This window comes from Chanodichthys erythropterus, chromosome 14 (assembly GCF_024489055.1).
Source record: "Chanodichthys erythropterus isolate Z2021 chromosome 14, ASM2448905v1, whole genome shotgun sequence".
Taxonomy (NCBI): Eukaryota; Metazoa; Chordata; class Actinopteri; order Cypriniformes; family Xenocyprididae; genus Chanodichthys; species Chanodichthys erythropterus.
The window spans coordinates 37846732-37990331 of record NC_090234.1 but is presented as its reverse complement, the minus strand read 5'-3'; the positions used below and the strand labels follow the sequence as shown (position 1 = coordinate 37990331).

Below are 143600 nucleotides of genomic sequence, written 5' to 3'. Positions count from 1 at the left end.
ATTTTCAATGCAGAATATTAGTGATGTTTCGTTTCTCACTGATTCAGTGTTATTGAACAAATTCATTCGGTTGAGTTGCTGATTCAATGATTCTCTCATAAAAGTCAGTTGTTTCGTTCCTGAATGAATAAGTGATTATGAAAAAAAACAAAAAACGATTCGGTTAAGTAAATGATGAATCCATGATTCACTCATAAGTCAAGTCAAATTTATTTATATAGCGCTTTTACAATTGGTAATCGTTTCAAAGCAGCTTTACATATTAGAAGCACAGAAAAAAAAAAAAAAAAAAGGGAAGTGGTTAAAACTGTACAAACAAGCGTGGTAATATGTAACATATACAAGATGGTGCTACATTAAGCCAATGTCGGCTGACTTCCAGGGGTGGAAAAAACCCCCTAGGAGAAAAACCCAGCGTGCTAGCACTGGGAAAAAAGTCCTAGGAGGGAAAAAACCCCTTGGAAGATATATATATGTAAATGTATATGGAGATCAAAATCTGAATTGTACATTTTTATTATAGAGATTAAAAATCGATTATATATAAATATATGTAAGCGGATACGGGGATCATGGGCTACGTTGTAGTCAGGTCCAGACGCAGGTTCTCCATCTGACCTGGATACGGCCTGGATCCAGCACCCGGCAAACCTCAGGATAAGCAGAGAGACAGATATTAGCGTAGATGCCATTCTTGTTCTGATGTACAGGTATATCTAGTGTTATAGGAAATGTTCTCGGTTCCGGCCGACCTAATTATTGCAGCGTAACAATCCTTTAACGGATTTGAAAAATGTTAATGTATTGATAATGTGTTATGTGTATGCAAGAGCAAAGAGATGTGTTTTTAGTCTAGATTTAAACTGACAGAGTGTGTCTGCTTCCCGAACAATGCTAGGAAGATTGTTCCAGAGTTTAGGTGCTAAATAGGAAAATGATCTGCCGCCTTCAGTTGATTTTGATATTCTGGGTATTATCAACTGGCCTAAATTCTGAGATCGCAATAAACGTGAAGGACTATAATGCATTAAGAGCTCACTTAGGTACTGGGGAGCTAAACCATTTAGAGCTTTATAAGTAAGTAGCAAGATTTTAAAATCTATACGATGTTTAATAGGGAGCCAATGTAATGTTGACAGAACTGGGCTAATATGGTCATACTTTCTGGTTCTAGTAAGAACTCTAGCTGCCGCATTTTGAACCAACTGTAGTTTGTTTAAAAGCCGAGCAGAACAACCACCCAGTAGAGCGTTACAATAATCTAGTCTTGAGGTCATGAATGCATGAACCAACTGTTCCGCATTTGTCATTGAGAGCATATGTCGTAATTTAGATATATTTTTTAGATGGAAGAAGGCGGTTTTACAGATACTAGAAACATGACTTTCAAATGAAAGATTGGTATCAAAGAGCACACCCAGGTTCCTAACTGAGGACGAAGGTTTAATGGAGCACCCATCAAGTGTTAGAGAGTATTCAAGGTTTTTTCGTGAAGAAGTTTTTGGTCCAAAGATTAGGAAATCAGTTTTTTCTGAATTTAATAATAAGAAATTTCTTGTCATCCAGTTTTTAATGTCAGCTATGCATTCTGTTAGTTTTGTGAATTTGTAGGTTTCGTCAGGGCGCGAGGAAATATAGAGCTGAGTATCGTCAGCGTAGCAGTGAAAACTAACACCATGCTTCCTAATTATCTCTCCTAAGGGCAGCATGTACAGAGTGAAAAGCAACGGTCCTAATACTGAGCCTTGTGGTACCCCATATTTAACCTGTGATCGATACGACATCTCTTCATTAACTACCACAGACTGATAACGGTCAGATAAGTATGATTTGAACCATGCCAAAGCAATTCCACTAATGCCAATATAGTTTTCAAGTCTTTTTAAAAGAATGTTATGATCGATAGTGTCAAAAGCAGCACTGAGATCTAATAACACTAATAGAGAAATACAGCCACGATCGGATGATAGGAGTAGATCGTTTGTAACTCTAACGACAGCAGTCTCAGTACTATGGTATGGTCTAAATCCTGACTGGAAATCCTCACAGATTCCATTTCTTTCTAAAAAGGAACACAGTTGTGTTGAAACTGCCTTTTCTAGTATCTTTGACAGAAAAGGTAGATTCGAGATTGGCCTGTAATTTACTAAATCTCTCGGATCTAGTTGAGGTTTTTTAATAAGAGGTTTGATAATAGCCTGCTTAAAGGTTTTTGGCACGTGTCCTAGTGTTAAAGATGAATTAATTATATCAAGAAGTGGACCTACGACCTCTGGAAGCATTTCTTTCAGTAGTTTAGTCGGCATTGGGTCTAACATACATGTTGTTGATTTTGATGATTTGATAAGTTTAGATAATTCTTCCTCTCCTATAGCGGCGAATGATTCTAGTTTTACCTCAGGGACACTACAGTGCACGGTCTGAAGAGAAACTGTAGACGGTTGCATGTTTATAATTTTCTCTCTAATATTATCAATCTTGCAAGTAAAGAAGTTCATAAAGTCATTACTGCTGTGCTCTATGGAAACGTCAGCAGTTGAATCTCTGTTTCTAGTTAATTTAGCCACTGTGTCAAATAAATACCTAGGATTATGTTTGTTTTCTATTAAGAGATTTGAAAAATAAGTAGATCTAGCATTTCTTATGGCTGTTCTGTACTCAATCATTTTTTCTTTCCACGAAAGGCGAAAAACTTCTAGTTTTGTTTTCTTCCAACTACGTTCAGCTTTTCTAACAGCTCGCTTTAGAGCCCGAGTGTGCTCATCATACCACGGCGTTGGATTAGTTTCCTTAATCTTCTTTAGACGTAAAGGAGCGACCGCATCTAATGTGCTGGAAAAGAGAGAGCCAATAGTTTCTGTTGCAGCATCGAGTTCTTCTAAGTTGTCAGGTATACTAAGGCGATGAAACTGCTCGGGGAGATTATTTATAAAGCAATCTTTAGTGGCAGACGTGATTGTTCTACAATATTTATGGCTGGGTGGTGGTTTTGTAGCCTTGGCTAATTGTATTATACACGAGACTAAATAATGATCTGATATATCATCGCTCTGCTGTAGAATTTCAACAGCATCAATATCTATTCCATGCGACAGTATTAGATCTAGGGTATGATTACGACAATGAGTGGGTCCTGACACATGTTGTTTAACTCCAATAGAGTTTAAAATATCTGCAAATGCCAATCCAAATGAGTCTTTATTATTATCTACATGGATATTAAAATCACCAACAACAAGGACTTTATCCGCAGCCAGTACTAACTCTGATAGAAACTCAGCAAATTCTTTGATAAAGTCAGTATGGTTCCCTGGTGGCCTGTATACAGTAGCCAGCACAAATGTCAACTTACATAATGTTACATAAAGCACCATCACTTCAAAGGAATTATATTTGAAATTCTTTTGAATGATTCTGAATATATTACTATAAATTACAGCAACACCTCCCCCTTTGCCTTTCTGTCGAGGATTGTGTCGATAATCATAACCTTGAGGACTAGATTCATTTAAAGTAATGTAATCGTCTGGTTTTAGCCAGGTTTCTGTCAAACACAGCAAGTCTAGTTTATTGTCTGTGATAATTTCATTTACAATAAGTGCTTTTGAAGAAATAGATCTAATATTCAGTAACCCAAGCTTTATCATTTGTTTATCTGATTTATCTGTGATTTTCATTTTTTGAACATCAATTAAATTTTTACCCTTAAAAGGTTTTGGAAGTTTTTTGTATTTACTAGTTCGAGGTACAGACACAGTCTCTATGTGATAATATCTAGGTGAAAGTGTTTCTATGTGCTGTGAATTATCTGAGTTCTGTGACGTGAGGCGGCTAGCAGACGGTTTGGTTTAGCCAGTTTGTCTGCGTCCTGATCTGGGCCCTGGTTTGTCATGTTTCAGCTCTAAGACTATTTGCCAAATTTCTAGAGAGAAGAGCAGAACCATCCCGGGAGGGATGAATACCATCTCTTTTCAACAGATCAGGTCTGCCCCAAAAGCTTTTCCAATTGTCTATGAAACCTATATTATTCTGCGCACACCACTTAGACAGCCAGCCATTGAGTGATGATAACCTGCTAACTATCTCATCACTCCGACGAACAGGAAGAGGGCCAGAACAAATTACTTTTGCTGACATTGAATTTGCGAGTTCACACACCTCTTTAATGTTAATTTTAGTGATCTCCGACTGGCGAAGTCGAACATCATTTGTGCCGACGTGGATAATGATTTTAGAATATTTACGTTTAGCATTAGCCAGCACTTTTAAATTTGCTTTGATGTCAGGTGCTCTGGCCCCCGGCAAACATGTGACTATGGTGGCTGGTGTCTCTATTTTCACGTTCCGTGTAATAGAATCGCCAATTACTAGGGCACTTTCAACAGGATTCTCAGTGGGTGCGTCACTGAGTGGGGAGAACCTGTTTGATGTTCTAATCGGAACAGAAGAGTGGTGTTTGTTCTTGCCATTATGCCGCCTCACAGTCACCCAGTTAGCCTGCTGCGTGGCTTCTACAACCGGAACCGAATGTGTAGTGTTTACTAGGCTAGTCGCATCCAAAGCAGTATCTAAGGCCCTTTCATTCTCACTATCCTCAATTAAAGTTTGGATGCGTGTCTCTAATTCTGAGATTCTCTCTGTCAGCCTGACAATATCCCTGCATTTATCACATGTGTAAGTTTCACTGCTGACAGAAAGAGCTAAGCTGTACATGTTGCATTTACTACACATGATAATCGTCGGACATGACTGACCGTGTGTTTGATGAACGCCGTCCGAAAAACTGCAACGCACACGGGACTCGCTGGCTGGATGTCTCGGTCGCTTGCCGGTGCCTGGGGCGAGGGTGATGTGCGGGACGCTGTACCTCGCGGTGGATCGATGAATGCCGGGCAGCAACGTCTCCACAGCTTCCCGATCTGGCGAGGACAGATCAGAATAACATACATCGGATAAATCCGCCATTCAATCGACAAGGAAGGTTGGTTTAGAGGAAAAAAAAGAAAGTAGACGGTAGCTAGCAGGCTATGGCTAACACTAGGTGATTACGCTGGTGGATTGCTAGTAATAAATCGTTCTGTTTAGTAATACTATGCAATAGGTTAAGTAATCTAGTGAAAAATAAGAAAGTTATATTATGCGAATAGGAATAAAGAGAAGGATTTAGGATAATCTCCACGAAGCTCCGAGCGTAGATCAGACAGCTGGCAGGCAGCAGCGTTGAGTACACACTGTAAAAAAAATCCCAGTAAAATTTACGGTAAAAAAACGGCAGCTGTGGTTGCCAGAACTTTACCGTAAAAAAATACAGTAGCAACATAAAAAAACTGTTAAATTTACGGTAAAATAACATATTTCATTAACTGATATAATGTTAATTTACCAACCTAATGAAGTACTAATATCTGTTTTATACCTTTATAATACACTGACAGTCACCAAACACAGTGGTGATAAGAGTCACATGATGAATCAAAGTTCATCACAAGCAGCTTTTCCACAAGCTGAGGAGGACAATACTAATATATAGAAGGTGCACACAGTGTCATTCACACACACACACTACACACCATCATGGTAACATGCATGAAATTTTAAAAAGGCAATAAACATTAATTTAACAACATTAGATGTAACATAAAACCCTAATGTACATAACTGATTAGAAAAAAATGAAAAAAAAAGTTATTTCAACGAAAATATATCAAATGTGAAGTGTCATGCAGGGAATTGTGGGAATGTCAATTTACGGATTTTCACTGTAAATTTTACAATGAATTGTTATTTTTCACTTCCAAAAACTGTGAATTTAACGGTATTTTACCGTAAAATTACATTAAATGTACGGTTAGATCTATTACAGTTATTCACCGTATATAGTACGGAAACTTTCTGTAAACCAATTGACAGTTTTTCACCGTAGCATTTTTACAGTCTTTTACTGTTAAAATCACGGTCATTTTTTACAGTGCAGTCACTCGTCACAACCTACAAGCATAACAATGTAATCTGCAGAAAAAGTCCACTAACGCACAGACCGACAATCTGTCTGAAACAAATACAAATAAGCGGTGTGAAACCTGATCAACCACAATTCATTTGCTTCTTTTTTAACATGATATTTAAGGAGAGGGTAAATTTGAAATCACTAATATTGTAACTCAATAATAGATTGTAATGCAGCAAAATAGCTCAAATAACGGCACAGCAGTTGAACAGTTGTACAAATAATACCAAAGAAATTATTGGAAAATGTGTGTTGGCTCTGTAGTCAGATTTCCCTTCTGTATTAAAGTAATAAACACTGATTATTTTAATAAGTACCAATTATTTGTGTAAAACCAGCCAATCAGATTGGAAATAGTTTGATCCTCATTCAAGTTTCACTTTAGATTCTTTCATAAAATGTATTTAGATTCATTTTAGTTTACTTAACATCAAGATATCTTGGCAGCACATCACAGTAACAGTTTGTATCAAACCATATCACTCTGTCTTTCTCTAATGCTCTTTCTCCAGTGCTTTCAGTATAGAGGGGTCACATTGTATCATGGGGGAGAAGTGCCATGTTAAAACCACAAGCGCTATTTACTATTGTTGTGGAAACCTCTCATCTTCTGCACACTGATCTGAGGAGCCGTGCTGAAATACTTAAACTGCATTCTCTATATTCTGCAATGACAGTATATATATAAACACACACATATATTCCTGCAAACATAGCTGACAGACTTACTGCAACATCATCCCCGGTGTCACACGTTCCGTGCCATGAATTGCTGTTTTTCTACTGCATTTTTACCTTGTTTGTATGAAATAGTTGATGTCCCATGACTTCAAACGATGTGGCATTTTTGGAAAATGTGCTTTGCGATTTGAGTATAGATGATATCTTGCCAATCGACATCCGCTGCCTGCCTTCATTTACCACCCGTGACTACAGGCCAGCCTGTATTTCCCTGCTTACTGACAATCTTTCTTCATTAGATCAGTGTGTGGGTGGCCTGGTAGTCAGACAGCTGAGTCTGCTCTGTTGTCTGAGAAATCGCAAGGGCAATTCCTTTCACACATACAATTTTTGGCCCAAGGGAATGCTGCTGGTCTTGTAGAGCCAACTGTAACCCACAGACAGCACCACACAGTTCTCAGTACAGCTATTTTGATGTAAAACAAATCTTCAGATTGCTTTATTTTGCATTATATCAGACTATATTGGGTAGAAGTATAAACGTGACTACAGGAAAAAAAAAAAAGGTTAATGACTTTTTTTTAGCCCCTTCGTTGAGTCTTCACTGCTGTGGGTCACTAAATCATTCTGCATTCTTGCCTTAAGTCCCAGTGCTGACCTTAAGCTCAGAGGTCAGTGAGATATGAACAAGGGTGGATTATTCCAATAGGACCAGTGTCCTGGGGCCTCACTGCCTGTGATCTCAAGCTGAGAAGTGGCTGAACACTCTAAATGAACAACTAAAATAAACAGACAAACAGCACTTAAATGTGCACAGAAATCAGAAATGTTATTTGTCCCACATATTTCCTCAGCACAGTTCCTTATTAACTTTCTTCGTATAGGGTATTGGATTTTTAATGATAACTTGTAAACCTTTTAAAACCAGACCTACTGTGAGCTACAAGATTGTTAATTGATGATATATGCTTTTCATGCTCTATCATCAGCAACTTATTTTTTTTTTTAAATAATCATGGATAACAGTGGAATTCCTGCACTGTAAATCTGAAAAAGTTGTCAGAACTCAAAAACAAAACAAAAAAAGCCCAGTTTCAGTTATATTACATTTGTCTAAATTAACAGAAACAAGTTCATAATACTCAGAACAATAAAACAATTCAGATTACTTAAAATGTGTCAGTTTTGTGAACCCAAAAGAAAAGGAAAATTCTAAATACTCATAAAAGTTGATTTGATTGAACTAATTTGATTAACTTGAGTTGGCTCTACTCAAACCAATTCAATTTATATATATATATATATATATATATATATATATATATATATATATATATATATATATATATATATATATATATATATTAGGGTTTACAGTGTGGGTAAAACTACATTACTCATGATCTGCAAAGATCTCTACCAATCAGAGGATTGCGACATGCAAATCCCATCAAAAGAACTCTTGGTAACACTTTACAATAAGGTTCATTAACATTAGTTGACTATATTAGTTAACATGAACTAATAATGAACTGCACTGTTCATTTTTTTTATTAATGTCAATTTCAACAATTACTAATACATTATTAAAATCAAAAGTTGTATTTGTTAACATTAGTTAATGCACTGAAAACTAACATGAACAAACTATGTATTTTGATTAACTAACATTAACAAAGATTAATAAATACTGAAAGAAATGTATTGTTAGTTCATGTTGGTTAATACATTAAATAATGTTAACAAATAAACTATTATTGTAAAGTGTACCAAACTCTTTAATGATCGGCAATTCCCATAACGTGACTTATATACAGGTATGCATATTTGGCAATAAACAAAAAATGTTTTGTTTCGGTATCTATAAATTAACATCTTTAGTTGAATAGTTTTCTCTATTGTTTTTAATTCAATTATGTCATTCATAACGCTTTTTATACTTTTCTTCAATCCAATACTTCAAATTGAAGGGATTGGAATGTTATGACTGACCTCATAGCTGGTTGTTTTGGGTCATACTAATATCTTTAACAAATTTTTTTTTTTTTTTTTTAATCCCCATGGATAAAAATGTTTCCTGAACCAAGGCCCCTGAAAAATGTGTGAGGACACTGTTGCACTCTCTTTGTGCATTATGTCCCTCATCTACAATATTTGTTACATTTGGATTTTACTGTATATGTTGCCGTTTCAACTTTACAACGAAAAATATGAACTTTTTTTCTGTTTCACCATAATTAACACATTGTCCAATAGACACTGGCAATAAACATAAATATTTCAATAAATTATCATAAATCAGACAATACATGACTACTTTATGTGCTCTGTAACGAGCGTATGATGTACGATACAGACCTTGCGTGTGATGACAGGAAGAGACCTCCAGAGAGGGTGGTGCTTCGCTGGACCATACTCCATCCTTGCTTCAAAAAGACTTCATAAAAACAAGAGCCAAAACATAATTTTGGGTTAGGAAATTTATAAGATGTATACTTTCTGTTCTTCATTCCCTCCTGAATTTAACCACAGACCTTTATAGAAATTCCCTGCAGCATTAATAGTTTTGTAGAAGTTTTGAGGATTTCTCATATTCATTTTCACCAACACAATTCAATGAATTTGATACATTTAGATCAAATCCAGCAGCAGTCTGAACATCTGGAGCACTAGGAAAATTCCACCTATGGGCTGTGGGAAATAGCAAATAAAAATATATATGTACTGAATATATTTATTCAACCCTGCACTTGGTTGTTTGAGTTTGCCGGCCAAATGATTCCGTTTATGAAGGGAGGAGAGTGGGAGGGAACATCTATAAATCTGACTGATGTGGGCCAGATAACTGATCCAACTTTGATCCAAGATTCCAAGCTCACCCATTCCTCTTTCCAGCTCGTGCAGCTGCCTCATGCTGACTGCATCATTCACGTCATTGTTTCCAGCACTTCTGCAACAAAAACACTTCTGTATTTTATTGGACAAACAGTTTCATCCCAAACCAAAGCACTCATTAGTTTGATCATCATCTGTAAAAAAATATATGGACGACACACCTTCACTTTCTTCCATTGTAGAGAAGTGAAGCCACCAATGTCCAAATATGGCACTGACATCTTGGAGCCTGAGTCTGAGCATGAAGTGGAGCCGCTGTATCAAGGCCCCGCCCACACTCCTGCAGAATCGGTTAGTACAGTTTAGTGCAGAACAACACATTATGTCGGTGTGAAATGAACAGTTTTCTGTTTTAGTACTATGTACTCCAATGTGTCAAAAGCATCATACAGCTCAGATAATCACGTGTTATATGTCATTTGAAAGGTCTCACAGAGTAGAATACAATGAGTATAATTGTTTTGGGCTTTGACTAATGTGAAGCCCTGCAAGACCTATATATAAATAATAAACCGATGCAGCATTTATGTCATGTTTTGGCCCGTAATTTCATGAAACATGCTTCAATTGTGGAAAATTGCAGATCATGATTAATAGCAACATGAGTCCGACATCAGCATAATAACTCGGTCCGTGTACGTTTTGATAGTTTGTTTTCCAATTTGAAATGAAATACGCAGAAACGAGAAAACGGTCGTTTCCCGTTTTTTCGTTTGTTAAAAAAAACGGAAAAACGAGATTTTGACTCGATTTTCGTTTTTTCGGGTCACGGAGAGAAAACGGAAACACGACTTCAAAACTCGTTTTCCACATGTGGGCGGTCATTACACGCCCCTTTCAGCCGATTGGTCAATCAAATCTGAGCCAGTGACGTCATCTTCAGTTCGTTCAACAAAATAACAGTCCTCTGCCGCTATATCAGTAGATGTCATAAATCGGCTTTCTTCTGTGCAACCTAACGCGTATTTCACAGAAATATGTTTGCACAGATAAAAAAAAGTTTAAAAAACCTACAGTAAATTTAATTAAGTCTGTTTTTAAGCTGGCATTGTGTTTTTAAAATGTAAATGCCTCTACATCTGTTACCAAGCGCATGACATTCTTTGGGCTACTACCACCGATCAATAGGCTATACATAATGATAGACTATTCTCTATTATAGATCAGTGGCTACCGCCAGGGCCGGATTAACATAAGGGCTAGGTGGGGCTGAAGCCCCAGGGCCCGCGGGTAGAGGGGGCCCGTGATTGGCTGGAGGAAATGAGATTGACAAGTCATAGGTGGTTGATCTTTGTCTAATAAAATAACAAGAAAAAATGATTGGAAAATGTGCCTGACTGATAAATCCCCGTCCAATCAAAATCACTTTACAATTCGCGCCATATGACATCGCGGGAAACGCCTCTTTGCGTTATGCATGTAGATTAGACAAGCAAGCATTAGACGTTATGCAAGCCTTTATTGCTTGTTCAGCCTCGCTGGTGTTCAAAATGATAAAAAAAGTGATAGTGGTGCGCAAAAAAGGAAAAATAAGCTTGAAAGGGAGAAAAGGGATGCTAACCTTACATCAAAAATTCCAAAACTAACTACTTTGGTTCACATAAAACATCCGAGCCAGTGGAAGACCCCGCGTGCAGCGGCAGCTCACAATTATCTTCACCCACTGCACGTTGAAAAAGGTGAGATAGCAGCTGCACAAGTTATTATTTTTATTATGAGTTAAGCCCTATTCGGATGGTAATTGTTTCTCATGAAAACGTAAGGTGTTTTCAACATTTACAGGGACGAGTCGATTGATTTTATTGCCGTGGATTCAGAATGTCAGTGTTTTTCTCTCATCATCATCACCCGTGTAAAAATCCCAAATTAACTTTCCTACTGTTTTTTGATGAACACCAATGTCGAGTGACTTGTCTCCAATATCTGCCTTTGAAGCACATTTTATCAGTTGCAGTTCTGGTGGCTCCATCCGTACAACTCGACCTCGACACATTCACAACACACGTTAACACAGCGGTAGAGTTACTCACGGAACACTGCAATAATTTGCAATCACAAAAGTTCTTTATTTGCATGTGCTTTAAAGCCCTGCCAGTTAAACATGTCATTCGTGTGCTGTTCTGAGATGCGCCTTTTCTGACCCCATACACCCGAAGCGTGCACACACATTTAAGCCTGTCAAACAGTACCTGACTACTGGACTTCATCTTTCGCGTCTGATTGCGCTACAATACTGTCAATTACACAAAAGGTTTACATAAACACAGTTGGTTATGTCTGAAGTTGAGAAAATCGGACGCGTGTAGGTCTTAAAGTGACAGCATCCTTATAGTTAGCATGCGGACCCTTGTCCTTAAAGGGATAGTTCACCCAAAAATTAAAATCCGTAATCACATACTCACTTTCAAGTTGTTTTAAACCTGAATGAGTTTCTTTCTTCTGTTGAGCACACACACACACACACACACACACATGTTTGTTTTTGTGAATTGTGGGGACTTTCCATAGACTTCAATGCATTTTACACTGAACAAACTGTACATTCTATCCCCCTACCCTGCCCCTACCCCTAAACCTAACCCTCACAGGAAACTGTGCAAACTTTTACTTTTTCACAAAAACCCATTCTATATGATTTATAAACCCATTTACATTGTGGGGACCGCTGGCTGGTCCCCACGATGTAGGTGAACTCAGGTTTATATTACATCATGGGGACATTTGGTCCCCACAATGTAATATAAACAAAAGCACACACACACACACACACACACACACACACACACACACACACACACACACACACACACACACAAAAATATTTTGAAGAATGTGGGTAACCTAACAGTTGCTGGTCCCCATTAATTTCCATAGTAGGAAAATAATAATAATGTGGAAATCACTGGGGACCATCAACTGTTTGGTTACCCATATTCTTCAAAATAGTTTATTTTGTGTTAATCAGAGGAAAGAATTATTGTCTACTTTACTTCGTGTAAATAAGAGGCTGCAGTAACTTATTTCTGCTAATTTCTATATTTTTAAAAATAACATTATCATTTTGAGATAAAATGCAAGATAGAAAACCAGATGGACAAATCTCCATCTGAATGCATGAGTTGCACTGAGGTGCAATGCAAATTTATTTTTACTGACGTCCACATGAGAAACAATTACCATTTTAATATGAAAGCAAGGGTTTTTATGAATGCTTTCTTTGCCCCTTTAGATAACGACAGAAATAGTCCAATGCACAATGAAATATTGGTGCCATCACACTGTGGAATGGCAATCAGATGAAAGGGGGCCCTCGGTGTTGCTATAGCCCCAGGGCCCAATGTGTTCTTAATCCGGGCCTGGCTACCGCACTCATTTTTTTTTTCTTTTCTTATTTTAATGTTTTGTTTACATTTTATACATTTAAATTCAATCATTTAGCAGACGCATTCCTTGCAGTAGACTATGCAGTCATATTAGAAAATAGGCTATCCACTAGGTGGCAACACCTAATAACGGTATCACCATCGGGGGGCTTTTTAGTTTTCCTTAGCTTATAAATGGCCATACAGATTTTATCTCTTAAATTAAACACTTTTATGAACACAGTGAACATTATTATATGTCACAGTTTACTTGCTATCCTCACTTTTTCTGTCTTTCCTTCGCTTTTGAATGAATTAGCTATAAATGGCCCTGAACATTTTACTTTCAATTTCGATTTAACGGCTATTGGCGATTCTGCGTCAATTGCTTTAGTGGACAACAGCAAAACAAAAACTCTCGTATATTAAACATTTTTTAACTTTTATTATCTATGTAATTATTTTATTATCTTTTATCATCTTTGTAATTATTTTATTTTGTAAATATTCGTGGCTAAAACAGCGGGAAAATTTACTGTATGCAGTTCTGTGGATGTTTTGAAAAACTTAAACTAAATGAAAATTATTGTTGCCTTGTCAATATAATTTCTGTTTTCCCCCCTGACTTTCAACTGGTGCGATCATCGTTTCATTAACCGACAAGATTATATTAAATTGGAATTAAACGAAAGTAGAATTGATAAATGTCTGTGAATCATTAAACAAATCAGTTTAGTTTTAGCCTACATGAACAAATAGCAGAATAAACAACAAAAAATGAGGATTCATCATCATCACGCACCTGCAGCGCTTCTGTGAACGGAGAACAAAGGATTCAATTATATAAAAGGAATAAATAGCCTATGTCTGTATGCGCGAAATTTATTTCACTTAAGTAATTAACATATTACCAAAATGAAAGGGGAAAAAATGCGACAATATGAGTGTCGGTTCATTTTTGAGAAGTTCACAGAAAGGAAACAGAGACGGCAGAACATTTCTTTGTTTACGAGCAATGTTTTGTTTTTATTGTGAGCGTACAAAATAATAGGCCTATTTAACCCTTCACAGATTCGAATGGTGTTACATATATTTGACCATAAATGTCTGAGTATTTTAAGTTGTTTCCGCTTTTATAAGAAAATTCAAGTGAACGCGTCGGCGCCTCACGCGCTCACACAACATCAGTTTTAGTAACTTGACATCACAGCCTGTTAACTGTCAAAATAACATACATTCAACCAAATATATAAAAAGTTATACTGCTCATTTTAAGTAGTCTGTGTAGGCTACAATAAAAGCGTTTAAATAATAAATATAGTTTAGCCTCCAAATCGTGAATATTGAAACATTTGGATTTGTGTCAAATTAGAGAGGTAGTTAACGCCGGTTTCTGTTTCAGTTCAGCTTTAAATTAATTCGTTTTGGCTTAACATTTATATATTATTTTTGTCATAGCTAAAATAGCTATGTAGCTGTAATTTTGATCTTTAATGTTTGATCTTTACAGGCTATTCCCTCAATCTTTTAACCAAAGGGTTATTAACATTAGCCTATATTCAGCAGGCAATGTTAGGCTATATAAAATAAATAAAAAAAGAGAGATGAGCTATTGTTCGTTTTTCAAAATTGCTTACACTACTTATTTATTGTGATTTATTCTATTTATTCAAAATAGAATAAAATAAAAACTGTAGTTTTTTTTTGTTTTGTTTTGTTTGTTTTTTGTTTTTTTAATCTGTGCTTTTCATCCGCTCCTCTGTGTGGGTAGCGCAGTTTCACTATGCATATTAAACTACAAACAGCATTACAACAGTCTGTGTGCTGATTAACATTTCTGAAATAAATATTTCTGTGAAATACGCGTTAGGTTGCACAGAAGAAAGCCGATTTATGACATCTACTGATATAGCGGCAGAGGACTGTTATTTTGTTGAACGAACTGAAGATGACGTCAATGGCTCAGATTTGATTGACCAATCGGCTGAAAGGGGCGTGTAATGACCGCCCACATGTGGAAAACGAGTTTTGAAGTCGTGTTTCCGTTTTCTATCCGTGACCCGAAAAAACGAAAATCGAGTCAAAATCTCGTTTTCCCGGTTTTTTTAACAAACGAAAAAACGGGAAACGACCGTTTTCTCGTTTCTGCCTATTTCATTTCAAATTGGAAAACAAACTATCAAAACGTACACTGACCTAACTCCATAACTCCACAGGCGCACAGATGCTCACTAATATTTAGCTATCAAGTGGCATTTTAGCTTATAACTTCATGAAACAAGATTGTAGAAAATGGCTCATTACTTACAGTGGATGCTCCCGATTGAAATGGTAATGCTGTAACTTTTGATTTCTTTATGCGATCACCACAAAATTTGATCCAGATACAGCTCATATATATAGAAACATCACCAAAAATTGTCCTCCTACCTTATTTCCTTCAATTATTGCATGTCAAATACGAAATAAATGTAAAATTTCCCATGAGTAAACTTTTATTTTTTGTATTTATCAGCAGTTTCTCAGCATGAGAATGTCTAAATTAATTTATTTTTTATTTAAAAATGTAAAAAGTTTTCTTTCAAATGATACCAACCTTTTGACTCTCCTTGCTAGAGATTTTGAGTTAAGAGTCATTATTTTTGTGCATGCCATTTAGAAATCAAACAAACAAACAAACAAACAAAAAAATAAAAAATGCCTATCTTTGTTTCAAATGCTGTAACTTTTGATTTCTTCATGCGATCACCACAAAATTTGATCCAGATACAGCTCACATAGATGAACATCACCAAAAAAGAAAGACCTTATTTCCTTCCTGAGATATTCAATTTTAAATTTCCCTTTTTTCCACTTTTTTGTTTTTGTTTGTTTGTTTGTTGCTGTTTCTCAGCATGAGAATGTCCAAATTAAATTATTATTATTTTTTATTTAAAATTTTAAAAGGTTTCCTTTCAAACAATACCAACCCTTTGACTCTCCTTGCTAAATTTTTGGAGTTACGAATCTTTATTTTGTGTGTCACTCAGAAAAAAAAAACTCTGAAAATACCCTCAGGGCTTAAGGGGTTAAAAAACAAACACTTGAATTTACATCAGCTTGATAAAAAGTACCTAAAATGACAGAAATTTTTTCTTTGGAAAAAAATTATTTGAAGTGTAATTTGATTGTTTAGTTTGTCTCACGTCCCATTACATTACACAGAGAGGGCGGGGTTTATGAGCTATACTGCATTCAGCCACCTGGGGGTGATCAAAATGTTTTGGCTTCACTTTTCCGGACTTGTGCACCACACTTGGTTTTGATCAGTCCATTAAGGCTGTTCAAACAAAAACATGGCAAATTGGTTTGATGTCACTAGTGGTGCAGAAACGTGCATCACCTTCAAAAACATCTGAGTAAAGGCCAAAGATGCAGGTTTTACAAACTCTCAGTACATTTGTAGAAAAAGACAGTGACATTTAATGTATAGAGAAACAGGACATTCCACAGAACAAATCAAGTCATACAACCAACGGCTGTTTGAAGACAACACTCTCCTGTTTATTTTTAATGCACTTATTACATTCCCAGGATAGATTTCATACGTTGTCTTCTTAATCAAGACCTTATATAAAGACCTCACCATGCACCCCTGCAGGGGGGGCTGGGGTCCCAGGCGTGAGTAAGTGTGTGTATGTGTGTGTTTGCCTGCTCCTCTAACAGGATTATTAGCCAAATTGGTTCCAGTTGAAAGAGATTAGGAACGCAATTATTTAGGAGCAGAGGATATGTCTGTCTCTCTCTATCTGCCTCTCTTTTTATCTCCTTCACCGTTATCATCACCACAACCACTGGGAACCATATGGATGTTTGTGTATGTATCTAATACTTCAACCTTTCATTGATTTCAGAGAGAAAATAATGAGATTTTAAGGCTGAAGCAAATCCAATCAGATTCCTCAGTGTATAACTTTCCTTCAGAGAACCGCCTGAAGCTTTTGATGCTGTAATTAGTGTATATATTGACACCGATGTGGGACTTGTTCATTAATGAAAAATGAAAAATTAATATTTGAACAGTGCAGTAGAAATCAGAATGTCATCGCTTCTTGGATTAAATAATGTAATAATGTAATGTAATTTTAAAAATACATTGTTAATTTTGGTGTTGCGGCAAAAAATAGTTGACTATCAGACATGGTTCAAAAGAAAAACATTTTGTACATGCAGAAACACACACACACACACACACACACACACACACACACACACACACACACACACACACACACACACACACACACACACACACACACACACCATCCATTTGTCTATGTCTCTCTCTATACACAATACCTTATAAGGGCCAATACTAGAGGAGCTAATTTCAAACTATTTTACCAAGCCACAAGCTACTGCTAATCATAATATAAGTTAAAGCAGATAAACTACAATTATACTACCCTTTGTGGAAAAGAAGTGTGCTTAATTGTATTGAATGTCATGTGACTAAAGCATTTAGAATCACCACTACTTTCAATTACAGTTTCTCTCTAACACTGCATGTTTTTAAAGATTTATTTTGGTGTTTGGTGTACATTTCTAGCAGTGCAGTTTGCAGTGCAAAATGAAATCTGAAATGACTAATGGCTCATAGCAGACGGCGGTTGAGAAGGAGGATGAGGAGAGATGTGAGCAAGTGTGAGAGGGAGGCAGAGATCCAGAGACCCAGACATTCATAAGTCAGTCATAACTCACAATGTGTCCAGAGCCCTCTTAACATGTCTTCACCCCTTCACTCATTATCACGTGGAGCTGAGCTCTGTAATCCTGGAGCTGTGCTGTGTTCCTGTCCAACTCTGGCACATTCATCACCTTTCATCACTTTGAGCTTTACATCTCTCTCTGGACCACATCTCCCAGGCATGTGTGTGTATGCTGTGTGTGTATGCACTGCTGGTGGATTTGGGCTGTTAAGAAATAAAGGCAGCTGCTCGGGCACAAGTAGGGCAAAGAGAATTATAAGAAGCAAAAATAAAGATCGTATTATTGTGTAAAAATGGCTTTATTACGTTGACAGAGAGAGCTGCGACTGAAGAAAACACATGCAAATAGAAAAAACACTAGGAAACTAAAGCTGCAAGCAGCGATGAAAGGGCCCTCGCACCCGGGGCCACCACCACCCGGTGGCCTTAGGAAAACAGTGAACAGTGGTCGACATGCATTTAAGCCGGTAAATGTAGGCGAGATAAGTCATTTTGACGTGCCACATTTCCTGCTGCCAACATTATGGCGCTTTGACTAAAACTGAATACTGCCATGTTGATGTCTTCAGGCCAGGACTATTATTAAACATGTGAAGTTTGGAGGAGATCGGACATTGTATGCCTGAGTTACAACAACTTCCTGTTTCATGGCGTTAATCGCATACATTAGCACTTAGCCTAGTGTTGCATGATTTAACGTTTCTAGCATGGTACAGTCCATATTTGGCACTCCGTGGCATAGTGAAATGTGTTTCTGGGAGTGAATAACAGTATAAAGCATGCAATTTCCTGTTGCCAGCAGGTGGCGCTATGACTGTAACTGAATATTGCCATGTATATGTCTTCAGGCCAGGAGTAAAAAACGAAGTTTGGGGCAGATAGGATATTTCCTGAGTTACAACAACTTCCTCTTTCATGGTGAAACATCGAACTTTGTCAGGCCGCCACAGACACGCCCTTCAGCGAAAACTCAAGATCGTCGAAATTTAAGGTTGCAAAGGCCTTTAGATTAGACTGACCAAATATGATGTTTATCTGATTAAAGCTTTAGAAGTTTGTAAAAAAAATTTACGTTGGCACTTGGGCCCTAATTAAGAAAACATCTTCATCAGTCTGACAGAACCCGTGCTGCAAATCACAACGCAACAAAATACAGAAATGCACTGCAAATAGCACAGACAACAACAGAAATTTCAAGGAGACCCCAACAAGTGACGAACCTGGCTGGGACCGCTTATTGTTCAATGTCTACTCATCAGTGGTGTTGCTGATTACCCGAAAGGTGTTTTGTTCATTTTAACATTCTGATCTTATGTGCGTTGTGAGTATTTGCTGTGCGTTTCTGTATTTGGTTGCATTGTGAACATTTGCAGCACATGTGTTGTTTTTTCTATTTGCATGTGTTTTCTTCAGTTGCAGTGTGTTGAGCTCTCTCGGCCACCTTACTTTTGCTGATTCTCAAGTCAGAATGCACTGTAAACCCAAATAAGTTGGGCTAACTCAAAAAATTTAAGGTAATCAGTTACATAAATAGTTTTATTTGGTTATGATTTTAAGTAAGCAGAACTATCAAATTTTGAGTTTGTAGTACTCATGCATGTTAATTGCTCCTAACTTGAAGTACTGAGTTAGTTAACTCATTTACACTTTTTGATAGCAATTAGCATAAAAGATTTAGTTAATTAACTTTTTTATTTTGAGTTCTTGCAGTTCTAGTTATTTACTTAAACTAATTCATAAAATGGCAACTTGCTAATTTGCTAACAATAGCATGGTATAGCACTTACTGAATGAGTACAGCAACTTAAAACATGTAACTTACCTGCTTTCAAACTAAGCCGCATGCGCTACTTGTCACCATGATGATAACTCTCCAAAAACCCACATTAACAGAAACTCTTCTAAATTAGCATAACACAACATTAATCACTACTAAATCTCCCTTACCATTAATTTTGCACAAAAAAACCCCAAAACAAACAAAAAAACATTATATAACACTTCATTTGAGCATTTACTCTCCCTTTCAAGTGCCATGGGCTGGGATACAGTATATATAAAAAAAATCCCAGCCCAGTTTCAGTTAAACTTAAGTTAGTCTAAATTAAAAGAAATTAGTTCATACAACTCAAAACAATGAAACTGCAGTTTACTTGAAATGAACACAAAGAAGAACACAAACACATCAGTGAACACAAAAGAAAAAGAAGTTCTAAATACTCATAACAGTTAATTTAACTGAACTTACATTTGTGTAATTTAAGTTTGTCTTACTCAAATCAATTAAGTATTTTGACCGTTAGGTTTTACAATGTGGGAATATCAAAAATGCACTAAAAACATTAAGATTAAAAATAAAATGTACAAAATGATTTGCAAGTAATATCAATTTCAATAGATCATCGAATTGCCTTTATCTACATTTAAAAAATCTACTCAACTGAATTTGAGGCAATCTGGCATTATCAGGGATGAGATAATAGTTTGTTGGTCCACAAATAAACATTTTTGCTTTGAGTGCAGGAGCTCTTGAGGTCATAGCTAAATGTAAAGATATTTTTAATAAACAAAAATACAGCTGCATGCAATCGATTGCATTAGGAGAGGGTTGTATTTGTTCCTGTACTTATCAAGGTGCTCTCTTTCACTCATGACATATAAGAGCTGTTGTCTCAAAGGGATCCAGGTTCAAGTCTGACCTAGATCACATCCAGATGCTATTTCCCCTCTCTTTCCCCCATTCACTTCCCTGTCTGCTTCATATTGTCCATTAAAAGCAAAAAGGAAAACATATACTGATACAATGTAAACCTTGAATGCACTGTAAGTGGATTCAAAAGTGTGTGCTAAATACATAAATATGCATTGGTTTGTATTTTATGTTGCGATTTCACTATAGAGTGGATAAAGAAAATATTGCAGGGAAAGAACACTGCTGCTCTATAACAGGATCCACCACTGGTGACAACCGCAGCGAACACACAGCAAAACATTAAACACTTCACATTCCAGCGCTGACATCGGCCTAATCAGACTAACACACACTAACTCCTGCTACTGTTCCTCTGTATTAGATGCATCCCTGCTGTGTGCTATAGTTTATTTTTATTTTTTCATTGTTAACAGAAAAAAAGACTTTCATAAAGTGGTAGGGACAAAATCGGTCATGGCAAAGAGTGATGGGGACGTGTTCCTGTTGTTCCCACTATATGTGATGCCTACAGCAATAATAATATCCAGACATGCTTTTGTTCAAGGCTGTAAATCTTACCTTTTCATGAGGTCTTATCATAATAATGACTCAAATTTTAAGTTAAATATTGCCTGCATTCACCTTTTTACAGTGTACAGGCTGAATAGGTTACACATGTATGTGGGACTTTTGGTTTTATGCTGTAAGCGGATGCTTTTATCTAAAGTGACTGACATTGCATTAAAGGTATATATTTGATCATTTCATACATTTCCTCAGAAACAAACTCAACACCTTGCCATTGATAGCATCATATTCTTTTGATTCCTATAGCATTAGAAATGACAAGTCAAGGTCATGGGTTTAATTCTCAGGGAATGTATGAAATGATAAAATTCCTTCCATTCTTTCATTACTGAACATCATTCATATAAACTGACAAATTATCAGAAAATACTGGGATATACACCATCATCAATATGATTTTTTTTAAAAAGAAATTAATACAAGGATGCATTCAACTGATCAAAATTACATTAAGATATTTGCTACAAAATGTATATTTCAAATAAATGCTGTTCTTTTGAACTTATTATTTATCAAAGAACATTGAAAAAATCAATCACGATATCCACAAAAATATTAAGCAGCACAACTTTTTTCAGCATTGATTATAATAAAAAAAGGTTTCTTTAGCAGCATATTATGTAATTTCTGAAGGATCATGTGACACTGAAGACTGGAGTAATGATGCTGAAAAATCACTGTAAATAAATATTACACAATAATACTGTTTTAACTGTATTTTTAGAGACTTATATCAAAAACATTTGTATATATTGTATAAAGTGCTTTTTATATTTATTTATTTTTACCACAGACCCTTGTGTTGCATACCATAAGTATAGTCTAATCTAATGCAGTCATGTTGATTATATGACAAACATTTGAAGAATGTGAATTTGTATAGACATTTGTATAGAAAGTATAGACAAAACAAAATAGTGAACTTCACTAGCAGATCTGCTCAGTCAAATATTAAAACATGAGAGTATTGAAGTGAGAAAAACCAAGCGAATGAATAAGAAGGAGAAAGGAAACAAGAGAGGCATGATGTCATTGATATTCCAAAGTCTGGGATTTTTTGGCCCTTAGGAGAATCAGCTGCTGTTTTGGACTCTGCAGCACAATAACTCAATGCTCAATTCAGTACCGTAATAATGAAATGATTTTCAATCAGTTTTTTACTGGCTTTGGGAATGTTTTGTCACACAACTCAGAATGAATCAACTAATGAGGATAAACCTAATTTTATTTTTCTGATCTTCTGAGATTATATGTTTGGGTCTGTTTGGCAGTCTGACAGAAGAGAGAAAGATGAAGAGGGAAGAGTATGGGATATTCGTTCAGTGTGACATGTCTTTGAACTGGGTGTCGTGACTCAGGCAAAGCCTGTCACCACTACGTTACAGTTTGGCAAAAGTGCAAGCCTAATTAATTTTCAGAAAAACACTCATAGTCACTCTCAAAGCACTCATATACGTTCTACTTTCTCACTGGCACATGCTCACTTCCTCTGCACATACAGTAAATTCACAGATACTCACACACATATACATTTCCATATCTGCTATCTACCTGCAGTGGGTAAAATGCTTACATTCTGTGAAAGATGAATGAAAAGATAACCTTAGCCAGTTTGCTGGCACTTCAATAAGAAGAGAACTCTTCATGAATTTGATTGTCTATAAGCTCTTAATGTTTAGCACCTTCACTTTTAGCTGGCTCAGTGTTCAGAGATTAGACACTAGAGGAGGAGGCTTTTATGATTTCATGAACCTCACTACAAGAACACTTCTTTTTCTCTTCTTTTCTTTTTAAACTTTACCTGTACTCCTCTGTCTTAAATTCAGAAACTGTGTTTCAATAGAAATTATGGTACGGAGGCTGTTTTGAATCGTCCAGTCATTGTGAGCAAACTGTAGGTCACATTTTCACTAAACAATTATAATAATCCACAATACTTGCCCTGTCCCAAATGGAACACTAAACCCTCACGATCTTCCTCCGAGTCCAAAGATGTTTTTTATTTAATTATTGGGTCTTATTAAAGGTGCTCTAAGTGATCCTGGGTGGAGTAACTTCCTGATGACATTCGAAGTGGTGTCAAACAAAACAGAGGCTAGCTAGACCCTCCCTCCTCCTCCTCCTCCCCTCCCCTCCATGCTTCCTGAAACAGTCATGAACACACATTTAAAATAATTCTTGTCGGTTATTGGCTGGAGCATGTTTATTATGATTCGTGGTCCAGTCTGCACAAGTTTGTTTTTATTGCCGTTTTTGCGACTACAGAGACCGCATTTTTTTACAGTGTGTTCAGGGGACGGGCAGCTAGCGGATAGTGAGGAGATGTTTGCTGTATGTGACAAAAAATGTTTTGGCCTAAAAACGCGTGACATCACTTAGAGCACCTTTAAGCATAATGGTTCATTTGGACCACGGATGCCTTGATAATCTATCACATTACAGCTTTGAAATCACTGAATTTAGTTCAGAATTGTGCGACAGTCAGTCATTGTTTGCAGGCCATAGAAATGAACGAGAAATGCCTACCTGTCATACAAATTTCTGTGACTTCTCTTATAAAACACCATTTTTTTGGTGTAAACTATATTACTGCGTAATATCATTGCACTGCTGCAGCCATGGAACGGCAGCAAAGTTCCTTGATTATTACGCCTGAATGAGAGTATAGTTCCTAGCCATATCAGCCTAGAAAATCGCAACTTTTTATTTTCCGTCGGTCTTAGTACACGATTGTCATGATCACCAGTTGGAGTGCCCTAGTTAGCCACCAGAGGGCACTCCAACCCAGACTGTTCCTCACCACACCCGTGAACTCCATTTCCCATAACAAACTTCCCAGACTCATTATCCTGTTTCATTGCACCCAGCTGTTTTGTGTTTCCTTGTGCCATGTGCTCACCTGTCTATTGTCTGGACCCCGCCCATCTTGTTATCTGTTCATTGGTTAATTTGCCCCACCTGTTCCACATCATTACCTGCCTTGTTTGTTCCCTACTTATTCTCCTTGTGTTTGCAGTCCTGTGTTGGTTCGTTGTTGTATATTCGGTCGTCGTGTTTTCCCATGTGTGTTCTCTCTTTGTCAATTCAATTCAAGTCAAGTCTAGCCTAGGTCAAGTCTGTTTTCCCCCACGGGGTAGTTTTTGTTGTTGTGTTTTTGTTTTATTTTTTTATTATTAATAAAAGCCCTCTTCCCTGCATTTGAGTCCTCGCTCCTTCCAAAAACCCTGACAGAACGAACCAACCCAATAAGAGGACTCAGCAGAGATGGGTATCTTCCTCTTTCCATCTCCTAATTTCAGGGGCATAGAGGATGAAAGAGCCAACAAGGGTACTCAGCAGAGAAGGGACTCACACCATCTGCCAAGTTCTACTGCCTGCAACCCCATCTACCAGCGCATGCTCCAGGTGACTGCATTAAGATCCCTCCGTCAGCAGGGGACTGTTCTGAAGGAGTTTGCCCAGAAGTTCAGGAGGGTAGCTGAGGGGCTGGAGTACAACGACTCTGCTCTCAAGGACCTTTTTAATAATGCTCTTGATGAGCCCATATGCAGATGGAGAATGTTCGGCAAGGAACATCTGTCTTTTGAGGGGTGGGTAGATTTCCTTGTAGAGCACGCGGCAGGCCCGGAGGCCTTCCCAGAGCACGCTGCCAGCCCGGAGGCCTTCCCAGAGCACGCTGCCGGCCCGGAGGCCTTCCCAGAGCACGCTGCCGGCCCGGAGGCCTTCCCAGAGCACGCTGCCGGCCCGGAGGCCTTCCCAGAGCACGCTGCCGGCCCGGAGGCCTTCCCAGAGCACGCTGCCGGCCCGGAGGCCTTCCCAGAGCACGCTGCCGGCCCGGAGGCCTTCCCAGAGCACGCTGCAGGCCCGGAGGCCTTCCCAGAGCACGCTGCAGGCCCGGAGGCCTTCCCAGAGCACGCTGCAGGCCCGGAGGCCTTCCCAGAGCACGCTGCAGGCCCGGAGGCCTTCCCAGAGCACGCTGCAGGCCCGGAGGCCTTCCCAGAGCACGCTGCTGGCCCGGAGGCCTTCCCAGAGCACGCTGCAGGCCCGGAGGCCTTCCCAGAGCACGCTGCAGGCCCGGAGGCCTTCCCAGAGCACGCTGCAGGCCCGGAGGCCTTCCCAGAGCACGCTGCAGGCCCGGAGGCCTTCCCAGAGCACTCTGCAGGCCCGGAGGCCTTCCCAGAGCACTCTGCAGGCCCGGAGGCCTTCCCAGAGCACTCTGCAGGCCCGGAGGCCTTCCCAGAGCACGCTGTTGGCCTGGAGGCCACCCCAGAGGTTTTGGAGTCTAACGCCTCCCCAGTGAGTCCTGACATGTCCAAGAAGACTGTCTTTGTCTTTTATGTCTTGACAGTTTTGCGGGCTTGGAGAAAGCTCGTAGGGTCTGGTGACCACGGCCCAGAGCAGTCCAGGCCCGCTGTAGTCCCAGAACAGCCTGCCGTCGTTCCAGAGCAGCCCGAGCCCGCTGCCGTCCCGGAGCAGCCCGCTCTCCCTGATACGGCCACGGAGGCCATCACCGAGCTGCCCGCTCTCCCTGATACGACCACGGAGGCCGTCACCGAGCTGCCCGCTCTCCCTGATACGGCCACGGAGGCCGTCACCGAGCTGTCCACTCTCCCTGATACGGCCACGGAGCACCCTTGGTCAGCCCTGCCACCGCCCAGGCCGTCTGAACCGTTGAAACCCGCCTGGCTGTTCCTCTAGCACCGCCCTGGCAGTCAGCCAGGACTCCAGACCTGCCGGAACCCGTCTGGTCAGTTCCTCCAGCGCCACCCTGGCAGTCAGCCAAGTCTCCAGATCTGCCGGCGCCCGCCTGGTCAGTTCCTCCAGCGCCGCCCTGGCAATCAGCCAGGACTCCAGACCTGCCGGAACCCGCCTGGTCAGTTCCTCCAGCACCACCCTGGCTCTCAGCCATGACTCCGACCTTCATGGAGTCCCCATGGTCTGTTCCTCCGGCTCCCCCCTGGCCTTCAGTCGGGGACTCTGGACCTGGCCCGCCATCCCTCCCCCTGATCCTCCTCCAGTCCACCTCCCTCCTGAGATTTTGTGTTTTATTTTTTGTTTTGTTGTCTGGTGGAGCGTCTGGTAGCCGCTCCGTAGGGAGGGGGTTATGTCATGATCACCAGTTGGAGTGCCCTAGTTAGCCACCAGAGGGCACTCCAACCCAGACTGTTCCTCACCACACCCGTGAACTCCATTTCCCATAACACACTTCCCAGACTCATTATCCTGTTTCATTGCACCCAGCTGTTTTGTGTTTCCTTGTGCCATGTGCTCACCTGTCTATTGTCTGGACCCCGCCCATCTTGTTATCTGTTCATTGGTTAATTTGCCCCACCTGTTCCACATCATTACCTGCCTTGTTTGTTCCCTACTTATTCTCCTTGTGTTTGCAGTCCTGTGTTGGTTCGTTGTTGTATATTCGGTCGTCGTGTTTTCCCATGTGTGTTCCCTCTTTGTCAATTCAATTCAAGTCAAGTCTAGCCTAGGTCAAGTCTGTTTTCCCCCACGGGGTAGTTTTTGTTGTTGTGTTTTTGTTATATTTTTTTATTATTAATAAAAGCCCTCTTCCCTGCATTTGAGTCCTCGCTCCTTCCAAAAACCTGACAACGATTTAACTACAGAAGAGTCAAGTTTTAAAACAAAACTCTTTGGTCATTTTTAAGCGCGATGCTAACGGTCTAATCAGATTCAATGAACTATGCTAAGCTATGCTAAAAGTGGTACCGCTAGAACCGGAGATCGGCTGAATGGATTCGAAAACGGTAAAACTCAACTGTTTAACTCAAGGGGAGTTGGAAAATGAGCCTATTTTCAAAAAAAGTGGAGTGTTCCTTTAAGGTTCCTTATGACTTTAGGGGGGCATTCCAATTTGGTTAATTTTATGGTCACATAAGAACGTTACAAAGAGGATATTTGGGACATTAACTGAACGTTCCCACATGGTCCTCTGTTGGACATTTAATAACGTTCCTGATATGAGTTTAGGGGGACGTTCTATTTTGGTTATTTTATGGTCGCACGAGAACGTTACAAAGAGGACATTTTGGAAGTTATGAGAACGTCCTATAGAAGTAATCCCTTAAACATTCCCAGAACGTCCTGAATGCTCCCTGAAGGTCCAACAAATAACGTCCCCCAACCCTTAAAAGAACTCCACGTCGTGACCATCTTGGAACATACTGGGAACGTTACTAGACAACATCCTTAACACCAGTGGGGATGTTCTGAGAATGTTCTGGGAACATAACATTTCTAGCGGGGTAATTCAGTGTAGTGAAGCCTCTCCTCCACTCTCCTCTTTTGTCTCCTTCCCTGCGTACCACAGCATTAGCAGGCATTATGCTTTTTCGGTTAAGGTTGCAGGCCTGCCTATCAGTGGCTTTATCTGAGTCCACACTTTCATGATGTACTACCACTTTGACTGTCGGGTAGTAGAAGTCTGCATTGCAAAAGTGTGTATCAAGGGCACATATCGGCCTCAAAGGACCCTTTGTGAGCACCCTTCTGACACCTAAAATGACAAATGGGACACACTACAGTCTTGTGGACTTAACAGACACGGCATGGGGCGGCCATTGTATCAAAGCCACTGGAGGGTAATTTTAGCCAAAAAAACGTAACGGCTAATGCTAATGCTCTGGCTCTGGCGGTACGCATAGGCGGTACACAGGGAAGTTTTGAATGGCGGGCACTATTGTCACTGCCATTACACGACAGGCTGAGAGGTGCCGCACGTGATTAAGTTAGCCGTTACGCTTTCTCCAATGGTAAAAGATACAGACTCTCTCATCTCCCTATAAAATACAATCTCTGATTGTATGCTGGTTAGGTATGTTTTGAAGCATGGCAGTTGGTTTGAGCTGGTTTATGCTGGTCCTTAGTTGGTCATGAGCTGGTTTAAGCTGGACCCAAGCTGGAGCTAGTTAAGCAACTTGACCAGCTCATGACCAGCTAAGGACCAACTAAGGACCAGCTTAAACCAGCTTCCATGCCTCAAAACATACCTAACCAGCATATGCTGTTTTTTTTTTTTTCAGCAGGAAGTCCACAAGACTGCAAGTGTACATGAAGTGTGCCATTTGGAACAGGGCCAATGAAATTATTGCTATAAACACTTGTAGTCTTCTTTTTTCCATTTTATGAATGATAGAGACCAGTGTTAAAGGTGCTAAAGAGGATCTTTTCATTGACTGAGAAACCAAAGACTGTTAGTGAGTTTTTGAAATGAGCGCATGCGTAAGAACAGCTCCCCTCCTTTCGTGGGAACGCCTCCCAAAACTCGTGCACGAGTATTGGAACACGAGTGTTTACCACCGGCATTCACTGTGTCGTGTTAGTGGATTCATTATGTCGGACTCACCGCAGGTAACTCATAATCTGCAGTTGTTTCTCCTGTCTCCTGACAAAAACATTGCATGCGGCACCTGTGGAGTGTGGAAAGTTACTGGAGCGCGCAGCCGCACTCGTCTCTCACAAGGAACGTCATGGCAGTGATTGACAAGCCAGAGGGCCAATCGTTTACACGATGATCGCATTAACGATTGGCTGATGTTTTTAAGGCCCTACCTCATGCACAGATGATGTATATTAATATTATTCCTTTCAGTGCACCTAATAAATAGTCTTTTATCAGTTAGTAAAGACAGTTTCAAGTAATATTGCAAAAATGTATAAAACAAAACATCCTCTTTAGCACCTTTAAGGTGCAATACAGCCAAATAATATTTTAGAGTGTCAAGTTACTGGCCATTTACTGGAGATGGATTATTTATAATATTATCATAAAGTGCAGTATTAGCATGATATCAATATTTCATTCAGATTTGGGGGAGGAAAACAGCTTAATAAACACACTAATTAATGCACTAATGAAAATGTATAATAATTTCTGTGATGATTAAATTTAGGGAAATGGAAAATTATTACATTTAATTTTTTTAAATGATTTATTATTTTCTATTATTTCACTGAATAAAAAAACAACAGATAAACACAAAGTATAAATAATTTTAATGTAAAACACTAAATAATTAAATTACAGTACTCTTTGTTATCTGCTTGATGTAAAATTAGTTTTACATTAATTAAATGTAGCTATTGTGGGATAGTAGTGGGTGGCTGCAAAAGCCTAAATGAGATAAAACTCATATCAAGTCACTGGATACCCCATGGTGATGAGATTCACACTAATTTGGAGGGCCACATTGTATGCTAACATTCTCTATTAGCAATTAAAAAGCCTGAAAACACATCAAACTGCTGTGAAACACAGCGAGTCCTTTGGTGATGTCCAATTAGTTTGAAGCTCCATTGTTTGCTTTAGTTAGTAAACATGCAGAAAGCGTGCTATCAGCTATTATACACTGTACAGCTATTTATTTACAATTGACTTTTGAATTCATCTTCAAGCTTATCTCAGCATATCTCAACGGTTGATCTTTGTTTGGCTAATTTAATTGAACAGCTTCATTTGCATCTTAATTTGATGAGGAGCTACACAGGTGCCCTCCCAGTAAAGCAGTTTGAGAGAGGGTGTGAAACAGCTCTGCACTGCATGTTTTGCCTTCGCAATCATCACGGGTGTGACAGAACCAATCAGAAGCTGAATATGACGAGGCGGTGTGAGGGTGGGAGTGTATTTGTGTGGGTTGGGGGTTTATAATGGGCACCGCTGGGACATGAAAGTGGCCCACCAGTTGGTCACATGATAACAGAGCTTGATGATTCTCTCCCCAGGGGTTCTGTCTATTCCTGGTTTCTAGTCCAGGGTAACTCCCTTGATGGGTAAATAACAATACATTCACATTTTTGTTCTTAATTTAGGCTAGCAGTAATTTTCATCTGTATGCAAATGCGAGTGTGAAAATAGCTTTACAGGTTTCAGATGGGTGCATGTTCGGTGTATGTGTGCAAGTACGAGATAGCGATTAGACGAGGCAGAGAGAGCAAACGAGGAGATCTTCTCGCTCCATAAGTATTCTGTGCTGCGCTCAGATGCAGATTGCTGTGGGATTCTGGTTTGACAGGCTGGCTCACATCAAATGCTGCCAGATAATGTTGTTTAAAGAGTGAATCAGCCGACACTCATCGCCAGCAGCCTCAGAGGAGAAAAGCACCTCATTAAACTGAGCTGCACGTCTGCATGTCCTCACACAGCTAGAGAAGCGCAGATCTCGCTCTGTGATTAAAAGGAAGGGAGCAGAGATCTGCGCTCCTGCTTGGCAGGGCCATAATGGTGAACAAGTGATGTGGAAATCTGCTCACTAGACTACAGCTTAACACATGATGAGTCCTATTGTTTTGACACAATTACAAATCAGTTTCATCTGTGACTGTAATAGAGTGATGATTCATTTAATAATGCAAGTTTTTACCGGATAGGCCTATAACGGTTGATTCTGCTTGATTTAGAAGTATAGCGGTGTCACCATTATTGATGATATCCATGATATTTTAAAAAAGAAATATGGATATTGTATTAATACTACACATATGATTGTATCGTAAATAATGCAGAACCAGTCACTGGTAATCTGGTTGACACTCCAGCAAAGTAGATGGCAGCACCCATCATAAAATGGAAAAAAAAAGATGATGATGGTGATGCAGCGTGTAAGTTACTCCTGCCACAAAAAAAAAAAATCATATCACAGTGTGCACAAAGTATATTTATGGACTCTTTTTGCTTCCCTACACTTGTATTTTGAGGGTGATTCATTGGCCAAATAAGAGAAAAGACAAAATAAACAAAGTTAAAGATGAATTTCACTGGTCTTTATTTATTCATTCATTAAAAATACAGAAATCACAATAATCATTATCATTAATTCTTTTGCTTTGCCTTTGATAATCATGTAGTAAAAATCTGATTTCGCAATAGCCCTGTTTGTTAGTATTTTCATTGGCAGGACAAAAAAACAAACAAACAAATAAACAAAAAAATTAAATAACTATCAATATTTGTGTCTAAACTGTAAGTCACTTAAGCAGTATCACACAAGCAAGAGTGCTGTTTTTCTGAATATCTGCCCAGGCTTGTTCAAAAACACTGATTGATTTGTTCAGTGTTTTCGAATGAATTGGCTGAGTGAATGATTCTGACTATATCTATATATAGTAAGATTAGTATATAGGAACGCTATTGCAAATTCAGTCACTTATTTCATACATGAACAAACCAGTGGTTTTAAATGAATTTGTTGAGTGAAAGATGGCTAAGCCAGTATTGGGGAAAGTTACTTTTAAAAGTAATGCATTACAATATTGCGTTACTCCCTAAAAAAGTAACTTAGTTACTTTTTATGAAAAGTAATGTATTACATTACTTTTGCACTACTTTTTCTCACCTGGGCTGGTCTTCCCTGTTTGTTTTTTAATAACAAAAAAAAAAAAATCTATTTTTGGCAAATGTTAAGGCCCTTTCACACCAAAAATAAAATGAATAAGTCTCAGGATAAAGGAAATGCATATTTACACCTGTACAGTAAAGAGCGCATTTCAAACAAACCTTTTGGCTCTGCTGCTATTCTGAATTAAAGAAGAATACGATACAGGAGAAGGAAGTTCAACACTTATTTTTAAACATATTTCTAAAGTAATTTTTGAAGATTAGCAGCAGAGACAAACATTTTTAGAGACAATAAAGTGAGATTAAATACATTTCAAGCACTGCACAGCGCACACAACGCCTCTGCACTTTATTTCTCTCAACATGAGGACAGGAGATCTGTCAGTCAATAAATGTGAAAAAGTAACTTGCGTTACTTATTTGAAAAAAAAAAAAATTAGATATTTTGTTGTAAATTGAAAAAGTAATGCGTTACTTTACTAGTTACTTTAAAAAGTAATCTGATTACATAACTCAAGTTACTTGTAATGCGTTACCCCCAACACTGGCTATAGCCTCTAAAGACATTCACTTGTTTAGTTCCTGAATGAATTAGCGTTTTTGAACAAATCGGCTGAATACATGAATGACTCCCTCACACTGACACCTATAACGTAACCTGCAGAATGAGTGGTGGGAATAATTCCCTGAAAAAAGGTGCAACACTCCAGTTCACTTTCAGTTCAAATGCATTTTGATTTTTTGGGTTGCACATCCTCTTCTGTTGGTAGAGCACCTCTTTTTAACATTCGTTACACCACTAATGCACAGACAGACAGTCTGTCTGGAACAAACACAGGCAAGCAGAGTGATGCAAACAGTAAAAAATGTTCCAGTGATGTTGGCCACTCAGGCCAATCGCATTCGAGGACCAGAACTAACTATTGTTAAACTGCTTAAACATTAGATTTAAAACCCTGGGTAGAGATACAAAACATACCAGATTATACAAAGTAGCTTTCTGTCTGGATAAACAGTGCAGTGAATTTACATCTCTTGTCACAGAGATGCTCTTTGCAGCCGTCTGTATGGTAAATGAATCAAAACTGTTTACCTCCAATTAAATCAGTTAGTTTATCATGTGTATTGTGAGTGTAATTGGTGGGCTGCAGCAGTCAGAGCTTCCTGCTTTCATCAGGCCAAATTAAAAGACAAACACATATCAGTGTAGTGTTAACTCCATCTGTTGAACTGCATAAATCTAACGGTCTTGGCCACCTGATCCATGTTCTCACCTCTTCTGTGGCCCATTTGGAGAGGTACCCAGGTGGCAACACACACACCTTTATCTGAGCCAAGTCTCATTCACATTTGGGGAGTTTGGTGTCAGGCCAGAGGTCATGCATTGCAAAACACGACTGCGTTTCCCCTTTTGGCCTACAGAGGTCTCTCCATTTCCTACTACGGACTTGCATATCTCAACCTCTGTAAGTGACTGTCATTTTAGCTTTTAATTATTTACAGATCAGTCCAGTAATTGGGTAAGAGTAATTAGGTTTGCATTCCTGTGCATTGTGTGGAGATACACTGTAGCTGTTTTGAGTGAGTCACAAAGCCATGGAGAAATCTAATCACGGGAGTGATTATCTGCCGTCTCTCGCACTGTGCTGTCGCGGGAGATGTGTATTGAGCTGGCTTTGATGAGAGAGCAAAGTTTTAACAGCGGTGCAGGCCTGGGCCTCTCTAGAATTAATTTACGTGCCAAAGGTGCTAATAGCATTTGGGAGTGAAATGAGTGATCAGATTTCACACAGATAGAGAGAACGAAGAGAGATCCCAACAGAAGGTGATAAGTCGGAGCATTGTTAGTGCATTTTGAAGAAGTTAAAACATTAACATCAAGATCCGCAGCTATGATTGAGCATTTCCTCGGGGAGGAAGATGTTTGTGACATATCAAAACTACAGGAAGATGTTTATGACATATCAAAACTACAGATCTCTCACTCTTATGAAATTCTGGAACTCCTGAAGCCAGGATATATAGTGTTTTAAAAAGGTATTCAGAATGCATTGTACTTCACAATCTTAAAATATGATTATCTAACCATCTAAACAAAGAGTTAAATAAGCTTAAACTATTTGAAAATGTTTTGTGTGAAAATGATTTTTCAAAAAAATCTGGCTTTTTCAGATGTTGTTGCTTCATTTCCACCACACCGAGCAAAAAGGTTTTATCAAAAGTGAGAGTACTTGTTTAGTACTTGGAGACAACAATGTCAGTGAAGAGCAGCTTGAGATGAAATAAACTGAATATTTTTCATTTATCATGCATTACTTCCAAGCAAAAATTATTTTAAAACATTATTTAACTGAATTTAATGCACTAAATGCTAAATGCTGTTAAAGGTGGTACAGAGGATTTTACAGAGGAAGTTTTCGTCGACTGAGTTTTTGAAATGAGCGCATGCGGAAGAACAATCCCCCTCCTTCACAGCTCATTTCAAGTGAACGCCTCCCAAAACTCGTGCAGGAGTGTTTGTTTACCACCGGCATCAAAACATTCTGACTGTGCTCAACATACAGCGATAGTTTCCTGCTCCTGAAGCAGATTTATATACTTTCACATGGAATTTGAACACCGACTGTTATCGCAGACTGAACGCAACTGGCTCTGACTGGACACGTTTGAGCGCGATCAGTCATAAGTATCAATTTACATTCATAATCGGCCTTACAATCGTTAAGCTGCGCACACATTTAGTGGATTCATTATGTCGGACTCACCGCAGGTAACTCATAATCTGCAGTTGTTACTCCTGTCTCCTGACAAAAACATTGCATGCGGCGCCTGTGGAGTGTGGAAAGTTACTGGAGCGCGCAGCCGCGCTCGTCTCTCACAAGGAACGTCACGGCAGTGATTGACAAGCCAGAGGGCAATTGGCTGATGTTTTTAAGGCCCTACCTCCTCGTGCACAGATGATGTATATTAATATTATTCCTTTCAGTGCACCTAATAAATAGTCTTTTATCAGTTAGTAAAGACAGTTTCAAGTAATATTGCAAAAATGTATAAAACAAAACATCTCTTTACCACCTTTAAATTAGCCTTCGCCAGACTGAATTCTCCTGTGAATCACACACTGTTGGTGGACAAATTAAACTAGTGAGAGTGTGAAACTTGCCCATTGTTACATCCAACAGATGTATTATAACTAGTGGTGTCAAATCGATTAATCACGATTAATTGCATCTAACATAAAAGTTTGTTTACATAATATGTGACCCTGGACCACAAAACAAGTCATAAGTCGCACAGGTATATTTGTAGCAATAGCCAACAATACATTGTATGGGTCAAAATGATCGATTTTTATTCTATGCCAAAAATCATTAGGATATTAAGTAAAGATGATGTTCCATGAAGATATTTTGTAAATTTCCTACCATAAATATCAAAAATGTATTTTTGTGAGTGGATATGCATTGCTGCGGACTTCATTTGGACAACTTTAAAGGCATTTTTTCTCAATATAATAATATACACACATAATAATATACATACACACACACACACACACATATATATATATATATATATATATATATATATATATATGTGTGTGTGTGTGTGTGTGTGTGTATATTATTATATTTATGTGTGTGTGTACAATATAAAAATAATAATATATAAACACATATATTATGTAAACAAACTTTTATGTTAGATGTGATTAATCACGATTAATTGATTTGACACTAAATAATTGTGGTTACAATGATTCATAAGCACTTGCAAGGTGCATTAGAAACTATACCGTTCAAAAGTTTAATTACTGTTTCTATATCAATATATTTTAAAATGTAATTTATTTCTGTGATGGCAAAGCTGAATTTTCAGCATCATTGTTTAAGTCTTCAGTGTCACATGATCTATCAGAAATCATTTTAATATGCTGATTTACTTATTATTATCAATGTTTCTTAATATATTGTGTAAACCATGAAACCTTTCTTCAGGAATTGTCTGACATTACATTATATACACAGGCATGTAAAATGGCGGCAGGTTTATTTCTAGCTCAGGGTTCATGCGTCATGTTTTAAGCCTGACTGAGACTGATCACTGGAGCCCCGTGTGAACTTGACCCAGTAGAGCGGATCCCTGAGATGCTGGTCGAGTGTAACCGGATGATAAATCATAAAGGGATACGCTGATGGCCATATGGCCCCAGGCTGCTCTCTGCCCTCTCTCCCTGCAGGACCCACCACCACACAGCATGGACACACTGACCCTCACTCCAGAGGCCTGGTCCCTGCCTCGGCCACCATTAACTCACACAGACAAATGGCCACATTCCCCCCCCCCCTCCCCGACACACACGGTCCCTGTTTGCCTCTTGCTTTTTGTCAGCACTCTGCCTCTCTTCTTATTATCTCATTGATACGACGTATTTTGCACAAATGCGGCACAGCGAGTGCCATCAGTTGATGACAGGTTTTGAAGTTCCTCGGCTCATTTTGAATAGATGCTGTTTTTTGTTTTTTTTAATTCTGTCATGCTGCAGAAAACGGTGAGACAAATAAAACTTCTCAGAGGTTAAAGGAAAAATCATGTCTTGCTATTTTTTCCCGCTTTTATTTTGTCAGTACATTCAGCTTTTAAACTCAAAGCTGTTTAAAAAGGAAGATACTTTTTTTTTTTTTCTTTTAAATAAAAAAGTTTGGAACTGTAGATTTAAATCACATTTATGTCAGGCCCATTGTAAACATTATCTTGGGGGAAACATGACTGAAGAAGTCTCTCATTGTGATGCATTCCTTCAAATTACTTTTTTCTGCAATTAGCATGTCAACTACAAGGCCTCTTTCTGATGGAGATGGCAGAGCCCAGTGAACTAAAGTGAGTAAAAAACCCTTTTGTTGTCAGAATGGCTCAGATTGGAGTTGGTGGGGGGAGAGAGACCACCAAAAGCACCTGTTTCCCCTTCAGAAAACACTCCAAACACACCAGCACGTTTTTTTTCCCCGTCAGCTTTCGGTCGCAGGTGAGAAGAAAATACAGGAATGAGCAGCGAGGTGGAGAGAGAACAGAAGAGTGGAAACAGAGGAAGCAGGTTTGAGTCGTGTCGTGTTTGGTGGTGTGTTTGTCTTTCACACTGAGTGCTGGCTCACAGCAGATGGGCTCCTCAGTGGGTGGAGCAGCGTCAAAGAGACTGAAGGATTCCCCCCTCCTGAGACCCTCCACCCTCCCTCGCACATTACCATACTCATCTCGAGGAGGGGTCGAATTCAGTCCTGCGAGCCTTCAGGGCCTGAGCGGTTTCCCACCCCCCGAACACTAATCTGCGAGGAGAAAAAGATGCCAACCGCATCTGTTTACAGGACTGTAAATAAACATAGCTAGATAAACAGGGATGCGGAGGAATAACGCTTGATTAGGGAAGACTCCCAGGGACTGTTAAGTCATTTCTTTATTTTCAAAAGCAGATTAAGGTGTTTTCTGAGTGCCACTGATGCAGATGTTACTCATCCAGCCCACGCGGAATCTGCGGAGGAAGAAGTTCCATAGATTGCCTCACAATTGGGAATGCTCTACACATGCCCTGTCCCTTGTGTGTTTGGTTGTTAAATAATGTGATTGGGCCCTGCGTACACCTAGTATTGACATGCATTTTCGTCAGTCCGAACACAAGTGGATGACACTAAATACAGGCATAAAACGTTTTGAGCTTGTCCACTTTTGACCACTTCCAGAGGTATTCGAAAACGCATTCAACCGGATTGCTTTCACTCTAAAAAATGCTTGGTTAAAACAACCCAAGTTGGGTTGAAAATAGACAAACCCAGCAATTGGGTTGTTTTAACCCAGCGGTAGGGTTAAATGTTTGCCCAACCTGCTGGGTAGTTTTATTTAACTCAACTATTGTTTAAAAATTACTGTATTGCTTAATTAAAATGAACCCAAAGTATGTTGGAAATGAACATTTATTAATGTTCAATGAATAATTATTAAACAATAAACATTTATTAAATTGCTTATTAATACATTTATATTAATAAACTATTAAATTTATATTAATAAAATATTAAAGCTTATTAATAAACATTCACCTTTTGTCTATTATTGTTGTCTCTAATTGCATCTGTTTTTTAATTTCCCAACTATTTTGGGTTCATTTTAAGCTAGCCATATAGCAATTTTTAAACAATAGTTGGTTTAAATAAAACTACCCAGCAGGTTGGGCAAACATTTAACCCAACCGCTGGGTTAAAACAACCCAATCGCTGGGTTTGTCCATTTTCAACCCAACTTGGGTTGTTTTTAACCCAGCATTTTTTAGAGTGTAGTGTAGACGTAAAGTACATGTGGCTGAATGCAGTCGAACAACCACAAAAGGCCACATACTCTCTGTATTAAAGGGTTAGTTCACCCAAACATGAAAATTCTGTCATTAATTACTCACCCTCTTGTCGTTCCACACCCGTAAGCCCTTCGTTCATCTTCAGAACACAAATTAAGATATTTTTGATGAAATCCGAGAGGTTTTTTAATCTTCCATTGAAAGCAACTACCATCATTCTAGGTCCAGAAAAGTAGTAAAAACATTGTTAAAACAGTCGACGTGACTGCAGTGGTTCAACTTTAATTTTATGAAGTGATGAGAATATGTTTTGTGTGCAAAAACAAAACAAAAATAACAACTTTATTCAACTATATCTTCTCTCCTCTGTCTTTCTGCAATGCTGTTTACGTTCAGCACTTCCAGGTTCTACATCCGAACGCTGGATTATTATAGGGGAGAGAAGGTATTGTTGAATAAAGTCATTATTTTTGTTTTGTTTTTGCACACAAAAAGTATTTTTGTCACTTCATAACATTAAGGTTGAACCGCTGTAGTCACATGGACTATTTTAAATGAAATTTCTGTACCTTCATGTCGTTCCAAACCCGTAAAACCTTCATTCACAAATTAAGATATTTTTGATGAAATCCGAGAAGTTTTTTTTTTAATCCCCCATAGAAAGCGACGTAATTACAACATTCAAGCTCCAGAAAAGTAGTAAAGACATTGTTAAAATAGTTAACGTGACTGCAGGGATTCATCCTTAATGTTATGAAGCGACGAGAATTACATTGAGCCAAAAACTAAACAAAAATAACAAGTTTCATCAAGTTTCTCTATCCTCTGTCAGTCTCCTACACTGTTTATGTTGTTTATGCAATGCAGGCTAAAAAACCTCTCAGATTTCATCAAAATATCTTAATTTGTGTTTCGAAGATGAAGGAAGGTCTTACGGATGTGAAACACCATGAGGGTGAGTAAATAATGACAGAAATGTCATTTTTGGGTGAGCTAACCTTTTAAAACACTGTATTTTATAAAACACTATAAAAAATAAATGTGACTTGACATAAAATAACCCTTTTGTCGTTGTATTTTAATAATCTAAAGAACCTCTTTCCATGAAAAAGAACCTTTTGTCCGATGGAAAGGTTTTATGATGTTACAGGTTCTTCATGGAACAGTTGTTCTAAACCTGTATGACTGACTTTCTTCAATGAAAAACAACAGTAGATATTTTAGTTTTTTTGTTTGTTTGTTTTATCTAAGATGCCCTGGACCCCATTGATTTTTATTGTATGGATAAAATCTGTTCAAATATTTCTCAAAATATCTTCTTTTACATTCCACAGATGTAGAAAGGTCATACAGGTTTGAAATGAGACAAGGTTGAGAATTTGTGAACTATCCCTTTAAGATTTTATCCACCTGAATGTTAATCAGTATGCCACACAATATACCAATCTATAGATCATTCAATTACTTCTATTAAACAGAAATTATCTTCACCATTAAAGTTGTTCTTTTGGGTGTATTTGCTAATATTAAGCTAATTTCAGAAGAAACAGGAAAAGAAGTTAACAACAGGAAGCTGTTTATACAGACAATTGTCCGTCATATTAAGGACTTCCACATCCTTTATCCGAAGCTTGGAGCATGTCCAATCTACAATACAAACAACAAATTAGAAAGATTGAGCTGTTGATTCGAGATAGGTGGCCCAAGTGAACAGAGAAAATGTTAGTGAACTGGTTCAGACGGTTGGGGGAAATCTAGGAAGACAGTAATCTAGATTAGATTCCGATCTGCTGTGGAATCTCACATAAGACACGCAGCGCTTCATCCCTTAGTCATGGTTAAAAATGAACACATTTACAGCCGCAAAGAGTCTGAGCGTAAATAGCAAAGATAGATGGGCTGAGTGTGTGTGTGTGCACTGCAGGGTCAGCAGCTTTACATGGAAGAACACTGTCCACACACACACACACACACACTGCCCATACAGGCATGAAGGGTAAGTATTTACAGCCGGGTTGTAAAGCACTTTGTCACATTTCAGCAGGAGGCTTTCAGAGCAGGAAGGAGCTCTCATTCACCTGAGAGAGAGAACAATACAGCACATAAATATTTTTGAGAGTAAAATTACAAAAGTACAGTAGCACATGCATAATGTAATACATGTGTTTCAGAAGGCAAAACCATCACACACTTAAACACAGCAAAAAGGGGAAGGTAGCGGTGAAAATAATAATCTCTTTTAAAATAGTAAATGAAATAGTGTGAACTTTATTTCAATTTAAAGTCTTAAAGTCAGCATGAAATGAAAATTCACTTTCTATCTTTTAAATGCATGTTATGAACAATTCATCCATATATATATACTTTTTTTTCTGACCTCGTAATGTTTCATCAAAATGTCATAAATGTCACAATGTGTGTGAAATGATCTGTTGATACATCCAATTCATCGATACTTTTTTTAATTTAAAAGTTATTTTTGTGCCACTAGTGGCACCAAATGGAATTGCAAATTGTTTTCAAACTGTTTTTTCCCCTGTCTTCCACTGGCCAGTAAGACAGATTTCCATATATTTTCCCTCAAAATCATGAGGAAATGCTAAAAAAAAAAAAAAAAAAAACTATGAGAATGACCTGAATATATTTTGTGGAAACAGAACTTAAATAGCATCAGATCCCAGACAGCAACATAATGTGATCCAGATCCGGCCCACATCTGATACATGTGGATTACACACGGACCAGATGTGGGCCAGATCTGGGCTGATATTATGTTGCTGTCAGGGATGGGATTTATCCTCCTGTATCCTATGCAAAAACACAAAGGAAACACTGAAATAGAGAGCGAGGACGAACAGGAATAGGGAGCAATATATAAATATTATTTAAAATTGGTTAACATATTGCCTATAATCAAATGGATAATACTTCATTGATTACATAACCCCATCCACAACCAGATCTAACTGTTTGATTAAGATGGCTTTATCACACTCAGGCTGACACATCTGACCTCTGACCTTTTATCCCATGTCCCTGATTCTGCAGAGAAAAGATCAGCTCCCACTACTGGAATCATTAATCAGATTAAACAGAAGCAAAGGCTAATCTAGAGGACTTTTTATGAATTATTTGCAGGAGGGATTAAACAACTTTGAAAGTAATGAAAACTTGATATTGTTCCTTTATTTTTGGGCACAAAGGCATGCCTGCTATGAAAATCTGGCTAAATACCTCCGTACCATTGTGTGAGAAATGCTCCCTTTCGTTTCACTAAAGATATTGTTGTTGCGGATACTTTGAGGTAGAGATGATGCAGAAAGTCAAGATTGTTTTTTGTTATTTGATACTAGAATTGGAAAAAAGAAAAACAGCTTCTATTTTGTAATCAAATCAACAGTACACTGGTTAACGAATGCTAGCCACATGACTATGTTCAAGGGTAATTTAACTGGGTTAACAAACTTCTTCCACACTTTGTGGAGTGAAATCCAGGGTCAGGTGCAGTGAGCTCAAGATGGACAGGCAGAGCGTAACCTGTTTGGAGATAAAGCAGTAGGCAGGATTACTGGAGCACAAGTACTGCCCCAGTGGCTATGCAGTGGCATTCCTCCAGTCTCACACACAATGCTCTGGCTTTACACAAACCTCTGAGGAATGCCTTTTAAGTGCTCTGCTCCAGTCCTGAGCTCAGGCTGTGAGGAGCTCTTCTATAGCTCACCTCATATGGACCTTTGCGGCCTCATCCATCATATCATATCTTATCTGTCTGCAGTGTGTAGCTATGCATAGTAAAGTACAGAACATTTTAAAAACTTGCAACTTTGGCATTATATTTCAAAACAGTGCTCATGACAAATAATCAGAAGGTGTCCCACTTTACCTGTATTCACCTATTTGTATGCCAATAGTAGTGCACATCCTGTCAGTGATTCATCTGTACCTATATATCCACCTGCATGTCAAGCATGTAAATTGCTTTGACCTATAAATAGTGCTGCTAGGAGGTTTACAAAAGCAAAACCACACAAGGATTTGAATAGAAGCCAGAAAAACACCCTTAGAACACCATAGCAAAACACAATTTTATGATGTTTAAATGCACTGATGTCAGAGAGGAGAATTAAATCAGGTTTATGATATTCTATATTCAGCAAACTGCAGGACTGGAATAATGAAAAGCCTAAGGTGAAGTAATAGCAGCTTATATTGTGACTAGTGTGAAAATTGCCGTGTTCAGATAAAGGTCTTGTTTAGTCTCATTCTCGGCTCATACGAGGACAGATTTCAAGGGTGCTCCTCACACAAACATGATTTAACACCATCCCCCTTGTTTTCTTAGTCAACACTTTCCTGATCCTTCTTTTTCCCTCTTCCATTCTCTATTGCCCACATTTTCCATTTACCTTGACTTATACGAATATTAGACTAAGACAATTAAAAAATGATTTAAAGGGATAGTTCACCCAAAAATGAAAATTTGATGTTTATCTGCTTACCCCCAGCACATCCAAGATGTAGGTGTCTTTGTTTCTTCAGTAGAACACAAATGATGATTTTTAACTGCAACTGCTGCCATCTGTCAGTCAAATAATGGGAGTGAATGGGAACTTGGATCAATAAGAGTCGAAAAAACTTGCACAGACAAATCCAAATTAAATCCTGCGGCTCGTGATGACACATTGATGTCCTAAGACAAGAAACGATCGGTTTGTGTGAGAAACTGAACAGTATCTATATAATTTTTTACCTCTAAAACACCACTATGTCCAACTGCGTTCAGCACTCAGCGGAAGTGATGTCTAGCACTCATTGAAGTATATGTGCGAGACATCACTGCCGTTGTTAGAGCGCGATCAGACCTCACTAAGCAAGTGCTGAACGCAGTTGGACATAGTGGTGTTTTAGAGGTAAAAAATGATATAAATACTGTTTGGTTTCTCGCACAAACTGATCATTTCGTGTCTTAGGACATCAATGTGTCGTCACGAGCCGCAGGATTTAATTTGGATTTGTCTATGCAAGTTTTTTCGACTCTTATTGATCCAAGGTTTTTGTCAACTTTGATAAAGATGTTAGGTCAATTCAAAGCTCAGTGTAAGACATGGTGACATGAAGACATGGTTATATGTATTTTAAGGGTCTGGAAGATTGAGTGTATGAGATTATTTAGCCTCTGATAATTCCAGAGTTTCCCATTCATTACATCTGTCATGCCACAGTTTCACAGCAAACCAAAAATATTTTTCTCAGAAACTGCAGTTTTCCAATGGCAAAATAATTATATAACAGTTTTCCCATATTGCAGCAAACAGAACATTCCAACATTCACATACATATCAAATACCTATTAGGAAGTCTATTTCTCATTAAAACATTTATACATTCATTTTTGTGCTTATTGTGATTAATTTCTCTCATACACTAACACTATCTTTCAAAAGTTTGAGTTGCTAAGATATGTTCACCAAGTCTGAATTTATTTGATCAATAACACAGTAAAAACAGCAATATTGTAAAATATTATTACAATTTAAAGGTGCCGAAGAACATGTTTTCAAAAGATGTAATATAAGTCTTAAGTGTCCCCTGAATGTGTCTGTGAAGTTTCAGCTCAAAATACCCCATAGTTTTGTTTTTTATTAATTTTTTTAACTGCCTGTCATTATAAATGCACCGATTCAGGGTATGCGGCCCCTTTAAATCTCGTGCTCCATGCCCCAAGAGCTCGCGCTTGCCTTAAACACCATAAACAAAGTTCACACAGCTAATATAACCCTCAAAATGGATCTTTACAAAGTGTTCGTCATGCAGCATGTCTAATCGTGTAAGTACAGTGTTTATTTTGATGTTTACATTTGATTCTGAATGAGTTTGAGGCTATGCTCTGTGGCTAAAGCTAACATTACACACTATTGGAGAGATCTATAAAGAATGAAGTTGTGTTTATGAATTATACAGACTGCAAGTGTTTAAAAAATGAAAATAATGACAGTCTTGTCTCCGTGAATACAGTAAGAAACGATGGTAACTTTAACCACATTTAACAGTACATTAGCAACATGCTAACGAAACATTTAGAAAGACATACTATAATACAATAATCAGCAATATGCGTTCACACAAATAACTTTTTATTTGATTGTTACAATATGCGTTGACACAGATGACTTTATTTGACTGTTTCATTGATATAATATGACACAGAGCTGTTAGAAAAGAAATGCATAGTGGCATCATATCATGATGGTGTCAGGAACCTATGAATTGCCTTTTTGAACCGGTTCATTGAGCCTAACTGTCCGAAAAGAACCAGTTTCGCAGAAATGAATCAGACTTTGCTTGATGGCAATCTTCTTATAGCCTATGCCATCTTTATGTAGAGCAACAATTCTTTTTTTCAGATCCTCAGAGAGTTCTTTGCCATGAGGTGCCATGTTGAACTTCCAGTGACCAGTATGAGAGAGTGAGAGTGATAACACCAAATTTAACACACCTGCTCCCCATTCACACCTGAGATATTGTAACACTAATGAGTCACATGAGAGAAAATGGCTAATTGGGCCCAATTTGGACATTTTCACTTAGGGGTGTACTCACTTTTGTGGCCAGCGGTTTAGACGTTAATGGCCGTGTGTTGAGTTATTTTGAGGGGACAGCAAATTTACACTGTTATACAAGCTGTACACTCACTAATTTACATTGTAGCAAAGTGTAATTTCTGCAGTGTTGTCACATGAAAAGATACAATAAAATATTTACAAAAATGTGAGGGGTGTACTCACTTCTGTGAGATACTGTATATCTTACTGACCCCAAACATTTGAACAGTGAGTATGTGTCATCACACAGAGTTCTGGAAGGGAATCCTTGATAAATTGTACATTTTTGTTAAACTGAACTTCTGTACACTGAAGTTACCAGTCTCACTTCTTTAAGAGAAGCTCTGCGGATCAAAGGAGGAAAATTGTGCATTTATGGAAACACAAAATCTCTCAGCATTATTAGACAGTCACATTAAATGTTTGATTTAATTTGCTTACATTAACAATAACAACAGAGAGGGTTAAAACTATCATACAATACAATGCAATACAATTCAACCCTGTGTATTTTGAACAGCAATTCAGCAGTGGTCAAAACATATTAAGGCCTCTCTCTTCTCCTCATGGCTAGTGGAGTATGAGGGATTTTTCAGCAGAGAGCAAGGCATGATGGGCCGGGGAGGGTGTGGGGCCAGCATTTCTTCAGAGGGAGAGCGGGGTCTCTTTGAGATGCAGAGGGGGTTAATTCGAAGCACAATGGAATGAGCTGACAGGGCCGGGGACTTGTTCCAAAAAGTGGAGCCCGATGCCCACTGAGGTACTGAAGGGCCAGCGAGGTCGTGTTCAGCCTGTTGTGCCATTGAGCCAGGCGGGAGGGGGTTGCCGGGGGAGCGGGGAGGGGTCGGTGGAGGCCCACGCTGTGAGGCCGTGGGGGGCATTTTAATCCCCTATTACTTGGACAAGAGATTAAAAGATTCCTGCTTTATTTCTCCACATGTCCCGCTGATTCTTGCAGTGCCTGGATGACGGCAGTTTGAGCACAGGTTTTATTTTTAGCTTAAACACACAGAATGAAGCAAGAGCCTAAGGCACCTTTGATTTGGGCCACTTAGCTGAAAAACTGATGTCATTGTACTGACGGCTTTTTGAGGATTGTTCACAAAAGCACGGCTAAAGTCAAGCTTAGGATTGAGGTGTTGATTTGACAAGCCACTAAAATTGGGAGAACAGGGACAAAAGGTGCATGGCGACAGCAAGAGAACTCTACATGTGACTGCGAGGAGGGCCGTGTGGTGCGAGAGAATCGGAGAAAATACAAGCGAGAGAGGGGGGCGGGCGCAGAACGGTTACAAAATGGAGGAAATTTGCAAGGAATTTGGCCATGATGAATGAACTCTGCTCAGTCCCTACAAAAATCACTCAACGGCAAATAAACATTCCCATCGTTGCTGCTGTGTCCCCTGGTGGAGGCCCGCATAACCCGAATGTCTCGGTCCCATTTCAAGCCTTATTTCAAATAACAGCCTGTCAGATAGTATCTCCCCGTCAGCTCAACCTACACACAGCCGTCCCGCTCTCAGCCACACAGGAGCCAGCGTGGGGTCAAGAGCTGCTAGTCAGGGTCTTGTTTCTTTGTTGATCCAGAAGGGCACCTCGATGAGAGCTCTACAGCAATGCAAACAGACTTGTGTTCCTTCTCTTGTAGATACCAACAGTCTGTGTGCATTGTCAAAGGGCTGAGCTTCAGAATTTACCTGCTGACCCTGGATCTGTCAACTGAATGAGTGATGAGGGACACAGACTTGCTAAATGCAAACACTGCAGGCTACGTCGAGAGCCAAGAGGAGCGCTTGTTCAAGACGCTCATGAACAGGCCAGGCGTCGCTTCACTGAACTCATCATTCAATCTGATTTAAATGACATGATGTAAGGAATGCAGCATTTTATGTTAACCTGCTTTACTGAATTAATCCTAGAATGCATGACACAAAATCTTACATGAATGCACAAAGGTGGTCAAAATGACCTGTAAAGGATTTAGAGTTTTCTTTAAAAACAAGACAAGGCAAAACACAGAACACACAATACATAAGACAAAAATATTACAACAAAAAATCTGTTTTTATCTGTATTTTAAAATAATTAAAAAATATATTGATTCTTTCATTCTTCTCAAACATTCTCAATTATAAAACTTTTTTCAACACAAAATATGAAATTGACATATGAACAAACTGAGATTTTTAGTAATCCATAGAGTTTTAAGGAATATTATCAACAAAACCTATGGAAAAAAACATCACAGAGAGTAAAAAAAATTTAATATGTAAGAGTCACTTATTTTTGTAATAAACTCTCATATAACGTTATATAATAGTTCAATTAAAGGTTTAGTTCACCCAAAAAAGAAATTTATGTCATTTATTACTCACTCTCATGTAGTTCTACACTCGTAAGACCTTCGTTCATCTTCGGAACACAAATTAAGATATTTTTGATGTAATTCGATGGCTCAGTGAGGCCTCCATTGCGACCAAGTTAATTTACACTTTCAGTTTTTAAACATATTTAAAAGTTCATGTGACTACAGTGGTTCAACCTTAATATTATAAAGTGACGAGAATACTTTTTGTGCGCCAAAAAAAAACAAATAATGACTTTTCAACAATATCTAGTGATGGGCGATCTGAAAACACTGCTTCGAATCTTTTGTTTTGAATCAGTGGTTCGAATCGTGTGTCAAAATGCCAAACTGCTGAAATCATGTGATTTTGGCGCTCCAAATTACTGATTCGAAGCAGTGTTTTGAAATCGCCCATCACTAGATATTGTTAAAAAGTCGTTATTTTGTTTTTTGGCACATAAAAAGTATTCTTGTCGTTTCATCACATTAAGGTTGAACCACTGTAGTCACATGAACAGTTTTAAATATGTGTTTAGTATCTTTCTGGGCACAGAAAGTGTAAATTAACTTGTGGCCTCACTGAGCCACTATTTGTGTTCTGAAGATGAACGAAGGACTTAAGGGTGTAGAACAACAAGAGGGTGAGTAATTAATGACATTATTTTCATTTTTGGGTGAACTAACCCTTTAAGTTACTTGGATAGTTGTGTAAAATGTGGAATAATGTAGAATCAGCTATTCATTATTGAAAAAACCTGCCTGATCTGTCGATTTGTGTGTGTGTGTGATAATGGCCAGCTGACTGTACAGTATTCCTTACATAAGTTGATATACTTACCTTGATTATAACACAATAATATATTACATTACAAGTTTATAGGTTCTTCAGATCAGTGAACTGGAATAGATGTTTTTAAAGAACTTGACAATAAAAGGTTTTCGGAACACAGGTTTCCAGGTTCACTGGACCATTTATTTTTAAGAGTGTTGGAACCCGTTTTATCTCCTCACATTCCATCAGCAGCAACTGCTTAAGAAACTGATCTCAGATCAGCTCTTCAAGGTTGCTCTTCGCCCTCATGCCGTCTGTCTGAACGACGGCTGATACAGCATAAGTGTGCGGGGGGTTCCCCTGGTCTGTCTTGCTCACATGATGTGGTCAGGCATCTCTGCATTCCTGCAATAACACTCATTCCCCCCTTGCCATGTGCTGCCGTCCGGGCCTGCAACTTCCCCCGCAGCAGCCCCAGACTGCCACTCAAACCTGCTCTCAGGACTGGATCAAAATAACCCCAGCGGGAGCAGGTATCACTCATCTTAGTCAGCAGAGTCATGATCCAAATGAAGACTTCACTGACCAGACAGCTTGAAAACCTACACGAGCATGAAGATTTACTCAAAAACTAGAGTCATAGCAGGGCCCCATGTTCATGAGAAAAATACAGTTCTTGATCCTGATCCTGAAAATCATTTTAGCCTTAAAGGATTAGTTCACTTTCAAATTAAAGTTTCATGATAATTTACTCACCCATTTCATCCAAGATGTTTATGTATTTCTTTCTTCAGTCAAAAAGAAATTAAGGTTTTTGATGAATTTGAAAGTGAACTAATCCTTTAAGAAGAGGCTTAAGACTTAAGTATTAAGAAGAGTTTTTACACTGTGAAGACATGAGCTCTGTAAAGGTGTGGTCACATAAACAGTAGTTGGGTGAATTTTCATGGTCAAAATGCAGTCATTTTAATAGGAATCTAATCAATCAGGAATTTCGAATGAGGACAAAAGATTTCTCCAAGCAGATTTCACAACAGCTTCTGTTGGTCAAGTTGACTGCTTGGTTTGAAATTGACTTCTGTTTGAGCTATGCTTCATACTTTGCTACACTACTGACAATGAAACCTTTTCGCCCATAAAATTTTGCAAATGTGACCGCACCTTAAAGGATTAGTTCACTTTCAAATGAAAATTAGCCCAAGCTTTACTAACCCTCAAGCCATCCTAGATGTATATGACTCTCTTCTTTCTGATGAACACAATCAGAGAAATATTAATAAATATCCTGATGCATCCGAGCTTTATAATGGCAGGGAGCGTTACCAAATGAGCATGAGCTAAAGAAAGTGTCTCCATCCACATCCATCCATCATAAACGTGAACTTCACACAGCTCAGGGGGATTAATAAAGGTCTTCTGAAGCGAAGTGATGCATTTGTGTAAAAAATATGACTTTAGTATTAAGTTGTGAAGAAGTGTAAACTGGCGTCATGTCAGTTACATATTTTCCATAAGTTGAATAGGAAAGGCTTAGGATGCAATGTAAACCTTTTGAACTGAGAGAGTTTTACACTTTCTTTGTAAGTTGAATACAGAATGGATGGAGGATGGAGGCACTTTCTTCAGCTCATACTCGTTTGGTAACGCTTACTGCCATTAAAAAGCTTGGATGCATCAGGATATTTATTCATATTTCTCTGATTGTGTTCATCAGAAAGAAGAGAGTCATATACACCAAGGATGGCTTGAGGGTTAGTAAAGCTTGGGCTAATTTTCATTTGAAAGTGAACTAATCCATTAAATCATCATCCTGATCCTCATGGATCCTTGACCAATCTGTAAAGTTCTACATGGGAACAATCTTTGTGTTGTAACTTTCTGCTGCTTTCAACAGAGTTTGTCCAAAGTCCCTTTCAAGGCAAGTCAGTTTCCGCAGCCATATTTGCAACATCTCCCTGCAGCTGTTTTGGCCATGCAAGACCAACACCTATCTACTTGAATGGGGGAATCCTGAAATCTCAAAAACTCACATTTAATAAGATATTTAAAATCAGCAACAAAATATGACATGAACTGCCCCATAAATGTTATTTCTTATGCTCAAACAGCATTTAAATGCTGTATATTTCAGGTTGGTCTAAAAAAAATCCCAGTAAAATTTACGGTAAAAAAACAGCAGCTGTGGTTGCCAGAACTTTACTGTAAAAAATACAGTAGCAACGTTAAAAAAAAAATCTGTAAAATAACGTATTTCATTAACTGATATAATGTTAATTTACCAACCTAATGAAGTACTAATATCTGTTTTGTACCTTTATAATACACTGACAGTCACCAAACACAGTGGTGATAAGAGTCACATGATAAATCAAAGTTCATCACAAGCAGCTTTTCCACAAGCTGAGAAGGACAACACTAATATATAGAAGGTGCACACAGTGTAATTCACACACACACTGAACACCATCATGGTAACATGCATGAAATTTTAAAAATGCAATAAACATTAATTTAACAACATTAGATGTAACATAAAACCCTAATGTACATAACTGATTAGAAAAAAATGAGAAAAACTAATAAGAAACAGAGTTATTTCAACGAAAATATATCAAATGTGAAGTGTCACGCAGGGAATTGTGGGAATGTCAATTTACGGTTTTTCACTGTACATTTTACAATGAATTGTTATTTTTCACTTCCAAAAATTGTGAATTTAACGGTATTTTACCGTAAAATTACATTAAATGTACCGTTAGATCTATTACAGTTATTCACGTATATAGTACGGAAACTTTCTGTAAACCAATTGACAGTTTTTCACCACAGCATTTTTACAGTCTTTTACTGTTAAAATCACAGTCATTTTTTACAGTGTGCATGTGCAGTCCTAAGAGTGAATCTCAAGACACTTCTGAAATCGAATAAATCCCTACTATATAGCATGCGAAAAACACTACGCCAACAGAGTATAATGTCCGAATACACAGCATTCAAAAAACAATAGGTGAAAAGTCCCTGGATGACCTTCTACTTCTGGCGAGATTCTGAAGTGCGCATTCAATGGACAATTTACTATCCCTTGAGGCCACGGGAGGGTATTTATGAATTGAGGTGAAGCAACACAACTGATGCTGATAGATCACATGATAATGACAACATGGCAGATGTAGTACATCTGGATTTCATTTATACTCCACAAATTCACACTATATAGAACATGCTCTTTTAACAGTCGTGAAGTAAGTTCAAATGCAAATCTAGTACCTACGCAGACAGCACTCGATTTCGGATGCACCGACTGTTCCAATTTACCAACTGGTGATTACACCACATTATACATTGCACTTTTTCTCTTTCATAGTAATGAGTCAACCATTAGGTTTGACATGATAATACTCTGCATAAAAAACACATAACTGTTAACCAAACACTGGGAATTTTCACTTTTCAGTATTCAATGTTTTATTTATACATGTATGTATAATTAGCATTAAAATGCTAAATCATAGCCTAAGTCGTTGCTCACAGGTTTCAAAACATATCTGACACCATCTCTGTGAGTGGAAGTTTTCTCCCTTTAATAAATTCTTTGCCTCATCTGGAATTTGGTAAAGCTGCTTGTAAAAAGTAAGGAACGGGAAGTGTTTCCAAGGACGGTTTACTGTTCTTAGCATGTGAATGATAACACATTTTAGCACTCATAGATCTGTTCTCTGTGAGAGCCTGAGGAATTTGTCCTGCCAGATTTAGAACACTTCCATATCTGTGTGTGTGCATGTGTGTGTATGACTATGTGTAAGAAATAGCTGGAGAGGGAGAGGAAGAGACAAGGAAAAGACAGAGGGGTGGAGGAAGGGAAAGGAAGAGACAAACCTTGTCATGACCCCCAGCTGAGCAGAGAGGCTGCCCAGGATTTAGTGTTGTTTATGCAGCTGCCGAAAGCACCCAGGAGATCACGGCAGTGGAACAGACATATACACCCAAATTCCACACCTTCACAAGTCACAAAAACACATCTAAAGTGTTCAATGATGAAACAACCTTTTGTATTTGGAAAGATTCTTTTACTTTGTTAGTGTCCCATTGTAGGACTGAGGAGGTGATTTCAGATCCTCACCACATTATTTCAAAACCTCCACCGCTGCCACTCAAACTCACAGGCTGTTACCTTTCGCTGACATCTGAATTTCTCCATCACACTCTTGGTCTGCATGAATAGTGATACACAGTCTACAGACTCTTTGTATAACACTCTTTCCATTACACATTGGCTCTAAAGTGTAAAAACAAGTCTGGAGTGGAGCTGAGGAAACACAGGGTCTAAAACAAACACCATTTGTCTAAGTATTATAAATCTAAGAAAACGTGTCCCACATACTGAGCAACCTCCTCCCTCCCTGCTAACACCAGAAACAAACAGGTCACAGCTAATCAACAAGACATTAGTAACAGGCATGCACAATTTTTCTAAAGTTTATCATTATCAACAAAATAGGGAGGATTCCCAATATAGCCATTGAAAATAGCTACTTCGATACATTAAAATTGCTTCTAATGAAATAGATGGGACTGAAAATCACCTGTTACTTCATTATAATTCTTTAAAATAATCCCTTTCTTTGTCAATTACACTATATTGTTGTTATATTATACTTACATTCAAAGGTTTTTTTAAAGATGTATCTTATGTTCACCAAAGCTGCATTTATTTGATTAAGTAATACTGCGAAATATAATTACAATTTTTTCCCTTTTATATTAAAATGTAATTTATTCCTGTGATGGCAAAGCTGAATTTTCAGCATCATTACTTCAGTCTTCAGTGTCACATGATCCTTCAGAAATCATTCTAATATGCTGATTTGCTGCTCAAGAAACATTTATTATTATTATCAACATTGAATCAATTTGTGCTGCTTAATCTTCTTGTGAAAACTGACACTTTTTTTCTACTAGTTTTATTTGTATATTTGCATATCAGTATGCAAATCCTTTAGAAAATACCAAAATAATAGTAAAATATTTGCCATACCAATAAAGCTCGCTAAAATTGTGATTGAAATGGAAAAGGTAGTAGCTGCTTCTGGTGAAAATCTGCAGCTAATTTCTCTTTTAATGCACTACTTTCTGTTACATCCAGCCTCACTTCCACACACACTTCTGCATTAAAGACCTTGTAAGCCACGTAACGAAATTCATGAAGATGGAAACAGAATCCCTGCTGGAGCTTAATGTAAATGATGCTGCTAAACATTCTTGACATCTTAATGCATCCTAATTACCTAGTGTAAAGTGTCTTTCTGTATTTTTGAAAGTGCTGGATGGACTGAGAGCCAATCCAGAAGTCACAGCCTTAAATAGAAGATACTCATTGCAGCTTGGACGCTGCAAATGCTTGACATAGTGTCTAACAATGACGTCAGTGGCAAATGTTTATCTAAGTTATCTGAGGCATTTATTTTAGTCTACTGAATATGATACTGGCTGGCTGTCAAACCTTAAAAAGATGTGAATATATATGATCTCCATAACAATGAATAAATGTTCTGAGCATATTGCAGAAATTCTATTCTATTCAGAGGCATTTTTAACCAGACCTGACATTGGTTAGGAACTGTGCTGTGATTTGGAGCTGGTCTGATTTATTTGAGGGTAAATATAGTGATATTTCTGGTGCTGCAGGAGGGTTATGAGAGTGGGTGTGGAGATGAGACATCCCCGTTAGCAGAGCACTATTTTCAGGATCAGGCTGTCATGTGCCCAGGGGCTCAGAGTTTCTCCATACAGTTTAGCTGTTTGAAGAGTCTGAGTGAGAAAAAAGGAGAGAGAGGCATGTCAGACATGGGCCCTGTCAGTTAACCTCAAAAAGACGAAAATAATAATATTCCAAAAAAGTCCCGGCCGCCAAGACCACAAATATAGCTTCGAATTAGACAACATGCCTTTAGAGAATACTCAAAACTACCTCGGTCTAAACAACAGCAGCAGGAAGCTTCAGCAAACCTGTGAACAACCCAAGAAACAAGACACAAAGAGTTTTTTTTATATATATTTTGATACTAAAAAGATGCGCATTAAAATTGGCACCCAAATCAGAATGTGGCTAAAATAATTTTTTCTTGATAAAAAAATTCATTTTTGAGCATCCAGCAGCCTGGCATTGGAATTGGGTGGGGCTAATGGAAAAAAGGGGGAGTGTTTAGAAAACCTGCTTGAAAAAAAAAAAATTATATATATATATATACATCCACCAGGATGGTCCCTGTCCAGACCTCCCAGTGGGTCGGCTATGCCCCTGCCTTCATCTTCAGGCAGGAAATGCAGAGTCCGCAACCCTTTAGGATCTGATCAGACGAGGCCTACGCCAAAGAACTTTCTTACAACATTTTGCTTGCTGATTGTTAATTAATATGGTTGTCATGTTATCTTACCTCCCCGAGTCTTTCTGGTAGAACTATGCTTTACAACTGACTGCAAACTGGCATTCAAGATCTGCCTCCATTAAATTATAGCAACAGCCAACTTTCCACGATCCAAACAATTTCCAAAACATGAAATCCAGCCCTACATTTTGTTCTCATTCCAGAAGACAAATCATTCGAATGTACGTCACAATAGGGAAGAAAGTACTATCGCAACTTCCATTTCATTCCGACTTTAAATTCCCTACCCACCTAAACTAAAATAACACACAAGCCCTTCTCTAGACCACAGAGGAATTTTCTCAGTTTAGGGGCTGCATTCAAAAACCAAAATACATTCCTCAAAGCCTCAGGATATATACATTCAGACAGGAAAACATGACAGACATACCAAAAGAAGACAGGTTGTGGTTTTACTACACATACACCGTGGTAAAAATGCAAATACACTTCCTAACTTCATGCAGTAACTATGAACAAAAAACACTTTCTTTCCCATTTTACAAACCACAAAGATTGTTAATTGACGTCTAACCGATACAAACTGTTAGTTGAAACCACACCTGAGCTAGTGTTTCCATAACAGGATGAACCTCACAGAACCTGTCAGGAACATTTCTAGGTCATATTTCACCCTCAAGTAAGAAATAAGAAATTACATTTTACTTAAAGAAAGTAAAGTTTTAAGTAAAGTTTTAAGGCCGGTTAACACAGGTTAACACAGAATTGGTATTGCTATACAGAATTCTTTTTTAAAAATGTGAGACGCAGGGCAGTAGAATGGAAAAACAATGCAATGTCTTAAGGATGCATTTTTAAAACTTATTTTAAGTGCTCCATTTTTAAGAATGGATTTTCACTCACGAGATGCAACAAAGGACACATAATTTGAGCTTAACAGTAAAACGTGTCTGTTTAGTATGGAAGAGGATTAGGGCCAAGCAATAATAAAAAAAATAAAACCATCTCGAGATTAAAGTTGTTAAATTTCGCGAAAAAACTCGTAAAATTTCAAGAAAAAAGTCTAAATAAAATGTAGAGAATAAACTCGTTAAATTATGAGAAAAAACTCGTTAAATTTCGAGAAAAAAGTCAAGATAAAATGTTGAGAATAAAGTCATTAAATTACGAGAAAAAAGTCGTTAAATTACGAGAACAAATTCATTAAATTATGAGAAAAATGTTACATTTCGAGAAAAAAGTCGAGATAAAATGTTGAGAATAAAGTCATTAAATTATGAGAATAAAGGCATTAAATTACGAGAAAAAAGTCATTAAATTAGGAGAACAAATTTGTAATTTAACAAATTTGTTCTCGTAATTTAACAACTTTTTTCTCATAATTTAATGAGTTTATTATCAACATTTTATCTCGACTTTTTTCTCGATATTTAATGAGTTTTTTTCTCGAAATTTAACAACTTTAATCTCGAGATGGTTTTATTTTTTTAATTATTGCTTGGCCCTAATCCTCTTCTGTAGTTTAGCTAGTGCATGTTTACATAGAAAGCAATGGAAAAGTAGAATACAGTAGAATACAAAAACGCATTCTTTTTGAATGGCCCCTAATACGTCTTACCATAACACAAAAGGTCTTTGCCATTACTTGAATAGTATTTATGCATAATGCTAGTATTTGTTTCTTTTGATTTGTGATATAAAAATCTTCGCCTTGCATCATTACAGTAATAACAACACAAGAGGAAAATGTGACATTTATGCAAAAACAAACACCAAATTATGTTCTTCCCTTTTTTTCCTTCAAAATAACACTTTTTCTTAATTTTTTACTTTTAATTTATTGAATGAAAAATGATCTGTACATGTTTGTGTGCGATTCACCACACCAAAATGCTCAGCACATAAATATTAGCCTGTGTATGCTTTCAAATATAAACTATTGCTTAAGAAACCAATAATCCATCCTCTTTTGAGCTCTGAATCATAAGAGATGAGACATTTAAAAGTGTCCTTAAAGGTTATATGAAACCAAGACACACTTGTGACAGTGTGAGATGAAAGGACATTGAGGAGCAGAGGGAGCAGAGTTGGAAAAACACATGAAAATGTTGAAAAGATGAAAAGTACTGAGGGAATGTGAGGAATGAGCTGGGTTTTGTCAGTCACTCACTCCAAACTCAAGCGAGAGCTCTTTAACCAGCAGCGGCACCCCTCCTCTTTTCTGTCCGTCCACAACAGTCCCTCGGCCATTGACTCTCTTCTTTCACTCCTTCCTCAGTTCCTCTTCTAAAGAGCTAAAGCTCTCTCTTTTCTGCTTTTGGGATCTTGCTCACAAACACACACTGATTCATTTGACTTCAAAGCAGCACCACATCGACCTCTCTCTCCCCACAAATCACTTTCCTTTCTATCCGTACTCTCCACCCTTTTATTCTCTCTCCCCTCATTCTCTGGAGTCCCACAGCCCAGCAGATGTAGAGTTACAAAGTGAGACGGTGAAGGAGGGAGCGATTTAAAGAGATTGCCGAAAGACAGCGCCGCTTCGAAATAAAAGACTTCACGGGTAAACAAATCTCCATACTGTCGACAGTTTTCATCCTCTAAGCTTAATTAGTCCTTTCTCTCAATCTCATCACCCGTCTATCTTTCAGTCACCCTCACCTCCAGACATTCCTGCACTGTTAGTTGCTCTCTTTCTCTCAAAGAGAGCAAAAAGCCCGACACGGCGCTGCTTTAGAGTCCTGCTGGGAAAGATCAGGTGGGGATGATGGGAAGACTTCCACTGCTTTGCGTCTCATGCGTGCAGTGTTTAACCTCCTCATGCTGGCACAGTCGAGGATAAAACAGACATTTATGCACCATCAGAGAGCCGCCTGGTAGGCAGCACACCAGATAAGTGGTATCTGAGAGATAGACATGTTAGGGTGAGTTTCTCATTGCGATTGATGTTATTTAAGCAATATATGGTTGTTGATGATGATGTTATCAAAAAGTAGCCGTGTCAGTGTTGTCTGGCCAAACACAAATTTACATAAATTCACAAATTCCAGCAGAGATGGACTCACTTTCCTGTTGTTTGTGCTAAAGAACAATGACAAAATACTGTCAAAATGTTCACTTATCCCTAATTAGATTATATTAAATTAATTTGACTTATATATATATATATCAAGTAAATGCTGTACTTTTGAACTTTCTATTCATCAAAGAATCCTGAGAAACAATGTATCGCAGTTTCCACAAAAGTATAACGCAACAACTGTTTTCACAATTAAAAATAACAAGAAATGTTTCTTGAGCACCAAATCAATATTAGAAGGATTTCTGAAGAATCATGTGGCACTGAAGACTGGAGTAATGATGCTGAAAATTCAGCTTTGCAGCACAGGAATAAATTATATTTTAAAATATATTAAAGTAGAAAACAGTTATTTTAAATTGTAATAATATTTCACAATTTTACTGTATCTTTAGTCAAAAAAAGCAGCCTTGGTGAGCATTAAAACACAACCCCAAACTTTTGAACAGTGTACTGTCAAACCTGCTGCAGTGGACATATTGGACATCTAATGAGCGAGGAAATGAACATTGAAAAACTCTTTACAAATCCACTCTTAAGCGAAGCCAAATGAACAAGTCCCTTAAATGTCTTCTAAACAAACTGACTTTACAGTGCTATAGAGTTCCTGTAGCTCAACTGGTAAAACACGGAAGTATCAACGTCAAAATCATGATCCAACAAATCAAGTATCCAACAAATGCATAATGTAATATCATCACATTGCTGTTCCACCTCAAAAATCAGTTTAAAGATGCTAAAAATACAAAATATAGTAGTTTCTAGTAGAGTTGACATACTAGTATAAACAAGACAATAGCCTTAGCCTACCATGATGTTTAATCAACAATTACCTTTGTTAAAAGAGCTGGGGTAATTAAGTATGATGATAGAGCAGCTCTGAGTGGAGCCATGAGAAAAGCACAGCTTTCATCAGGTATATAACTGACACCACTTTCCTACCACTGATCCAGCAGGCTCCTCCATTGAGAAGTTCACACACCGTTTCTCAGGCTCAGACCACATGAATGTGCCTTCACCAGACGCACTGAAGCGTGTACGGCCACACTGAGTACAGCAATGGAATTTGTGTCTCTAGACGGACGCTCACCACAGCAGGGTGGGCTCCAGATAAGGGATGTATAGAAACAGGTATCAACTGCCACAGGGGCCTCTGTGATAACCTGATGGGATCTTAGATGGAGCAGAGGTCCTGAAAGAAAAGTGTTTGGCTTTCAGCAATGGCTGAAGTTTCATCTTTTTCAATAGCTGATCTCACAATGGATAAAAAGTGGGCCCATACTGCTGATAAGATGTGTATCTTAAAGAGACAGTATGCAAATAAATAGAAGAAATACAGTGGGCACAAGAAAAAGTAGTACACTTAAACAAAACCTAAAAATATCTTTGCGTTACATAAGAAAATATCTAACCAATTAAGATTTGTATTAAAGGTGCCATTGAACGTTTTTTTTAAAAGATGTAAAATAAGTCTAAGGTGTCCCCTGAATGTGTCTGAAGTTTCAGCTCAAAATACCCCATAGATTTGGTTTTTTTTATTAATTTTTTTAACTGCCTATTTTGGGGCATGATTAGAAATGCGCCGATTCAGGCTGCTGCCCCTTTAATTGCTCGCGCTCTCCGCCCCCCCAGAGCTCTCGATAAACAAAGTTCACACTGCTAATATAACCCTCAAAATGGATCTTTACAAAGTGTTTGTCACGCAACATGTGTAATCGCGTAAGTATGGTATTTTTTTTTCGATGTTTACATTTGATTCTGAATGAGTTTGAGGCTGTGCTCCATGGCTAAAGCTAACATTACACACTGTTGGAGAGATTTATAAAGAATGAAGTTGTGTTTATGAATTATACAGACTGCAAGTGTTTAAAAATGAAAATAATGACAGTCTTGTCTCCGTGAATACAGTAAGAAACGATGGTAACTTTAACCACATTTAACAGTACATTAGCAACATGCTAATGAAACATTTAGAAAGACAATTTACAAATATCACTAAAAATATCATGTTATCATGGATCATGTCAGTTATTATTGCTCCATCTGCCATTTTTCGCTGTTGTTCTTGCATGCTTACCTAGTCTGATGATTCGGCTGTGCACATCCAGACGTTAATACTGGCTGCCCTTGTCTAATGCTTGAACATGAGCTGGCATATGCAAATATTGGGGGTGTACATATTAATGATCCCGACTGTTGAAAAAATGGCTTAGAAAAGTAAAGTTAGCTCTAAGAAAAAACATTATGGGCGGGTAAATGTATGGGTTTTTTTCTTTCGATCTAATGGACAAAATAAGCTTGCACAATTTATATACAAACATGCCTGGAGAAACTCACGGAACGCAGAACGCAGTGAGTCCGTGTTAGAAATCAGGAATGGTGAGAGAACATTGTGCTTGGTATGTTTTCATCCTCAAACCAAACTTGCGTTTTCAGGCGACAAAGTTTAAATCCCATCTGGCTAGCATGCTTCACATAATGTTTATGCATTAGGTCAGTGAGCGGAGAGTATAGGCAGCCTTTTGAGGCTGTTCGAACACGTTCAAATGTTTTTTTGACTACCTCTAGAAGTGGTAAAAAGCCATCTCAAAACGTTTTAGACTCCGTTTATACCTGTATTTAGCGTTGATTGACGAAAACATTTCTTAATACCAGATGTAAAAAGGGCCTAAGTGACCAAAAGCTTCCAACATAATTTAGAGCCAGAGTTTATCTGCCATATTTTTAAGCTAAGAATGGGTGTGGCCATTTGTAAATTGATGCTGCTTGATATTACAAACTGGTATTTATATTATTTTTATTTAATATTGTAATCATGAACACATTTGTAGTGCACAGTTTTAGTTTACAGCAACTAGTTTAGTTTACTTATGTTATTGATGGAGAAGCAGCATCTAAATACTTTCCAAAAAAATTTTTTTAAAAAGAGAGAAAAGGGTAGAGAGAAACTGTTCCCTTCAAAGAAACATTACACAATTGAGTCAAAGTCTCTGTGCTGCAACCTATGACCTTACAACCCCCCTGGGTCATGACACAGAGAGGAGACGGCAACCACTCACTAGCCTGTTCCCAGAAAGAAAGTGAGAGAGAGAGAGAGAGAGGAAGGAAAAATAGGGGTGAAAGAAGGAGGGGTGGCTGCCAGTTACCAGTTTAGTAGCAGTCTCTGAGTTTAATAGAAAGGGGTGTTGACTGATTAATATTTATGAATTTGGGAACAGTTGTGTTTTTGTGTGGGACTGTGCTTTTCTCACGCAAGGTGGGACGGCCAGGGGGAGGAATGCATTACCACTCTGAAGACCAGGGAAAGAAAGAGGAAGACAGAGTGCTGAAAGAGAGATGCTGGACAAAAGAGGGAGAGGGAGAGAGGGTCTTCTCTGCTTTTCCGTCAAATGAAATAAAGAAGGGCGACAAAAGAAAAGAAGTAGGTCCCTGAGAGGGGGTGATATCAGATTTCTCAGACGTTTGAGTGTTGAGAGGTCTGAACATGATCCAAACTCTCGCCTTAGTGACAATAAAAGTCAGCACTGGCTACAATCATTCAGACCATTAGTCATCTCATATAAGTGGTGACAGATATTAAATATAGGCAAACATACCATTCTAGATAGCTCATCTTTATGTGCTGGTCATTAATTATAAGAAAACAAAGGCTAACAATAGGTTGATTATGGAAACTAATTTCTTTGACAACTCACTCCTGTCCAGATAGATGGCCTTTGTGAAGCATATAACACACACACGCAATCATGGGAAGACTTCATTTAAGCTTGCATTAATAAGTCATTTGCAACACATTATATTATTAGTTCATGTTCATTCAAATAATAACAGCCCATGAAAATGTATAAATTAAAGTTTAAATATTTTATTTAAATGCACTAAGGATCTGTTAAGCACTATATTATGTAAACATTTTTATAATTAATGAATGTCATTCCAATGTGTGACTGGTTTAGTCCACAGAAACTTAAAAAAAAAAACAAATAAAAAAACTTTTAATTACTAAAATTAGGCAAGCTAGTTGCAACTAATAAGATTTATGCCATTTTATGCCTATTATATAATTATGACAATAATATCTGATTAAAGGTGCTACAGAGGATGTTTTGTTTTATACATTTTTGCAATATTTCTTGAAACTGTCTTTACTAACTGATAAAAGACTATTTATTAGGTGCACTGAAAGGAATAATATTAATATCATCTGTGCACGAGGTAGGGCCTTAAAAACATCAGCCAATCGATGATCGCGTAAACGATTGGCCCTCTGGCTTGTCAAGCACTGCCATGACGTTCGTGGCTGCGCTCTCCAGTAACTTTCCACACTCCACAGGCGCCGCATGCAATGTTTTTGTCAGGAGACAGGAGTAACAACTGCAGATTATGAGTTACCTGCGGTGAGACATAATGAATCCACTAACACGACACAGTGAATGCCGGTGGTAAACACTCGTGTTCCAATACTCGTGCACGAGTTTTTGGAGGCGTTCCCTCGAAACGAGCTGTGAAGGAGGGGTCTGTTCTTATACATGCGCTCATTTCAAAAACTCAGTAACAGTCTTTGGTTTCTCAGTCGACGAAAAGATCCTCTTTAGCACCTTTAAATAATGGTTTAAGTGATAGTGTTATTTTTGCATTATTTATTGTATTTTTTTTTCAATATTTGTATTTTTTCATATTTTTAATTGAAAATTTTATTTTTATATTTTCAGTATTTATTTTAATTAAATTTTAGTAATTTTAAGTAGTTCTGAAATGTAAAAATTTATAAATTTGTAGCTTTAATTTATTTTTATTTCAGTTTTAGTTAGAAATTTAAGTACTTAAACTTGAAATGTGCTGCGACCAAATGATTGAGTCAGTAAACCCAGTTCGTAAATGAATCAGACTGGTTTTGTGAACTGCATCAACTGATTTGCAAATCTGACTCAAAATAACGATTTGTTTTTTCATTGTAATATTTCGTCCACTTGGAATTATAAGGTTCTGTCTGCATTCCGAGCATTCCATTCGACTTTGTAGACAGAACTTTTTTGAATATGAATATGTGAAACTCAATTTTGACAAAAATGTCAGATAGAACCTTATAATTCCAAGGGTATGATTGGTTTATTTGTAAAAAAAAAAATCAGATATCACAAGCTATGACACATCAAGATTTTCTGTGAATAATGACTTAAATTTCAGCCTGCTTCTCACTCAGATATATTGTATGGCTTCAGGTGACTTAAAGCACACTAGGCATATGGACTATACATTTATAGTGTCATTTTCAACTCGACAGCCCCAGTCCTCATTCACGTACATTACTTTAAAGAGAGTTTAATCTTTTGTGTTCCACAGAAGAGAGAAAGTCTTATGGGTTTGAAACATGAAGGTGAGTAAATGATGACAGAATTGTCATTTTTTGGGGGTGATAAGTAAGGAGCTGAAGATTGCTAAATCTTCTCTTTTCTTCCTTTGTTCTATCTCTCTCTCTCTCTCTCTCTCTCTCTCTCTCTCTCTGCAGCCTGGGGCCTTGTGGCCTGGCTTGTCTTGTTAATGGCCCTGAATGATGCAGTAATGGGATGTAAATACCATTGTACTTTTTAACATACCACCAAAGCACACCCATTCAAAAGTAGCCTCTCCCGATCTATTCAGTATTTCTGTCCCCTCCCCATAGGCAACTCAAGGAGGAGAGTGAAAGAGTGAAACTTTTCAGCTGAGGAATGAACTGGTGGACCGAGGAGGGTCACTGGTTTCTGTGACGTAAGAGAACTAAGATGAGGATCTCTTGTTTAGGAATGCCGGGTTTAAGGGGTAATGAGGGCTGAAGGGTTTTAGGCCAATCAGTGACACCACAGACAGCAGCTATTTCAGACGCTGTTATATGCCCGTAAAGCCATTACCCACAACTCCACTGTCATTAGGAGATTAGAGACTCTGCCATAACCCTGACAGGCATTTAACATAAAATGACACACATTAGAGGGAAACAGAGAAAATGCTAAGAATACAGTGACACAATTAAGATGCTGTTAAATGGGTCATGTTTAGATCAAAATAAGCAGACATGCCAGTCTTGCATATTCTCTGAGCATCTTTAGCGCACATGAGCACACCAGTCTGTCTTCCAGCCAATTAGTGCAGTTTCTACTCATCTAATCCTCTGGAAAGCTGCCCATTGACATGGTTTTCAAAGCCTCTAAAATTCTAGAAAGTAAAAGTGCCAAAACTACATAGACAGCATCAAAACAGAAATGATTCAAAGACAAGATGTACAGTGGATGTATAATAAAATTTATAATGAACAATAGTGGCTTCTGCTGTATGTCTTCTTTGAAATATCTCCGCACATACTCATCATCGGCAGCAGCAATCCAAGATGCGACTTAACTTTATCTTACTTTCTGCACTCGTTAAAGGACATGAAGGGTTTATGACGGGCGTAGCTTAGTAGCCTTGAGGACAGGAAGCGTCTGGCCTTGCACGCAAGACAGATCCCACACCGACAATTCTCAGGGTATGAAGGAAGGATGCCATCAACATGAGGCAGAAGAAGAGAATTTCAGGATGGAGTGAGGTTTAGAGGACATGATGGAGGAAGGACATCCAAGATGGAATGATAGGGAGGAGTAATAGAGATATGGATGGATATGGCTAATGAAAGGAAGAAAGGAAGGGGGTCAGTCTCCTGCTGGGGGCATCCTAGATGATGGTCCCAACCATGGTTTATCTGTCCTTTCTTCCTTTGTTTCACCCTCTTCCTCCCTTAATTCCCTTTATCTCTGATGACTCTTTCTCCCTCCCCCTTTCTCCTAAAGCAGAGAGCCCTGTTCTATCCAGGAGAGAGAGATAAACTCCTGGAGACTTCATCAGATGCTCCTTGAGGTGTTTGCTAAAGCATACACATGTGGCTTTAGCAATGTGAATAATTCTTTTCCATTGATTGAGATGTGATTATATCTTGAAAGGACACAGAAAACAAGCTCTGTTTCAGATGGTTGCATCAGGCAGCTAGGATGGGTAATGCACCTACCGAGCGCTGTCACAAAGCCATATCAGTAAAACTGTTGAACAAGAAAGAGTGGTAAAAAACACACACACTTACAAATATGAATAAGTGGAATACATGTCAGTCTTCATGGATTGTCTCAAATCAGTTATATACAGAAACATAAACCATAACAGTTTTGATTTGCCACACATCAGTGTGTTTCATTTATTGCAACATTTGGGAGGAGGAAAATGATAAAATATAGAAATTTATATTGTATATATTAGAGATGCACAGATACTACACTTCTCTGCCGATGCCGATACCGATAGTTTGATTTTACTGCAAACTATCCAGGGAACCCTCTCATTTAGTACACTATAATATTAGAGGTTACAATTAACAACATGTATCATATTCAGCTGCTTTTTATTTTCAGATATAATAATTATACTCAAACAAAAACTGAAATGTTTGTATAAACTCAGTTGCACACAAGTTGCACCTGTCTTCATGGCAAATTTATTCAAACATATAATTAACAATAAATAAGCTCCTCTCTAGTGTTGTTTTTAATATATAGCTAACTAAGGAACTCTGAACATTGGATAACTTTCCTGTGATAAATGTGACATTATGTGTTCACAAGCTGATTTATTGACGTATTTCCAAGGTTGAAACACAGATTAAGTGATTACATGAGACATGATACTTTCAGGTAAGTTGTACTGTATCTTTCAACATACCTTTTGATGTTCATGCACGTTTTTTGAGATAAAACTTGTATTAATGTGGTGCTACAGTGACCTGTCACATCACATTTAAGAGCGTCAAAACCAAAGACTATAGAATAACACAAGACGCGTCACTCATATTGTTTTGAATGGGAGAAAGTGTAACGTGAAATGCTTAGAGCAAATTATAGATAATTGTCAATCAGGATTCATGAAGGGCAGACATTTAAGTAATAATATTCATTTGGTCCAAGATTTAATTGATTATAATGAGCATATTGGTAGTGAAAGTTTTATGTTTTTTGTAGATTTTTATAATGCATTTGACACTGTTAACCACAAATTTATGTATGAGGCTTTGAATTTTTTTGGCTTTAATGATTTCTTTAAAAGGGCCATTTATACTTTATATAATGGGTGTAATAGCTCAGTAAAACTTGCAAATGGCACTATTTCTTTTAAAAAGAGGCATAAGGCAGGGATGCCCAATATCTACTTTTTTATTTTTACTTGTAACCCAGACAATGACTCTTTACATTAAAAAAATAAAATTTTCACAGAATCAGGATTTTAGAAAGAGAAATAAAATGCTGTCAATTAGCAGAAGATACAACGATATTTGTGAGAGATTCATTAGAAAATAAATGTTATGAATTTTTTGAATGACTTTTCATTGATTTCAGGGTTAAAATTAAATTTAAACAAATGTGAGTTGTTTTCTCTGAAGAATAGTGAACTTTTTTATATTAATGGCATCCCTGTAAAGAATGTTGTTACCTATAGGAATCAAAATATGTAAAGATGAAAAGGAAAGTAGTCAGCTCAATTTTCAACCTGTTGTTCAAAAAGTTAAAAATAGATTTAATTTATGATTAATGAGAGACTTGTCAATTACTGGTAGAATTCTTTTATCAAGAACTGAATGTTTATCTTGTCTGCTGTATCCAGAAATAGATAAAAATCTTTACAATTTCATTTGGAGAAATAGATTACATTAAAAAAGGTACCTTAACTAATTTGGTTGTTAATGGAGGTTTAAATGTGCTTGACTTCAGCACATCAAATGCAATTTTAAAGAATAGACGGATCAAGCACTACTTTCAATACAAAAATAAAATTTGGTATTTAATTCCTAATGTAATCTTTGAAAAGATGGGTGGTGTTGCTTTTCTGTTGCAATGCAACTTTGAAATAAGTAAGATACCAGCCAGATTAAGTAATTTCCATAAGCAGGTGCTACTCTCATGGATGCTTATATACAAGCATAATTTCTCTCCAAATAAATTTATAATTTGGAATAACAAGTATATAATGTTTAAACATAAAACTTTGTTTTTAAAAAAATGGGTAGACAATGGTATTATATTTGAAAATGGGCACCTTTATACCTACACAGAATTTCTCCAAAGGTATAATATTCCAATTACCTGTATTGCCCAAGACAATTTTCCCTTAACAGGGACAAATAAAGTATAAAGTAAAGTATAATCCCTAAAGAATATTGTATAGTGTTTGATGCTATACCACCTGGATTAAAATGTCTGTTTCAAGGAAATGTGAATAAGGAGGCTGTGAGTCTCAGATCTGATGTTGCAATTAACAGAGTTACTATTAATGATAGAAGATGGAATAATTACTTTATCAGGAAGTTACTAACAGAATACAGCCCAATGTCTTCTAAAACATACTGCCGTTCTAAATTTGAATGCATTGACTGGAAATATGCATGGTTGCTGCCTAAAAAATATTGCATAACAAATAAGGTGAGAGTTCATTTTAAAATATTCCATCTGGTGAACCCTGTTTAAACTCTTTTTCTTAGATTTCGTACTGATTTAGATGCTATATGTGATTTCTGTGGGACTGAGAAAGAAAATGTTGTGCTTATTTTTTAACTGCATTTATAGCTAAATGTTTTGGATAGATTTGGAATGTTTTCTTTGTAAATGTTTAGGCATGAAAGTTTACTTTTCTGAAAAAGCCAATCGCCAACTGGTAAAGTCAATGAGTCACTGCAGCGGCCATTAGAAGCTCAGGTTCCTATAGAAACAGTCAAACACACGCCTCTGAAATGAGACACAAGGGATGCGCACTTTAGGACTGTACATGCTCATACGGTTTTTTTTTTTTTAGAAACAAAATTTATGAGACAGTTGTTGTCAGATTTCATTGGTGATTTCAAATTTGAAATTTAATTGAAAGCTTGGCAAACAGTTTTGGAGAATTTGATGTTTCCCCATTCAAAGAAATAGGAGCTGCACTTGAATGCCCAAGAGACATTTCAAAGATGGCCGCCAAGTGAAATGACTTGTCTTAAAGGAACTTTGGTCAAAACGCCATTTATTGTTTAAATTTCATGATAAAATGGTCAAAATTTGAAAACTGAGACGTTGTTTCTTATCAGAAATAACAAAGCACAAAGTTCTTTGTGATTATTGGATGGGAGGCACTACAAATAAAGTTTGATGTAGCAAAAAAACAAAACAAAACAAACGAAGACCTGGCAACCCTGGCTTTAACTACAGGTGATTCATAGGATCACATAGAGGCCTGCTTTAACGTCGCTATTTTTTAACTGTTAATACGTTATTGTCGCATTAACTAAATTCAACACAAGAGAGATTTTCTACACAAACAGGAGTTGCAGTCTGAACATGTTTTTCTGCACCCTTTTGATTGACAGGATATAATCAGCCCTAATTATCTACTGTTTTAAACGATAGTGATAATAATAGCCTTTAGTTGGTTGATAATAATAATAATAATAGCTTGTTGGCCGATACATCTGTGCATCTCTATATATATAGGCCTATATATATTTCCATTTTAAAAATGTTATTTAATATGACTCACACAAAATAAAATAATAAAATAAAATGAGTACAAATAACTTCTTGAGATATCCAACAGTTGCTAAGGTAATGGTTTCTACTGCATTTCTACATAGTTGAGTGTTCTTGGTGGTTGCAAGTCAGGAGTGCATCCAAAATTCTCTATTATATTCATTTCTCTATATGACTTTTCAAATGATTTACCTTTTAATATTTGTTCTCTACTGCATCCAGATGCACTTACTCTGGTGGACACTGCAGAAATCTTTCAAGCGAACTGGAAAGTGAAGACAATGTGAAGTGATGTGCTCATTCAACCAGCTGCTAAAAACATACGGTCGGCTAATCGTGATAGATTCACCTGAACTGAGCGGCAGGCCAAGAACAAAGAGAGAGAGAGAAAAGAGAAAGCACTACAAATTATCTTCCTCACAAATAACTTGGTTAAAGACTTTAAAAGTGCATTTGCAACAAAGATAGGCACAAAAGGAAATACAATGAGTGGCATCTGATCATGTGACCCAAACTTTTCTATACATGTCAGTGATTCTCTAAAGCAATCTCTACTGTTTCCCTTCCTCTCTCTCTTTGGCCCAAAATCATCTCTCATACAACAGAGCCATCGGCCTTAGAGCCTGAAATGATAATATATTCTAGCCACAAAGCCATCCGAACAATGCTGCCTAAAGAAAAGACTCTTGCTGCCTTCCTGAGCAGTGCCCAGCCTCAGCCCCGTGTTTTGAGTTTCCCCCCTTCTTTAAATGACAAAGTAAATCCTCCTGGCAACCCCCTCCGAGGGGCCCCCACCCCCATCCTTACCCCCCGAGCTCCTAAGCAGACCAACAAAAGGGCCCATTTGCACGGTGTGAAGGTATAATGCACTTATTAGTGTGGAGAACTCCAAAGGGTCAGAGGAGGGGAACCACCCTCCTGCCCCAGGACAATGCAGGATAGTGGACAGAGCCAGGGGGCTTGGGTGCTGGTCATCTCAACTTTCTTCTGACTTTCATGGAAGCACTGTCTGAACTACGGCTTTATAATTATATTGACGCGAAATGAAAACTCTTTTTTTCCTGATCTATTTCACTATTTCAAATAAACTATAACAAAACTGATTGCCATTGAATGTCACCTACTAAAAAATACATTGAAGGGAGATCGAAATTCTAAATACTTTTAGAATATTCACTTTCTTTTAGAATAGACTTTTTTGAAAGATTAATAGTTTATTCAGCCAGCATTAAAGTGATCAAAAATGACATTTATAATCCTACAAAAAAAAAAAAAAATTGTACTTTAAATAAATGCTGTTCTTTTGAACTTCCTATTCATCAAAGAATCCTAAATAAAATGCATCACGGTTTTCACAAAAATATTAAGCAGCACAACTGCTTTCAACACTGAAAATAATAAGAAACATTTCTTGAGCACCAAATCAGCATATTAGAATGATTTCTGAAGGATCATGTGACACTGAAGACTGGAGTAATAATTAAAAAATTTGCTTTGCCATCACTGGAATAAATGACATTTTAAAATACATACAAATAGAAAATGGTTATTTTACATTATAACAGTTTTTCACAATATAAACAATATTACATTTTGATCAAAGAAATGCAGCCTCAGTGAGCAGAGACTACTTTCAAAAACATTTGCACGGTAGTATGGTTTGATTGGAAACAACCAAATAAAATATTGAAATGGTTTATATTTATTTCACTCTTTGTGCATGCTCAAGATGCATTAACACTTACACTACAAATTCAACATTGTCATACTACATCTCTATGTGTTTTGGGTAATCTGTTGTCAACTGTTCTACACCTGTATTAGTGCTGTCCACTTGTGGCCAACATGACAGAAACTTGCTCTTTTGGTTGTAGTCAGTTTCCCATGGCTCTGGTCAGACTGAAGTTGTTGTGCATGTCTTGAGACATCATCAGTCTTCATAAGTATGGGCTAAAAGACTGGTCAAACCTCCATCCTCTGCCCTGAAGCTCATCCTGTCATTAACCCCCTTCTTTATCCTTCTTTCCGAGCATGGAGACATCACTTTGATCCACGTCTCTGATCTATTTCTATTTCACATTTGGTTAAGGTTCTTGTGACCTGAGAGGAGGCGCCAGGGTGATAAAGACTAAAGGCCGATCACACAGCACCTCATCAGTCTGACGCAGGGTCAGGTAACGTGAAAGAAACCTCAGATGCACATGGGGAACTCATCACTCGCTGCTCTCTGCTTACAGCATGGCAAACAAATGCAACTCAAGATCCACCACCTTTTCAATACAACAGTTATTCTGAAAGCTGGTCTCGGTACGAGGCAGGGTGTGGGACTTTTTTTTGGCTGTAGTCTGCAGAATATTGCGAATTCCTGAGAAAAATTACAGCTTATATATCATCCATAAGGTATGCAAATAACAAAGCGAGCGCCAGTAAAACATTTAGTGTGGGGAATAAATCCGATGCACTCATCTGAACTGAGTAATGCATTCAGCATTTGCAGAAAAACACATTTCTCTGGTGGTACTGGATTTACAGAAAAAGCAATTATAAGTATGTTCCACTATCCAAAGTTATTGAAGAAACGACTTAATTATTTGTGACAAAAAAAAAATATATAAATATAAATTTAGTTCTTTTTAACTGCTTTGCATTAGGCATCTCAAACATGGTGATAGAAAGGCCTCGTGAGCTCTTGACGAGATTCACACATGCCAGACGAAGCGTCTACAGGTCTGAGGCGTTCTGCTAGGGCCAGGTCATATGAAGAGGCCTGGCCAGTGTCTGTTTACTGCAACAGAGCAGATTTACAATATCCAGCCTCCTATCTATCCCGGAATCCTTGGAATGCACTTTGGCCATCAGTACAGGCATAGCGCTATCAGGACAGGGGTTAAAACTCAGTCAGTTTATTGATAAAACAGACTCTATCGCTCTCCCCCTCCACCATTCTTTTCTCTTTCTGCTTTCATCTAAGATATACTCGGGAAAAGACTGGCCATTGGGACTTTTCCTAGTGGGTCAGTCGAGTTGTGGGCTGGTTCTCAATTTAAAGGGATAGTTTACCACAAAAATGTAATCATTTAGGGTGCTTTCACACTTGGTTCAATTGCCTGGTCCAAACCCGAGTTTGATTGTGTTCACAATATATTATTTGAGTCCAAACCTCGGTGCGTTTGGATCATCAAAGCAGCAGCTGTTTATCCCTGTTGCTTGGTCATGACGACACAGGAGAAGCAAGCAAAATGCATAGCGTTGCTCACCTCTCTTTTGGTTTTGCTTCCAAAGCATCAGCACATAGTGGCACTTGTGTCTATCTGCCCCAAATGCATACTGCAAATGTTTTAAAGAACACGGGAGTCAATTTCTGCTTAAGGTGAACAGAAATGATATTTACATTCTCTCTGCTTGCGGCACGTCAGTCACGATTGTCAGAAAAGTGAGTGAGAATACGGACAAACACACAGTTTTATCAAATAATACGTCATCAAAAGCAGTTTGCTTCTGCAATTTAGTACAATTGCATTGATATTAGCAGTGAATCGTATCAGAGTTCACATGAACGTACACACCATTTTTAGTTGAACTCTGGTACGGTTCACGGGTGCACACCTGAGTTCGGACAATGTTCACATAATTAAAAGGAAACAAACTCTGATGTCAATGGAACCCGGGTGCGCACCAAAAGTGCCCATGTGAAAGCACCCATAATCATCCTCGTGTTATTCCTGTATGACTTTCTTTTCTAAGTGTAACTTTAAAAAAAAAAAAAATTTGAAAAATGTCCAACCTGATTTCATGAGGTGGCAATTTCATATAAATTCATGCAACGTGATTCTTATGGAAACCACCTAAAAATGAAAATTATCCCATAATTTACTCTTCCGCCAGAACTCGACGTGCACGGCTGTTACCAGAAGCCAGTGCTCATAGTTTATAAATATTTAAATATCCATATTTTCTTAAAACCCATCGCTTTGCTTCAGAAGGCATTTATTAACCCACTGGAGTTGTATGGATTATGGTTATGACGGTTGGATGCGCTTTTTGTAACTTCAAAAACTCTGGCGCTATTCGATTCCATTACAAAGCATATTTAATATAACTCCGATTGTGTTCGGCTGAATGAAGAAAGTCGTATACACCTTGGATGGCTTGAGGCTGAGTAAATTAGGGCATCATTTTCATTTTTGGGTGAACTATCCCTTTAAGCATGAAGGTCCACCCCTAAATCTAACCGCCAGTGGGGCATAAACAGATCTTAGAAAAACATATGAATTAGATTGTACAAATAACCGCCATTTTGCCAATGCAAAACAGTTACAAATTGCCATGAGAGTGTGTTGGAAATGTCTCAGAGCTTTTTATTTTGTTAATACAGTGGAAGTCAATGGTTTCCAGAACTGTTTGGTTACCAACATTCTTCAACATATCTTACTTTGAGTTCATACAGGTTGAGAATGACATGAGGGTGAGTAAATGACAGAATTTTCACTTTTGGGGGAACTATTATTATTATAAACACATTAATTTAATACAGTTTGTAATATAAGTACAGATTTTATACATTTCTCACAGATTCAACCCAGTGCTCCTTGCTTTAACATTTTTTTGTGCGTAATTATTTGACAATTTAAGGCATTTTAAAATACAGTGAAACTAGATGAAACATCAAGAAATATTTTGTATTACATGCATGTGCTACATTTAATATAGGATTATCTGCTTTGGATTGTGATAGTCTGGCATTGGTCCTTGGCTGCTTTTTACTCCTCCCTGAGGTACAGAAGCTGTCAGAAGTATGGAATAGAAACAGGGCAAGGGATTGAATTGCTGAGAGTAAGAATGGATTTTAAAACTTTCAGTCACAGCAGTCAAACGTACTTTCCAGAACAGTCAAAATGTGAGTCAAACACCTCCTGCAGCAACACTAGTGCAGTAATCTTCTAATCTGGTTTGCAGAGTTCATCTCAATTTTAAGTGTCATACAAAAGCAGAATGGATGACAAAAAATGTAAAAATAAGCCCTGATTGCTTTTGGTATTTAGGGGTAGATTAGTCGTCATGGAAATTTAGTTAGCTGCTCTAAGCTTCAAGTATAATCTGGGAGCAGCGGCAAATAAGAGGGGTTAAAACTGGAGCATCGGCAAACAGAAAGAGACAGTGGCAGGCGAGAATCATTCCACTAGAGAACAACAACAAATCTTCCATGGTCGTCATGGAAACTGGAGACCTGTCGTACGTGTTTTGGAGTTGAGAACATGGGAAAATTTTAATGAAACCACATGTATCACAAACACACACACATGCAGATACATGGCAGAAACAAAGGTTACACAAACAACAGGAAACAAACATAGCAGTGGCACACTTCTTGACTGGGGTCTTTGCAAAAAAAGTTCAGCAAAGAAACCTCATCTTATTGGCTGTATGGGTTCTTATCCTAAGATGGCTTTATGGATATTTGGAAATGTAAAAAGTTGAAGCTACATCAATTCTATCAGATGCATGTGCATCTAATGGGCTCTATCATTTTTGTATTTATGCTGCCTTCACGTGTTATCAGAAATACTTCCCACTTCTGAAGTCGTAATTACGAGCTTGTCGCATTCAATTGCTTAATTGTCAGAAAGAATAAGAATCATGGAGGACACCAGGCAGGTTTATCCCTGCCTATTTACTGGGAAAATCTTATTAAAGCCAAAATTATATTTAGTGTCCCATTCAATGACAACCGCATAAAAATTCACTGCGCCATCTAGATAGTCAGCTTACTGACAATTCTGGAATGTTGGTCAAATAAGGCAATTTTTGCTGTTTTCTCAAATAATTATTCATATATGTAAATTATGCACTACTTTAACGACAAGACAAAACAATGTAGCTGTTGTGGAAAAAAACAAATAAAAAAAATATCAGTCACAGCAGCTATCGTTCTCCCCCAATTAGCCCCCAGTTTCACAGACAAGGCTTAAGCCTAGTCATATACTAAAATGCATGTTTTAGCTGTTTTTGAACTGTAGCAACTTGCACTGACATATCTTAAATAAGGATACTTAAATGTCCTGAACTAATGTCTAATCCTGGCTTAGTCTATCCCCTGTCTATGAAACCAGGTCTAGAAGTAGACCATTAGGCTACCTATTAAGCCTTTCAGTAAGTAAAGTAAAAAAAAAAAAAAATCCCATCACCATGTCCTTTTAGTGCCTGATTATTTAAAGGAATTTTAAAATGGAAGGGGATGCTTGTTTGCTTATGTTCTTTCTTTTACTTTATATAAAAACACTTAAAGTGACCCACACTGACTCTTCTACCTGTTGCTGTTTACATAGCTAGTAGCCTACATTGTGAAATTCAACCATATTTGGAGCACTGGCAATCCAGATTTAGTAATCTGAAAAAGTGTGTATCTGGATAAGGGTGATCCAATCCTATTTTGCTTTGAAAAACCAGCACAGAAGTAAGATGGATTACTTGATACCTGGATAGCAAAACACTGGATTTCCAAATATAGATTTTTCTGATCCAGATTAAACTTTTTGAACAACTGGGATATAAAAATATCCCTGAGCTTCCCAGTACGACTTGAGAGGGCATTTTTTACTACAAAACTATTTGCAATAATTTCGACAGCATGTGAAGGCAGCATTAGTCTTAGTGCCCACCACAAATTCCAGTGCAGAGCAATGTATGAAAATTGTGAGAAAATTAATCAAAAAATGAAATCTCGAGGAAGTGTAACACGACAGGACAAAGCAATATAACAATCCACCTTTACAATAAAGGTACTTAAAATGTCTGAATCTCATTACTAAAATGTTATGTCTCAATATAATATGATAAAATGTTATGTTTACTATAGGATAGTTAATAATATATAGAACACCTACTGCAGTATAATTGGTTGTGATCTAGCCTATATGACAGAGAGTTTACAACTACCACAGTTTCTACACGAGAATACCATACCATACTGTAATATACTATAAACTCATGTAACACTGAAATTGCAGCAGGAGGCCAAGATGGCTACAAATCAAGCAGTTAAACAGTTGTATTTCAAAAAAAAAAATAATAATAATAATTAATGGTAGCCATTCTAGCCATTTTAGCCAAACAACTAGACATGTCCCTTTTTTCAACAAACCACACTGCTTTGGCATTATCACAGTATGACCTGTTTAAGCGAACGCAAAGCAAGTTCGTCACCTGTTTCGCGTTGAAGCTCTCAGCTCCCTGCAACAGTGAGAAAGGTCTCCTCTTGCTTCTGTTTTGGTCACTTTATTCTCCTCTGTCTTCCTATTTTGTTTAGGATGTTTAGCTGTGTTCACCATTGTTGTTGACATAAGAGAAATCCGGCTTCGCATATGGACTGATTCCTGACGTGAAGCCTCAAAATGATTGTCAGGCACACAGCGCCTCAAAATCCTTTTGACTGGCTATCAAAGAATGTAACAGCAGCACTTTTATTTCATTTTACAGAGTAAAAATCAAAGTATTTTTATATGTCATTTATCTCAGGATAGTTAATTCTGTGATATCTATCAGGGAAAGACAATTTCCTCCCTAATTTTTAATTAAAAAGTCATAACTGTCTTAAACCTGACATATGCAGAACTTCTCCAATATAGCACACTTGCAAATTCTGTCCCTGCAAACTCACTTTCATCTGCCTCCAGTTTAAGACCCCTTGCCATCATCCTGCTTCACATGTAATGGACAGTAGCCCTAAATCCACTTACACCATCCCATGAATGCACAGAGAAAAACGAACCCACATGACAGCCATAGAGGAAGTTGTGGAATGCTCAGAAATGAAGAGTTAGAACAGAAAGAGAGATAACAGAGAGGATCTGACGATAAATAAAACATGAACATGAACAGAGAGGGTACCTGTCCAGAATATAGATGTCTTTCCCCTGTCTTTTACCTGTCAGAAGAACTAAAAAGCTTATTGAGGATATAAGCCCCCTCTCTCGCTGGAGCCTGGCCCTCCCTGATCCACTATCCTGTGATACAAATCAGTCCCTCATCCATCCACATCACTTAGCCTATCTTTTATGTATTTCCTGTGAAATCACCTCTTCCTCATTTATTTGAAAGGTCAGGTGTCTGAACAGTGAACAAAGTGGATGTTTGGAGTGAAAGGAATAACAAAGTCATGTGTACCAGGATAGGGAGGCTTTTAGGGCCTGTTGTTCAAAAAGTTTAATCTGGATCAGAATGATCTGGATTTGGAAATCCATTGGAAACCCAATGTTTTGCTATCCAGGATCAGACAATCCATCTTACTTTTGTGCTAGTTTTTCAAAGTAAATTTGGATTGGATCACCCTGATCCAGATACACACTTTTTCAGATTAATCTGGATTACTAGTGCTCTACAGAGCGCCTAAAGGGACATGGTGAGAGAAAGAAGATGGGGAAAAAAATATTTCAATGCTTTTGAATTCTCTCAGAAAACTTTAGCGTAGCGTTCACCAAGAAGACAGGTTCATCTCTTATGATTGTCCCAATGTAGTTTACAAACAGTAATAAAAAACCCCACTTTGAATTAAATATAATATTTCTGTTTGATATTTACAGCATCTCAAATCTCTTTTTTACTTTACAGTACCGAAAGGCTAAATATGTAGCCTAATGTCTACTTCTAATTTATAAACCAAAAAAGTTGGGAGACTGTACAAATTGTGAATAAAAAAGGAATGCAATAATTTACAAATCTCATAAACTTATATTTTATTCACACTAGAATATAGATACATATCAAATGTTGAAAGTGAGACATTTTGAAATGTCATGCCAAATATTGGCTCATTTTGGATTTCATGAGAGCTACACATTCCAAAAAAGTTGGGACAGGTAGCAATAAGAGGCCGGAAAAGTTAAATGCACATATAAGGAACAGCTGGAGGACCAATTTGCAACTTATTAGGTCATTTGGCAACATGAATGGGTATAAAAAGAGCGTCTCAGAGTGGCAGTGTCTCTCAGAAGTCAAGATGGGCAGAGGATCACCAATTCCCCCAATGCTGTGGTGAAAAATAGTGGAGCAATATCAGAAAGGAGTTTCTCAGAGAAAAATTGCAAAGAGTTTGAAGTTATCATCATCTACAGTGAATAATATTATCCAAAGATTCTGAGAATCTGGAACAATCTCTGTGCGTAAGGGTCAAGGCCGGAAAACCATACTGGATGCCCGTGATCTTCAGGCCCTTAGACGGCACTGCATCACATACAGGAATGCTACTGTAATGGAAATCACAAAATGGGCTCAGGAATACTTCCAGAAAACATTGTCGGTAATCCACCGTGCCATTCGCCGTTGCCGGCTAAAACTCTAAAGGTCAAAAAAGAAGCCATATCTAAACATGATCCAGAAGCACAGGCGTTTTCTCTGGGCCAAGGCTCATTTCAAATGGACTGTGGCAAAGTGGAAAACTGTTCTGTGGTCAGACGAATCAAAATTTGAAGTTCCTTTTGGAAAACTGGGACGCCATGTCATCCGGACTAAAGAGGACAAGGACAACCCAAGTTGTTATCAACGCTCAGTTCAGAAGCCTCCATCTCTGATGGTATGGGGTTGCATGAGTGCGTGTGGCATGGGCAGCTTACACATCTGGAAAGGCACCATCAATGCTGAAAGGTATATCCAAGTTCTAGAACAATCCAGACATCGTCTCTTTCAGGGAACACCTTGCATTTTCCAACATGATAATGACAGACCACATACTGCATCAGTTACAACATCATGGCTGCGTAGAAGAAGGATCCGGGTACTGAAATGGCCAGCCTGCAGTCCAGATCTTTCACCCATAGAAAACATTTGGTGCATCATAAAGAGGAAGATGCGACAAAGAAGACCTAAGACAGTTGAGCAACTAGAAGCCTGTATTAGACAAGAATGGGACAACATTCCTATTCCTAAACTTGAGCAACTGTCTCCTCAGTCCCCAGACGTTTACAGACTGTTATAAAAAGAAGAGGGGATGCCACACAGTGGTAAACATGGCCTTGTCCCAACTTTTTTGAGATGTGTTGATGCCATGAAATTTAAAATCAACTTATTTTTCCCTTAAAATTATACATTTTCTCAGTTTAAACATTTGATATGTCATCTATGTTGTATTCTGATTAAATATTGAAATTTGAAACTTCCACATCATTGCATTCTGTTTTTATTCACAATTTGTACAGTGTCCCATCTTTTTTGGGATCAGGTTTGTATTACTCTAACAGTTAAACTTATCAAGAGCAAAATAAAAAAAATTATGTATGTATATAACATGAAAATATTTTGCATTTCTTGACCACTTTTAAAGTTTTATTTCATTTTTGTTCCTGAAATCCTGATGGGATCAGTATATTCCAGATTCTTTGGATCAAAGGTATCCCCATCTTACTAAAAAGTTTTGAACAATACAAACTGATGATTTTATCCAGATCAAAACCAAGATTGGATTTTGTGATCTAATCTGATTTCAGAATCCTTTTTCCCTTTTGAACAACCCATTTTCAAGATTTGATCCAATCTGATAGCTGAAATCTGATAAGATTACTTTTGAACATCTGGGCCCCAAATTCCAACCAAATTCCAGAAACTGAATTAAAAGGTAACAATTTAGAATACCTTCATTAATGAATAACTACACAGGAACAAATGAGTAATGCATTATTAACACTCTAGTAACTACTATTAACTAACAAGAAACTCTGATTAATGAATTAGTAAGTAATAGTGCTCAGTTGAATGTGGTAGTTCACTATTAGTAACTACTGTTTTTTTCATACCTCCCAGAGAACTACTAAGAACTACTCAATACAGGTTCATAATTAATGTGAATAATGCATAATGTATAATTAATTCTAAAGTAAAGATCATAGTAACCCACTAGTAATGACTGAAGTATTACCAAATCCTTAGAAGGAATTAATAATAGTTTGGATCAATATTCTAAAGTGAGAAACATGATAACTCTCTAGTAAAAGAAAATAAGTAAAAGAAAATGTATTTGACCCCGTTTCTGTGCAGCTAGGGTTGTACACTACTGGGATCTGTCACAGTCAGCATAGAGAGCACACATACACTATGTTTGTCACAGTGGAACACAGCCAGAGGGGTCTAAAGCTCTCCTGGGGCTAATTACTATTACTTCAGCCTCAGGAGAATATTTAGCTCAAAGAATACTCCATATAAACACACACAGCTAACTATCGTTCTCACACACTTGCAAACAACGTTCAAACTCCATATTCTGCCATGTTGAATAATCCACACACATGCACAACTCAGCAGCCATCACAAAAACATCACCCAAGCTGCTTAAGCTGCATGAAACAGAATCCATGTGGAGTGTAGTGAATGCAGCAGTGAATGAAACAACCCCATGCTCACCAGCTCATCCCACGGGCCTCATCCCTTTATCTTACTTGTAGCTTCTGTCTTTTGTCTAGAAGTGTTAATATCCCTGACTGTGTAGCTCTAACCTCGGTAGTCCAGCTGTGAGGGGATCAATACCGTACCCCAGTTCTGCTCTAGGTTATGTAAACGCCTCTTGAACTTTACAGTAAAAACACCAGGCTCCATCCCTGAGCTCCACTAAATGTTTTTCTTTTTTCTTAAAAGCCAACTATCTGACAAGGTGAGGCGGCATCCAAAAGTCTAGGTCGACTCTGCTGTGATCAGCTGGGAACATTGATTTTATGTCAAGCTAAGAGCCAACCCTGCCAGGCACAGTTGGGCTGGCTGCCTCCTTCAAGTTGAACTCTCCTGCTTGTTTGTTTGTTTAAAGAGGCTGATCGATACAGACACCCCTTAGCATCACTGCAACACAAACAGCATCAGAGAAACCACATAACTCTTTCACAAGGGCTCCACATCTCCTCAGAGTTACAGGGTAATCTCCTTACAATTCTTATAGATATTTGTATGCATTTTTTTGTTGTTTAGATTAACTACAAATCACTGGTCAGAACGGAACAGATTTTGTGAATGAGGCACAATCTAATTGCAGAACATTCATTTAATTATTTACTCATTAAATTATGGAGAAACCTTATCCATAAAATATATTTTTTAAATGAAATGCGGATGGAGATAAGGTAAATATATTTTATAATATTATATATTATTAAACATATTTACTAGTTATATGACTTATTATAATTTAATACATCATAAAGTCAAATTAGCTATAAGTGCTTTAAATAAATGTAATTAAAAAAATTATTTTATATAGAAATTAATTATGAAAAAGATCAAGTATGCCATGAATTTAAAATAACATAAACCTTTACATAAGGTGTTTAAACAAATAATTTATGCTTTAGATGTTTTAAATATGTTTATTCTATGTGTTTCAGGTTCTAAAGTGTGTTAAAACCACATTATACTATGCACTGCACATTTCAGTAAAAAAAGTATTTAATTTATTTAACATGATTACAGCCAGACATATTACAAAAACAAAAGTCATTTAGTATAAATTCTTAAGCTAACAAATACACATTACAACTTTTTACAGTCTATGTACGGATGCATTTAAAGGTCCCACTTTATATTAGGTGTCTTTACTATGTACTAACATTTAAATTAATGGTTTGATACAAAGCACTTATTGTGTACACATGTTCTTACATGGTTCATTACCTACATGTAATTACATCTGTAATTACACTTTTGATCCTTCTCTTACATTCCACCTCAATAGCAGCAAAAGCTTTTTGCAATGCAACATGAACACAATAAATACATTGTACTTTTTTAATGTAAGTACATAGTAGTTCAAGACATCTAATATAAAGTGTGACCCATTTGGATACTAATGAGATCACAGATCATAATAAAAGAGAAAGACAGCAGCACACACAATGCGGTTTGGGATATGATTGAGATAAGTTCTCCTCTACAACCCCCCTCCACAGTTGAAAAAATGTTTGGAGCAGCTGTTTCCTTCAGACCTTTGATTCAACTTGGCTTTTGCAGCTGTCGGGGTGCAAGGAATGATATTTACCCTTATAGAAGTATAGGACAAGCACTTCATTGTTTCATCACATGTTCTTCTGCACTGAAAGACTCTCACCAGAGACCTGATCGAGTGAAAAGACTCTAAAAATCCAGGTGCTTCAATAAGACAAGACCAAACAGTAACACACGGCACATACACACTATTTTTCCCTGAAGAAGTCATAAACAGAGGAAGGTCCCCTGCTGCTAAAGTGCAGCACATATTGAAAGCCTGTACTCCCAGCCATCCAATGGGTCGCCTTGTTTATTAATCCTGCGTAAGAATGCCACTTTCAAACAGCACAGAGCTCCCAGAGGTGCCCTGGCCTTGCTTTTTTTTCTGACATGTGATAAACACAAGATGGCCGCCCCCACCCCAGTTGGTTTACATAAGACTGCTAAAACATCCCTCTGCCTCTTGCCCTCTACAGCGGCAGCACGTACCCTTCTCAGCACAACCCCAGCAGCCAGAAACAGCCTCATTTGCCAGCAGACCATACGTGCGCCGTATTTGTGCTGCATAAATCATCCTTTCATCGCACAGTTTCTTCTGGCGGCCATGTTTTTTTTCCAGGTTTGTGGAGGTAGCATACCTCTGCCCTGTACTGTAGCGGCTCTGTAAACCATTGACGGATCCAGTCCAGCTGGCTGGGTGAGCAGCCCTCTCCCTGACATTCTCGCCCTGTACTAGTCCACTCCAGGCAGGCTGACGGGTCCTACCCCTCATCTACCTCCTCCGCTGACCAAAAACAGCCTCTTTTTTTATTCACTGCCTTGTTCACTCACTGACTCTGTGAAATTAAAACCTCTGTGGAAGAAAAAATTAAAACTAAGGATGGTTCATGATGAAGACTACCCTTGTGAAAAAGAAGTGCACTTAAGTGTACTGAGTGTGCACCTAACGACTAACAAACTAAAGCACAAGTAAAATACTTATAGTTAAAATACTTATAATTATATTTTATTGAATCTGTTAAATGTACTACATCTTAACAAAGACTATAGAATAACACAAGACGTGTCACTCGTATTGTTTTGAATGGGAGAAAGTGTAACGCACAATATGGCGGAATAAGTCCCGCCTTCTAAATAAGAGCCAATCGCTGACTGGTAAAGTCATCGCGTCACGTCAGCGGCCGTTAGAATTGCCGGTTTCAGACGCATTTAGGTCTGCGAATGCGCATTAGGTTGATCCAGCCTGAAAAATACAGTTTTTTGTCATGATTCGAGCATTTAGAATCTAAAATTAATTTAATCGTAAGGTTGGCGAACAGTTTTGGAGAATTTGACGTTTCAAAGATGGCCGCCGAGTGAAATTACTTGTCTTAAAGGGACTTTGATCTTAATCATTGCAAATGTGTATATTTAAATACATGATGAGTTTCAACAGAAATTACATTAAAGTATATTTTAGTGTTAAGCCGCGCACACACTTAACGATTGTAAGGCCGATTATGAATGTAAATTAAGACGTATGACTGATCACGCTCAAACGGGCGCACTTTTCTGTTGGTCAAACTAGGAAACCAGTTGGCCACTAAGCTAAACTAGCTAAACATCCACTTGACAACATGAAGACCAGGTTAAACCAACCTGATCTCACAACAATTCTTACATATTTGATGAGGTGGCTAATTTGTGCGAATTCGTACGACTTCATTCGTACAAATTCATACAATTTTTGCTAAATCATACATATTTTTCGAGTTGCCCAATTCATATTTCATACAATGACCTACCCCTAACCCCACCCCTAAACCTACCCGTCAACCAAATCGTACAAATTAGCCACCTCGTAAAATACGTAAGAATTGGTCATGAGATAGTGTTGGCTTAAACCAGTCAAGATCCTTAGGATGGTTTAAGTACATTTTTCAGCAGAGAAATTTGACAAAACTTATTGTTCTAATTTGTAAAAATATATTTTTTATTAAATTGTATAATTTTTTTATTTATGAAAACACTTTTTTTTTTCTAAAAATGCAAAAAGCTTTCTTCTAGGGTTAGAAGAAACCCTAGTTTGGGTTAGTCTATAGTGTTTATAATTATAGTAACTAGTCTATGGCAGTCTATGGTATGTCCTCATTTAGATAGCTAAGTAACATGAGTGTGTCTGCAGCCTGCAAACCGCTTCTTTCAGTTTGCCTTTGATGAGCCCACATTTCTCTAAATTGTTTCCCCTAAAATGTATATTGCCAGACGGCTGTGTTTATGTTAACGGTATAGCGTGTTTATATGACGAGTACATCTTCCACTGTAGAAAAAAGAGAAACTCTTGCTCTGAATCAAGGGATTATAAGACAGACGCCTGCACTCTGACAGCTGGCCACTTGAGTTTTACAAATGACAGACAAACTCCATCAGTGGAAAGTTTTAGAAGTATGTCGACCAGAAATGGAGGGGAAAAAACCTTGCACAGGGTCAGAAAGAACACACTACGAAAAAAGCAGGAGGAAAGCTTGAAAGATAAGGCGAAACTAACTTGTCAACTCACAAAATATACATAAACATGTCAAAAAGGGAGTTTACGAGTAAATTGTGTTTATACCACTAAACTGTGTGGCAATAAAACATCTTAAGCATCACATTCTGGTGCAGTTAGGGTGTGGATATCTGTCATGAAGTCCTGTGGAGACAGCCTGGAGCTCTGTTTCCGTAACACAGTGTGATGTTCAGTAAGCTGGATGATCAGACGGCTAAACCAAAGCTTTCCTCCCCTTTCCCATCCCCTGTGACAGGAGAACACGGAAAGCTGGAGAGGGACTGAGCTCTTGGCACAAAGATTAAATGAGGGAGTTTTAACTGCTAATTAATTGCAGGTCCAGCTCACACACACATGCACACGCTAATACCCTAAAAATTCTCTCACATGCAACTACACAAGATCTGTTCTCTCTTAAATGCACAGAAACGGACATTCAAAAGCTCTTAGTATGTATGTAACACATTTTAAAAGGAATTACAAAGCTGTTTTTTTTCTCATATTGTGCCCCAGTTTATGCCTTTACATGAAATATTTCTGACAACGAAAGCTCTAGTATGGATATTGTGCTGTTTATTATGGGGGAAATTATTAAATTAATTCCTTATGATTCCTTTCAACATTTATTTGAATTAAATATCCTTTTTACTTGACCAATCAGATAAAATAGCACATGATCTTAGATTCATATCAACAGCATTTTGCACCGTGGACATCATGTTTCTCTGGAGAGGCAGTATTAACCCCTTCGACATTACACTGGGACCCATTAGCTGAACTGAATAAGCCTCCTGTCATTTATGATTTAGCGCCTGCAGCCTATCCTCAGGCAATGCTCAAGAGTCCAGCGTAACCTGCATTTCCTGTGGCTCTTTCTGCCTTTCTGTCTCTCTCTCTCTCTCATGACCATCTTCATTCATTCCTTCGGCAGACACCATCCCTTCATCTGCTGCCTGCACCTCTCCCAGTGCATGAGAACCACTGTTATAGGCAGACTTGCCTGGGGCTTTTTAAATATGTATGTGAATCATGATACTCTCTTGCCATTAGCTATGGAAATATAACTCAAACAAAGGACATTTATATGAAACTGAATGCAGATGAATGCCGTGCCATTCTGCAAGTTCGGGCCGATAGCTAGTATGTAAAACAGGTTTGTATTTCTTCTCTCACATGCACACTATTCATTTAGACAAGAGCTAACATTTCTTCAAACAGGAAAGTGTTGAGTACCGGGTTAATATACCGGCACCACACAGGCAGATATCTGGGTGTGCAACTCTGTAAGCAGGTTTTCCTGCAGGAAAAATCTCAACTGAAGAGAGCCAGAGCTTTACAGACTGACACAGTAGCTAAATGACCACAGTGATATACACTTGGCCCGGGACGATGCGCCTCAAAGCGCTCACTGACCATCCTTAAGCGTTTTATTTGGCTTGCTCGTGTATGCAGTGTTGAGTTATGTGCCACAGTCCTCTGTAAGTTAACGTTGGTGCCAGACTACGGGAAACCAAGGGCTTGACCAAATCAAAACAGACTCGGCCGCAAATTTACGGACCTGCTACTGAAAGAGCTGAATGACCGGGGGAGGGATTTTCTGCTAGTGCCATTCAAATTTGGAAAAAGCTTTTTCGTTCATTTGTCTTGGTATGGGTATATGAATACGAGAGAATGAAACTGTAGCAAAGGGATATTATTTAGTGGTAATATTTGGGGGAAATGCATGGAGAATGTGCATGATAAAAAAATCTCTGGGAGAGTAGATCCAGCATGGTGTAATGAGATTTCCTCATGTACTGAACGTCCTAAATCATGAGGCTTTGATGGGGCGAGCATCAATAGATGCATGGAACAAACTGTAAAAGAAACTGCACAAAATCTGGAAAACATGTTAGTTTTTTTTTTTTTTTTTTTTCCTGCAAAATATAAGTGATTAAAACATAGCACCAGTGGGAGAAAATGTTCTTGGAAAGCTAACAATTGATTTCCTGGAAACTTACAGTTAGTTCTCTGGTGGGGTCGTGTCAGAGATGTTTCACTTTTAATATCAGTGATGTTGACTTGTAGTTTTGTCTCAAGGGTCCGGTGAATGTTAGTGGGTGTATCCGAGCGACTCCCTTGGGAAATCAGCCTCTCTGAAACCATCAGTGACTTTTAATAAAAAAAAATAATTTAAAGGTGCCCTAGATTATGTTTTTAAAAGATGTAATATAAGTCTAAGGTGTCCCCTGAATGTGTCTGTGAAGTTTCAGCTCAAAATACCCCATAGATTTTTTTTAATTAATTTTTTTAACTGCCTATTTTGGAGCATCATTATAAACGCGCCGATTTATGACGTGGCCCCTTTAAATCCCATGGTCCACGCCCACAGAGATCGCGCTTGCCTTAAACAGTGCCTTAAAGTGCATATTGCAGGTTTAACATTTTTCAGATGCGGAAGTAAAATTCTCTCTCAATAAAAAAACGACTCCAGAAGCCTATGTAGCGTATTTATGCGTGTTTTTTCAAGAAAATCTATTTCATACATTATTTTTCTATACATTGAATCACTAAAGCTCTAACCTGCAATATGCCCTTTAAAAAAAGTTCACACAGCTAATATAACCCTCAAAATGGATCTTTACAAAGTGTTCGTCATGCATGCGTCGGATTATGTGAGTATTGTATACTGTTATATTGTTTACACTGATTCTGAATGAGTGAGGCTATGCTGCGTGGCTAAAGCTAACGTTACACACTGTTGGAGAGATTTATAAAGAATGAAGTTGTGTTTATGAATTATACAGACTGCAGGTGTTTAAAAATGAAAATAGCGACGGCTCTTGTCTCCGTGAATACAGTAAGAAACAATGGTAACTTTAACCACATTTAACAGTACATTAGCAACATGCTAACGAAACATTTAGAAAGACAATTTACAAATATCACTAAAAATATCATGTTATCATGGATCGTGTCAGTTATTATTGCTCCATCTGCCATTTTTCGCTGTTGTTCTTGCTTGCTTACTTAGTCTGATGATTCAGCTGTGCACATCCAGACGTTTTGCCCTTGTCTAATGCCTTTCATAATGATAATGTTGGGACCGTGGGCTGGCATATGCAAATATTGGGGCGTACACAGTCGGTGTTATGTTGAGATTCGCCTGTTCTTCTGAGGTCTTTTAAACAAATGAGATTTATATAAGAAGGAGGAAACAATGGAGTTTGAGACTCACTGTATGTCATTTCCATGTACTGAACTCTTGTTATTTAACTATGGCAAGATAAATTAAATTTTTCATTCGAGGGCACCTTTAAGTTGCTTCACTGACAACTAGTTGAAAGAAACAACATAATTATTTTGCAAGAAATTGTGATTCCTTAAAGGATAAGTTCACTTTAAAATGAAAATTACCCCAAGCTTTACTCATTTACTCATCCTCAAGCCATCCTAGGTGTATATGACTCTCTTCTTTCTGATGAACACAATCAGAGAAATATTAATAAATATCCTGATGCATCCAAGCTTTTTAATGCATGGGGACGAGTATGAGCTGAAGAAAGTGCATCCATCCATCATAAACGTACTCCACATGGCTCCGGGGGGTTAATAAATGCCTTCTGAAGCAAATCGATGCATTTGTGTAAGAAAAATATCCATATTTAACAAGTTATAAAGTAAAATATCTAACTTCTGCCAGACCGCCTTCTGTATTCAACTTACGAAAAAAGCCTAACTGACATTCTTACACAAGGGCATATTAATATTTCTCTGATTGTGTTCATCAGAAAGAAGAAAGTCATATACACCTAGGATGGCTTCCGGGTGAGTAAAGCTTGGGCTAATTTTCATTTTAAAGTGAACTAATCCTTTAAGATGTCCCCTCTTTCCAAACCAAATCAGTAAAGGACAGAAAATTCTTGCTTCAAATTTATAGTTGTAGATTTTATTATAATATATTTGTATTTTTGTTAGTATTTCATTTAAAATGATTTGTTTGGCATATTAAAAATGCTGTCTTTTTATGCTCACCTCAGATGTCAGTCGTCAAAAAAATGTAAAGGTATGCAGAGCTCTAAACACAGAAAGGTCAATAAATATTGACACACTAAAAGCAGTGGTTTGATTTTTTTTGTCAGGATGATTAAAGGTCAAATACACTTAACCTCAAGAACCACCAATAGGTTAATAAAGACACTACTCAAAGCAAATAGGATTGGAGAGTTGAGCAGAGGTTTACATCATGTCACCAAAACACAACAGATCATGTAGTTTATTCCACTACATGCCACCCTTATTCCCTTTATTACCTCCTTCCACTTTCTCTCTTAGTTGAAGAGTAAAATTGTGGAGCTGAGCAGTGTGAGAGCTAATAAGGTCCAGTGGGAAACCACAAAAATTAATGAAGTCTACTAAAAAATCATATGAACTTCTCACACTGGTCTAATCATCTTTACTAAATCATTTCTTTTTGGCATCTTTCAAGCCACCCATATCACCATATCATATACCATCTCTTAAAATCATTTCCTATTCCAAATTTCACATGTTGTTCCTACTTTTGTTGGTCCTAGGTATATTAAAAACACAAAATTATGTAAATCACTGCATTGCAGAGTATAGCATTACATTTTCTACCATATTCTGTTCTCAAATTCAAACAGGGACAAGAATCATGAATTCATTTAATCACTAAAACAACATCAGAACAACTTACTGGATGTATTTTTTAGCCCTCCCAACTATGATCTAATAAGCCAGAGAAGTATACTCTTAAGAAAATGTCAGTCGAAGTTTTAAGTTGCATGTCTCTTGAAAGATGAAGTGAGTGTATATGTGCAGTGATCAAACACGGGCTGCTGTAGAGCTATACGGTGAGTACCAGAATAAGTGTACCATAGCGCTCATTTCTGAGGCAGCAGCTTTGGGCTCCGTGTGATTGATGTTGAGGTCCATAGAGCAGATCATCTCCCTCAGCCCTCACATTTACATACCGCGTAACCAGGCATACAGCTATAAAGCTATTTTTAAAACACACTCAAGCAGAGGGAAGAAGATTTTTTATTTATGATTAAGAATAAGTTATTCAATAAACCAATAGCTCTGCCTAGTGCTGGTCTCAGACACTTATTAATTAATTGGTTTATAATTGTAACAAGTTGTGAATTTTTTTGCATTTTTGGCACCACTGAAGCTGTGTTTGGTTTAGCAATTATTTATTTCTCTTCTTTAAATCTGGACCTTAATATACTATTTCACAGAATTTTCCAGACAGACTTCATGAAGTGTTTCTCTTAATCACTTCCTTACATGGACATACTATTCATGTACATTTAATTCTCTGCATTCTTTGCCCTTAAGTAGTCCAAAATGTTTAGTTGATGGTCCCCACCCGCTGTGTGAGAATAATTCAAATGAAAATGATCAAAATATTTACCTGCTTTATAGCAGGTTAACTACCCATGCCAGCCTGAAAAGTGGGTATGAGGTGTGTCATTAAATTAACATTTAATGATTTAATTCATAATGTTACCTTAAAACAATCCTGCAAAATAATAGGCTACTTTAATAACAAATATGCCGATATTAAATTGGGAAAGATGTACTGTATACAGGAAGCTTAGCTCTGCTTTTTCTGATTTAGCATCTGCTTTCATCCAATTTAGATTATATGAATGTAACAAGAAAACCAATCCGATAAAAGGGTGTTTACATTTTATACACTGACTCAGTGTTGCCATACATTGATATGCAAATTAGTACATATATTTCAATTGTTAATGTTGACTATCAACATACATAATTATCATTTGAAAGGTTTTATAAAGCAAAATATGGATGAGAATCGAGAAACTAAAATTGTTTAACTAAGTATTAGTCGTGTGCAAGGTTTAGCACCGTTTTGCATGCCCAATAAATCACTTTCAGAATGCAGCCTATGGATTTTTTTCTCCGCCGCATGTAGAAGGAAAGTTTCTGATAGCTGAAACCCACCGCAATTACATCCAATGACCAATCAAAAGCAAGACGCAAAGGAAAACAAAACCTGTGATTGGTCTAAAACGCTACTGGTTTCAAGGCGCCCCGCGTCGAGGGGCAGTGATTCTGAATGAGGGGTGTGTAGAAACCGACGGCACATTATTGTATGTGCGCTTCGCTTGCGCTCAAACCATCCAGTCAGTGAGAAGCGCGTCTACTCAGCGCACGCGAAAGCGCACTCTGCTCAAGATATCCGACTGAAGTTTTCCAGCACCGATACGACTCCCTGAAAGGCAGTTCTAAAGTCACTGGATACACAGGCTTACACGCGGGATTTGGAGAGCCAGGCGGAAAACTTGAAATAACATTCGGAAGATTCCCTCACAAACATTGGAGAAAAAAAAAAAACTATGCGCTCGTTGTGGATTTAGTTTGGATGTATTTTCGGACTTTTGTTTCATTCACAAATCCACTCATTTGCTTAACATGATTGCTTTCACACCACGAGTGTCGTGACAAAAGCTCAAACAAGGAGTTTCTGGTCGCGTACGAACTGGTCACACAGAAACTTTTTTCTCTGTGAACTCGCAGCTTTATTTCTTTCGGACCGAATCACCTAAATTTCCTCAAAATGCAACACTGTCGCGGGATTACTCGATATTTTCTTCTTTTTTTCACCCTGGCCCTGCAGCCGTCCAGCGGTCAGTATCATGGAGAGAAGGGCATCTCCATTCCCGAGCACGGCTTCTGCCAGCCCATATCGATACCTCTCTGTACGGACATCGCCTACAACCAGACCATTATGCCTAACCTTTTGGGTCACACCAACCAGGAGGACGCCGGGCTGGAAGTGCACCAGTTCTACCCCCTAGTGAAAGTGCAGTGCTCCATGGACCTGAAGTTCTTCCTCTGCTCCATGTACGCGCCGGTTTGCACTGTGCTCGAGCAAGCCATCCCGCCGTGTCGCTCCCTGTGCGAGCGCGCGAGACAAGGCTGCGAGGCCCTCATGAACAAGTTCGGTTTCCAGTGGCCCGAGCGACTGCGCTGCGAGAATTTCCCGGTCCACGGCGCGGGGGAGATCTGCGTGGGCCAGAACACCTCGGACGCGGGAAGCCCGACCTCAAACCCGACGCCCTACGTCCCAGAACTGATCACACTACAGCCGAGCGTGGTCAGACCCAACCAGCAATTCACATGTCCACTGCAGCTCAAAGTGCCCACTTATCTGAAGTACCACTTCATGGGCGAAAAGGACTGCGGGGCGCCATGTGAGCCCACTAGACCCAACGGATTGATGTATTTTAGAGAGGAAGAGGTCAAATTTGGCCGGCTCTGGGTGGGCATTTGGTCCATTTTGTGCTGTGTCAGTACACTGTTCACTGTTCTCACCTACTTAGTGGACATGAGGAGGTTTCGTTACCCGGAGAGGCCCATCATCTTCCTCTCCGGGTGTTACTTCATGGTGGCTGTTGCTTACGCAGCAGGCTTTTTCCTTGAAGACAAAGTTGTTTGCATTGACAAATTCAACGACGATGGTTACAAGACCGTCGCGCAGGGCACCAAAAAAGAGGGCTGCACTATCCTCTTCATGATCCTCTATTTCTTCGGCATGGCAAGTTCAATCTGGTGGGTCATTCTGTCCCTCACATGGTTCCTCTCTGCGGGAATGAAGTGGGGTCATGAAGCCATCGAGGCCAACTCTCAGTATTTCCACCTTGCCGCTTGGGCTGTTCCAGCAGTGAAGACCATCACCATTCTTGCCATGGGCCAAGTGGATGGCGACCTCCTCACCGGTGTGTGCTACGTTGGCATCTACAACGTGGACTCGCTGCGTGGCTTTGTCCTCGCGCCCCTTTTCGTATACCTCTTCATAGGCACCTCGTTTCTCCTGGCCGGCTTCGTGTCGCTTTTCCGCATCAGAACCATCATGAAGCACGACGGCACCAAGACGGAGAAGCTGGAGAAGCTGATGGTGCGCATCGGCGTGTTTAGTGTGCTCTACACGGTTCCCGCTACCATCGTGATCGCGTGCTACTTCTACGAGCAGGCTTTCCGAGAGCAATGGGAGAAGACCTGGCACATGCAGACGTGTAAGCGTTTCGCCGTCCCTTGCCCGGTCAATAACTTCGCCCCTATGTCTCCGGACTTCACCGTATTCATGATAAAGTACCTGATGACCATGATAGTAGGAATCACCTCTGGGTTTTGGATATGGTCTGGGAAAACTCTGCAGTCGTGGCGCAGGTTTTATAAAAGGCTCAGCAATAGCAACCAAGGCGAGACGACGGTATGAAAAGGAAAAATAATAGTTTTGGTCAGGCTACGACCAAGCAACTTTTCTCTGAGGTAAATGTCTCGAGCGGAGACATGGCGAACTGTTACGCGAAACGAGTGAGTTTTGTGGACACTACTGTGTGCCTAAACGTTTCCACGGTGGAAACGGACCATCATGAACAGTGTTATCAGCCTGAGTCTGTTTAACCGTTGTTTTTCTCATATATCTGTATGTGAAAAAGACATTTGACTGTATTTCTGTGTATCATTTGCAGATGTGAGATCTCTGTAGACAGTACTGAATGCTTTGCGCAACGCTCATGGTTCTGTACCTGAAATTTTGGACGTAATTTGCCTTATACACATGTACCATCCCTTGTTTAAACTGGGGACTTGTATGACTTTCGCAGCCCTCCGTCGACAATCATGCATACTAGGCACACATGGACCGTCAAGTACGCATTAGGATTGGGATACTTATATGCATGTGTGCAGCTGTGAATTTATGCAAGCTCCCTTTAAACGATGTAACGTGTAAATAATCACCTTTTCTCAAAGAATATATGTATTTATGAAAATAATCTTGCTGTTTTTTACTTGGTTTTTAAAATTTGGTAAGAGACCTTTGTATCTGTACAGTTTCGCTGAATAAAATGATTAGATTTTTAACGAACTGACTCATTTTACTTTACATTTGGCATTAGACAGCGCTTGTTTGCTACAAAACGTTTTTACTTTTAAGATTATAAAAAACAGAGATATAGAAATGTGTAAACCACGTGCTAATTTGTTAAACCTTAAGCATTTATTGTAAGAAAACAATCAGAGAGTGTTTGGAATAACTATTTGAAGCAATCGTTTGAAGACCAAACGTGGTATTTTGGTGTCTTGACTTTTAAAACGAAAAGCACATGAGACAAAATTATTTTTAATTTAATTCCAAAACAAAGTCAGCCTCAAAGAATGAAACCTAATACAGCTGTGCGTTCAGATGTTTACTGTGGTGATATTATTGAACGAATAAAAAGTACTGGTGTTTAGAGAAACTCCTGCCTTACAGAGATGAAGTGTACGACCGGTGCTTTGGCGCCACCCACAGGTCACTGATATGTTGCGAACACTTGATTACAAGCTGAGTCGACTTTAAGTATTGTGAATGGACTGCAAAAACAAGTTTCAAGAACGAAACATACGTTATATTTTATTTTTAAGCAAAAAATTTAGATTATCATCAACTACTGTACATAATTTATGTCTTGTGTTATTGGAGAGCTTTAAATGTATTTAGATGCATACAGCCTTGAAGAAATAGACAATATCCAAAGTAGGGTTTTCAAAGTGATGACATAGAAGAACCATTTTTGGTTCCCCAAAAAGAATGTTTCAGTTTTTAAAAGAACCATTTTTTAGTGAGAAGAACATTCAAAAAATCAAAAGAACCTTTTTTCACGAAGACCCTTTTGTCTAATGGAAGGGTTACATGGATTTTAAAGATTCTTCATGGAAGCATATAGATGCCAATAAAGACCTTTTGTTTTTAAGAGTGTACTGCAAAGGAAAATGAATCACCAAAATATTATATTGCATATTATATTGTGAATAAAATATATTAATATTATATTTATATTTCATGAATCATATTCTGTAACTATAATTGTGTTGCAAACACTCTTAAATGCCTACAAAGTACAAGCTTTTGGCCTTCTTGGATATCATGCACCTTAAAATATTTTTACTGTAAATCTGTTAGGCCCCTAACATTTACAGTACTGTTCTCTGGATGTGCAAAGTGCCCATATTAACTGTGGCACTTTCTAAAGCAACTAATTTGTGATATACACATGAATAAATTTTAAAAATAGAAAGAAAAAAAAAACAGCCTATGAAAGACTTAAAACAGTCTTTAGCCCTATTTTACTATACTTATATTCATCAATGTGGGTCAAAAGCAACTCAAGGATCACAGGTGGATGCTGTTTCTTAAGACAATAGAAGGTTTAATTTTCACAATACTCAAAGCAAGAGCTCAGCTCAGAGGCAGGTTAACGTTAAGTATTCTAACATTTTGTCCTCATCAGCCTATTAAACCCTGCAGGTGGCTGGACTAGGGTTCTCTGTTCACCGTCACAAAGTATGATCTCAGAGTAATAAAATGATTCACCATGTAACACAAAGCACATGGAGTTGTGGTTGAAGAGGCTAGTGTTGTGGTTCAGAGGCATCCACAGCAGTCTGAAGAAGTCTTCCCTCTACAGTAAACTGTAACGCTTAGTTAAAACCTTCATCCTCTTGCAGATCTGAGTATATTAAAACACAAGAGCTCAAAAGATCAAAACCAATGCACAGTTAATACTTTACGCACTTTACAATATGGTTCCATTTATCAACATTAGTTAACTATATTAACTCTCTGAATTAATTTAAACAGCATTTATTATGGAATGTACGTTTGGTCTTGGCGGATTAGATCTGCTACGCTGCTGCTGGATGAGCGAGAATACATCTAAAATGCACATAAAAACATTGAAGTGTATTTAGGCTGCTGCAAGGAAATATAGGGAGAACCCCCCTCCGAGCAGATCTAGGCAGGTGGTGCTGGGGAAGGTGGAGGGCAAGTGAAATCCCGTGGTGCACTGCAATGAACTGATCTGATTCAAAGTCAGGAATAAAATAGAACAAAACGGAATGATTGGATGACCAATTGGGTTTAAGTGAACCAATCAGCTGCTTGGAAGAGTTTCATGACAACTATATATTTGTTAAGAAACTAACAATGAAAAAATACTGTTAAAGCATTGATTAATCTTAGTTAATTACAATATTTACTAATATATTATTAAAATCAAAAGTTGCTTCTGTTAATATTGGTTAATGGACCTGAGCTAACATAAACTAACATTTGTATTTTTGTTTCATTAACTAAAATGAACAAAGATTAATAATTACTGTAGCAAATATGCTTATTGTTTGTTAATGTTATAATGCATTAACTAATGGGACCTTATTGTAAAGTGTTACTCAAAGTGTTCCTAAAACATGTTCAAAACAGTTTTACTTTTTATTAATATTTTCATATTTACATTTTTAATTTTAGTTACATTTTAATTCTGTTGTTTTTAATATGTCTATATAATTGTTATTAATTTTTAGTGTTATGTTAAGTTTTTTAATACTTTATTTTAGTTTAGTTAATATTTATTTTATTTCAAGCAACAAAATGGTTTTCATGATTTTAATTTTAGTTTCAGTTAACTATAATAACCCTGCGGTATCCTCTTAGATTATTTAAGGATATTCTGCAGGTCTTTTAGTTGTGCTTTAACAATTTCCCCTGTCTTTTTGATTGATGAGGGGTTTTATGTGAAGGAAGGAAAGGTCTATTTCTTGTGGCACAGTCAATAACACTAATTAGGGATGTGTTATACTGGGCATATGACGGGACGTGTCGAGCTGGAGACCCAGTTCACGTTATTCACAAGCTGTGAGCTGTCAACTTACTTTTGTTTGCATTTTAGGATGGGTTTAGCAAAGGTAGTCAGAGTTTCTGGCCTGACCAGGAGGGGGTAATTGCTTGGTTGCAACCAAGGCAACAAGAAAACAGTGCTCTGCTGAGGAGCTGTGGAGAGCCTGGCAACAGCAAAGCTCAGCAAACACAGACATTCGTAACATGGGTCGAAATGATTCTGTAGTATGTAAAAGCAGCAGGCGGGGATGCTGAGCGAACACGCAAATGCATTCTGAGTTAAAGAGAAACGGTCATTGAGGAGAGGGGTGCTGGGCCACAGACTGAGGTACGAGAGAAAAAAACAAGTTCTTTAAAACCTAGATGATTTATAACAATATTGAAAATGCCTTTGTCATTTTAAAAACTTGCATGTACTTTTTCAGCATTCATCCAAAGAACATTATCAGCAGCACAATGAAAGATTTTGTCCTGTCATTGCTGAGTCGTGGGTACGGCCATTTTGTGCCAGATGAAGATGGTAATGATGGAAGACTGGAGGTCTGTTTTGAACCAGAGGTAAATGTTTCTACATATGTGTCTATATAAGGCCAGTTTCAATGAGTAAGTTTGATTTATTCGAATGCAGCAGAACACAGTCAACAGAAACATGATCTTTTCCTAACTAGGACTACTTCAATTGGAAATCTCAGCCTCCCCTGCTGCGTCTTACGAGCAGTGGCCGGTTTTTTGGAGGCCTAGAGCCAGCGCCACCTAAGACCTACAGTACAAGGAGAGGGCCTCTTATTCTCTATTCAGAAGATCTCGCGCTGGCATACCAATCTGGCCAGGTTAACAGGAAGAGAAAGGCTCCAAGCTGCCCAAAACAGGAAGTTGAGAAGCAGCTGCACACACTGCAAGACCTGACTGGAGCTATTTTGGCCTTTGGAAAAAAGAAGGTAAATTTGTGTAAAAGAATAACACTATTACCCTTCACTGTAAAACATTTCCAGGTGGTAAAACTTAGAAATGCTGCCTTGAAAACGTGAGTAAACTCAACTAAACATGAAGATAACCTTTGTTTCAACTCACAAATAGTCAAGACAATGGATTATTTTAAGTTTAACTTTTGAAAACATATAAACTTGAGTTTAAAATCCAAAACTTAAAGAGTTAAATAGAAGAAATAAGTTCAAATCTATCATGTTTTACAGTGTTGTGAAAAAGAACACTTTTAAAAATAGAATATTTATTACAGAAATAATATACTTTTAAAAGAAAGTGTGAACTGAATGTACTGTTTTCATGTTATAGATATGGAAAAGATGTGTTACAATTTAAATTTGCATTAAATACAACTAGCTGAGTTTTAGAGTGCTTTTTTGACCTGCTTAATAGGGACTTAATCTTTATGTGTAATTTCATAATTACTTCTATTGTCTTTGAAATAATGGTAGAAGAATATTACTGTCAAGCATTAACGGTAAACTAAAAATACTTTAATAATTTCTAATGAAACTTGAATGTGACATTTAAATATATTTGTAATTACACATAATGAAGTTGCAATTAAGTAGATTTAAAACTATTTAAATGTATTATTGTATAACACACTACAGTTAAATTCAAGCACTATAAAATTTGCTGTAGTATGTTAGTCAACACAAAATAAGTGTACTTTAAAGAATGAAAAAAGATTATTAAAAAGATTTAAACTTTAATGTAAAACTTTTAAGCTGACTATTACAAAGTTCACTTTTTTAACGTGTACTGTCACCCTTCAGGTTTACTGTAAAGCAAATCTACTGAACTAAACATGTTTTATTTCACACAAAAATTAGTAATTTTTATTTATTTATTTTTTTTACAAAATAATGGAATTTAAAAATCAAAGCCAAATGTCTAACCAAGTTGTGTTCCAAATGTATTCCTAAATAGATATTACAAAACCTGAGCCCATTAAAAGGCTTTAAAGTACTGTTTCCATGGTACAACAAATGTCCAATTTCAAAATGGTTTTCACAAGATGAATTTTGCATGTTTTGTATGCTTTCGATTGATACCTAATTTATGATGATTACTAAAATATGTGATAGGAACAAAAGGTAATAAAAAACACGGCAAGCACAGTGGTGTAACAAAACCCGCCCAACTGCTCCTCAAAACTAATAACCCAATCATATTTCAGGGGGGTCCCATGGTAAAAAATTGCATTCTGGGGGGTAAAATTCGCATTTTTGACGGGGCTCCCTTGGTAAAATTAGCATTCCAGGGGCTAAATATTATGTTATTTTGGGTCGATTTAACGCGCAGACATGAAAAACTACCATCGACAACAGTGTTAAAGTAGCCCAATTTCATGGGAAAACCGCAGACTTGGCAACACTGGTATTAGTCCTAGTGGGCTAGTGATAGAATTTTCGTTAAACGTGTCAGAGATTCTGGGTTCTAATCTGTGTTTTTTTCTTCTTCTTCCTCATTAAAACCAAGATGTTCATCAGTGATTGTATATCAAGAGCAGCAGCAACGATGACTCAGGATGATTTCAAAAACAACACATCCCAGTGCCAAATAGAACGCACGAATTGCTAACCTAAAAACTAAACATAACTAACTAAACTAAAGATGTTTCTTTTGTATTAGATACATCTGTGTCATCAGATGTTTCAAAAAGTGGTGGGGACAATATCGAACCTGGCAAAAAGTGGTGGGGACATGTACTCTCTTTAACACATATAGCCTGGCACTGGGATGTGTTGTTTTTTAAATCATGAGTCATCGTTGCCACTATCAGTGAAGCAACAGTGTTCTCTTGATGCTCGTTGCCTCAGTTATCAGTGGTGCAACAGTGTTTTCTGGACTTCACACACAGTGCTTCAATATATCGCTTAACACCATTGCGGAGACTCTCTATTCGTTCCTGTGAAATCACAAAACAAAATGCACATAAATGTATCCGTCCCTGCTCTTGATATACAATCACTGATGAACATCTTGGTTTTATTGAGGAAGAAGTAGGAAAAAAAAATACACAAGGGCGGATTAGAACCCAGAACCTCTGACACGCTTAACGAAAATTCTACCACTAGTCCATTAGGACTAATACTACCTAAAGCAAATCTACACATTTTTTTTTCACTATAGTCTCGAGACTAAAAATATATTGTATTATAGTAGATGTAAGGATGAAACTATCATATTAAACATGAATTCTATGACAATTGAGTATTTATTATTTTACATTTCTGATGTACGATCTTCACAAACCACCCACCACCCCACCCACTTTTTAAAACAAAGTTACGTGGGGCTGGGCGATATATCGAATGCTTTTGTCACGCGCATTTCGTCAGTAAAGCCGGTTCCCTGATTGCCGCTAAATTGCCATCACCTGCTTTCAAATATAGCAGCATTTAATAGACAGAGCCGTATTGAACGCGATATTGCGTGGCTTGTCAGTGAACTACGGCTCTGTCTATTAAATGCCGCTATATTTGAAAGCAGGTGATGGCGATTTAGCGGCAATCAGGGAACCGGCTTTACTGACGAAATGCGCGTGACAAAAGCATTCGATATATCGCCCAGCCCTAAAGTTACGCCACTGGTACACTTTCCAGGCTATATATCTTAAGTTGGCCTTTTATTTCATATTCATATTATATGATCTGCAAATAATTATTTTTTTTTAAATATGCTTAAAAATACTTGTCTACATTCAATGCATTTAAGCAAACTTCTTTTTCACAAGGGTATAGTGTGACTATTAAAAATTAAATTCATTTCAATAAATTTAATTGCATTTACTTGGTGTTACACAAAATGATGTTGTTTATGCAGAGGTCATGAAATTCTGGAAACACCACTCACAGATTTACTGTACTGGATATAAAGATTTAATGGTCATGTTTAAATAACATTAGATACTGAAAAGGCAGCTGAACCGAACAGTCATCTGATTAATGTACCGGTTAACACACACGTACACGACCAAGTACTGCATGAAACAGTTCCTTATCTGTCAAATTTCTTCAGTTAAGAGGCCCAGATCTACTACAAATGGACCATTGTGCAGATCTGCTTCAAGTTGCCTCCTGATTACTGGAGAGTAAGAGAGGTGGGACATAAACTTGAGGGACAGGCCAGTCCACAGTAAATCTTCCAAAGTTTTACTGCCCAGAAAAGTTGAAACTCAGGTTCAGGTCAGGGTGACAGACTCTGTGGTAGTATTAGTTTACCAGCCCTCACTGGCGAACCTCTACTCTGGCCGGAGAGTTAAGGCAAGTAGGTGAAATGTGGTATGTTCATTTTACATTTCACTCCATAATCTTTCACTGAGTGCCTAAAAATGCACCTGGACAGGGGAGATAACACTGCCGTCAGTATGCAACACACACACGCGCGGTCAGTCCTCAAGGTGTCTTCAATTTCCACACATTCCAGGTCAATCAAACTGGTGATTTACCCATAATGCGCCATTTGACCTCTGTGAGATGTGAGCTGCAAATCTTAATAAAGGTGTCCTGAGGGATTTTACATAAGCACACAGTCCATAATCTATCCAATTCCCGTCCACCACAATCTGCTAATGCTCCACAGCCCTTGACTGTTCCCTCATTATATGCACATTAATCTGTCCTCTCTCTGCGCCCTCGAAAATCATCTGTCGATCCAGAAGGAGATTCAAAGGTGTGCATCTTGATTGAGAAAGGTAAACTCCATGGTGGCTTCCTTTTCACAATGTCCAGCTTCTATTATCCAAACATAAACCCGCATGAACCATCAGAAGAGAAACTGCCCGAATACTCTGTGATCAGCAGGAAAAGAGCAACTTCAGTGACACCGAAAAATTGCTGCAGTATGTGACCGAAATGGCACTCTCTCTCGGGGGCAAAAGGGGAATGATCCAGGTGATGAGAGCTGAATGCAGTAATCAGTGTGTTTACCTCATAGACATGAGGGTTTGGACAGGGATTTGGAGGGGTTCCAGGAAGAAGGCTCTTCCGTGTGGGTGGCCTGTGTGAAGTCTCGATCAGTCACGTTCAACTGCAGCAGAATGTAAACAACACAGGTGTGCGCCAGGGATTCAAAATGGCCGACATAGTCATCCTTAGCAAGGCCAGATGAATTCAAACAAATAATGCTCACAATTATTGACATAACACCAGTGTTATTGTCAACAAAAATGAAATATATATGAGAACATTTTTGTTAAATAAAATCAAAACCAAAAAATCTTGGGGAAAAAAAACAAAACAAAACAAATTTAACACACTAAAATTTATTTTAGTTTTTTTAAACTTGGCATTTTATACAAGTTGAAACCTTTTTAACCTACCTGTATTCATCATTTTTAAATAATACCACTTTGGCACGCCTAAAATACAAAAAAACTATAATAAAATGTAATAAACTAGACAACTTTGGGGGAAAAAAACTAAACTGAAAATACAAATAAAACTAAATTAAAGTTGGCATGAAACAGACATCTTTTCATCCCTATTCTGATGTATATCCGAGTAAACAGCTTCTTGAACAAGAAAAAAATGTAGGGTGGGATTTGATTTTGTCCATTAGAAATTGGTTGTGGTTTGTAATTGCTGTGATGTCATGTGAGTGACAGGTTGCCCCGCCCTCTCGCCAGTAAACACATCATCAGATGAGGGGGAGTTATTCTGATTATGAGGGCACATGGATTAAAAAAATAATGATGTGCATTGAAAAATCATTTGTAATAAATACAGCAATATTACACAAAAACAGTAATTGTCGATTTTCATTTCATGGTGATTTCAAAATGTGAAGTCAAAATGTTAATAACCTTCCATAACACACAAACACAAAACAACATTTAACATTATAATATTTAATAATATCATTAACAGAGAAGTCTTTTCCTCTTTAGAATATTTAGGCAGCTGATTTCAAAGCATTGATGTCTGGCACCTGGTGTCTCTTTATTATTGTTCAATGTTCAACCCAGGAGATCAAAACATCTCAGTTCTCTTATATTCTTTTGAAAATATTGCATGGTATTGCATCCAAAAGAATTCCAGTGTGACTTCCAGCTCGGCATTCACGTTTTCATTTTCCACTGATGTTTAATACAAATAGGAGGTCGTGTGCAGAGAAATCTGTCATGCTAATCAAGACAAATGACCTTGAAAATAAGTGAACATCATGTTTGTGTGGTTTCAAAAGAGATAGTAAGAGATATTGTGGAACAATTCCATGTTTGGAGAGGCCTAAAAATCATGAAGATGAGAAAATCAAACACATGTGTGCTTTATATATGATTCTTTGTTTCTTTTAGGCAAAAGTTGGATCTTTTGTTGGTGTAACACACCCATTATTACCAGATACTAAACATGCTACACAGAACATCCACATGCAACGGAGACCTGGAGAGAAGAACTACAATCCAAGCCAGGCTAAAGGTGAGGATCTTTAAACAAGCTGGTCAATCTTTTAAAATATTTTATAGGCTTAAATGAATATATGTATACAATAAAGGGCAAAAATGCTTTTACACTTAACATAATTTATAATTAAAAAGGGATTTTTTTAAAAAAAGTAATCAATTACTCAAATTTAAAAGATTTCACTTTTTTGGTAAAAGGAAGATAGCAAGTCATTGGAACAACATAAATAATTTTGTTTGCATGTACACTACTGTTCAAAAGTTTGGGGTCAGTAAGATATTTTTATTTTATTTTATTTTTTTTAGAAAGAAATTCATGCATTTATTTTGCAATAACACATTAAATATGCTTAAAGATATTTATATAACAAAATCTACTGATGTTGTTTTTATAAAATAAATGTTGTTTTTTTCTGTTCATCAATCCTGGAAAAATGTATCATGATTTCCACAAAAAAAAAGCAACACAAATGTTCCCTCGATTGAAAGCCTATGCATTTTTCCCATAGACTTTTGGAAAATCGCAGAAAATAAGTTCTGTGTTTAACAAAGGGTTATGACACGTATACGCTTTGTCTATCAAGATAATCTTTACAAGTTAACACAACATTTATAGATTTTGAAGCCTAAATAAAGTCATCAGATATAAAAAGCTAACAGAAGGCTATAAACGGACTACAGCACACCATGGTCGCGGATCAACGTCGTCACCACCAAGCGTCCTCAAACTTTATTTAAAAAACAACTTTATTTAAAAACATGCTCGCTGATTATGATCTGCGCTGTTATGAATACTTATCCATTTTTTTAATGAGAAATGCTGTCCAAATGTCCCGTTTTTAATGACGATGTCTAAAGTCCCCGCTAAAGGAAGTAGTCCCTTTTAGCAACTTGTTAGCAACCGCCGTTTTTAAGACATAATAAAGGTTTAAAAAATCACAAGTGGGTTATAACTGGTGTGTTTTATGTCATAGATCAAAATGTGAAAGTATTTGTTAACCACAGACCTTATGTCAGGCGATTTAGCAAAAACCCATTCAAAAAACACATTGACTTCGGGGCGATGGAACCGGAAGTCCTAAAATGCTAACTCGCTTCCGGGTTTTACCTACAAAAATGCGTCATCCCTGAGGCACACTATAATAATTAAAAATGTTTCTGATCATGTGACACTGAAGGCTGGAGTAATGATCCCGAAAATTTAGCTTTAATTAAATGACACTATGTAACGTTTTTGTTCAGAATGAACAAACTGTAAATAATGAGTCAACACATCAATTCTTATTCTAAAATGTTTTTGTCTTACCATGATTCACTATGACAATTAGGTATAAGTCTTTTTATTTTAGACCTGACGGGAAGGTTTTCGCGGGAAATTGTGTACAAAGTCGCTATTTTTACTTATGTATGGTGTGGGAGTGGCATTGGAGGTTAGCTGTCACAATGAGCGAGAAAGGTTGACATGGAGCACGATAAATCTCGAACAGAGAAGAGCTTGCAGGCAAAATGAGAATGTGAAAGGGGCTTGTAATAAAACGACAATCAAGACTGAAATTGGCTTGACTTTTTGGAAATGGCGAGAACTGAAGAATTTTAAAGATGTAAAAGTGACGCAGAGATGGCGTTTTTATTACTCAATATGTGAGTAAGGAAGGCTATTTTATTGAACAGATAAATTACCATATGTAACTGTCCAACAGAGTAAAGCATTATCTACTGTGAAGGGTAATTTTATTTTGGTTGTTGCAGCACTATTCTGGAGTTTATGAGTTTTATGAGCAGAAGCACAACCAAAAAAAAAAATTTCTTCAGCAAACTGCATGCAGTGTTGTTGTTTAACTTGCTAGAGGGCCAAAAGTTACATAGTATAACTTTAAATTTTTAAAATATATTCAAATAGAAAAACGTTATTTATAAATGTTAATAGTATTTCAGAATATTACTGTTTTTACTGTATTTATGATTAAATAAATGCAGCCTAAGAGCATAAGAGACTTCTTTCAAAAAAAAAAAACCTTACCAACCCCAAACATTTGAAGGGTAGTATAGCCTACATCCTTTATCTGTCTTAAAATGATAAATGTTATTGTGTTTCAGGAGAGAAAGCTGGACAGGTCAGATACCAGCCACGTTTTCTCTGCTCCCCTCGGCCCAACAGGGCCACCCTGGGCCCTCTGCCACCCATAACAGAGGGTTTGGTACGTGTACAAATCCATGAGAGAACTCATGCTGCACCAGGTATAGTTCACAAAATCTAACACAAATGACACTAACGATCAGATAAACGTTGACTATTCAAAAGCAGTCCTTGATTAGATCAACAACATCCTGTGCAGCACAGCAATGCCAGTGAACACGATGCAGAAAGGCAAAAAATATTCCCGTGTTTGCCAGTGTTTAGTTAAAGTCAATTCAGAGGGTGAATGTTTACATCTTCGAGATCTTTAAAGCATATCAGATACCTGCCTCTGAATGCACTCTATTCATGTTGGGAGCATTTAGTTTGGATTTTACCTTCCCATTGCCAAGAGGAAGTAAAAACTGATTTCTAAAACGTAAACCATTTTTATTTCATGCAGCTTCTTCTGTGAGCAGCTTCTGCTCACTGTGAAAAATAATTGGACGCAGAATAATAGTTGTGCTTTAACCTAATTTCAATATCGATTTTGATTCCAGATGAACAAATGACCTTTAAGACTAAAGTACAGACAGACGAACTGAGCGAGAAGCCAAAAGAGAGAAAAAGACAGGATAGGAGTCTCAGGATATCTGTTGACACATGCAGAGCTCAGATGAGTCCGATCCCTGAGACACAAACTGCACATCAGACTGAAGATCAAACAGTGAGTCTAGTCCATTTTCCTCTGGCTCTTTTCGTCTCTTTTCCTAACAGTGACCTGAAATTCCCTCTAGCCTTATAATTGACACTGTGCTTTTGGCATCATAAGACCAGACACTTGGAAAGGTCTACTCATAAGTAAACAGCTGACCTTTAACAGCATCTGATTTCATTTTCTTGGCTAATCTCTGTCACTGATGTAATATACTGTTGTTTATGTGAAGTATTTGGCTTTTGAACCTTTACAATGAAAAACAAATAGCAGAAATGCTAAGGCGAAGTACTGTACATGTGAATTTGATCAAATGTCTAAATGATAGCCATTTTTTGTCCAAACTACGTGACCATAACTTCAAAACTTAGCTAAAGAGCTTTTCATAATTTTGCTTTGACATATACCAGATACTCCCACATCTTATCGACCATCTCAAGGATCTAAATGGCCGTGGGAAGCGCACTCGGATGGAGAGTGGAAATGGTGTTGCAGAGACTTGCCCTCTAAGGTCAGTGTATGTGGATTCGTCTTTGGAATACAGCCCACTCTCACGGGTCAACTACTACGGTGGACACATGGAGGGATCCCGCCAGAGTAAGACAAGAACTACATCAGTATTTAGCGGCCATTTAAAGGGATAGTTCACCCAAAAATGAAAATGTGATGTTTATCTGCTTACCCCCAGTGCATCCAAGATGTAGATGACTTTTTTTCTTCAGTCGAACGCAAATTATGATTTTTAACTGCAACCGCTGCCGTCTGTCAGTCAAATAATAGCAGTGATTGGGAACTTGAACAATAAGAGTCGAAAAAACTTCCATAAACAAATCCAAATTAAACCATGAGGCTCGTGACGGCACATTGATGTCCTAAGACACGAAACGATCGGTTTGTGCGAGAAACCGAACAGTATTTATATCATTTTTTACCTGTAATACACCACTATGTCCAACTGCGTGCAGCACTCGTTAGTGAGGTCGGATAGCGCTCTGACAACGGAATTGATGTCTCGCGCTCATTGAAGTATATGGGCGAGACATCACTTCCGTCAACAGAACGCGTTTTTTGACCTCACTAACAGGAAGCTGAAGGAAGTTGGACATAGTGGTGTATTAGTGGTAAAAATTATATAAATAATGTTCGGTTTCTCGCACAAACCGATCGTTTCGTGTCTTAGGACATTAATGTGTCGTCACGAGCCGCAGGTTTTAATTTTGATTTGTCTAAGCAAGTTTTATTTACTGTTATAGTTGAAGTTCCCATCTAATGCTATTATTTGACTGACAGACGGCAGCGGTTGCAGTTAAAAATCATAATGTGCGTTCGACTGAAGAAAAAAAGTCACCTACATCTTGGATGCACTGGGGGTAAGCAGATAAACATCACATTTTCATTTTTGGCTGAACTATCCCTTTAAAGTCCATAAAATCAACATAGATACAAACCTGAAGTCATAAATGTGATAAGTATGTTCTGTGTCAATCTGTGTTTGCTTTAGTAAGACATTGTGGAGGTGAAACTCACGTGAGGAGAGTGAATATGGAGACGGATCCCAGCTTCACCGTCTTTCACTTGCCGCCCATTAACCAGAGCCCGCTGGTCAACTCAGACTCTGACATCACTTCAACAGTGGTAAGAATTCTGTATTTGGTAATTACACACCAAGAAATGGCTGAAGACACATTTATCTCAACCATAATCCTAAACCTGTGCGCTTTTTGTAAACAAACCCAAACAAACCTACTTTTCTGCATGTTAACTTCTTGACAAAACTTGTCAAACATTTTTAAAAGAGAAAACACACCTAATATTTCTGAAATATGTATTGTAAGAACACCTGGGGCTCTCATTCAAGCGCAAACCTCAAAATGACTCTTTACTATAAATAAACTTAAAAATGTCTCCTTGTTCTCTCTTGTCTCCACTTTTCCACATGTTAACATCTGCTCTAGCTTCTATACTACTCAGAATTCTTCTGAATTAATGTGGATATTGTTGACTCTTGCATGATAAATTGCTTGTAATTCACAAAATTATTAAATGCTAAATTTGTGAAATATTTTTACGAATTAAATGAATGTTTTCTTATTCTTCTTCTTCCACTCTTGAGTCTATGGCAGCCCATAGAACCATACAGTAAAAAGTTATGAAATTTGGCACACAGATAGAGGATAGTCTGAAATGTTACCATAGCAAAACTGGAGTCTCTACCTCAAACCCTCTAGCGCCACCAACAGTTCAAATATTCACTCATGTTTATGTTCATAACCTTATGCGCCTAACAACGTGTCTACGAGCGGCATGGCGCAACGCAACGCGTCAAAAGATAACAGAACCCATTATAATCAGTGATATTGGCCCTCATTTATCAAACGAACGTAGAAACCAGTGAACATCCAAACGAAAAAATCAGCTTACAACAACACTCACGTGTGATTCATTAAACTTTCATATGCGGCCAATTCCGTCGCACGTATGAACAGGTGTTGATAAATGTGGCAGCTGAAAACAGTCGTTATTTAAATGTCATGAGCCAAATTTAAGGCCCTGTCCCAAATGGCACACTCCGGACTTGTGGACTTCCTCAGAGTCCACACTTTGGTGACGTCATGTAGTGCAGACCTATAGGGCCCTTGGCGTGAGTCCACGAGGGCGCATTGAGAGATATTTTTGGGACAGACTCGATCGTCACGCCGGAAATAACGGTCTGGTTGTTTTTTGACAGGAGCTGCAGTTTTCTGGGATAATATTTAGCATCGAGAACAGGTTTCTTTTCTTTTGCAAAATATCATCTCCATGTCAACTACACAGCCTGCTTTTGCTTATGCCACCTGGGCATTGGACAATATATACATGCTTATTTAAATAATGTATACAGTTGTAATAATACATAATGTTCCATTTGAACTAAGATTACAATTTTAACACATAATAAGCATGTGCATGAGTTTCAGATGAATTTACAGGTTTAAATATAAATACTAGGTTTACATATGACTCAGTAAAGCCCTGACATTCGGTTCTATTTATTTAATGACTCATAATGCGATCGTATTATTCAACGCTCTATTATTATGTTTGAGATATCAACCGCTGGTCGTTGACCATAATGTTTGTATAAACTGTAAGTAACAACTGGTACAATGTACACCTAGGTCATAAAAACCGTAATGATACCTACACTTAAATATTTTCTTCTCAGCCATGTCATCAATTGCTCTTGAGCAAAATCTCTGATTGGCATTTCTCAAGGATTCCTGGATAGTTAAAATGTGCGGAGCCTGCATCTATGCGAGCTTCACGGAAGACCGCTTCAAGGGTACAAATGGGGTGCACACTTCAGAGCATTAAAATTCTGAATGGGACGGCCTACGGACTCGTAGACTCGGCAAGCACGTGCAATGTAAGTCCACGAGACCGAAAGTCCACATGAAGTGCGCCATTTGGGACAGGGCCTTAGAAGCCTCGCCGATAGTTTACGACACAGAGAAACGTAACCCGGCCATGAAGAGGAAGTAATTACATGAAAAATAAATGTATCTTACTCTAAAAAATCCCCTCAACATCATAATTGCAAACAATACAATTAATTTAAAAAGAAAATACCGGTAAATAAAATGAAAAACTTACAAACATATATAATATTAACATAAACTTGGTTATTTTAGTACCCCTCTTCACTCCACAGAAAATCCTTAAAATTTATTTTATTCAGAACAGAACAAGAACGAAAAATAAGTAGCTATAAAATTATCTATTAAAGTAAAAGTTTAAACACAAATTAGGCTATAGTGGCGTTCATTATAAAGCAGAAATGAATTTATTTAAAGCAAAACTGAATTGGGCATGCCTACCTCTCTCATTCAGGAAGAATACAAACGCTTCTATATTCGCGATGTAACATTTATTGGTTGCTGAAATACTGTTCATTATGTAAACTAAGGCTTTGTATTTCACTCTTGTTTCAATATCCACGTAAAAAATCATACTTCGCATGCACAAAAATGTGTTTGGTTAGGCATTGCACACAGACAGATGTATAGTGGACCATTAAACTGAGCAGTGTTAACTTTCTCTGCATTTAGTTTGCTAATAAACGGCTGAAATGTAAAGTTAGCAATGCTAGAACTGATATGTAGTGTCTGCGTGTGTGAGTGAGACGCCTGCGCGTTCAATTGATTTTAATAGGAAGTAAAGATAAATATTTTAATAAAAAAAAGAAAACAAATTGGCTACAATGCGTCAAATGAGCGTAGCCGTTTTTCTCTTTTGTTTTGTCAATCTGTTAATTATTTCAGTAAAATATGTATTTTGTGTAGTCCTATTATTTTATTCCTTGTATGTATATTATTCTGTTTTTCTCTGCATTGCAGGTGTATGATGTGTGAATCCTTATGTTCTGTGGATGTTGCCATTAGAGCATGCAAAGCAAAACCCCTGGAAAGAAAAAAAACATTTGTGGTATTTTAAGACATGCATCTATTCTAATTTAAAGGATTAGTCCACTTTTAAATAAACTTTTCCTGATAATTTACTCACCCCCATGTCATCCAAGATGTTCATGTCTTTCTTTCGTCAGTTGAAAAGAAATTAAGGTTTTTGAGGAAAACATTCCAGTATTTTTCTCCATATAGTGGATTTCAACGGCTACCAACAGGTTGAAGGTCCAAATTACAGTTTCATTGCAGCTTTAAATGGCTTTAAACGATACCAGATGAGGAATAAGGGTCTTATCTAGCGAAACGATCAGTCATTTAAAAAAAAATACAACTGTATATGCTTTATAAACACAAAATATCGCCTTGAACGTACTTCCCGTTTCCGCATACTTCAAAACACTTACGCTGAATGTCCTACGCCTTCCCTGTTCTACTTACGGAAAAAAACGAAACTGGCACCGCGTTCGTTCCATAAGTAGAATAGGAAAGGCGTAAGACATTCAGCGTAGGACATTCAGCGTAAGCATTTTGAAGAATGCGGAAACTGGAAGTACGTTCAAGGTGATTTATTGTGTTTATAAAGCATAAACGGTTGTATTTTTTTCGAAAATGACCGATTGTTTCACTAGATAAGACCCGTATTCCTGCACTGAAACTGTAATTTTGGACCTTCAACCTGTTGGTAGTCGAAATCCACTAGATGAGAAAAATCCTAGAATGTTTCTTAATTTCTTTACGACTAACGAAAGAAAGACATGGACATCTTGGATGACATGGGGGTGAGTAAATTATCAGGAAATTTTAATTTGAAAGTGAACTAATTCTTTAATTTTAATTTGTCATTTAATGGCTAATGATCGGTTAGTGAATGACTGTCAGTCAGGAAAATTAACTAAATGTTCTGATAACAATTCTCCACCAGATTTACTATACTGCATGCAAGCTCCCGCTGACTCAAAAACGTGCGTACGAGCATTACGAGCTGAGACCTGACGTGAGATATGATCGTAGTCACTGCTCACGCTCATATTGATAAATGCCAAATTTTGCGTGGAAACGAGCATACGCACAGTTTTCTGCCGTACGATCGTTTGATAAATGAGGGCCATTGTCTACACTGGATGCAACGTGGCGTGACATGACACAACAAATTCCTGATAGTAAACGGATTCCCCGTTCTATTTCTGAGGTAGTCCATGTGTTTTTTGCAGTGGTCGGTTTGTCGCGTTCAGTTAGATAGCTTTTAGCTGTTGATGCTGATTCGAATGCACCCTATGACATAATTTCTGTCATGAAATTTTTTCCGACATTTTGAATTTTCTGAAAAAACCTACTTTTTCAACTCCTAGAGCATTTGTCCGATTTGTATGAAATTTGGTATGTAGCATCTACAGACACTCATGACAAAAAGTTATTGAAATATTTTTGATGGACCCAACCATTAACTGCAGCAACAAATTTGACTGCGAGCATGCCAAAATGGATATGCGGTTGTATCTTTGCAAAAGATTTATGTATTTATACATGTCATTACAGGCATGACTTGAAGGAGTTTCTTTATAGCGCCACCTACTGCTCAGAAGTTATAAACCATGTTATTATAAGTGCTTTAACTGATGTAATTTAAACAGCTTTATCCTAACCTCATGATCACAGATGTCCACAAATATCCTTATTCGGCTTGTCCCCGTAATTGTGGCTTGCAGCTATATTTTTGTATTATTATCAATGTTCTGCTGTTTATTATTTTTTGTTGAAACCATGATATAATAATATTTTTTTGTATAATTAACTGTCACTTTTGATTGATTTAATGCACCCTTAATGTTTTTTTTTGTTTTTTTTAAATCCTACTGACCCCAAACCTTTGATGTTTTGAAACATCAAAACAACAATACCTTTGTAATACTTTTGACTCAGAAAATGACTTAAGTGCATTTAAATTATGTAATTCTTTTGGAATTGTCTTGAAGAATAAACCGGAAATAACAGATAAAAAAAGGAGCTGTGAGAATTTACCACAACAAGAACTACGTGTACATCTCCCTGGCATCAAAGTGGGAAGTACACACGAAAATCCCTCTGAGATCCGCGTGAACAGGAAAGTGCTGCTGCTTTTCCCTGCACAAACAGAACATACAGACACCCATCAGCCAGATGGTATGCAACATCGCATTGCTCACTTTTACCAACAAATACAGCATAAAGGATTAGTTTATTATGCCACATTTTGCTAACCATTCTTTCTTTATTGTGCCTTAGATGACCTTCATAGGAGCCCTGTTAAGGAGCGTGAGCCATGTGGTGATCTGGAGCATGCAGAGGGGCTAGACCAAAGAGGACAGGATCCTCTCTCTGACAGCAGGTGCAGGATTATAGAGATGGATCTCAGGCACGTCTTGTGGTCCGATGATCTACAAAAAGGAGGTAATGATGTATTTATTTCTTTTTTAGATTTAACACATCGTGGCTGCTGATATGACTCACAACATAGATGCTGAAAGAAATACAATGACTTATGATGCATGTGGCTGCACAAGCAACTTAATAAAAACAATCCATTATAGCAAGATAATTTTTGTGATATGATCTTTTTAAGTATCAACCTTTATGCCCAGTGCTGTACAACTGAAGCGTTACCTAACAAATTTAAAAAGTGGTGCTGGAATTCAATTCAAACTCAAAAACTTGTCAACATTTTCAAAAGATAATATTACTGGAATACATATTGTAAGAACACCTGGACGCAGAACTCAAAATGACTCATCCTGAAAGTCAACAGCGCTACGGTATTGAAAACTGGTGAAGTGATGAAAAAATACAAGAACAGTGCCAAGACTATGACTTGTACATGTGCGTGCATTACCAAAGAGACTGAAATCATGTGATCCTGCTTGGATTTTATAATACAATTCAACAAAACAACAATTCTATATGAATATGTTTTAAATGTACTTTCAATTATTAGATTTTAAAATTTATTTCAATATTGAGGTGTACTGGCCTGTCTCACTTTATGATGGGTAAAGTTAAATGGCATTTTCTTGAGTGATATTAACTAAATGATTGAATGTTAATATTGCAAAAAAAGTAACATTAATATTGATTAAAAAAACCTAATGCATTAAATAATATTGAGTTAAACCTTAATTTAAAGTCTTGCCAATTTATAATAGCTCTTTCTCATTTTTAACCATCTCATTTTTCATGCTGCTGACTGCCTTTCCTCTTCTCATTAGTTCACACATACTATCCTCATATGGAGCTTAAATAAGCTGTAAGCTCCAGGGCTGCAGTGGCTCATACAGTGAGGCCATGCTGGTAGAGCACAACCCCCCTCTGAGGGCCGCGCACCTCTTCATGTGTGGCTCAGCTAGCACTTGGCTGCATCTAAATGAAGTCTTTAGACAGGCAAAGCAGTGGGGAGTGAGGACCGGGGTGGTGGGAGATCTCAGGGGCTGATACGGTAAATAACAACACAGAGGCTAAGCTTCAGTTGTCCATTAGCGCTATGGGACCCAGGCAAAACAAGCCTCGATGAGAACGCTGCACTGCTGTAGGATGGGCTTGAGCATTTCTGCTGTCATTTCTTGTTCAGTCTGAAGTGAATTATTTTCCTTTAATTCCCTCAGATCAACATCCCCCCCTTGGTCCATTGCCCCCCCTGGTGGGTCGGAGGGGTCCAGGTAAACAGAGCTCCATGGCTGTGTACAGACAGAACCTACATGACCCTGCAGACACAGCAGAAGAACAGACAGGAAACACTAGAGGCTGTCTTCCTCCGGAGCTAAGAGGTAGCCGGATGCTTTATAAAGTCTATTAAAGACAATTCAAAACAAGTAACAAAAACACAGGATAACTTTATAACATATATAATTTTTATTAAAATGTATAATATTTAATAAATACATTTATTTGCATTATAGATATATTTGTTTCATTTTTACCATTACATAGATATTTTAAATTTTCATATATATATATATATATATATATATATATATATATATATATATATATATATATATATATATATATATATATATATATATATATATATACACAGTGCACAACATAAATGAGTACACCCCCTCTGAAACTTCTGAAAGTTAGCAATTATTCAAGTACTTAGAAGACATGTTAGGGTTCTTTATGAAGTGAGATTAAATACATAAAATATATTTTTTTAATTTAATATATTTAATTATTGTAGGTTTGTGCAATTTTCTGAGATTGCATTTCACAGTTTTTATACAATTTGTGGAATTTTATACATTTTCTGCTTTTGTGCAGGAGAGATGAGTAAATGTTCACATTTAGTCTAGAACTACAATAACCGTCATGTCTACACACAATGTCTCTGCACTTAATCTCAATTTATCTAAACTTGGGGACAGGAGAGCTGTCGGTCAATACATGGGAAAACAAAGTAACTTGCGTTACTTATTTGAAAAAGTAACTCAGATATGCTGTTGTAATTTTAAAAGTAATGTGTTACTTTATTAGTTACTTGAAAAAAGTAATCTGATTAGGTAACTCAAGTTACTTGTAATGCGTTACCCCAACACTGGTTAAACAGTTATTCAAATGAGTTCAAATTGATTCCCTTCATATTACATGTGTGAGACAAACACAGGTTAAAGGTAAAGAGGATTTTATTTACACAGGATAAAGGTGAGGAGGGACAATGATCCGCATTAGGAGAAGCAGTAGTTGCGGTTGTGCTTGTTGATCCACAAGTGCTTCAGTTTCGGATCGTTCATGTAGCGGTCAAGCAGCAACTCTTTTTCTCGTCGCTCCTTCTCCTTGATCATTTTCTTCTCCTCCTTGTTCTTGGCCTTCTCCTCTGCCCAGGTGAACAGAAAAAGTGGCACTTTTCTTTTGCACTTTTCCTGGATGTTCACAGTGTGCTGGGTCTCATTCTTGGGACCGTCAGGAGAGGTTACACAGGAGAGCTTCATCGAGAGCTCATCAAGCTCTGTTTTCTCAGAGGAATGGCCTTGTATGGTGCTGGAGTCTCCCATTTCACTGGGGTCCTCTTCCTCAAATCCCTGGACCTCCTCCACTTCACACTCCCATGCTTCCTCCTGCACCTCGCTGTCCTTCTCCAACCAAGCAAACATCTTTCTCGGTTTCATTTCAGCCTCCGGTGTTTGGGGGCATTCAGACTTGAGAAAGTCACTGGCCCAGAAGGTCATATACTCGCTCTCCTCATCCTCTATATCAATCAGCATGAGTTCTGGAGGCGGCTCAAACGGGGAAGAAGTAAACAGCTGAGGCTTCCGGCTGGGAGGACGTTGCAGAGCAACGACTTCATCAGGACATGGAGGAACCACTGACAGTTTGGGAGGATCCACTTGAGGTGCTGGAGCCGGTTTCTGAGGACTCTCAGGTGGTTTTGTCACCGGCGGCAGGGGTTGGAAGCGATCAGCTGGCAGAGCGAGGTGTTCGGAGACACTTGGAGGCATTGGTAGCTCTTCCTCTATTGGCTTCAAGAAGGAAGATCTGACCGGAGCATGCAGAGGTTTGACCTCCACAAGAAGAGGCGTTGGCTCTGTGGCCTTCTGTTGCTTCAGTTTTCTCTTCTTCTTTTTCTTTTCTCCAGCTTCCCTCAGCTCACTTCCTCCCTCCATCAACTTTTCCAGACTGTGCATCTCTCTTTTTTTCTGATGCACACGTCCACTCTTCTTTATCTTTATCTTTTCAAGTCTGAGTGGCGCTCTCTCCTCTTCAGCCTCATCTTTATGACTGATCTTCACCTCTCTTTCCTCCTCTTTCTCTCCAAGCTGGCACTTCTTAGGTACCTTGTGGCGTCTCTTCCTGCACTTCCTGTCATTGGCAGTGAAGTCGAAGGCCTCACACTCCTCTGGAAGTTTCTCTACCGCCGCTAATTCTTGCGCTGCACACGGCTGTGTCTCCCTTCTGCGCAAGAAGTGAGCGAAACGCTCAAACAGTCGAATAAAAACACTGCTAAACAGCGCCATTAATGGACACTGAATGCTGCAATCGAATTCAATATTTGTCGATATATCTGCAGAAAGTCTCGAAAGTCTTTCGATCAGTTCACTCCTAACACACCAACAGCAGACCAGAGTCAGAGCTGCAGTTTAGTGCTCCAGAACGGAATCTCCACTATGATGTCACAGCAGTCAGAACTCTGAACAACGTGAGCTTTAAAAGAGATTTTTTTCTCTATTTTATTATATAAAATAATATGAATTACATTTTAATGTTAATATATTAAAAATATATTAAATAAATGTTAATATTATATTAAATTGACAACGCTGAATTTTCAGCATCAGTCATTCTGTGTCACCTGATTCTTCAGAAATCATTCTATTATGCTGATTTGCTGAACAAAAAAAAAATATTATCAATGTTGAAAAATATTTCATATTATTATCACTGTTGTTCTGCTTAATATTTTTGTGATTCTGTTTGTGAAATGATGCTGTCCCGGTGTCTGTTTCCTCTGTATGTTCCACAAAAACTGCAACATTTCCCACTGAAGATGAATAGTTCAATTTTAAAGTTCAATTTACTTTGAACATTAGAAAAAAACGTTGTATTGTCAATTTCACACTTCTAGGCCCGGTTTCACAGACAGGGCTTAGACTAAACCAGGATTAGGCCTTAGTTCAATTAAGACATTTAAGTAGCCTAGCTTTTATAAATGTACCCTAAAAAGAAACATTACTGGTGTGCATCTTGAGACAAAACAATAGCACTGGCATATTTTAAAGTCCGTGTGAACCGGAAGTTGCAAACGACTTTTCTCCAGTGTTGTGACCGTGACGTATTTCCAAGAAAAACAGAATATTGAATAGAGGGCAGTGTTTTACTTCAGCGCTCCTCCTCTACATCTCTCGCTCATAGCAGACTAACGGTTGGAGGGGAGTGGTTTAAGCGATTTCAACCCAAGCCGTCAAACTGATGTCATTAGAGAAGGGGCACATTTTCAGATTTTGATTAAATATTACGAAGCCAAACAATTTTTTTTGTGTGGATTGACTTGCACGGATGAATTGTTCACCACAAAACTAGCAATTTGAACTAACAAAATAAATAAGGTCAATTTTGATTTCATGTGTACTTTAAGATAATCAGTGCAAGTTGCTTTCAGTTAAAATAGCCCAAACATGCATTTTAGTCTGAGACTAACTTAAAGGGGTCATATAATGGTACATGCACTTTTACAAGTTGATTGTACTGAAATGTGTGTTGGCAGTGCCTGTACACAACCATCCTATAATGATACAAATCCATCCAGTGGTTTTTAAATCTCCTTATATGTTTTCAGGGGTGGTTCATTGCGATTTCACTTTTTTTTTTAACTTTAGTTAGTGTGTAATATTCACATTCATTGCTGCTTGAGCATAAACAGTGTCTGCAAAGTTACAGCGCTGAAAGTTCAATGCAAACAGAGATATTGTCTTGTAAAGTTAAGGCATTTTAATGCCTACAAAAACGACTGGTTTGGACTACAACAAGCTTTTTCCTGGGTTGGTGACATCATAAACCCTGCAAAACACTTCCCCGGGAACACGCAACAAAGTGGGCGTGGCCATGCGGCGCGGCATAATGGAAGCGGAAGAGTTGAGTATACCGGACGCGAGCGGCACGACAAAAGATAATAGAACCCATTATAATCTGTTATATTTTCTACACTGGATGCGGCGTGGAAGACAGCTTCCTGAATCTACACGAGTTCAATGCTGGATTTGCACAAAGGCTATTACTGAAAGAAACAGTTCCTACTTTAAAAGCAGAAGCTGCTGTTTATCGCCCCAAACTGTAAGTATGTTTACTGTTGCTATTTTTTGGTTGCATCAAGGACGTAAACAAAGACCAAAGCGTTTTTGCTTCTAGCTAAATTATAGCTAACATTAGCTAAATTATATTGCATACTTCTATGTTCATAGACAAACAGTTGTTCATGCTTTACAAAAATGCTCCTACTCAGTCATGTATTCGGCTACAGTAAATCTTTAATCAGGATAAAACCGTATATTGAAAGCTAACAAACAGCAGTGACAGCATATCTAAACACTTTGACACAAATACTAAATTAAATACCATTCATAAACGTCCTTTAAAAGCCCCTGTCACGATCACCGTCAGTTCCTGTCACTTCCTGGACTACATTCCCCATAATCCTCTCTGCCAATCACCTGCACTCACTCCACCAATCACTACACTAATCACCACACCCAGCTGCCATGCATTACCTGGACTATAAAAGAATCACACACTCATCACCTGATCGTGAAGTCCTGTTTTCACTTGTGTTACATTTCTGAGCGTTTTCTTTTATCCTGTTTGCCTGTCTGTGATTGATCTTGCCTGATTCCTGTTTTACGACCCATTGCTGCCTGCCTCGATCCTTGCCTGTACCCTGACTACGACTCTGCCTGTTCGTTATTGCTCCTGTTTGTTCCTGTTTGACCCTGCCTGAACGACCACGCTCACTTCTAATAAAACGCTGCAGTTGGATCTTACTCTGAGTCCTGCCTTCGTTACAGCCACGATTGCAGAGAGTGGTATCATAGAACCAGGAAATCAAATGAGCCGTTCGAATGACTTTGGAAACAGGTGTAGAATAATAAAAATTCGTTTACAAAACGAAGCATTAAGATATGTTAAACAGCGCCCCAAAAACACAATCAAGCCTAGAAAAAAAACTGAACCACCCCTTTAAATCAAGCCATCTGATCGTGTGGAGCAGAATGGTATCTAAGCGATTGTTGTGTTCTGTTCTTGGGTGTAATAACGAACATAGCAGTCATTTTGATGAACCGCTGAATCAGACCCAGATGAAGAGAGTCAGGCAGAACCTCTGCAATCGTGGCTTTTAAAGGACGTTCATGAATGGTATTTCATTTAGTATTTGTGTCAAAGTGTTTAGATATGCAGTCATTGCTGTTTGTTGGCTTTCAATATACAGTTTTATATTTTTTATAATGGGTTCTATATCTTTTGATGTGTCGCGTCGCGCAGCTCGCGTTCGGTGTAAACAACTCTTCCGCTTCCATTATACTGCGCCACATGGCCTCGCCCACTTTGTTGCGTGTTCCCGGGGGCAGTGTTTATGTTAATAGCAAGGGTTTATGATGTCAACAACCAGGGAAGAAGCTCGTTGTAGTCCAAACCAGCCGTTTAAAAGACTTTAAAAGACAATATCTCTGTTTGCATTGAACTTTCAGTGCTGTAACTTTGCAGATACTGTTTATGCTCAAGCAGCAACATTACTAAAGTTAAAAAAAAAGTGAAATCGCATGGAACCACCCCTTTAAAGTATATTACAAACTTTTAATTTAGACCCTAAAGAATCATATTACCTTGTACAAAAATGGCATTATATGACCCCTTTTAGAGATATAATGTTCCTGCAAGTCTTCTGCTTAATCAATTACCAAAGAAGCATGTCAAAATTATTCAGGAAAATAAGATTTTCTTAACAAGGTGATAAAATGTTGTGTAGCAAAAATGAGTACACCCTCCTAAAAGTTACTAAATAAAATGTAATAAAAATGTTCTGGTGTAAGTTAAAGGCATTGTTTGATCAACAGGTAAGTATGTTATTTAACATTTAAAAATTTAAAGAGAAAAAACATTTAAAGAGAAGTAATTTCTTGACAATTAAAAGTGTTATATAGTCCACTGAATCATTCTCAGACTTAATGCTGACAGCAATGGAAGCACGGAGAGAACTATCAGGAGACTTATTTCTTAGCACAAAACAGGACAGTGGTACAAGAGGATTACCAAATCATTGTTTTAAGTGTGAAAATATAGCAAAAGTAACACAGAAATTCAAAAACAATGGACTTGTGACAAGGCCCCTGAAATAATCGGGCTTTCATTTTAAGCTTTCATTTAGTGATGAGGGATATTTTTGCTAGACAAAGGAGAAATACCAAGGGAGTGTCTCAGAGCCAGCAAAAGCTATGAAAAGAGCTTATCTCATAGCCTGCAGAAATGACATGCATGTTTGTTGTTCTCACTGGAACTACCCACTGTAGCCAAACCACAATAAAGATTCTGGGAATCAATACTCCGGTCTCATGAGACCAAATCAATCATTTTGGATCTAACAGCATCCAAAATGTTATGGTGTTGCTAGAGGAGGAGTACAGTGAGAAGTGCCTGGTTCCCACAGTAAAGTTCAGTGGTAGGAAAGCTCTTATATAGTGCTGAAGGTGTGAGGGAGATGTGCTTTATCAATGCTGTCATGAATGCCCACACCACTGTGTAATTTAATACATAATCTTGAAACAGAAGATGTTACCCTTTCCTCATTCCCTGCATTGTTGGGCATTTTTTCAACATGACAATGAGGATATGCATTCTTCCAAGCTGAAAAAACTTCTGTGGACATGTATTGCACTCAATCTTAACACTCTTGAGCACCTGTGGGGATTCTGTAGAGACGAGTTGAGCAACACTCCCCATTAAAGATCAGAACATTTACGGAACTTATCATCCAGGAGTTAAACAGGACAGATGTGACAATTTGTCATGAACTTGTACACTCCGTGCCAAGAAGGGTCAGAGCAGTAAATTATGGAGGGCATACTAAGTACTAGAATATTATACATTTGTTGAATTAAGTCTAGGGTGTACTCATTTCTGTAATCCTTAATTTAAACAAAATTGGCTAATTTACTTATTTCATGGCTATTAATAACATATATTTCTCAGTTTTTATTATGTATATGTTTAATACATTTTAGTTTTGCCATCTTTCCATGAATTGTATTAGTGATCATAAAGAAAATACATCTCTTGTGTTTGTTCAGAGGGGGTGTACTCATTTATGCTAGAGCAATGTCAACTTTGACCTTTTTTAGGTTATTTGTCAAGTCTCACTGTTTGAATCTGTGTGTTTTCAGAATGGCAGGGAGGCAAAGCATTGGGCACCTTAATAATGGGTCCTGATGGTGAAATCATACGCTTGTCTCTCTGGGATCCCGCAGTTGACACAGAGGACCACCCAATAAAGGGTGATGTCACACAAGGTCACGGTAATCGAGGCTTTACTTGGTTTTATATTGTGCTCAGCCAAATAAACACAGAACACTGTAATGTCTATACTGACTTTTGCTCGCAGGGCTCTTAAAGAAAAAAAATGCATTAAAATGTTCACAAGATGTTATTCTCAACGATGTGTGTTATTAGAGTTATTATGTTGTAAATGTATCTTGTTGTCAGGGGAGTCTTTGTTAGTGTGTTACAAGGGCAGAGTAGGTGCTGGGTAAGAGTTCAGGTCAAATAAATGTACTCTGAAGAGGAAACACATGCAGACAAAACAAAAATAGAGAGCAGAGGAGGTCCGTAACAGACAGAGATGATGAACATGAAGAATGTACCTCTTTGTTTCCAGTTCTTAAGGTTGTGACTTCTGAGGAAGATCTGAAACAGCCTTGGACGATCCTCATACAGGATCACACCACAGATGAAGGTTAGAGTTTCCAATCCAAAGCACAGGAAGAATTTAATCTGGAGTGTGTGGATTTATTATCAACATGGTTCATATAAAACATACAATTACACTACCATTCACAGGTTTGGGGGCAGTTGGATTTTTTAATGTTTTGGAAAGAAGTATCTTATGAACACCAGTGCAGCATTTATTTGTTCAAAAAATAAAGTAAAAAAAATGAAAAACATACACAATTTAGAATAACTTTTTCTATTTTAATTATATTTTAAAATGTAATTTATTCATATGATGTCAAAGCTGAATTTTCAGCATCATTACTGCAGTCTTCAGTGTCACATGATCCTTCAGAAATCATTTTAATATGATGACTTGCTGCTCAAGAAACATTTCTTATTATTATCAATGTTTAAAATAGATGTGCTGCTTGATATTTTTGTATAAACCATGATACAAAAAAAAAATTCATTCAGGATTAGAAAAAGATTTATTAAACAATATGAATTCTGACAAATTTAAAAGAACAGCATGTATTTGAAATTGAAATCATTATAAATGTCTTCATTGTCACTTTAGATCAAATGTGTTGTTGAATTAAAGTATTTTAGCAAAAAATTTTACTGACCACAAACATTTAAATGGTAGTAATAATAATATTACTGTTATTTTTTTTTTTTTATATTTACTATTAATAATGTTCATATTACAAATTGGTTATACTATATTAATAATCAGGTAGATAATATAATATAATATAATATAATATAATATAATATAATATAATATAATATAATATAATATAATATAATATAATATAATATAATATAATATAATATAATATAATATAATATAATAACATTAATTGTAAAATTCTATTATTTGGCTTCTCTTTTATATGAGTTTCCATCTGTTGGGCTCATTGTCTGATGTAAAGCAGTAGATGGTATGGATTCACTTAAGAACCTTTTAGCAAATTTGCATTTTTACATAACCAACCTTTTTTAGAAATTCATCCCGTCCTCAAACTCATCTCATATGGGCTCTAACGAACAAAATATGAGTAAAAATAGTACAGTACAGTGAAATACAAACACACAAACATGCATATAAAGCACACGCTGCCCCCTCCCGCTCTCATGCTGGCTGCTCCACATCTGGTAGTGGTTTGCAGCAGTGAGGTATCCTGGACAGAGAAACCTGATCCCCCCCCAGGCTGAGGCCTAATCCCGGCCCAGGAGTCTGTGTGACTGACAGAGGCTGTGTTTTCTCAAGCCGACCTCTGGAGCTGCTCTGTTTCCTTTATCCTGTCACTGGTCAGAAACTCAACCCCCACCGACCCGCCTTAACCCATCGAACCCCCTCCTCCATCGGCTCGCCATGTAAGCGCTCTCTTCATTCGCCCCTTTCCTCTATCCAGGCCCCTTCTGAAACAGACACTTTCTAAATAAAGACTCTTTGAGCAAATGGCTATCATCCCAAGGGCTACATTGCCATACCATGATATATATCAAAATACCATATAACTATCTGATACCATCGTTGTACTATGGTACTGTGAGAGTACTATTTTGTTGTTAGTTTTTATTTTGGTCCCACTTTATATTAGGTGTCCTTAACCACTATTAACATTTAAATTAATAATTTGATGCAATGCACTTATTGTGTACATGCATGTTTTTAGATCATACTTATGTATATAATTATAATTGCCTGCATGTAATTACATCTGTAATTAACCCTATAACTACACTGTTGACCCATCTTTTACCTTTTAACCCTCCCTTAAACCGACCCATACCACCAAACCTGTCCCTAACCTTACCCGTATCCCACTTTCATTTTTATAGTAAATTCTAGTAAATCCCCTACTGATTTATTTAATTCAATGCTACAAAACAGCCAGACGCGTGTTACAGCAGGCTATTCATCCATTAACATTAGTGCTGCAGACAGCTCTTTACGTTAACCTAAAACCAAATGCCAGTACGTGTGTCCTTGTGCTTATTCTGGTTATTCTTAGTTTTATGCTTGTCTGTCTGGACATTGACAATGTGCTAACAAGTTGGTTGCTGAAAATAGTATGGAGTGTTCAGAGATGCCACATAGCATTCTGGGGTGTCTAGAATGCTGGGACGGGTGGCGTTCATTACAGATGGACCAGAAGAGAAGGAAGAAATGTGAAAACAGGAGGCAGCAATATTCCCCTGCTTGGTGAAGCTTATTAATTTAGTGGAAATTTCCTTTCCTTTTTATTTGAACCTAAAGCCTTATATCGTAAATAACATTCTATTGATATAGCAAAAAAATTTTAGTCCTTCTAGATTAGAAGAAGAAGTGTCTAGACAATCAGCACAATTACCAGCATTGCACAAAATTTACTGCAATAATATTACAGTTAAAAAATACTGGTTACTATACAGTGTATATGGTATATATCACCGCCTTCTAATGGACATTTTGCCATCTTGAGCAAATTATTATGGATTCTAAAAACACCAGGAGTCTGATTTATATATATATATATTACATAGTTAGTGCTCAAGAAACATTTCTTTTTACATTTTTACAGTTGTTATATTTTGTATTATATTTTGACATTTTTAAAAGAAATAGTTTCAAATAAAGAAAAAAGTATTCACTTCATGAAAATGAAGTGTTCAATGAAAAATATAAATAGGCTATTTCAAGCAAAATTAAATAAAAAATGATATTTTTTATCACAAATGTTGGCACGGCAAGTGCAAATTATTCTGGCAGAAAAAAATCCTTATTGTTGATATATATATATATATATATATATATATATATATATATATATATATATATATATATATATATATATATATATATATATATATATATATATATATATATATATATATATATATATATATATTATATATAATGTTGCTAAACTTTGTGTAAATATGTGCTTACCATTCACACACTCTATACCATGCGTACTTGATCAGTGTAATGAAATAAACAATTGGACTCTCATTAGCCACCCTCTATATATAAATAAAATAAAAAAATGTCTATTAAATATATCTTTACTTTATAGGCATACTTTATTTGTTTTATTTTATACTTTATTTGCTGCAAAATATTTAAAAAATGACAATGAGAATAATTCTTTACTGAAAACCTTCTCTGGAAGTAGTTTTATGGATATTTGGATGTTTTTTTTTCTAAAAGGATACAAAATAGTTTTTAGCAATTTAATGTAAAGGCATTTACAGTAAATATCTCAGGCTGCTGTTAAACGGTTGTACATAGATGGATGGGAACATGCTTAAGGAAATGATATGCAGATGTGGTTACAGATAGTAAAACGAGGCGTTGTAAGCTCTATATATGGTATATTTGCATGGGGAGAAGACGGGTGGGGATACATGTACACACAATCTTCTGCTGACTAGGATTTCAAAAGAAAATGTTCTGGCAGACATGTGTTTTTACAAACATGCTTTTTGTGCATACGTAAAATTTTAGGATGAAATCTACATAAAGTTTAATACATGAAGCCCCAGGTCTTTTGTGAAAAAATATCTGGTTTTCTTTACCATGAGTAACATGTTTGTAACATGAGACAATGCTATTTTGTCAAGTGGCTTTTCTCCAGTATATTTTTAAAACTAATTGCATGCCAAGCAACACAAGTCACCCAGCCATTGTTAATATGATATTCTAATACTGATCTAGCTTTACTGCAGTGTGCAGCAAGTGACTCATGCCGGCCGTTGAGTGAATGCACAGAGCTAACATAACTTTCAACACACTCAAATATATTTTTTGTATGATTGTTTTGACCAAGTAATACAGCACTGTTACCCCACACAGTTTTTCGTCAAATAAAGTTACCTGTATGAGTATTAATTCAGCACTCATGTCTATTTCATTAGAATGAGAAAAAATAATGTGAAATGAAGTGATTAAACGTTCAACATAACTTTAATTACATAAACAACAAAAGAAAGGAGCGGTAGCAGCCGGCTGTGGCATAAAAGTGATAAAAACAGCAACGTAAAATGTCCCATGCAAAATGCCCTGCTTCATACCACAGTAATAAATCTTTAATACACTAGCTCATCCATGAACATGATTTCTGCCTAAGTCCCGTTGCATTGCTTTCCATTGGCTGTGCAGGTGAAGACTCCCATGATAGGGTCATTCATTAAAAATATTTAAAATAATGATGTGCATGAATAAGTCAATTATAATAATATTCCATAAAAAAATAAGAATTGTCAAGTCAATTTTGATTTCATGGTGACTTTAACTGCTAGTAATAATAGTGAGGTAACTAACAATTCACATATCATGTTTTAGATTATATTTTATATGTAAAAATACAAGCGCAAGTGACCAGTGAGAGAGAAAAAATCAAGAAAAAGAGAGGACGAGAACGCAAACAGTAGAGCATTCCTGTTGCATTTTGTCAGGTTTTGTGTCAAGCAGGATGAATAATTGCAGTGGCTGGGAGGGTAACATCAGAGGGCGAGGAAGGTGAGTGGGGTGTGGAGAGACAGAGCAGAGGTCTCGCTCGCAGTGCACAGCAAGAATGTGGAACAAAATGCAGCCCTTCTCTCCTGAGGATGGGGTCGCTGCTGCGTTCACACTGGCTTACAGGCGAACATGTGAGGCTCTTTCCATCCCCCCTCAGTTAAACTCGCTCCCTCATACTGTCTATCTCCTCCACACACCCGTTTCTTTGCCTCACTGACATCAAAGCAGCGCTGGAACCCATTAAAGCAGACAGACTTGCTGAAAAATAAACCATCACTGACTGACTGGTGCAGGGGTGCAAAATAACTGGCCGCTCTGTGTCCTGACTACAGGCCTATAGCGGGTACACAGGCTGTGATCCAGCAAGAGGCACAAAGAAAACACTGCAGATCCTACAGCAGGACACTGAACATGCTTGCTGTCTCATGTTTTAATGCAGAAGACAGAAATCTGGCATTCACAAGTTTGTGTGAGAATCTCTGTGCCAGCAAAATACATTGTACAAGTGGCAAACTGAGAAGCTGCGGTTGCTATTCTACAACCTAAATCAAACCGCACAGTAACTTCAGAACTGTTTTCTCAGACAAAAAGATTTGACTGAGAAATGACTAGACATATAAACATACTATTATAAATACATTTAGCATGGCAAGCTGAACTGCTGTCATGTGCTGTTGAGGTTTGTGTGAGAGATCATATTTGAGACAGGCCTAAGTTAGTTGTGCCCCCTGGTGGAGTGCAGCACTTTTCCATGAGGTTCATCCACGTGATTAGAGGCGATACAAGCATACTAAACGTTAGCCTTACGACAACAAGTGCATTCATGTCGTGTCACAATGATTGTATTTACAAGCTGAGCACAACCATGAAGTCGTAATTACCAGTGGGAGATTTACCAGGCATGACTTGATGGTACAATTTTAGTTTGCCATTTTCTGTACAGTTGATTAAGATTCATCGAGCTGGTTTATTTGTATTAGTTTGGTTACTAATACGATAAAGACAAAATGCTGAAAAGTATCAGTCAAACACCTAATACTCTTCATCCTATAATTTTGTTAAATTAGCACTATAGTCCAGTGAGTCCATTTCATTCCAAAGAAAATCACTTGAGCACATATTATACTCTAAAAAATGGTGCTATATAGTACTAAAAGTGGTTCTTTGGCTCGTAATCATAGGGGAACCACTTTAAATGCTGTATAGCACCAAATCTTGGTGCTTCAGTGGTTCTTTGGGATGACTGAGGTGCTATATAGCACCGCTACTGTATAGAGTACCCCAGGGATGACGTGTTTTTTTAGGCCAACCCGAAAGTTAGTGGCGCACGGGTTCCCTCGATCAAAAGCTTATGCGTTTTTCCCATAGACTCTTGGAAAATCGCAAAAAATAAGCTCTGTGTTTAACAAAGGGTTATGACATTTACACATTTTGTCTGTCAAGATAATCTTTACGCGTTAACACAACATTTATACATTTTGAAGCCTAAATAAAGGCGTCAGATTATAAAAAGCTAACAGAAGGCTATAAACGGACTACAGCACACCATGGTCGCGGATCAACGTCGTCACCACCAAGCTTCCTCAAACTTTAATTACAAAACAACTTTATTTATAAACATGCTCGCTGATTATGATCTGCGCTGTGTATGAATACACTTTTTCATGAGAAATGCTGTCCAAATGTCCCGTTTGTCATGTTGACATCTAAAGTCCCCGCCAAAGGAAGTAGTCCCTTTTAGCAACTTGTTAACAACCGCCGTTTTTAAGACACAGTAAAAGTTTAAAAAAAATCAAAAGTGGGTTATAACTGGTGTGTTTTATGTCATAGATCAAAACGTGAAAATATTTAGAGGCTTTGTTAACCACAGACCTTATTTCAGGCAATTTAGCAAAAACCCATTCAAAAAACACATTGACTTCGGGGCGATGGAACCGGAAGTCCTAAAATGCTAACTCGCTTCCGGGTTTTGACTACAAAAACACGTCATCCCTGAGGTATTCTATACAGAGCCAGCTAAGCCTCTGTATGGTTCTTCAGTGGTTCTTTGGGATGACTGAGGTGCTATATATCACTTGCCTGGCAAGGCCAGACTGATATATCTTCTACAAGATATATCAGTCTGGTCAGTCCGCCCTCTGTCGCGATTCGAGTCAACTCCAAACCGTACCATGCAATCAGATTCCTTTATTTCAGTGACGCAAACAGCGTCACTCTAGTCTGGCGAAAGTCCCTTCAATATCAACAAAGATTGCGCACGGGAGACCCGAGAGTTTGTTCTATTCAGCCGCAAATTCAGTTTTAAATGACTTTTCGCTGTTGACTCTCTTGTCGCTTTGCTATCGTCATATCCGCCCTTCTCTGATTGGTTTACTCCGCTTCCTGTTTGTTCAGATTTGCTCCGCCCTAGAAATCGAATTGATTCAATGGCCGACCAGACTCATCTGCTGGTACAGTGGTGAGGCTGGATTTTCCAGGCAAATATATCACTGCTACTATAGAGAATCTGTTAAGCCCCTAGTATGGTTCTTCAGCAGTTCTTCAGTGGTTCTTTGCGGTGATTAAGGTGCTATATAGCACCACTGCCATACAAAGAACCTGTTAAGCCCCTTTAAAGGTTCTTTATGAGCCAAAGAACCACTGTTGGTGCTGTTTAGCATCATTTTTGTTGAAGAAGTAAAATGCGATATGACACAAAATGCAATATGGTACTGTAGTAGAGCACCTTTAAAGATGCTACATAGCACCTAAAGTGGTTCCCCAATGATTACGAGCCAAGAACCACTTTTAGAAGAAGCACTTACTTAACTTACTTAACACGTAATTACATTTCCAAAATTGTAAGTAACCCCCCAGGATGCAGCATGACTTCCATTTTACAGAACACAGGCTGCAACAATTTGTCATCTTTCTAATTGTATTTAGATGTCCAAATATTTATATATCTGTTTGCAGAGGAAGTCGCCACAAGTACTACTGAAGAAACTACTTCTAACATGGAACAGCCTGACTCTAGTCATAAGGTATGACCTCAAGCAATCCTGCTTGGATCTCACAACATCTCACTATATCTGCTGCGAGTCAGAGAGACACATTTATAATCTAGTATGAAATATTTCACAGTGAGAAAGAAAGAATTAACCATGAACTACAGTTCAATGCACTCCACCTCAATATAGCAGTCAGATTAATCCCTTTGAATGAAAGCCAGTTCTGTTCCCAGATTAATGACATTTCCATTACACAGACAAAGCCAGCATTCTTGTCTTCTCAATTAATATTATTATACTTCTGTGCAGAGCACAGCATGTGCTGATCATTAGTTTGTTGTTATTAATCAAGCTACATGTAAGGTGCAATCTATTGATTTTGTCTTCTTTGAGAATTCAAGGACACTTCTAAGTGCTTTTTTGGCACCAGAGAAGTTTTCCACCCCTGTGGTCCTTAACATTGTGCAGAGCGATGGCAAAAACACAAAAACTTAGCGCCATCAGACGTTCTCTTTAACTTTTGATCTTTACTGCATCTTCTGGCCAGAAAGCCTTGATGATCTATGAGCCTGAAAACATCTAGAAATTTTTCAGGATAATTGGTTTTGTGAAAATCACAAAATATTTGTGGTGTTTTTTTTTATAGCCGTTTAAGGTCAGTCAACTTGCAGAGAAAACTAATACTAAGAATAAGCAGCATCCATTAGGTTCCTACAATAAAACAGTCCGGAAGACACAGGTGAGGCTTTTTACACCTGTATTTTGCTGAATATCAAATCAATGCTGACCTCTGAGGAATTTCAGGATAATATTTTATGAAAAATCACAAATAAATGGTGAGATGCTGCTTTCTGTAGGTGTTTAAGGTCAACACTCCTGCAGAGACTAATGAAGAGGAGGAAGAAGAAGAAGAAGAAGAAGAGGAAGAAGAACTGGGAGGGGGAGAAGAAGAAGAAGAAGAGGAAGAAGAGGTGGATGAGAATGAGGAGGATTTTTTAGGCTCTGACAATAAACTTGTTAATAATGCGCAGGTGAGTCTCATTTCATATCATCATGTCCTTCCAAACATGTATGACTTTATCTCATTTAAAGAGAACCTATTATGCTTTCTTCCTTTTATTCTTTTTTTACTTTCTTTATTGTGTAATGTTGCTGTTTGAGTATGAAAAAAGTCTGCAAAACACAAAGTCTACTCCAAAGGGAGTTATTCTCTATATCAGTAGGCACTGCTTCTGAACTCCCTAAAATGCCTGATTGTAGCCTTGAGTTTTCTTCCAGGAATGTACACGTCACAGTATACCTCATTTAAATAATTCCCGCCCATGATGTGTGCAAAAAAAAAAGGAGGCGAGGCCTGGTTGAGTTGCATTAGTGTGTTGAAACTTGCAGTTTATTGTAAGGGCCTTGATATTTCCGAAACACACTCAAAGCAGTTGATCAATCACAACACACTGGTCCAGCTGATCACATTGTGCTTTTTGGAGGAAACAGAGCGTTTCTGACAGATTGAGAAAAGAGGGGCTGCCTGCAACAATGTAAAATAAATGTTTTTTGAACATTCAAGCATGAAAACCTATTCTAGCAGATCCCAAAAAACAAAATCAAGATTTTAAAAAATGGCGTAATATGGCCTCTTTAAAATTCCCTCTGCATTACACTTCCAACTATCTACAAAACAATGCAACAGTAAGATCAGCATCCTGAAGCAATAAGTCACTGGAATACTATTATAAACAGGAACTATCACTACTATCACTTGTGTGAATCTTTTCTGTAGGTGTTTAGGATGAAAGTCCACACACGACAGAATAATGCAGAAGATGATCAGGATGATTTAGACTGTCAGATAATTCAAGAAAAGGTGAGTCTTCCTCTTTTAGCACATTATGTGATTTGTTACAAACAAATGACTGGTTTTGTGGAAATCACAATAAAATATGAGAGATGCTGTTTTCTGTAGGTGTTTAAGGCCAGATCACGTGCAAAACGGACTACTGCCAAGAGGAAGGATGATTGTTTAGATGCTGACTGTGAAATAATTCAGGAGGCAGAGGTGAGTTAGAAAGTTATTATTAGATTGGTGACCTTCAACCTCTGCAGCTAGAAAGTCTTAATAATCTGCGAAGTCTAAACTATCTTTAGAGTAGTTGACCTAAATACTTGAGAATTAAGTGGAGATAACAAACTCAAAATAAGTAAAGTGCTGTTTTCTATAGGTGTCTAAGGGCAGATCAAGTGTAAAGCAGAAGGATTTTTTAGACGCTGACAATGACATAATTCAGGAGGCACAGGTGAGTCTTTCTCTTCCACCTGTTCTTGTTTAGTACAGTATTATGAGATTGGTCACCTTCAATCTCTGCAGCCAGGATGTCTTAATAATCTGTGAAGCCTAAACCATCTTCAGACCAGCGGACCTAAGAGTGACAATTTTAGATGGAATAACAAACTCAAAATATGTGATATATTGTTTTCTGTAGGTGTTTAAGGCCAGATCCCGTGCAAAGCAGAGTAATGCCAAGAGAAAGGAGGACTGTGTAGATGCTGACAGTGAAATAATCCAGGAGACACAGGTAAATCTTCCTATTTTACTTATACAGGTGCTGGTCATATAATTAGAATATCGTGAAAAAGTTCATTTCTTTTATTGTAAATTATTTAAAAAAATGAAACTTTCATATATTCTAGATTCCCCACATGTAAAGTAAAACATTTCAGTACAGTACAGCTCATGAAAGTCCAAAATCCAGTATCTCAAAATATTAGAATATTTCCTAAGATCAATCAAAAAATGGATTTTCAAAGCAGAAAAGTTCCAAGTTCTTTAAAGTATGTTCATTTGTACACTCAATACTTGGTCGGCAGCACATATTACAGCAAATGACTTGCTCCTAGCACAAATTACAGCATCAGTGAAGTGTGGCATGGAAGTGATCAGCCTGTGGCACTGCTGCGGCACTGTTGAGCCTTCAGATCATCTGTATATTGTTGGATCGACTGTTTCTCATCTTTCTCTTGAAAATATCCCGTAGATTCAGGGGTCAGGCATGTTGGCTGGCCAATAAAGCACAGTAATATCATGGTCAGCAAACCACTTGGAAGTGGTTTTTGCACTGTGGGTAGGTGCTAAAGTCCTGCTGGAAAAGGAAATCAGCATCTCCATAAAGCTTGTCAGCAGATGGAAGCATAAAGTGCTCCAAAATCTCCTGGAAGATGGCTGCATTGACTTTGCACTTGATAAAACACAATGGACCAACACCAGCAGATGTCACGGCCCCCCAAATCATTACTAACTTCAGAAACTTCCCACTAGACTTCAAGCAGCTTGGATTCTGTGCCTCTCCAGTCTTCCTTAAGACTCTGGGACCATGATTTCAACATGAAATGCAAAATTTACTTTTATCTGAAAAGAGGACTTTCGACCACTGTTCACTGTCCAGTTCTTTTTCTCCTTAGCCCAGGTAAGATGCTTCTGACGTTGTTTCTGTTTCAGAAGTGGCTTGGTAGTCCTTTTCCTGAAGATGTCTGAGTGTGGTGACTCTTGATGCGCTGACTCCGGCTTCATTTGACTCATTGTGAAGCTCTCCCAAGTGTTTGAATCGGCTTTATTTGACAGTATTCTCAATCTTGCGGTCATCCCTGTTGCTTGTGCACCTTTGCCTACCCAATTTCTTCCTTTTAGTCAACTTTGCATTTAATATGCTTTGATACATCACTCTGTAAACAGCCACCACATTCAGTAATGACCATCTGTGACTTACTCTCTTTGTGGAGGGTGTCAGTGATTGTCTCCTGGACCAGTGCCAAGTCAGCAGTCTTCCCCATTAGTGTGGTTTCAAAGAACAAGAGATACCTGGAATTTATACTGTAGGGATGGTCGTTTAATGAAACTCAAATGTAAATATTCTAATATTCTAATATTTTGAGATACTGGATTTTGGACTTTCATTAGCTGTGAGCTCTAATCAACAAAAAAAAAAAAAAAAAAAAAAAAAAAAAAAACTTTTGAAATGTTTTACTTTACATGTAGGGAATCTAGTATAAATGAAAGTTTCATTTTCTAAAATAATTTACAATTAAAAAATGAAAAAACCTTTTCATGATATTCTAATTATATGACCAGCACCTGTATATCATGTAGTACACTATTATAAAACATAATGTCATCATAATCTATGAAGCCTAAACCAACTTGCTACCATTCAGCACTTGAACTATAGAGTTCCAAACGATTTTGAAGAATTTTAACTGATTTAGAAGAAATCACAATGAAATATACTATCATTCAACAGTTTGAATCAATATAATTTAATCATTTATTTGATCAAAAATACAGAAAAAATACTAATATTGTGATATATTATTACAATTTAAAATGTTTTTTTTTCAGAAATGTTTTTTTTTTTGTAAGAGCGATTAATGTTTTCTGTAGGTGATTAAGGTCAGATCCCGTGCAAAGCAGACTAAAGCCAAGAGGATGGAGGATTGTGTAGATGCTGACAGTGAAATAATTCAGGAAGCACAGGTAAATCTTCCTATTTTACTTATATATCATGTAGTACACTATTATAAAACTGATTAACTTAATGTCATTAAAATCTATGAAGCCTAAATCAACACTTGAACTATAGAGTTCCAACCGATTTGAAAGAATTTTAACTGATTTAGAAGAAATCACAATAAAATATACTATCATTCAACAGTTTGAGTCAATATAATTTAATCATTTATTTGATCAAAAATACAGAAAAAATAGTAATATTGTGATATATTATTACAATTTAAAATGTTTTTTTTTCAGGATCCTTTGATAAATTAAAAGTAATAAATTTTATTTTAACATTATAAATGTCTTTAGTGTCACTTTTGTTCAATTCATTGGATCCTTGCTAAATAAAAGAATTAATATATTTAAAAAATATATATATTAAAACAATTATTTGAACGGTAGTGTAAGAGCGATAATGTTTTCTGATTAAGATCAGATCACTTGCAAAACAGACTAAAGCCAGGAGGATGGAGGATTGTTTCAGCTCTGACAGTGAAATAATTCAGGAAGCCCAGGTAATTCTTCCTCTGGTATAACATGTAGCATGCGATTATAAGTTATCCATTAACACCTGTTTTAAGTCTTATCCCGTCTCTCTCAAGGTCTATTTACCTGAGGAGAGATTAGAGGAAATGAGCAGCTCCACAACTCACCAGCTCAACAAAACCGGTAACCTGAGTTACAGCTCAACACAGCAACATAAAGAGCAATGGTGCTGATCTGATATCCAAACTCTGCCCTATATTTTACAGTCTGAGTAGACTCTGTTTACCACCCAAAAGAACAGAGCAAGAACCATTCTTGCATTTACTTGCTTCAAATCCATTAAGTGTTTTGCATAAACGTCTCTGTATATTCACCGCAGTAACAGTAAATAGATGTGACTCTGCCCACAGGAGAAGAGGCCACTAGGGTGCAAAGAAACCGAAAAGTTAAGACAACTTTACAGCCGGAAACAGGGGTGACACGGGGGTCAAAGAAGACCAAAGGTGCTGCGCCTGCTATCAGTCCAAAATCAACACATTTCTCTCCCAGGGCACATTCACCAGAGTCTCTGTCTCCTGAAGGACAGACAGAAATCCAGACAGGATTACCGATGGAGGCAGAGTGAGTGTCAGTCACATGTCATGTTGTGCTCTTGTGTTTGTGTTTATAAATTCTGTATGTCCAGGACCAGTAAGCATGATTGACATGCTTGTGTATTTGAATGTAAACCCTCTATCCAAATAAGGGATTGCATTATGTTGCAAATGTTTATATTGTTGTGCTAAATTGTGACCCGGTCAGAGTGAAACGGTAACAAAATACTGGCAGTTAGAGTTAATAATTATAGTTTATCAGAGAGGGTTAGACGGCTTTTATAATAACAAATACGACCCAGTGCTTTTTCTAATTAATGGTCAATCAATCCCCTAAACGTCTTTTTAATTTCCCTGAACTCCTCCCTCTCGCTTTCCGTCGCTTCATCAGTTTTTACCTCTTCAATCATCAGCCCGCTTGCATTCCCGTTGTGTTTTGGACATACACAAAGCAGGTTGAGACATCAAGTCAGAGGTCAGACAGAGGTCAAACAGCCTGGCTCCAAGGTTTTAGGGACTCATTAATATCCTGTCTAATCACTGTTTGCATTCCTCTCTCGTCACTCCATCCATCCCGGTCTCTGGCGCTCTTTGATTGCAGCTCAGATTTCAGCCCGAACCCTTCCCAGGCCCTGTGAGCAGTGAGAAAGCCGAGAGGAGATTAGGGTATCGCTTCACATCTGAGCTCTTATCAGTAAATCTCTCTCACTCCCTACCTCACTCCGTCTGGGCTATATCTTAACCCCAACACCAGACTTCCGACTCTGTCCTCCAGTCGATTCCCAATTATATTTGATATCCTTTGTTGTTATTTTTGACAGCATGGGTCATTCAAAGAACACAGGTGGAAGAGAAGATGCGGAACAGAAAGTAAAGAAAAATAAAAAGCTTAATAAGCAAACAGTCAAATCAAAGGGGAAGACTGTTCAAATTCATAAAGACATTGAGACCCAGAATACCAGTGTCCCCGACGATACCACTTCTACCTCTAAGAAAGTGAGTCACATACTAGTCCATATGCTCTTATTTATTTTATACGCCTTATAATTGTTATAATGTGCACTCAATCTGCAGAAGAAAAAGAAAACAGAAAAACAGAAAATAGAAGAGGCTGAAGAAGAAAAGGAAGAGCCTAAAAAAGCCCAGAACTCAATAGTTAAAATTATAAAGAAGAAAAAGGGTCAACCAGCATTTGTTGTAGGTGAGTTTATGTTGAGATAATTAAAGACATCATGAAGTTTTACATTAATAGTTTAAAATAATTATAAATAAACTGATTTTATGTACACTTTTATACACTCTAAAAAATGCTGGGTTAAAAACAACCCAAGTTGGGTTGAAAATGGACAAACCCAGCAATTGGGTTGTTTTAACCCCGCGGTAGGGTTAAATGTTTGCCCAACCTGCTGGGTAGTTGTATTTAACTCAACTATTGTTTAAAAATTACTGTATTGCTTAATTAAAAATAACCCAAAGTATGTTGGAAATGAACATTTATTAATGTTCAATGAATAATTATTAAACAATAAACATTTATTAAATTGCTTATTAATACATTTCTATTAATAAACTATTAAACTATTAAATTTATATTAATAAAATATGAAAGCTTATTAATAAACATTCACCTTTTGTCTATTATTGTTGTCTCTAATTGCATCTGGTTTTTAATTTCCCAAATATTTTGGGTTCATGTTAAGCTAGCCATATAGCAATTTTTAAACAATAGTTGGTTTAAATAAAACTACCCAGCAGGTTGGGCAAACATTTAACCCAACTGCTGGGTTTGTCCATTTTCAACCCAACTTGGGTTGTTTTTAACCCAGCATTTTTTAGAGTGTGTGTATACTATGTTTTTTTTTATATAATTGATTCAGCAAGGATACATTAAATTGAAAGCAAAGACATTTATAATGTTAAAACATTTATTTAAAAAAAAAATCTTAATTTCAAATAAATGTTCCATTCATTATAGATGGAAAAATATTAAGCAGCACAACTGTTTCGATAATAATAATAATAAATATTAAAGCACCAAATCAGAATATTAGATTGATTTTTGAAGGATCATGTGACACTGAAGACTGAAGTAATGATGCTGAAAATCAAGTTTTGCCATCACAGGAATATATATATATATATATATATATATATATATATATATAACAGAAAACAGTTATTTTAAATTGTAATACTATTTCACAATATTTCTATTTTTACTGCATTTGTTATTAAAACGGCAGCCTTGGTGAGCATAAGAGGCTTCTTTCAAAAACCTTTAAACAATTTTACAGACCCCAAACTTTTGAACAGTAGTGAATATTTTATGTTTGTTAGAGGCAGCTCATCAGGTTTTAAGACAGCAATCATGTTTTCTTCAACAGAAAACATTTCATTAACTGAAAAAATTAAGAACATGTCAAAGAAAATCTAATTTTAATGCATTTGTTTCAGGAAAACCTCGGCCACAGGAAGCTGAATGGATGGCAAATCCACTGGATGAGCCTGAGAGACAGATGACCATTCAGAGAGAGGTGACAACTCACGACACAGAGGATGACCAACTACAAAACACTGCGAACACACAAGAACAAAACTATATTGACTCTGGGGATGACATGGATGCTGATACAGACTCAGAGAGTACAGACACACATGAAGCACATGAGGACTCTCCCAGATCAGCTTACAGCACTCACAGATCGCAGCACTCACTCATTACAGCACGTTCAGATGCCAGCATTCACAAACTCTCACAGAACTCCATCAGAGCCACCTCAATGGGGGTGGCAGCCCACTGCGGCCCGTGCAGCCCAGCACCCCTGTCTCTCATCCACCTGCCTCCTCAGTCAGAACACCCTCCTGCCTCAGACCCCACTAAATCTGAGACAGGCAGTGATGTGAGTATTTCTCATTCAACAGCTAGATATCTATACCAGGGGTAGCCAACCCTGCTCCTGGAGGGCTACCTTCCTGCAGGCTTCAGTTCCAACCCTGCTCAGACACAATTGGCTGTTGTTTTCAAGTAATCCTGAGCACTTTAATTAGGTGGTTCAGGTGTGTCTGATTACAGTTGGAGATAAACTCTGCAGGATGGTAGCCCTCCAGGAGAGGGACTGGCTAGCCCTCATCTATACAATTGTATACACTCGGATAATATATCAGACTGTTAGTGCATTAGTGAGGATTTTACAGTGACTGACTGCAGTAACAGTAGTTGGCGACAAGTGACAGACTTTATAAATGAGTCAACAAATCTTTCATTCATCAGTTTGTTCAAGCATACTGATTTATTCAGGAATGAAATAAGTGAGTCATTGAATAGTTTACTTAACCGTTTCGGTAATAAACACAGGAACAAAATACCACCGTTGCACAGTGTTGCGACTCTGATTTTACTTCATTTTGAACTATTTGCATTGATAGAGCAAACTTAGACATTAAAAGTAACTGCAAATACCGTGTCTTGAACGAAATTTACTCAATATAGAGTGCCTAATAGTGCTCGCCCACTTTTTCAGCAGCTTTGGTTCTGGAAATAATTTTCCCATTACGTCTTTTGCAAAGCTTCATGGCAGTGGGTGGGTGCTAAAGAGCTCTTTTCACATTATTTGCTTGTCGCACAATTTGTTTTCTCTGATTGGTGGATATTTCTTTACAGAATCATGGGTAATTTTTTTTTCTTTTTCACTAGAAATTTTGCTGTTGAACTTGTTTTTTATAATTAAGTTGAAATAAGGAAGGCTGATGGCTTCATCAGAAGCATATATCATTGATTAACAACCTTGTAGCTTGGCCTAAAAAGGTTGTCTTTAAAAGTTATAAAAAACAGTTCCTGTATGCAGAAAATTAATGAGAAATTTAACTCTAGAACCTTTTTCATTGAACAATTTATAAGTAATATCACATTGGCAGTTGTGCTGTTCATCTGAATATCAGCACTCTTGTTCATGCGTGATATTGCTTAAGTACTTATAAATAATGGTAAATCATGTTATTGTGATATTCATAACCCTATCATTGATTTGACTATTAGGTTAAAAGCAGCGAGGTGTCCACTAACCAAACAGACAAAAAAGCTGCAGCGCTGGCTGAAAAGGCCGAGCGCCGTCGTCTGGAGGTGGAGAAAAAACGGAGGGAGAGAGAGGAGGAAAAGAAGAGACAGCAAGAAAAAGAGGCGACAGAAGAGAGGATGAGGATGGAACTGGAAGAAGAACAGAGGAAGAGAGCCGAGGAAGCGAGGTACAATGCGTCACTGCTTTTTGGAAACAAATACTGTAACGAAAAACTATATCCTGCAGACACTGGAAAGGAAATATCACTGTGATATATGCAGGTTACGGAAGATTAGAGAAGAAGATGAAAGACGAAGAAGACAAGAGGAGGAGATGGAGAGGCAGAGAAGAGAGCAAGCAGAGAAGGACAGAGAAAGAAGACGACAGGAGGAGAAGAGGAGGCTGCTGGAACGGCTTCAGAGAGAAAGACAGGAAGAGGAGAAACGGCAGGCTGGTAAATATCCGTGCAGTAATGGTCTCTGATTGGTTGGGGTCCTTAAGAGTGAAATCTCTTTGAGAGTGACACTACTGTGAAAACTTACTACAAGATCTGAATCAAGATAATGACTATGTTTCAAATCCTAGCAAGCTGCTATTCCCTACATAAACAGCTGCCTTCTAAGAGCTGATTCACACAGAACGTGATTTTGATTTAAAAAATGCAAGACACAGGGCAGTGAAATAAAATAAATGCATTTTTAGAAATCATTTGATGCAAATATGAGGCTTTTAATATTTTTTACATGTATCTGTAGTTTGTGTTGGAATGCACTTGTGGTGAACTATGATCCATGTTCTTTGTTTTGTCATGTTAAAATAAAGGGGAAAAAAGATGTGTTGTGTGAGATGCTGCAAAAGATGCAAAGCGCAACAATCAAACGTGTACTATCAGTAGTTTACATAAAAAAAGAGAAACAAGAAAAGCTGTGACGTTAAATAAACGAGATGCGGTGAAATGTGAAAAAAAAAAGGATTTTTGGAATGCAAGTTGCAAAGACCTCGCATTTTTTCATTCCACTGCCTTGCATTTCACAAATTTCACAAACTTTTTCACTCAAGGTTTAAAAACATGTTTTTTTTAAAGTTGAACTTCGTATAACTTGAGCGGCGTCTGTGTTTTCAGAAAGTCGTCTCATGACCGAGACGCTGCAAAAGACGTGTGGAATGCAAAAACATGTTCTGTGTGAACTGCCTCTGTATTCTCGCCATCACAGAAACAAACAAGGGGAACACTCTACAGACAGCCTCTCATTGTCATATAAACAGACTCAAAATTGATTTTGAATAAAGTTTGACATTAGCATGTTGCTAAGCTACCAAGTCAATGCTCAACCTGAAAATACGACTTACTTTTTTTAAAATCAATGTTTTTAAAAACTGAATGATTACCTTTTATCAACATATTACCTTGTGCATGATTTGGATTTGTTGAATTGTGCATTCTGGGCCTGCCAACCTTTACAAAAAAGTTTATTCAAGTGTGCTATTAGTATACTTAATTTAAAGCTGCAGTCCGCCATTTTTCCTCTTTGTCGCCATCTCTGTTTGAAACCTGCAATTGCAGTCATATGCAGAACAGTTATCTGTACGTGCGTTGTGCGTCGGCACAGCTCGTCAGCGCGGATGAATCTAATGCTTGCTGTCAGACACTGCACCGATGTGGATACTGAACTTCAGAATCACCCGATTCTACGTCTTGAAAGTATGACCAAAATAAGAATTTTCATTGGAAAATATCATCTGAACAAGTAAGTAACATGTCTGCCACTTTTGTTCTGACCAACTGAAGAAAAAAACATTAGGCCTACAATAAATCGCGCTGCCAATGGCCAATGATGATTAAATCAGTAGCGGTAAACACCTTTTTTTTTTTTTTTTTGTTCAAAATGTTCCCTTTTTAGAAACTTTCCTACATTCAAACGTTGATATAAAAAAGGCATGTTTTTTTTTTTTTTTTTTACAGAAACTCCAGTCTTTCATTTGATTTACATGTTCAGAAATTCATACAACAGAATATTCTGGGGGCCATGAAAGTTTTGTGAAAATGATCAAAAATGCTGGAGTTGGCTGGGAAAGATTTAAAGTATAGTTGAACGTATTTTTCAATTATAAAAATGAATACCTAAATATGAACATAGTGTTCTTTAAAGTGCAAAAATTATATATAAATAGTAAACTATAAGTACAATTTAAAGTTCACTTAAAGAGAACAACGTAAAACAAGTATACTTGTATATTTAAAACAAGTATTTAACTAGTAAACTATCAGTATACCAAAGTTCACTTGTAGTATAGTTGCAGTACGAATGAAAAACATAGCTGTAAACTAGTTGTGTACTTTACTACTGTTATCTTAGAGTATACTTAAAAGTATACTTTAATACACTAAAAAGTGGGCCGGTTTAGTTCCAAGTAGAATTGAAATAATACACTTATAAGTATACTACTAGTACAGTGATAGTTTACTTACTACCAGGGCTAGACATTAAAGGATTAGTTCACTTTCAAATGAAAATTAGCCCAAGCTTTACTCACCCTCAAGCCATCCTAGGTGTATATGACCTTCTTCTTTGTGATGAAAACAATTGGAGAAATATTAATAAATATCCTGATGCATCCAGGCTTTATAATGGCAGTGAATGGGAGTCAGTATGAGCTGAAGAAAGTGCTTCCATCCACATCCATGATCCATCATAAACATGTACTTCACATGGCTCCGGGGGTTAATAAAGGTCTTCTGAAGTGAAGTGATGAGTTTGTGTAGAAAAATATCCATATTTAAACAATTTATTAAGTCAAATATCGAGCTTTCGCCAGTCATTAGAAAAAAGAAAGTCATATACACCTAGGACGGCTTGAGGGTGAGTAAAGCTTGGGCTAATTTTCATTTGAAAGTGAACTAATCCTTAAACATTTTTGCTCACAGTGGATTTCCAAAGTTAGTACCCTCTCAGCATTTTCACTGGCCACAATTTGGACATCGATACCATGGGGAAAAACTGCCATATAGAGTTTTTTTTTTAGTATTAGGTCATAATTTGGCCGCATGGTATGTAAGAGGATTAGGGCCAAGCAATAATAAAAAAATAAAACCATCTCGAGATTAAAGTTGTTGAATTTCGAGAAAAAAATCATTAAATTTCGAGAAAAAGTCTAAATAAAATGTTGAGAATAAACTTGTTAAATTACATTTTATCTCAACTTTTTTTTCTCGAAATTTAACGACTTTTTTTCATAATTTAACAAATTTGTTCTCATCATTTTTTTCTCGTAATTTAATTACTTTATTCTCAACATTTTATTTCCACTTTTTTCTCGAAATTTAATGACTTTTTTCTCGTAATTTAACGAGTTTATTCTCAACATTTTATTTCAACATTTTTCTCGAAATTTAACAAGTTTTTTCTTGAAATTGAACAACTTTAATCTCGAGATGGTTTTATTTTTTTATTATTGCTTGCCCTAATCCTCTTCCGTAGCATGGTATATTAGGCTTCTGTCAAAGCCACGGTCACACTAATGTGACGAAATGCTGAATTTTTCTCACAAGCTTGCGCTTCCGGTCTGATGCATTGGCATTCATTTGAATGGAAGTCAATGGAACGAAAAGTGCAGTGTGTCCGCACCTTAAGACCTGACTCACGGATCCGTTATACTGTTACACATTTGTTTTCTTTCTCAACTTTTTTTTATGTTCACTTCCTTGCCACGACTGGCATTTTGACATTATTTCATGTGTATTTGACTGTTTAAGTGCAATAAGCAGTGAAAACAAACTCAATTTAGTACTGAGAGGCGGCTTTATGCGTGCACACTTTGGGTGAGAGCACAAAATATGTGGGAATGACTAAAATTACACGCAATCCCACGGCAAAATTCAAGCCCTGTGAAAAAAAATTCAACCTGTCAAAGTGGCTAGTAGGAGTGACTGTGTTACACGCCACTGCTGAAATCCACCCGCATTTGGTGGGTTGGCAGTTGGTAATGTCAAGCCCTGCTTACTACATACTTAAAAATATACTTGAACTTTATATGTTTACTTAATAAAAATATTTTCTATTGTAAGTTTCATTTTCTGGAGTAAATCTTTTGCACATTGTTGTTGTGGTGTTAGGATGTTTTTGGTGATTGTCGGTGCGTTGATATTCGGTTCCCAGGATGTTCTAAGTGGTTTTTGCTACGAGGTTGTTGGGATGTTTTGGGTGGTTTGTTGAGCATTGACGTGCGTTTGCCAAGGTTTCTTGCACAGTTGTTAGCAAGTTGCTTTGCGGTTGCTGGACCCTAAAATAAAATGAACTTGAAGTACTTATTTTTGTAAGGGAATGCCCACTGCCTATTTAAGCAGCTCACTAGGTTTGGAACAGAGCCGCCTGCATGAGTTAACACACTACTGTTGATTTAATACATACAGAGCAACTGTTTCAAACGTGTGGCCATGGTCTGGATTTCAGTCTTGAGAAAAAGGATACTGACCACAGTACTACGGCCCTGTCCCAAAAATGGCACACTTGTGGTCTTGTGTCCTTCACTTGCACATGTCCATGAAGACCATACTGGTCATTTTTCATGATTCAAAAGGGTGCTCACAATGACTTTATGGACACTGTGCTGCACCCTTGATGCTAAACCTGCAGACTATTACCCAACAGTCTATGCAGCAAGTGTTCATTTGGTGGAGAACCACATATATCATTATACATCCTACTACATTAAAATGTAAATATCCCATAAGTATAATGCCTTATGAATAAGTGAACAAATGAATGAATGACTGTCCTCATTTTCAGCTGAATTGGAACGCCAGCGTTTGGAAGAGGAAGCTCGGAAGGAGGAGGAGCGCAGGAAGCTGTCAGAGATGGAGGAGGCTGAGAGACTGGAGTACCTGCGAAGACAGCAGGAGGAGGAGGAGGAGAGAAGGAAAGCTGCTGAGGAGAGGAGGAGGAAGGATGAGGAAGCAGCGATGCACGTTGAACAGGAGGCCAGACTGCAGGCTGAGCTGTTCGCCAGGTATGTCACCACCGCAACAAACATGTTCATTCAGATCTCCATCAATGTTTCATCAACTAAGGTTCTTACATGTGAGAACATTAAAGCTGCACTATGTTACTTTTGGCTTTCTAGTGGTTGAAACATACAACTACAAGTTACTTGTGGGGAAACATGGTTATTACATGAGTTGTGCTTTGTGTGAATGAATCTGATTGCTTGAGTTGAGGTGTGCCTTTTGACATGTTAAAAACGATTTAAAATGATTTAAAGTATTTAAAATCTGCTTACAATTTTACTTACAAAACACTAAAGCATAATATTGCTATTTTTCAAACTGCAGGAGCTTTATGTGAAGTATAGTGTATTTCTCTCGATAACAGGCAGAGGGCAGCACTGGAGCAGCACTTAAAGTTTCACAGGGGTCTTTTTGTGGAGTCAGAAGGGCTGGAGCAGACACAGGATATCTCTCGTCCCTGGATTTTCTCCTATTTCACCCTGTTGAAGCTGCTTGGCTTGGATGAGCCCACATCTGAGGACACTCTCAAAGATGTGCTGTGATTCCTTCTTTTGGGTTCATGCAGTAAAGTCCCACACCAGCGCTTAAAGCTGCATGAATGCTTGTTTCAATAGGTGTGAAAACATGTGAAAATCTGCTGGTTCACATCATCTCGCTTTATCTTATCAGCACTTTTGAATTGCGCCTGCTCAAACTGTATTTTTCTTCTTCTTTTTTTAAAGTATAGAAGTTTGACGTTCTACATAAATACAACAAACCTGAACATTAAACTAATCTGCAAAAAAAAAAGACCTCTGAAATCACCATTTCAGAGGTCATTTACATAGAAGACTTCAAAGTGGAATAATGGCACTTGGTGAAATCATGTTCACCATTTTGAGGCATTAACTTTCTGTAGGAGAGTCAAGCCCTGCAACAACAACATGTGATTAATTATGTGAGGATCCTGCATAAAGCAGTGGTTCTCCAACCAGGGGGTCCAGGGCCCACTAGGGGCCTTCATCAAACTTCCAAGGGGGCCTCAAGATGGCTTACAATGATTTAAGCAAAACCAATGATTAAATGATTAAACAATGATTAAAACAACCAAAAATCAAAATATTATTCTTTTAATTTACCCCCTCAACAACCTTTTTTCTTTTAAAGAACCAGAATTCACCTTGTCTTGGATACGGAAGAGGATTGGGGCAAGCAATAATTAAAAAAATAAAACCATCTCGAGATTAAAGTTGTTAAATTTCGAGAAAAAAATCATTAAATTTCAAGAAAAAAGTTTAGATAAAATGTTGGGAATAAAGTCATTAAATTACGAGAAAAAAGTCATTAAATTACGAGAACAAATTTGTTAAATTATTAGAATGTCGTTAAATTTCGAGAAAAAATTCGAGATAAAATGTTGAGAATAAACTTGTTAAATTACGAGAAAAAAATCTCATTAAATTTCGAGAAAAAAGTCGAGATAAAATGTTGAGAATAAACTCATTAAATTATGACTTTATTCTCAACATTTTATCTCGACTTTTTTCTCGAAATTTAACGAATTTGTTCTCGTAATTTAATGACTTTTTCCCTCGTAATTTAACGAGTTTATTCTCAACATTTTATCTTGACTTTTTTCTCGAAATTTAACGAATTTGTTCTCGTAATTTAATGACTTTTTCCCTCGTAATTTAACGAGTTTATTCTCAACATTTTATCTTGACTTTTTTCTCGAAATTTAA

At 37.6% G+C, this 143600-nt stretch overlaps 2 protein-coding genes across 2 annotated transcripts; both read left to right on the top strand.

Annotated features, from left to right (window-relative positions):
* Window positions 1-89059: 89059 nt before the first annotated feature.
* fzd7a (frizzled class receptor 7a) lies at window positions 89060-91941 on the top strand. Its single transcript, XM_067408985.1, has one exon. The coding sequence runs from the start codon at window positions 89477-89479 to the stop codon at window positions 91136-91138; it is 1662 nt and encodes a 553-aa protein (XP_067265086.1). The 5' UTR covers window positions 89060-89476; the 3' UTR covers window positions 91139-91941.
* A 3097-nt stretch (window positions 91942-95038) lies between these two features.
* LOC137036251 (uncharacterized protein KIAA2012) lies at window positions 95039-143099 on the top strand. The gene is made up of 30 exons (XM_067410286.1): window positions 95039-95140; window positions 95251-95520; window positions 100872-100995; window positions 103077-103217; window positions 103656-103822; window positions 104221-104407; window positions 105312-105445; window positions 110226-110412; window positions 110515-110679; window positions 111885-112046; window positions 119148-119279; window positions 119639-119716; window positions 127160-127227; window positions 127841-127933; window positions 128052-128225; window positions 128972-129055; window positions 129155-129247; window positions 129411-129485; window positions 129672-129764; window positions 131624-131716; window positions 132172-132255; window positions 132343-132409; window positions 132637-132847; window positions 133641-133815; window positions 133894-134020; window positions 135274-135719; window positions 136856-137061; window positions 137156-137328; window positions 141662-141881; window positions 142244-143099. Exons 1-30 carry the CDS (start codon window positions 95039-95041, stop codon window positions 142419-142421), a joined length of 4509 nt encoding a protein of 1502 aa, XP_067266387.1. The 3' UTR covers window positions 142422-143099.
* Window positions 143100-143600: the final 501 nt, after the last annotated feature.

Excerpts from the sequence above, each read along its gene's own strand:
- fzd7a (XM_067408985.1), top strand. The coding sequence starts at position 89,477 with ATGCAACACTGTCGCGGGATTACTCGATATTTTCTTCTTTTTTTCACC.
- LOC137036251 (XM_067410286.1), top strand. The coding sequence starts at position 95,039 with ATGAAAGATTTTGTCCTGTCATTGCTGAGTCGTGGGTACGGCCATTTT. Across the intron at positions 103,823-104,220 it reads ATCAGACTGAAGATCAAACA|ATACTCCCACATCTTATCGA; the intron begins GTGAGTCTAGTC and ends GACATATACCAG. Across the intron at positions 119,717-127,159 it reads GGATCACACCACAGATGAAG|AGGAAGTCGCCACAAGTACT; the intron begins GTTAGAGTTTCC and ends ATCTGTTTGCAG.